General features: G+C 56.7%; 3 protein-coding genes and 2 pseudogenes across 4 annotated transcripts in view; 1 reads left to right on the forward strand and 4 right to left on the reverse strand.

Moving 5' to 3' along the window:
• Window positions 1–3,302: 3,302 nt before the first annotated feature.
• On the reverse strand, window positions 3,303–4,560 carry UTF1 (undifferentiated embryonic cell transcription factor 1). Its single transcript, XM_017893800.1, is given in 9 exon segments — window positions 3,303–3,782; window positions 3,784–3,881; window positions 4,007–4,027; window positions 4,029–4,158; window positions 4,160–4,176; window positions 4,178–4,234; window positions 4,237–4,275; window positions 4,278–4,464; window positions 4,466–4,560. Coding segments are annotated over 9 exon segments (1,023 nt in total). The 5' UTR covers window positions 4,555–4,560; the 3' UTR covers window positions 3,303–3,397.
• Window positions 4,561–12,133: 7,573 nt separating this feature from the next.
• Window positions 12,134–79,301, reverse strand: KNDC1 (kinase non-catalytic C-lobe domain containing 1). Its single transcript, XM_017893863.1, is given in 31 exon segments — window positions 12,134–12,645; window positions 15,074–15,231; window positions 16,097–16,156; window positions 16,234–16,356; window positions 21,080–21,230; window positions 21,475–21,557; window positions 22,249–22,308; window positions 22,311–22,463; window positions 23,269–23,448; window positions 23,557–23,704; window positions 24,395–24,508; window positions 26,990–27,204; window positions 27,387–27,484; window positions 27,562–27,655; window positions 32,277–32,659; window positions 33,742–33,827; window positions 34,627–34,771; window positions 34,945–35,633; window positions 35,711–35,873; window positions 36,432–36,525; window positions 37,076–37,153; window positions 38,531–38,689; window positions 45,035–45,096; window positions 45,181–45,252; window positions 46,319–46,433; window positions 48,283–48,998; window positions 50,442–50,559; window positions 50,930–51,076; window positions 70,008–70,066; window positions 70,689–70,887; window positions 79,012–79,301. Coding segments are annotated over 31 exon segments (5,256 nt in total). The 5' UTR covers window positions 79,114–79,301; the 3' UTR covers window positions 12,134–12,413.
• LOC108543395 (collagen alpha-1(I) chain-like) lies at window positions 29,756–32,266 on the reverse strand (annotated as a pseudogene).
• Window positions 79,302–94,195: 14,894 nt separating the features above from the next.
• LOC108543362 (60S ribosomal protein L5 pseudogene) lies at window positions 94,196–94,924 on the forward strand (annotated as a pseudogene).
• An 8,118-nt stretch (window positions 94,925–103,042) lies between these two features.
• The window catches only part of ADGRA1 (adhesion G protein-coupled receptor A1), a 41,412-nt gene continuing 28,925 nt past the window's right edge, over window positions 103,043–115,529 (reverse strand). For both annotated transcript variants that reach the window (XM_017893868.1, XM_017893867.1), the window contains 2 exons: window positions 106,202–106,300; window positions 103,043–105,306 (listed from right to left, as the gene is read on the reverse strand). In XM_017893868.1, coding sequence (XP_017749357.1) covers window positions 104,124–105,306; window positions 106,202–106,300 — 1,282 coding nt within the window. In that variant the 3' untranslated portion in view covers window positions 103,043–104,123. The remainder of the gene's footprint in view (window positions 105,307–106,201; window positions 106,301–115,529) is intronic.

Below are 115,529 nucleotides of genomic sequence, written 5' to 3' on the forward strand. Positions count from 1 at the left end.
CTGACACCCCCATGTCCCCATTCCCCAACACCCCCACGCTCCCCGCTCCCCACTCCCCTTCGCTTGTCCACTAGGAAGTGGTGCTGGTCTGGTGCCTGGGGACTAAAGAAATGCTAAGGGCCAGGCGCGGTAGCTCATGCCTGTAATCCCAGCACTTTGGGAGGCCGCGGTGAGTGGGTCACCTGAGGTCAGGAGTTCCAGACCAGCCTGACCAACATGGGGAAACCCCATCTCTACTAAAAATACAAAATTAGCCAGAGGTGGTGACACACGCCTGTAATCCCAGCTACTCAGGAGGCTGAGGCGGGAGAATCGCCTGAACCTGGGAGGCGGAGGTTGTGGTGAGCCAAGATTGCACCATTGCACTCTAGCCTGGGCAACAAGAGCAAGACTCTGTCTAAAAAAACAAACAAACAAACAAACAAAAAGAAGCGCCAACTGTGCTCAGACACTGTTGAACAGCACACAGGAGGCTAATCCTGCCATGCCCGCAGAGCGAGTTACTTATTTTGGAGACAAGCTTTCACTGTTGCCCAGGCCAGAGTGCCTCATGTGATCACAGCTCACTGCAGCCTTGACCTCCAGGGCCCAAGTGATCCTCCTGCCTGAGCCTCCAGTGAAGCTGGGACTACAGGTGCGTGCCACCATGCCCAGTTAATTTTTGTATTTTTTGCAGAGATGGAGTTTTGTCATGTTGCCCAGGCTGGTCTCAAACTCCTGAGCTCAAGTAATTCTCCTGCCTCAGAGTGCTGGGATTACAGGCATGAGCCACCGCATCCAGCCCCTAGATTGATTTAAACAGCCAAAATATACTCCCTGCACCAGATTAGAAAGCATTAGAGGTCTGGGGCTGCATGTTCAGATTAATTATTCTGATACCGGGCTCAGGAGGATCACAGCACTTGGCTCCCGGCCCACTACCTGAGCAGGAAGGCAAATGAATTCTGCTTGGTCCCCCAAATGGCTCCAATCCAGACATGGGTCCTTCCTCCAGGGCCGAGTGTCCAGTAACGCCAAGTGATAGAGAGGCACAGCCCCCAGCCTTAGAGTGTTGGTGTGTTTGCTGGGATGTGGCTGTCTGGACCTGGGCTTGCGGTCAGGCATAAGCTTCTGGAGTGACAGGGTCATGTAGGGTGCACCTAAGCTCTGTTTCAGACCCCACTGTGGCCCCAGCCTGTGACTCTGACCTTTGGGGACTGTGTATGTGAAGGGGAATGTTTGCAAGCTTGGCTCATCCAACAGGTTTTTAGCAGTTGGGAGATTCTCAGGAGACACAGCAGGAGACACAGCAGGGTGGAGCTGATGTCAGACTTCTTTTTTTGAGACAGGTTCTCACTGTCACCCAGGCTGGACTGCAGTAACACAATCAGGGCTCACTGCAGCCTTGACCTCTTGTGCTGAAGCAATCTTCCCACCTGTTTCCCTGAATGGTTGAAACTACAGGTGCATGGCACCATGCCCAGCTGTTTTTTGGATTTTTAATAGAGATGTGGTCTCACCATGTTGCCCACGCTGGTTTGGAACGCCTGAGCTCAAAGTGAACCTTCCGCCCAGGCCTCCCAGTGTTGGGATTATAGGCGTGAGCCACCGAACCTGGCCTAGAGTGTCTTTTTTTTTTTTTTTTTTTGAGACGGAGTCTTGCTCTGACGTCCAGGCTGCAGTGCAGTGTAATCCTCCGCCTCCCGGGTTCAAGTGATTCTCCTGCCTCAGCCTCCTGAGTAGTTGGGATTACAGGCTCATGCCACCACGCCTAATTTTTGTATTTTTGGTAGAGATGGAGTTTCACCATGTTGGTCAGGCTGGTCTCAAACTCCTGACCTCGTTAGTGATCTGCCCGCCTCTGGCTTTCCAAAGACCTGGGATTACAGACGTGAGCCACCGCGTCTGGCCTCAGAGTGTGTTTTTGTTTTTTGTTTTTTTTTGAGACAGACTTCTGTGTCGCCCAGGCTGGAGTGCAGTGGCGCAATCTCAGTTCACTGCAGCCTCCGCTTCCTGGGTTCAAGCAATTCAATTCTCCTGCCTCAGCCTCCTGAGTAGCTGGGACTACAGGCATGTGCCACTATGCCCAGCTAATTTTTGTATTTTTAGTAGAGATGGGGGTGCACCGTGTTGCCCAGGCTGGTCTCGAACTCCTGAGCTCAGGCAATCCACCCGCCTCAGCCTCCCAGTGTTAGGATTACAGGCGTGAACCACAACATCCGGTGCCTCAGTGTCTTAAATGAGGTGAGGCTTGCAGTCAGTTCTTGCAGGCGTGGTCTCACAGGCCTTCCCTCAGACCTGGGCAAGCCGTTCATTTCCCAGGAGCTGCCATTAGCAGTAGTGGGACCTATTCTTCCGGATCCCCAGAAAGGCATGTGTGGGAGGGGCTGCAACCCTACCACCCACAGGGAACCCCTCAGGACTGCTGGGGCTGGGCCAGTGGGGACCCCCAGCTCCATTTAGTTGCATGGCCCCGGGCAAGCCACTTGTCTTTCTGGATGGGCCCGCTAATTTGCAGGTATTGTTATGCCAGCGGAACTCCTACAGGCTACATTTGTATCTCCGGCTCCACCCAATCCCCCTTCTGACTCACGTGTCCAGGGTGGGGCCCTGTATTGCTACTTGGAAATTGCTTCCTGGGCAGGTTTGCTTCGGTTTTCTCAAAATTGCAAGGGCCCTGCCCAAGGATCACACCACAGCGGCTCAGGGCCTCCCTGGGCCCACCCAGACCAGAGCCACCTCCCTGGAGACAAAACCAGCATTCTCCCTGGAGCTGTGTGGCTCCTCTTCCTCTTTTGTTTCCCTGGACCTGGGAGAGTTCAGCCAAGTGGTTCAAGACTGCCCAAGGCTATGGGAGGACCTTGGGAATGCCCCAAGCTACTCCTGGGTCAAAGGGGGTTCTCTGCTGGGCAGTGTGGAGGCCGCCACTCTAACCCCCATCCCTACATTGAGTCAAGGCGGGGTCAGCCTCAGTTTTCTACGGACCCCAGCGGAACTAACCCTCCCCCTCCGTTTTACTCAGTGGGGCTCCCCAGGAAGGGCAGGGAGAGTCTGGCGTGGCCCTGAGAAGCGGGTGTGTAACCAGGACCCGGCAGAAAGCACCACGCCCACCTCCCTCGAGCCTGGAGTCCTGAGCCTACATCTGGATGCGCCCCACGGAGCTCTGTCCACACCTCAGGAGCGAGTGGGAGCCCCTCTCTGTGATGAGAGCGTTGCAACCCTGCCCTGACCTTTGCAGCCCCAGCGCTTCTGGGCGCCACTCCCTCCCCGCCTCGAGACCCGCACTCCTACACAGCCTGGAGACTAGGAAAGCAATCTTTTTATTGAACGTACCCAGAAGCGGGGGTGGGAAGGCAGCAGGAGGGGTCAGGGCGGAGGGGCCTCGGCCTGGAGAGGGGAGGCTGGCCGTAGCCGGGACTCACTGGCACGGGTCCCTGAGAACCCCTCGCTCGGCGGCCGCGCTGCCCAGAATGAAGCCCACGGCCAGGGACACTGTCTGGTCGAAGGCGCCGCGCAGCTGCTCCACGTGCTGGTTCAAGGTCAGCAGCTGGTCGCGCAGCGGGCCCAGGATGTTCGCGATGTCGCCCAGGTGCCCCAGGGTCTGCAGCAGGGCGGTGTTCAGCGACGGGGGCGCGGCCGGAGGGGGCGCGCACTCCTCGGGGCGGCCGGGCGGCGAGTCGGGGTCTTCACGGGCCGGGGCGGCGGCGGGGGACCCGGGCCCGCGGGACGGGGTGGTCGGCTCCTCGGGGATGCAGGCGGCGGAGGCGGTCGGGCGGGGGCTGGCGGGGATCTGGGGGGCGGGAGGTGTCCGCCAGACTTCGGCCTGGGGACGGCTGAAGCGCGAGCGTCCAGGCGGGGCTCCGCGGTTCGGCGGTCGGCGGGCGGTGGGCAGCGAGTGGCGTCTGGGATGCCGGAGAGGGCGTCGGGGGGGGATTGGCGGGGATGGGGGGCGGGCGCCCGGCCCCTTCCCCCGCAGCCTCGCCGCCCCCGGGTCCTCGCAGCCTCTGCCCCATCCGGCCCCCCAAACGCTACCTGGTTCGGCCGGAGCCTGGCGCGTGCGCGTTGGGGGCGGGCGGCGCCCCGCGCTGGGGGGCGCCCGACCCGGAGCGGCGCGGGAGGCCGTTTGGGCCCGTTGTCGGGCCCAGCAGCCCCATGAGCTTCGCGATCTGCTCGTCGAAGGCCGGGCGGCTGGCCGTGCGGCCTCGCGAAACTTGCTCCTGAGGACTTGCTAGCGGCGGCGACACTGCGCGGGGGGTGCCGGCGCACCTGCTGCCGGCCAAGCGCGGCCGACAACGCGGCCGGTAGGTGGGCAGGGACTGGCACGGTCCAGGAGCAGCAGCGCGCCACACGGCCGGTTGCAGCAGCGTCCCCAGCAGCAGCTCCGTCTCCTGGGCTCTCCAGGGCGTGCGCTGCGCCGAGCCGGCGCACTGGCAACCCAGTTCAGCGCGCTGGGCGAGGCGGGCCCGGGGCGTGGTCCCGGGACGCTCCGGGCGGCCGCGGCTCGGGGCTCGGAGGCTGGCGGGCGACGCGGCGCGGGGGCGCGAGCGGGGGCGGCCTGCGGGCCCGCAGCAGCATTCCTGGGGCCGGGGCTGCGATCGCCGCCGAATGATGGAGAGGGGGTCGGACGGCCCGGGCCCGGGCCGGCCCACACGCCGTTCTTGAGCATCCGCGCCGCCGTCCAGCCGTCCGAGCCGCCGTCTACACGACCCTCCACCGCCCCCGACCCCGCCCGCCCCCGCCCCTCCCCCGCCCAGGCGCGCCCCGCCCCGCCGGGCCGCCGGGTCCTAAGGGTCTGTCCTGGCGCCGCGGCCGGGAAGACAGAGCAAACCTGGCCTCGGTCGCAAAGAGTCCGCAGTGGTTCTGTCCTTAAAGGCGTTTAACGGAGGTGCTGCGATGGCTGAGCCCCGTTCGTTTTTAGCCTGTGCCGACCCCGTTCGTTCTTAGCCTGTGCCGAGCCGCCCCCCGCCCCCGTCGAGGTGTGTGCGGAGCCCCTCCCGCTCCGGAAGGCGCTGGCGCCCCCTTGTCCGGACCCCAGTGCTGCCCCCCCGCGCCCCCCGGGCTCAGCACCTGCACGCGCGGGGCCCCGAGGACTGGGTGGAAGGAGAAGCCGCGCCAGCCGCGGGAATGGGTGTCGGAATTCACGGGCTCTGCAGAAGGAAGTTTTTAAATCTGAACTTATGCCATCTGGAGCGCGTCTGCAGCCAGGATCCCGGGAGGAGGAAATCCTCTTCCTATTAAATGCTCTTCCTCTTCGCCGCACGGCGCCGAGTCCTTCTGTCTCCTGGGTCTCCTCTGGGCCGTGGCAGCTTCTCGCGTCCTCGACACGGTTGAGGACGGGCCAGGTGTTTTGTTGAATGTTCCTCGACTTGGGTTTGCCTGGTGTCTTCCTGGGATCGGACTGGGGTGGTGGGTTTTTGGAAGGAAGGTGCAGGGGTGGGGTCTCGCCCTCCTATCCGGTGGCTCAGCACCGGTGAGGTCCGCTCCGTGCTTAGGTGGGGACTGTCTGTCAGTCTTGCACTCCTCAGCGACCGCCGTTCCGTCCCTGCTCTGGTCACTGGTATCCGATCCCTCGGTCCATCCCCAACTCCTGGGGAGAGGAATTAGGCCCCACCTCCTGGAGGGGTGTCTGTATTTTCTGGGATTCTTCTGTAAGGAGGTTTGTCTCTCGCCTGTTGATTTATCTATTGATTTATTTCTACAGTGTGGGCTCGTGTGTATTTATTTTATCCCTTAGGTCATAACCTGATGCTGTTATTATTTGTTTATTTTAAAAATTCTGTTTGTTTTTGTTCTTTTTTACAGATGGGGTCTCGTTCTGTCACTCAAGCTGGAGTGCAGTGGCCCAATCACAAGTCACTGTAGCTTTGAAATCTTGGGCCCAGCTGATCCTCCAGCCTCAGCTTCCTCGGTAGCTGGGGCTACATGTGTGCACCACCACACCCAGCTAGTTGTTTTTTTTTTTTTTTTTACTTTTTGTAAGGACAGGGTCTTGCTATGTTGCACAGGCTCGGCTTGAACTCCTGGGCTCAAATGATCCTCCTGCCTGGGCCTCCCAGCGTGCTGAGATTACAGGCGTGAGCCCCTGTGCCCGGCTTTTATTTATGTTTGCTCAGATTGTTCCCACTTTGGCCACTGAAACTCTTCTCACCTCTTCCTCTCTTCCTGTGTCCTTTTGAAACCCCCCTCCCAGCTCCCTGGCACTACAGGATGCTCCTGCCTCATCTGGTCCTTTGCTGACCCTGGCTCTAGAATCAGCTTTTCAGACTCTTCTCGAGAAATCTGTGGTTCCTGGCCAGGCACTCATACACGTGGGCCACACCTGTATTCCTAGCACTTTGGGAGGCTGAGGTGGGCAGATCTCCTGAGGCCAGGAGTTTGAGACTGACCTGGGCAATATAGTGAGACCCTTATCTCTGCAAAAAATTAAAAATAACCGAGTGTAGTAGCAGGTGCCTATAGTTCCAGGTACTTGGGAGGCTGAGGTGGGAGGATGTCCTTTTGCTCAGGAGGTTAAGCCTGCAGTGTACCATGATCACCCCACTGCACTCCAGCCTGGGTGACAGGGCAAGACTCTGTCTTAAAACAAAAAAAAGAAAAGGGGGGTGGTAGGCATGGTGGCTGTAATCCCAGCACTTTGGGAGGCCGGGAGGATCACCTGAGGTCAGGAGTTTGAGACCAGCCTGGCCAACATGGTGAAACCCCGTCTCTACTAAAAATACAAAAATTAGCGAGGTGTTCGTTGTGCACCTGTGATCCCAGCTTCTAGGGAGGCTGAGGCAGAAGAATTGCTTGAACCTGGAGGGGATCTCAAAAAAAAAAAAAAGCCAAGTGTGGTGACTCAAGCCTATAGTCCCAGCACTTTGGGAGGCCGAGGCGGGCAGATTATGAGGTCAGGAGATTGAGACCATCCTGGCTAACTTGGTGAAACCCTGTCTCTACTAAAAATACAAAAAATTAGCCGGGCGTGGTAGCACGTGCCTGGTAGGCCCAGTTACTCAGGAAGCTGAGGCAGGAGAATTGCTTGAACCCAGGAGGCGGAGGTTGCAGTGAGCCAAGATTGCACCACTGCACTCCAGCCTAGGTGACGGAGGGAGACTCTGCCTCAAAAAACAAACAAACAAACTAGAAAAATTTTTAATAACTGAGGGTTGGGGGTGCTAGGAGCATGATCAGAGATGATGCTGCACAAGACCTCAGCGCAGACGGTCCAGCCCGCAGTGGCAGCTGCAGTGCACAGCACAGCCCGCCGTGATTCCGTCTGGGACAGAGCCAGGAAGTGTATGACGTGGGCTGGCCGTGCATGCACGTGTGACCATCGTTAGGATACACATGAGTTCACGCGACCTCTGACCCTCGTCCTGTGCGGTTGGCTCCTCCTCGCCTCCCGACTTGCTTTTCTGGAACTGCTTTCTTGGACGTGGGGAGGCCCGGCTCCTGCACTGATTCATTGTCAGCCCTGAGGTGCGTGGAAGGTGGCTTCAGAATTGCTGACCACGTCCCTCTGAGAAGCAGGTTTGCTGCCAGAGCACGGTGTCTGTGTGTGGTCCTCGGCCTTGCCTTGGTTTCCCCCGTTACTGAGGTCGGCCCGTCTCTGCTCCCGTCAGCGAGGTGGTATCACCCAGCTGCGTCAGGGTCGCTTGTCACAGTTTCTGTGATTCCGCCCTGGGGTTCCCAACATCCTGCTTGCAAGACAGATCTAGGTTTTTTTCTTAAAAAGTTGTTACAAATTTGTTGAACGTAAGTGTGCTGGATCTCGGAGTTCCAGCACAGCTCATAAAGACCCCCTTTTCTGAAAATAAGTCCAGAATTTGGGGGTGAGGCCCAGTTGAAGGCTGACCTTGGTCACACTGCTGCTGGTCATCGGTGACCGGCTGGTCCAGGGCAGACATCTGGCCCAAGCTGGACTCAGCTGAGTCCTTCTCTAAGATTTTCCAAACTGAACCCAAGGAGGGACGTCCAGGCTCCGTGAGTTTTTGATAGACGGAGCGTTATAGTTATGCGTCCATCACCCTGTACCATATAGAAACGACCCCGTAGAAACGGAGAGAAGACCTGGCCTTTGTCAAATGCGATGTGCAAAGGGCAGATGGAGATGTGGAAGGATGCTCACATCATCGGCCACTAGAGAGCAGCCAGCATGGCTGACACCAGAACACTGAGGATTCCCCGGGCGGGGAGACCGGGCGAATAGGTCGTGAGAGACCGGCCGGCATGGTGGACACTGGGGGCGCTGAGAATGTCCCGAACCGGTGAGGACGGGGTGAATCGGTCACTGGAGACCGGCTGGCATGGTGGACCCGGGCGCTGAGAACGTCGCGTACCGGCGAGGACGCAGCGACGGGAACCCTCGTCAGTGCTGGCAGGAGTGCAGGTGGTGCAGGCCCTGTGGGAAATGCTCTGGTGGTTTTTAAGAAAACTAAACATACTCTTCCCGCGGGATCTGGTATTCACTGTCCTTGGTGTTTACCCAAAGGAGTTGAAGACTTGTGTCCACAGAAAAACCTGCCCACAACCTTTCTGGCAGCTTTGTTCATCATTGCCGGAACCTGGACAGGGCTGAGAAGCCCTGAACGATGGTGTGCCCGGGCTGCAACGCGCCTCGGCCCTTAATTCATGCAGCGACAGGGATGAATCCTAAGTGCGTTTTGCTGAGCGGAAGAGCCAGCCCAGAGGCCACACGCTGTGAGTCCATTTGTAGGACTCATTTATGGGACATGCTGGAAAAAGCAAAGCCATGGGGGGTGGGTGGGTCCTGATCTGCGGTCACCAGGGGCTGGGAGCGGGGTGGCCGCAGAGGTATGCATGTGGATGGAGCCGCTGCAACAGTTTTCAAGTTCAGACCCACCGGCAGGCCCCAGCTTTGGGGTCAGGTGGGGACACTCACGTCCCTGCACATCCCTTGGAAACAGCTCTGTGTGGGTGTGACCTGTCAACAACGGAACCACCACACACTCCCCACAACGTGACCTGCCAACAACGTAACAGCTACACGCTCCCCACGGACCTGCCGTGTCACTGCCACATGCTCCCCACGGCGTGATCTGCCAATAATGAAACTACCACATGCTCCCCACCGTGTGACCTGACAACAACATAACAGCCACACTCCCCACGGGCCTGCCGTGCCACTGCCACACGCTCCCCATAAGTGTGCTATGGAGAAGCCAGGCCAGGAGGGGAGGTCCAAGTGCAGACGCAGAGTGGGAATTCCTGCTGGCCTCGCGGCATGCTGTGAATGTCACCAACGCAGGAACGACAGGACCTCTGCGGTCCGTGGGTGAGCGGGCGCGTCCTGCTTTACAGACAGGAAGCCAGGTCTCAGAGAAGGGACTCCCGCTTTCACGGTATGAGTAGCACTTTGGGGGTCTTCCGTGGGGCAACCAGTCATTCCCCAAGAGCTTGGACACCGGTGCCACCTCTCACGTGGGTGATCCCATGGCCAGGAGCTTGGGTGAGGACCAGGGTCCACTCATTTGTGTTCCTCAGGACTGGGGCAGGAGAGGGTGGCTCTGGCTGGTGATGCCAGGGCACTATTTCTGGAGCGAAGGCCTGGCTCTTTTGGGGACCCTCAGTCCTTCTCCAAGTGGCACAGGCTGGTGCTGGGGAGGCCCTGGGCCAGGCTGGCTGGGCAACTCTCTCCACTCAGCCTGCTGTTTGGCTGCCTTGGGCTTGCTCCCGGCACGTTGGCCTTGGGGAGGTCAAGCCCCGTATGTGGTGGTGGCTCCTGGAACAGTGGCCACAGGCCCTGGCCAGTGCAGGAGAGGCTCACATAGGGCGGGAGGCCAAGGAGCGAGGCTCACGGGGTTGCTGGCTCTCAGCTCTCCGAGAGAAAAGTCCTGTGCTCGGTGGAGCCGAGTTTATTGGAGCCACTGCGGTGAAGGGTCTGGCCTGCATGGCATGGGGGGCGAGGACACACACGTGACCGGGACCCAGGGCCCACTTCCCAGGGCAGCTCCCGTCAGCACATGTGACCGGGACCCAGGGCACCCGTCCGGGGCAGCTCCCGTCAGCACAGCTGGACCCCACCATCTCGTTGTCTCCTTGGCTCTTCCTGGGCCTCCCTCCAGGCGGATCACTGCACCGTTCATCGCGGGAACTTCCCGAGAGACCCATCAGCTCTTTCATAAAAGCATCAGCAATTTACAGCCCAAAACCATTGGAAGCCGCGAGCCCCTCCCCGGGTGGTGTCTTACACTGTGACGGCCGTGACAGCGTCCTTTCCAGGGCCACAGGCCCCACCTGCAGGAGCTTCCCCTCCTGGCCTCCCTCTCTGCTGCAGTCAGAGCTATGGCGAGCTTGCACCGCGGTGACGGGCGACCCAGCTCTGTCTTGCCCACAGGGCTGCCAGGTGGGAACTGGCTGGGTTGGGCAGAGTTTAGGGCAAGTTGACCCAGGAACAGCCGTGGGTCTGTGCAAATAGCCTAAAAGAACTGACAGACGCCCGTCCTGATTTTGGATGAAGACACTGCACGTCCAGTATGAGGGCGTCCTTTTTGTTAATGGAGGGGCGAGCCTGGATGTGCAAGTGTGGTTTTGGGAGTCCGTTCTTTTAGGCTGTTTGCAGTCCTCACCAGAAGTGAGTGTTTTCTCCCCTGGCGGGTACGTTGGCTTGTTCGCACAGCCTGGGAGTTTTGGGGGCAGCTTTTCTCCTGGCAGGGCCTGAGTTGCGACACACGTCTGGCAGACCCAGGCCTTTCTCTGCAACATCAGAGAGCGTCACTGTGGACCGGCAGGTCGGTTTTCAGTCCTGGGCCGAGCACTTCTCGCACCTGGAGTCCTTGTGAGCGCCTGTAAGGGGCCTTCGTGTGGACATGAAGGAAACCAGCTCGACCTGCAGAGGTCACCTTGGGAATCCACAGAGTGGCTACACAGCAGCGGCTGGTAGAAAGGACTTTATTCAGAAATTGGTGCCAGGACAGGAGGAAGCCATGCGGACAGTCACGCTGAAGCCTGAGCCCAGTGCTCCCCTGAGGTCAGTCCTGACCGCTGGAATGTTGATTTGCACTGGTCACTATCTTTGTTAAATACAAAATCTGAAAATGCGGGCGTGGGTCTGCAGAACATAATCCTCATAGAAAAGCCTAAAAAAAGTGAACTGCATTTCGTGGCCAGGATGCCGACTTCCTCTCATGTTGCATCGAACCAGGGCCCGGATGTCTCCGGTGAATTTATGTGGGAAAACACGTCTTGACAATAAAAATGCAGCGGTTTGTCACAAGTCACAGTTTTCCTAGAAATGCCACTAGCTGGCTGCTCTAAAGAATGGCTAATTCTAAAACTCAAAAGCACAACCCTGGGTCTTGTGGTGATTGGCACCGTGAGAGCCACACCGAGCTGGGGCGGTGCCCGGGGCTCTGGCCGCCCAGCTGCAGAGGCCAGTGTGGATCTGACCGTGCGGGTCTCCCACGGCCCTGGCCGGGGACTCCACACCAGCTGCCCAGGGTCCGAGAACCTGGGCAAGGGCTCGGAGCCATGGAGGCGAAGCGTGAGTGCATGGCGAGCTGTGGAGGCAGGGCTGCGGGCGTACATGCATGGCTGCTGGAGGTGGTGGGGAGCGGTGGCCCCTGGGGCACGAGATGGGTGGGGGCGCTCTCAGGGACCGGGACCCCCGCCGCAGAGCCTCTGCCTCGGATCTGCTATGAGTGTCCTTTCCAGGGAGCAGGGCCTTTGTCTGGGCGCCGCTGCCTCACCAAGGGCTGCTCTAAGCTGGGGGGCTCTGGGCCCTTGGGGAGCAGACCCAGCCCAAGGTGCCTGCTCCAGCAGCAGGCCTTGGGCACCTGGGGGTCTGGGCTGGGGAGGAGGGACACTGGACAGGGGAGGGGGACGGGGGTTCTGGGTCTGGGTTGTGGAGGGCGAACCCAGGCAGGGTCTCGGACGGGAGGTCTCGGAGCCCTTGGGAGCTGTAGTTGCCGTGCCGCTCAGAGGTCCGCTTTGGTCCTCTGTTGCTCAGCCCAGCGAGGCTGGCTCAGAAACCTGCTTAGGGAGGAGCTGCTCTGAAGCCTGTTGAGTGGGCGGTGGGGGCTGTTGCTGTTTTGTGGGGGCGTCGCTGAGAGCTGGGTAAGGACCACTTATCTGTGTGTGAGAGGCGCAGACAGAGGCGCGGACAGGGGCGCGGACAGAGGCGCAGACGGGCACAAAACTCCTGGAAAGCTGTCTTTCATTTTCATTTTTAAATTTAACTTTTTAATTTTAGCAGAAACACGCAAACCTCCAAGACTCTTGTGCCCGTCCTGGCTCCGTCTGCTGGGAGGAGACCAGCTCTGCCTGTCTCTATGGGGTCCCCCGAGCCTCCACCTCCCTCCCGGTCCAGCTCCCCAGGGCTTGGGGACAAAGGGGCCTGGATAACGGCCGGGCCTGAAACGTGGCTTCCGCCTCCCGGCCCGCCCCCCGCAGTTGGGTTTGGATCTGGAATTCCACACCAGGCCCAAGTTCGGCTACTGGAATGTGGCCTTCATCCTCCGTAGCTTGTCCTGGATCTTCCGTGAGTGCTTCTCGCTGGAGACCTGGTGGAAGTTGGCCCTGCTGTCTGCAGCCAGCGTGGAAATGTCCGCACCGCTGAAGCGGGCAATCCTCTGCCTGAGGTGCGACTGGAGCTTGGGGTCGGGGCTGAAGGTGTAGGGGTTCTCCTGGAATGCGTGCACCTGGCTCACCACCTTCGCGATGTTCCTTCCGTTGGAGAAAGAAGAGACATTAGTTTGCACAGGGCCGGGGCGCAGCTTCCACGCGGAGGGAGTCCCCCCGCGTTCTCAGGAATCATTTGAACTAAACCTTTTCACCGCGTGAACACTGAAGGGCGTGTTTTCTGTATTTATTGGTGAGGCCGAACCTCACGTCACTGCTCAGACCTTTTCGTCCATCCATCCACGTTTCAGTCCACACACGCTTATGGAAACCCCGCAGGGTCAGGCTTGTCCGTGCCAAGTGTCCCAAGAGGAGTCAAGCCCAGTCGGCCGCAGGGGCTGCAGCTGAGAGGACGAGGCAGGCAGGGAACTCTCTGCCGCCGTGCGAAGCGTCCACATCTGGGAACCGCCGTGGCTGGGGCCAGGGCCGGGTTCCCGGGAGAGCTGGCTGTTGACAGTGACCAGCTCACCATGGGATATAACGGAGACAACCGGCCCGTCAGGAACAGGAGCCCTCAGCCGGGCCTGGGAACGCTGGTGCCACAGACAGATGCCCTCTCCTGATTTTGGATGGAAACACCGTACACCCAGTGTGAGGGACAAAGAAAGGGACGTCCATTACGTCAAAGAAAGGGCAAGCCTGGATGTGCGTGTGCAGGCGCACATGCACACACACGCACGCGCGCACAAACGCACACATGGACGCCGGGAAGAGCATGCCTGGTTGGGCTCTCAGAGGCACGTGGATGCTGGGACGGGCAGATCTGGAGGCGCCCACATAGGCATGTGGATGCTATGAAGAGCAAGCGCCAGTGTTGGCTTGTTTTCTTTCCTGATTGCGCATCACTTTACGTTTTGTTTTTTATTTTGAGATGGAGTCTCGCTCTGTCACCCAGGCTGGAGTGCAGTGGCGTGATTTCTACTTACTGCAAGCTCCACCTCCCGGGTTCACACCATTCTCCTGCCTCAGCCTCCCGAGTAGCTGGGACCACAGGCGTCTGCCACCGCACCCGGCTAATTTTTTTTATTTTTAGTAGAGATGGGGTTTCACCGTGATAGCCAGGATGGTCTTGATCTCCTGACCGCCCGCCTCAGCCTCCCAAAGTGCTGGGATTACAGGCATGAGCTACCGCGCCGGCCTTTTTTTTTTTTAAGACGCTGTTTCACTCGTCACCCAGGCTGGAGTGCAGTGGTGTGATCTCAGCTCACTGCAGCCTCTGCCTCTCGGGTTCAAGTGATTCTCCTGCCTCAGCCACTTGAGTAGCTGGGATTGCAGATACCAGCTACCACACCTGGCTAATTTTTTGTATTTTTAGTAGACACAGGGTTTCACCATGTTGGCCAGGCTGGTCTTGAACTCCTGACCTCAGATGATCTGTCCTCCTCGGTCTCCCAAAGTGTTAGGGTTAGAGGCGTGAGCCACCATGCCTGGGTACAGGGGTGAGCCGCTGCACCCGGCCCGGCCTATCTAGAGTTACAGGCGTGAGCCACCACGCCCGGTCTACTGAGGGTTACAGGTGTGAGTCACCCAGCCCAGCCTACCTTAAGTCTTTAACTTCTCTTTTGCTGACTTGGGTTTTCTGATCTCTTACAATGAGCATACACTTATGGCATATTGTAAACGTTGTTTTTCCATTGGTGCCTATCTAAGAAGGGGAACTTCACTTGTCAGGTTGGGGATCCATGGGCACCTGGTGCACTGGGCATTGCTCCCCAAGTGGGGCCGTCTACCGTGGAGGAGGGTGGAGCTGCCGTGGCCTGAGCAGCCTCCACCTGACCGTGTGTGGACAACGGCGGGCGACGAGAAGAGACGGGACGGTGGGAGATTGCGTCTTGAGGGAGAGGGTGAGGCTTGGGGCTCTGGGCACCTGAAGACCATTGGACACAGGCCTGGGCCTCCGAGGAGAGGCTGGCCCATGTCCCTTACCACGTGGAAGAGCCTGCGTGGCCTGGGGCGTGAGCCCTGTGGGTCGTGGTGGTGGGTTTTACAGCCAGCCCCAGTCTCTGCCTCCCAGGTGGTTGGTCCCAGGTGCTGGGCAGGTGGACGGCAGGACCACAGGCTGAGGATGGATCCTGGGTCCACGTGCACGTCTCTAGGGAGGGGGGTCTGAGGGGGAGCAGGGACACTGTGGCACCCAGGGGTCAGGGCAGGTTGCTGCCGGGCAGCCTCTGCTGCAGAGACCCTCAGGGTGGGGTGGGAAGTGTGCCTAGGTCGCAACGCAGGGGTCCCTAGAGACCACGGGGAGTGTTTTGGGGCCATGGACGGCAAGAGTGCAGGAAATCTCCAAATTTGCAGAGAAGGAGGTGGCTGGAGGTTATCTTGGGTAGAGGGAGGTCTGAGGCTGTGAGTGCCAAGTGAGGGGCAAGGTACCCAGGCTTCTGAAAAACAGGGACAGGAAGAGAGGTGCCACCTGAGCCTGCCCCACCTGGGCGCACACTCACCTGGGCACGCGCCCACCTGAGCCCCTCCTCACCTGAGCTTGCTCCACCTGTGGGCCCCGTTGGTCATGGTGAAGCCGCCTGTCTCCAGCTGCTGGATGTGCATGGCCAGGAGGTGGGCCGAGGGCAGGGTGGGCTGTGCCCGGAAGCGCCGCCCTTCCATCAGACACAGGCTGTCGCTCTTCAGGAAGACCTGGTGGTCCAGCCGGGGCGTGGGCCAGGGAGAGACAGGGCGTGGTCAGTGCAGGAGCCTCGCCGGGGCCAGTACAGCCCAACCAGTCCCAGCTGGTCCTGCGTTCTCCACACACGGGGTCTACCCGGCTCTCCGAATTAGCTTCCAGTCCCGAATGTGCTTGGATGGTTGGACTTGGCTCACACCTGCAGGGTCTTAAGCTTGCACAGCCCTGACAGTCACTGGGAGGCTTTGCGCCTCCTGCTACTGAAATGGTGAGTCCCTGTCTTTGCTCTCTGCTGGACTCCAGGAAAGTGCCAGGTGACCCAGCTATCCAGCTTCCCTAAATGAGACCCTGGCCAGTGCAGGCCCCGCATCTGTGTGTCCAGCAAGGACAGGCAGGAGCCCTCCCACCCGCAGACAGCTGTGGCTGGGGCCTGAGGCCGAGCTCTGAGACCCAGGACGGGACTGGCTCTGGCTGCTGTGGGGCTCGTCTGTGTCATTTTGGGGGATGCCCCCTCACTTCCAGTGGCACTTCCTTGTTCATTATCTCACGAGGCCACCCCTGCCGTCCTGGGGGAGATCCAGGTTGGTCAAGCTCAGGCCCCAGCCACAGACCTCAGTGCTGTCCTCTGAGCACCTGTGCTCTGTGGGAGGAACTCAGACCAGCAAGGCCCTGTGGCTGAGCAGGGGGGACACCTGGGCACAGGTGGCAGCAGAGGCCCCGCCGGGAGATGACCTCTGGGCCTCAGTGAGGCCACCCTGGCTGGGCCACCTGCACACACTCAGTGGTGCCTGCGTCTGGGTGCGGCAGACTTTGCAGAGCAGGTTGTTTAGGAGGGGGCCTCGGTGGACGGAAGCCGCAGGCCATGTAAAGTGCTGGTACCTCCACGGCTTTCAGCTCCTCCATGACCTCTGCTATCTTTGCAGGCAGAATTCTCCAGGCCTGAAATGAAAGCACAGGTGAGACTCCTGCGGCCGTGCGGGTGCCCACCCCCGCCTCGGGGCCCGAGGGGGACGCACGGGGGACTGCCTCACGGCCAGGTGCTCCAGCCCGCTCAGGATCTGCATGGCTGTCGCGAAGTTTCTCTGCTCATAGCAAGATTTTGCAATCAGCAGAAATTTGGACAGCAAGTTCACCTGCAGCTGCAATGAGAAAATGACACATTCAGCGTCTTCTGGTTTAAGATGAACAAAGGGAATATTTGAGAACCTGTTAAAATCACCCAGCGCCAAGACAGAAGAGTGTGTGCTGCATCACGTGTGGAGAGGAAGTGGCTGTGTGGACACAGGTGAGCGGTGGCCGTGGCCGTGGAGGGGCTGGGCTGGCAGGATGGGGTGGGCATGACTTGAAACAAAACAAAATAAAAGCAATGCTTGATACATGGAAAGATTTGAAAAGAAGTCCACCCTCCCTTCTCAAAAGCAAGATTGTGCCAGGACGCACCTCCCCAGGCAGCTTCAGGACTGGAAAAGGCGTCCCCACCCAGGGAGAGGCCGCTGTCATGTCCACAGGCAGATGGGGAGCCACAGGCAGTTCCTTGCCCACCCCCCGAACCCTCCACGCTGAGCCCGTGGCAGGAGTGTTTGGGTGCAGTCCCTGGGGGGTGCCTGAGTGCCCCCCTCCTCCGGGGCTCTGGCTGGCGGTGATGACCCGGCCGGCTTTGGTCCTGGCGGTGATGACCCGGCCGGCTTTGGTCCTGGCGGTGATGACCCGGCCGGCTTTGGTCCTGGCGGTGATGACCCGGCCGGCTTTGGTCCTGGCAGTGATGACCCGGCCAGCTTTGGTCCTGGTGGTGATGACCTGGCCGGCTTTGGTGGGAACAATCATTGGTGGTGAATGCCCCACCCAGCAGGATTCGTATTCTGAGCTGTCCCGAGGGGCTGCGTTCTCAGATCCACTTCTAGGACTTCAAGATTCTGGAGAACTCAGCTGACCCCTCCTGTTGGAGCTGCCTGTCCCTGAGGAATCACCTTGGCCTGGGCTGTCCTTTAGTGGAAACCAAGGCTGCACAGTCCAGCTGGATGCCGTCCCCTGGCTCGACTCTTTTTTTTTTTTTTTTTTTTGAGACGGAGTCTCGCTCTGTGGCCCAGGCTGGAGTGCAGTGGCATGATCTCGGCTCAGTGCAGCCTCTGCCTCCTGGGTTCAAGCGATTCTCCTGCCTCAGCCTCCCAAGTGGCTGGGACTACAGGCACTGCCACCACACCTGGCTAATTTTTGTATATTTAGTAGAGACGGGGTTTCCCTATGTTCGTCAGGCTGGTGTGGAACTCCTGACCTCGTGATCTTCCTGCCTTAGCCTCCCAAAGTGCTAGGATTACAGGCGTGATAATTTTTGTATTTTTATTAGAGATGGGGTTTCACCATGTTGGCCAGGCTGGTCTTGAACTCTTGACCTTGTGATCCACCTGCTTCAGCCTCCCAGAGTGCTGGGATTACAGATGTGAGCCACCGTGCCTGCCCCCGGGCTCAACTCTCGTCTGCAGGGACCCTGTGCAGCTGAAGACGCTTGAGATGATCCTGAGCTCGCCCCGGCTGCGGCCCCAGCTCTCCTGCCTGAGTGCCTTGAGAGGGGCTTGAGAAGTGTTTACCGGATACACTTTCTATGCTGACATTTCAGGCTGTTTCTTCATCGGTTTAAATAGATGCAAAGTGTGTAATTTTGAGATAAGACTGTTTCAGCACCCTTTTTCATTTTTGTCTTAACCTTTTGATTTTTAATTGTAAGAAGCATGTAGAGGATTTACCCTTGTAGCCTTTTCTAAGTGCGCGGGTCAGCCGTGTTAACTACGTCCACATTGAGCAACAGATCTCTGCGATGTTCCATCGTCTCAAACAGAAACTTGGTCCCCGTTCAGCACGAGCTCCCCACGCCCACTCCCAACCCCCGGCACCTGCCCTGCTGCTTTGTCTCCGGGAATCCGGCACCTCCAGGTGCCTCGTGTACGTGGAGCCCTACAGTGTCCGGGCTTCATGACTGGCTCATTTCCCTGAGCCTGAGTCCCTCGAGGGTCCTCTCCCTGCCGCAGGTGTCAGAATTTCCTTCCTGTTAAGGCCAAGTAAACTCTCAAGATACGAAAAGGCCACATTTTCTTTATCTATTCTTCCCTCCATGGACGTGGGGGTGCCTCCACCTCTTGGCTATGGTGTTCCATACTTTTAAACAAATCTGAAGAAACCAAAGCCCTATTTTGCTTTCAAATTCCCCAATCTTATTTTTTATTTTTTTAAGATAGGGTCTTGCACCGTCGCCTAGGCTGCCATGGTGTGACCTCAGCCCACTGCAACCTCCACCTCCGGGGCTCCAGTGATCTTCCCACCTCAGCCTCCCGAGGAGCTGGGATTCTAGGTGTGCGCCACCAGCCTGGATACTTTTTTATATTTTCAGTGGAGACGGGGTTTCGCTGTGTTGTCCAGGCTGGTCTCAACTCCTGGGCTCAAGCGATCTACCCTCCTCAGCCTCCCAAAGGGCTGGGGTTACAGGCATCAGCCGCCGCGACCGGCCTGCATTTTCTTAAGGTGAGAAATTTTACGCTGCTTTTTCCTGCGCTTCTGTCTCCACCTCGCCTCCCTCCGGACGTCATCTAAACGGAGCCACCGAGACATTGTCTGAACGGAAATGATCCTCCGTTTTCTTAAGGTGAGAAATTTTACTCCGTTTCTTCCTGCCCTTGTCTCCACCTCGCCTCCCTCCAGGCATCGTCAGAATGCCCGAGTGCTTTTATTGACCACTGCTGCCCTCTGTGCTCAGATTCTGTATTTTAACAATTTTCTGGAGTCCTGAATTTACAAATGTGAAGCTCAGTGTCCTGGAACGTTCCGACAGCCCAGCCACTGATACACAATACGTCAAGACATCGTGTATCTAACACTCGTTAGATGGACGAGAGTGTGGTGCTTTTAGAAGTGGGTCTCCGGCGAGGTCTGTCCGCTCCCACATGGAGGTGAGGGGCCTGTCCTGAGTGATCTGCGGCTCCCTTTTGCTAACGGGGATGTGGCAGGAGTGCCGAGCTCTGTCCCACCACGCTGGGCGCCGGCAGCCCTGGGTGTGAGCCTGCACAACTCCTGCCCACCCCGCAGACCTGGACACGGGCACGTGACCAGGCGAGCAGCCTCCTGGAGACCCTTAGGCAGGGCCCCCGCAGGCTCAAGGTGGGTCTCGGCTGGGAGAGGCGGTCCACCCGCTGGGGCAGCTCGGGGTGAGGGTGCGCCCAGGGCGCTGCGGGTTGGCCAGGTGTCAGCCAGCTGTCCTTGTGTTCATCCTCATGAAGCCTGGCCACGCGGCCGTGTGTGAAGGCTCTGGTTTAGGGAAATCACATTTTGATGTTCCTCATGATACTGGGAAAACCGTGGATCAGAGCAGACGGGCAACCAGGCTCCCTGTTCCCATGTCCCGTGCTGGTGTGCCCTGGAAATAAGTCCCCAAGGCTGGAAAATTCTCCCCAAGTGAGGAGAGAAGGCGGCGCCTCTGCCTTCCTTTACAGGCCCCGGAGTTGCCTGCGGCGTTGGAGGGGCTTGAAGGAATAATAGGAAGGGAAGCTCTGTCTACCGTGGAGGTGGCTTTGCCGCCTGGCAGGGAGGTACTGCACCTTGGTGGACTGCAAGCAGCTCCCGGTTCCCCCAGAGCCTTCGGCCCACTCTGGGACAGCAGCAGGGACAGCAGTGATGGGGTTTATGGCCGGGAGTCCTGTTCCTTGGGCCCAAGTTTGCTTTCAGAGAGCTCCGACCTAGGAGGGGGTGGGTGTCCACCCGTGGGCCGAGGCTGTCACTTCCCTGCTGTGGGGGAGGGGCCCTGTCATGCTGAGTTTTCCCCAGCCCACGACAGCCAAGCCCCAGCTGAGCTCAGGTGTGAGGAGATCAGAGGCCTCTGTCATAGGGTGTCTGCTGGGTGAAGGCATCCGCTGGGTGAAGGTGCAGATCCCCAGGGCTGGGGGACTCTGACCTCCTGAGAACCTGTGGACCCTGATGCCTCCTGGGCAGGTGGGCCCCGTGAGGGATGAGCTGGTCAAGGCAGGTGACTTTCAGGGCCACACAGGGCCCTGCCTGACAGCAGGTGGGGCAGGTCAAGTGAGGAGCCCTCCGTCTAGCCCAAGGCCCACAGGACCTAGAAGAGGCCGAGACTGGGCCCTGGCGCTGGAACTTGACCTTGACCTTGGTCAGACCACAGAGCTGATTTGTTCCACAGACTGAGAACCCACAATGACCTTTCAACTGGCGTCACAAACACCAGCTCAGGGGCCAGGCTCAGGCACAGAGGGGATGGGGCCCTGGGGTGGGGTGGGGTGCTGTGGCGGAGCCCAATGCTGGGGGTGGTGCATGAGGGACCTGTGTGGTGAGCACAGGTAGGGGTGGTAGGAGTGGTGGGTGCAGCTTGCCCTGGGTCTCCAGGTGGCCCACAGCAGAGGATCACCCACCACTGAGGGGAGCCATCTGTGGCTGCAGATGGGGACATGGCTGGAGACGTGGCTGGACATGTGGAGATGTGGCTGTGGGCATGGCTGGGCACGTGGAGATGTGGCTGTGGGCATGGCTGTGGGCGTGGAGATGTGGCTGTGGCGTGGAGATGTGGCTGTGGACGTGGCTGGGCACGTGGAGATGTGGCTGTGGGCGTGGCTGGGCACGTGGAGATGTGGCTGTGGACATGGCTGTGGACGTGACTCTGGACATGGGAGGCATTGCTGGGGGAGAGCTGGGAGTGCAGCTGACCCCCCTGCCCCTGTGCCCTGCTCCCCTCAGCCTTGGGTCCGGTGCGGCTCTGAGGGACATGGAGTTGGGTTCACTGCATTGGGGGGGTTCAGGCCATGGCCTTACAGGAGGCACTGCCACCCCCGGGCAGCCATGTTGTCCTCAGAACTATAAGGTGCCCACCTTGGAGGTGTGGCTGGTCACAATCTCTGCAGCCACCCAGGTGCTGACGTCATCTGCGTTTCTTAGAAGCTGTAACAGATACTTGTCCTGAACGTAATTGGGCAGAAATAAGCTGCAGGTTTTGGCCGAAAGAGACTCCGAAGAGCTGGCTCTGGAAGAGAAATGTGGCCCCGTCACCCTGGACGGTGCACAGGTGGCCCTGCCCGGCCCCGGGGCTGCTGGTGCAGAGTGTGCTGGGGTCGGGCCACGAGGCTGCTCCGACGGGCAGACACCGCTCTCTTGTGTCTCCGGAGACAACAGGCATCTCCTGCTGGTCAGGAGCGTCCATGAGACACTTCCAGGGAGCCCCCGAGACCCTCCACCGCCGCTCCCAGCCACGGGCCCCGGATACTCACTTGGGGATGGCGGTGCTCTTGTCCATGACGCCCAGGGCCCGTGAGTTCAGGAAGTGGACCGGGTGGCACTTTTGAAACAACTCCTGCCCAGACCATGGAAACGAGGTTCAGGCTTCCATCCCTTAGGGCCTTGTGGCCAAGGCAGGGTCCCAGGGAGCCAGGGAGGGTGGGGGTTTTCTGGGGGCCATCTCTGCAATCCCGGGTTCAATGCCCACCCGACAGTCCACAGGGGTCCGCCGCAGGGCTCCCCATGTGCTTGGTCCCCAGGGGCTCATGGCGTCCAGGGCAGCCCTCATGACAGCAGGTGGATCACTAGGTTGGCATCACTGCTATGTGATGTGGGGTCCCGGGATGGCAGGGACCTGGGAAGAGGCCACCTGAGGACTGGCTGTGGTGGTGGCAGAGATGCTGGGCAGGGCCCTGGCAGCTGGGTGGGGGCACAAGGAACTGGGTTGGTCCAGCTCTGGCAGAGGGGCTGAGGGGAGAGACTCAGCACCCCATATGGCCCTCAGGGCGTCCTCTAGTGCCTGTGAGGCCAGAGTGCTGGGCAGAGGCAGACAAGCCCCAGCGGGCAGTGGTCTGGAGAGGAGGACTCACAGCTGCCTGGACCTGTGCACCTGACCGCCACCCCCAACCTGTGCACCTGGCTGCTGCCCCTTCTCTGCCCGTCTGTTCCTCTGGGAAGCAGCTGCTGAGGGCCCTGTGGGCGCCGAGTGTCTCTGGGCTCCGACTCGCAAGTGGCCGGGGCACGGATCCTCGTCCTCCTCACTCTGCCTGTAGCAGCGGTGAGGCTGGCTGAAGATGCTGGTGAGTGCTGTACTCAGTCAGGAAGGCTACGGCCCCTTCTCGCTGGGCTTGGCGCAGGGGCCGTAGAAGTCCTCGGAGGGAAGCAGCGGCTTGGGCCAGGCCGCCGGGCGAATGGTGTAGGGACGCTCCTTGTGTGGCGGCAGCACCAGCCCGTTGCCTCGGGGCAGCCTCCAGGGGAAGCTCTGCAGGGCAGGCCAGGCACTGAGGGGCCCAAGCGCCGGGTCCCCTCCAGGTCAGGGGTCCAGGGAGGCAGGGCGGGGTGAGGACCAGGTCAGGTCCAAGTCCAGGACTCCTCAGACTGGCCCAGCCAGAGACAGAGAGCAGCCTGCCCACCCACAGCTGTGTTGGCACAAGGATGCCTGTCCTGGTCACTTCAGCAGGTCCCCCAGGGGCAGGATGCTGAGGTTTAATGGAAAGGGCATTTATCTCCCCATACTGGCTGTTTCCACCTTAGTCTCTGGCCCGAGGGTCAGAAGGTTGGGGTCAGTGAGTCACAGCAGGACCCTCCTCACCTGAGCACCCAGGACAGGGCAGGAGGTGCCAGCCCAGCAGGGCTGCCTGTGAGCGGGAACATGGAGGGTATATGTGAATGTGCACGTGTGGATGTGAGGCTGCATGCGTGTATGTGTGGATGTGTGAGGGTGCACACGTGTGTGCATGTCTGGATTGTGTGAACATGCATGTGCACGTGTGAAGGTGCACGTGTGTGCATGTGTGGATTGTGTGTGTGCATGTGGATGTGTGAAGGTACGTGTGTGTGTGGATTGTGTGAGTGCGCGCAGGTGTGGCCGTGTGGATGTGTGTGATGCGCACAGGTATATATGTGCACACAGGTGTATGTGCACATGTCTATGTATGCGTGTATATGAGTGTTCCCATGTGCACGTGTGTGTGTGTGTGTGCATGCACCAGCTGTGCCCTTGAGGCTGAGCTCAGGGAGCCACATCCACCTGTCCACGGAGGCCCTCCCCTGAGAAAGGACCCCACCTTCCTGGAGATGCCGTCCTCCGAGAGCCTCTTACAGAGGGCGTTGAAGGGTCTCGCATCCTCCTCGGCCTCCCTGGGGTTCTCCAGGTCTGTGCTGCGAAGGCTGCCCTCGGCCCGCCGGTCCATGCCCACCTCCAGGAGGCCCAGCAGGTGCTTGGCAGAGCCATCCAGGGGTAAAATCTAGGCAGAAGCACGGTAGTGGTGGGGTCACTGCCACCTTCTGGAGGAGGGCAGCACTCCCGCTGTGGGAGCCCAGGGTGCGACTGCCCAGCTCGGTGCCACAGTCACCTTGGAGGAGATGAAGTCCTCCAGCTTCCCCAGCAGCCCGCTGTTCCGAGTGAAGTCCACAGTGTAGCAGTCCTCCACCCAGGCCTGCAGGACGCAGAGGCTCCGCCTGTAGATCTTGGTGAAGGTCGAGGTGGGGTCCTGGTGGGCCCTGGAGACGCGGGGAGCTGCTGAGCTGCCAGGATGTGGGAGTCGGGGGCAGAGGCCCAGGGGCTGCGTGCGGTTCTCCCGGAGAGGCAGTGTGGGACCAGGCTCCATGAGTGCAGGGGGCTTAGGGGGCTGGGCGTCTTCTGTGGGTCCCTCCCCCGAGGCAGGAGCTGGCTGGCTGATGGCCTAAGGTGCCCAGCCTGGGCATGTGGGGGCAAGGGGGTGCATGGCACGTTCTGGGGGGGGGCATCAGGTCAGCCCAGAGAAAGGCAGAGCCCCTCCCTCTTCCACCCACCACCCCTCTCCTTACCCCAGCTGCTGGCCATGGGTACAGAGGGAGGCTGGGGGCTGGCAGGACCCTCTGCTTGGTGCTCCCCTTTCCCCCCAGCTGACCTTCTGGCTCTCACTGCCTGCCCACCTGCCCTCCGCTTCCCTCCCGGGCCAGCAGGAAGAGACCCCGACTCCCCCAGGTCCCCTCCCAGAGCTCCCAGGTGCCCAGGCCACCGCCCTCCTGCCCCAGCTGCTTTGTCAGCATTCCTGTGTGTCCTCACCTCCAGCCAGGCTTCCCTGGCCCCTCACCCCCTTGGGTCGGCAGGGACCACCTCGTTCTTCATGGGGACTAAACCAGGCCCATGGGCGCCCACCCTGCCCCAGGGGGAAGCTCTGGCGGGAGTGGAGCTGTGGAGCACAGTACCTGGTCAGCGTGCTGTTGATGCGGTCGAGGAGGAAGTGCAGGAAGTCCTGGGGTGTGCAGAAGTAGCGGAAGGTGTAGAGGAACTGCTGCACGTAGCCCTCCAGGAAGGCGTCGCTGTGGGACAGGACGGGGTGGCAGTGAGGCAGCCGGGTGGCCTCACCCCAGGGCTCGGCTAGTGTTCTGGGGGGTGTGATGGCATGTGTGTGTGCGCGTTCTCTCTGTGTATCACTGTCAGGAGAATCCCCGGAGAAATTAAAGGGGAGACATGGATAACAATTCCCAACTACTTCCAGTACCAGGGCCTTTTTTTTTTTTTTTTGGCAGAGTTTTGCTCGTCGCCCAGGCTGGAGTGCAGTGGCACGATCTCGGCTCACGACAGCCTCCTCCTCCTGGGTTCAAGCAATTATCCTACCTCAGCCTCCCAAGTAGCTGGGACTACAGGCACACGCCACCATGCCCGGCTAATTTTTGTATTTTAGTAGAGACGGGGTTTCACCATGTTTCCCAGGCTGGTCTCAAACTCCTGACCTCAGGTGATCCACCTGCCTTGGCCTCCCAAAGTGCTGGGATGACAGGTGTGAGCCACCGCACCCAGCTGAACACCAGGGCCTTTCTGAACGCGGCCTGTGCGGGACTTTGGTGTCTCCACTTGCAGGACCTGTTAGCTCTGGAAGCTGAGGGAGCCGGTGCCTCGGGACTGGGCGCAATGCTGCACGCTCAGAGGTTCTGGGTCTTCACTGGATGAAACTGGGCCACCCTCAGGAGACACTGGCCAGGGCCCTGCATGTGGGTCTGGGACTGTCCTGGGAGCCCAACGGCCACGGTCAGGAAGCCGAGGTCCAGCAAGGCCGCCTCCCACACTGGAGGAGTCTCAGGCAGGAGACGGCGTGGCCTTGGAACAAGGGGCCTGGTCACCTGCTCACCTGGGGGCCGAGGACACAGGTGGCCACAGCTCAGGCCAGGCCCTACACAGCTCCAGCCCCAGGCTGCCCTGCAAAGGTGATGCCCACCAGGTCCACAGAGCAGAGAAACCCCTCGTGACCACATGCACGGTCACGAGACACTCCTTTCATGGAAGAACAGTGCTCACACTTACACCATGCAAGCCACAAACTCCACAACCAGACACACACACACCACACACGTGCACACAAGCCACACAGAACTCCACAACCAGATACGCCCACTACACACATGCAAACACACACTACACCCCGCACCACACATTTAAGTGCACACATACACTATACCCCATGCCACACACCACACACACACGCTACCCCACACCACAGATCACACACAGTGCACACATGCCACACTATACCCACCACACACGTGCACACACACACTATACCCCACACCACACACTGCACACCACACACACACACCACACTATACCCCACACCGTCCCTGGAGCCAGTGTGCACATGGAGCGGGGGGCTGCAGAAACACCCTGCCTCGCCCGTCCCTGGAGCTCATTACCCCGGGTGTTCTGACCCGGTGAGTTGGATGGAGTCCAGGCCACATGGCTGAGCTGCCCCTGTGTGTTATTTTTGGAAGCCGTTCCGTGAGTTAATTATGTAGGGNCAAGGCCGCCTCCCACACTGGAGGAGTCTCAGGCAGGAGACGGCGTGGCCTTGGAACAAGGGGCCTGGTCACCTGCTCACCTGGGGGCCGAGGACACAGGTGGCCACAGCTCAGGCCAGGCCCTACACAGCTCCAGCCCCAGGCTGCCCTGCAAAGGTGATGCCCACCAGGTCCACAGAGCAGAGAAACCCCTCGTGACCACATGCACGGTCACGAGACACTCCTTTCATGGAAGAACAGTGCTCACACTTACACCATGCAAGCCACAAACTCCACAACCAGACACACACACACCACACACGTGCACACAAGCCACACAGAACTCCACAACCAGATACGCCCACTACACACATGCAAACACACACTACACCCCGCACCACACATTTAAGTGCACACATACACTATACCCCATGCCACACACCACACACACACGCTACCCCACACCACAGATCACACACAGTGCACACATGCCACACTATACCCACCACACACGTGCACACACACACTATACCCCACACCACACACTGCACACCACACACACACACCACACTATACCCCACACCGTCCCTGGAGCCAGTGTGCACATGGAGCGGGGGGCTGCAGAAACACCCTGCCTCGCCCGTCCCTGGAGCTCATTACCCCGGGTGTTCTGACCCGGTGAGTTGGATGGAGTCCAGGCCACATGGCTGAGCTGCCCCTGTGTGTTATTTTTGGAAGCCGTTCCGTGAGTTAATTATGTAGGGTGGGTTCCCCAGCACCTCCAGGAACCACCAGGCGCACCCTGAGACCCGGTGCCCAGGCCCACAGGCGGCGGAGGCCACTCTGGCCAGGGGCTCTGCAAAGCTGCCGGCGGCATCTAGTGCATGTTGCCCTAAACCCCAATAAAACATTTTTCTAAACTAAAAAGTGCAAACTCAGCCTAGCTGAGGGGCAAGGACACGCTCCCCACCTCTCTTCAGCACCCAGGGCTACGTCTCCCTTTCGGGGTGAGCTTTCCTCCGGACGCACCTGGAGTACAGGTAGGCCATGAGCCCCAGCGGCGTGCCGGCCTGCAGGATTCGGGCCTTCTGCCGGCCGCCCGGGTGCTTGTTGACGTTGTAGAAGATGAGTGAGGAGGACTCGTCCAGGGGGCTGAAGTCCAGCGTGTCGCAGGGTGCGGCCGCGATGTTCACAATCACCGGGAGGGCGCAGGGCTCCAGGCCCCAGCGCTCCGCGTACAGGACCTGCCGGGTGGGACACAGGCACTCGGTCGCTCCGCCCCTCGCCCGAGGGCTTTCTGTCGTTGGACCCTCAAATCAGGGCCCCTTTTAGGCCTTCACACGGACAGATTTGCCGTGTCTGACAGTGGGAGGCCCGTCTGAAGCTACTGCCTCCCGGAGCAGAGCGGGGCCCGGAGCCCACTTGCCTGCAGATACTTCTTGACCAAGCTGAGGAACTGCACCCTGGATTTCATTTCTTCCAGCTGCCCTTTCAGCTTGGACAGCATGGTCTTGACGTCGGACCCTGTGGGCAGAGCAGAGTGGGCGGGGGCCGGGCTGCCTGTGGCCGGGGTCTCGGACCTGTGCCCACGTGGGCTTTACCTTTGTTCCTCTTTTCCTTCTGTAAGAGTTTCTGGTAGAACTTGAGGGTCTTGCGGTAGTTTCTTTTCTCCATCATGAGCTGCTGTTCCAGCTCCTGGGGATGAAACACAGCACCTAAGCCGCAGGCAGCCCCAACACACGTCAGCCACATCCAGGGTCAGGCCCTACCCTGTTGGGGCCTCCCTGGCCTTGGAGACCAGCTGCAGGGTAGGGTCCCATGGAGACAGAGGCCCATTCAGCCAGCGAGGCCGGCCCCGGCCTGGGCAGTGTGGTCTGTGGGACCCTCGGCAGTCCCCAGGCTCACAGGGCAGTGCCCAGCTGGTGCCGGCTGCCCCCTGCGTCCCTCACTCACAGGCCCTTGTGGGGGATGCTCAGGGGACTGCTGTGTGACCACCAGCTTGGGCCCTCAGGGGAACCAGACCCCACTCAAATCAGCACCAGGCCCTCCTGCCCAAGCAGGCGGGGCTGTACCACCTCTGGACACCCAAGTGCATGTTGTGGGCTGGGTTGGGGGCGGGAGGTGGCAGTGTGACCTCCCCGGCGTGCATCCCGTGTGTCTTCAGGTGTCTGCCTTTTTATTTTTTAATTTAATTTCTTTTCTTTTTTTTTTTTTGGAGACCGAGTCTCGCTCTGTCTCCCAGGCTGGAGTGCAGTGGCGTGATCTCGGCTCACTGCGTGCTCTGTCTCCTGGGTTCACACCATTCTCCTGCTTCAGCCTCCCGATTAGCTGGGACTACAGGCACTGGCCACCTCGCCTGGCTAATTTTTTTGTGTGTTTTTTAGTAGAGACGGGGTTTCACCGTGTTCGCCAGGAGGGTCTCGATCTCCTGACCTCGTGATCCGGAGACGGTGTTTCTCTCTTGTTGCCCAGGCTGGAGTGCAATGGCGCAATCTCAGTTCACCGAAACCTCTGCATCCCAGGTTCAATTGATTCTCCTGCCTCAGCCTCTCGAGTAGCGGGGATTACAGGCACCCACGACCACGCCTGGCTAATTTTGTATTTTCAGTAGAGATGAGGTTTCTCCACGTCAGTCAGGCTGGTCTCAAACTCCCGACCTCAGGTGATCCACCCGCCTCGTCCTCCCAGAGTGCTGGGATTACAGGCGTGAGCCACCGCGCTCAGCCATTTTTAATTTTTATTGACTTTTTAATTTAATTTAATTTTTTTTGAGATGAGGTCTTGCTCTGTCACTCAGGCTGGAGTGCAGTGGCCTGATTCGCTCTGTTGCCCAGGTGGGAGTGCAACCTCCAGCTCCCTGGGTTCAAGCAATTCTCCCATCTCAGCCTCCCAAAGTGCTGGGATTACAGGCATGAGCCACTGCACCAGCCTTGCCTTTCTTTTAAACTTAAGCCCAACGATATGGATTCCAGCTGGCTTGTGCACACGAGCCCCCTGAAAACCCTCCTCCCGGGAACCCACTGGCTGCGCATTGCGGTGTGTTGGGCAGTGGCCGCAGGGTTTGCCCCAGCCCTTGGCTGCTGTGTAGTGTGAGCGTGAGTGTGAATGTGACTGCACGCCTGGGGTGATTCTCCCGAACCTGCCCAGAGTCTGAGTTACTGCCTAGAAGGTGGAGCCGGGGACCTCATCCCCAGGGCTGTCTCCGTGGGGGAAGCAGCATTGAGGCCAGGTGGACAGGTCCTGACTGCAGGAGCCGGGAGCGAGGGCTGCCGGGCTCCGCTTCCTGCACAGACACCAGCTGGGGCTGAGCCTCCTGGGACGGGACGACATTCAGGGAGAGGGCGCCCCGTTGTCCCAGGATGCCTCCCACGCCTGGCCAGGCAGCCCCTCATCTGAGCACTCCTTCTGTCCTGCGGGACAGGCACACGGGTGTAGAGGCTGGAGGAGGGGCGCCCTGAGGATGGGCTGCCAGGTCAGTGACCCCAGAGACTGCCCTTCCCTCCGGGGTAGAGGCAGATACAGCCTCCTCCTGCACCCATGGGGCTTGGCCCAGTACTGAGGAGGGTGGTGATTCTGGTGGTGGGGGGTCTGGGAAGCCTTGGGGGTCCATGGGAGCTGGGCCTTGAGCAGCAGGTCTTCAGGGGGACTGTGAGGTGCCACGGGGCAGGGGCACCTGGCTGGGGGCAGAGGCGAGAGGCGCGGCAGCCCTTGGCCCACAGCCTCCTGTGAGGGGTTCAGGAGGCGACCGCCCGGAGGGGCTCATCCACGAGCCCGTCCACCAGGCTTCCTTTTGTGAAGTGCAGTTGGCTGAGATCCACCCCCTCGCCTCGTCAGCCGCCAGTGACTCCGCTCTGTTGATAGTGTTTATTTTTGAATGTTTTTTGCAAAATAAAAAAATGCAGACGACATTTCTGTGTAACTACTTGAATCCGCTCTATCTGGTGGTTCCATGGAGACGGGGTCCCTGTGCCGTCTTCTCCCGTGCACGGGTTCAGCAGCGACAGCGGGGGTGTCACGGAGGGCCAGGCTCCCGGCCACGGCGGTGTGGGCCGTGGTCCCAGCTGTGTAAAGACCAGGCCCTCTGCAGAACCTCGGCCACTAAGCCAGGTTCCCTAAGCCCTTTGGATCCCGCTGCCACCCAGCCAAGTGCAGCCCCGCCTCCCACACTGGGCTGCAGGCTGCCTGTGGCTGCCTAAAGTGCAATGAAACTAAAATATCAGGTCTTCGGTCACGTGAGCCATGTTTCCAGAGTTCAGTAGCCACACATGGCTGTTGGGTACCCCGTGGACAGTGTCTAGAACATTCCATCAAGGAAGGGACCTGCTGGGCTGGGCAGGTTGAGGTTGGTAAATGCAGGTATCCCCACGGAGTTGTTCTGCTGCTGGGGCACCTGGTCCTGGCTTCTGAGGACGGTGGTGGCCATGTCCCCCATGGCCTGCACTACAGGGCCTTCGTCCAGGCCCTGGAGGTCACCCGCGCCAGGCTCCATCCAGCCCCCTCACCCCGTCCATTTGCAGAGATGCTGATGTCGAGAAAATCTCCCGGGAAAGGTCTGTGTACCCCGAGGCATCCGAGAACCCGGAGGTGGGTGCCTGCGAGCCCGGATGCCCACCCGGCTGGAGCGCAGCTCACGCAGACTTGTCTCGGGGCGGCACCTCCACAGCCTCCGGTCACAGTCAGACTCGATGCCCCTTAGGGGCGTCCCTCATGCGGGAACCACAGGTAGACTCCTTGAGAAGGACGGTCTTGACTGATTGTAATAAATCTACGGGAACTAAAATCCACACCACACACAGGGCGGTGAGGGGGACACGCGAGGCTTCACCAGTGCAGACGGATGGGGAGGAATCCGCGCCAGTGCTGCTCACCCCGACTCTGGGAGACACGGATGCCGGCTCCACAGCCCCAGGGCACACGGCTGGCGCTGGCAGGTGGGGGTCAGCGCTGAAAGGAGGAAACGCCCACCTACCAGCTGCTCCGGCCGCCCCAGATAACGGCCCTGGCTGCACTGTGCGTGTTCGGGGCTGCAGACGTGAACATCTGTCTCCAGGTGGTTTTGCCTTGCTGTGTTTCCGAGCCTCCTGTTTTGAAACAGACACAGTAGTTCCTCCAAGAGAAACGTGAGGCTGTGGCCACAGGCTGGACGCTGTGCATTTGGGGCCGAGTTCTCCCTGCTGGACTCCGTGTGTTTCGGGGCCAAGTGCTCCCTGGGGGACGCCGTGCGTTTGGGGGCCAGGTCGTTTGGTGTCTGCTGTGCAGGCCGCCCTTTACTCTCCCCAGCCCCAGGGGAGGCCTGTGTCCTCGGAGCCCCCTCAGGCCGTGTGGGGTGTCCGAGGTGCAGAGGCTGCAGCACCATGCGGGTCTTTCAGGCGGCCCAGAAGCTGAAATAAAGTGAACGCTTCACAGAGCTTAACCCCTGTCCCCTCACCTGCCCTGAAGAGATGCCAGCTCATGTTCTGGACCGAGTCATAAAGTGGAGGCTGGGAGGCGGCAGGAGATGAGCAAGTGGGAGTCCCAGGAAGGGCTCTGATGCCCAGAGGCTGGGGGAGTCTTCCCACTGCGGCTCGGGGCTTGAGGCAGATGGTGGTGGAGAGGTTCCTGGAGCTGATGGCCGCTGGGCCCCTCCTGTCATCTACCCTGGAGTCCTGGGGCTCTGGAGGCTGCAGCCCCAGTCGGGGCTCTGGGTCACCGGCCCAGCCTTGAGTCCAGAGCTCTGCGGGCCTCTCCTGCACCCAGGACTCCCCGGTCTAAGACCTCTCCCTGCTGGCCAGGGAGGAGTTGCAGCTGCTCCTGACCCAGGATGGTACTGCTGGGCCAGAAAGCCCAGGCCAGTCTGCAGTGACCAGGCCCAGCCTGGACTTGCTGGGCAGGCGTTTCTGGTGTTTTCTTTCACCGCAGAGTGAGGCTGCCCAAGGGCCTGGAGACTGTGCCTACCCCACGGGAGACACAGCCAAATGCAACCAGGTCACGAGCACGGAGGGGCCTCCTGTGAACCCATCGCCCCGGCAACCATGAGAGAAAAGCCCTTCCGTGCCCCCAGACCTGGAGCCACCGGGAGCACCCTGCAGACGAGCCTCTGCCCAGACGTGGAGCCACCGGGAGCACCCGTGCAGATGAGCCTGTCCCCAGACGTGGAGCTCAGCCCGGGGAGGGGGCCCTGACCATCTTGACGGCCACGGGGTGGGGGCACCAGGACCAGTGTCATCCTGGTAGGGGCTCTGGGTACATGGTGCCATCTGTCACCTGCAGTGACCGGGAAGCTCTGCTGGAAGGAGGACCCCTGCACCACCCTGCAGTGCTGAGGCCTGGGACTCACCGGGCTCTGGGCGTCAGGCAGGGCCCCATCCACCTGCTGCCGCCCCAGGTCCTTCACGTAGTTGTGGACGTCGGCCCCGAAGCAGTCGGCCTCGTAGAAGGCACTGCACCAGCCGGGGCTGCAGCTCTGGAATCCAGCTGGGCCAGGGGACATGGCCGGGCCGCCCCCCTTGGACCTGGCCAGTCGGGTCACTGCCTCCGCATCCGAGGCCCCGCCAGCTGGCCGTCTGTCCTCGCCAACTTCAGGCTGCTGCACTCTCTCGGCTTTTACGGACCTCTGAGGCCGAAACCCCACCTCAAAGTTTCCCCGGGAGAGTGCCTCTGAGTCCACATCCGACACCAAGGTCCTGCTGCTGGTCCTGGCCATGGCTGGCTTCTCTTTTCCTTGAAAGAAAGAGACACGGGTTACATGGATAGCGGCTCCTGTGGGTGGAGCCTGGGCAGGCTTTAATGGGAGGCTGGTGGTGCCTGCGTGCCCGACGCCCTTCTCTCTTGCACCCACTACGGGCGCCCCCGAGGCACTGCCGCCTCCCAGTGCAGGGCAGATGCTGGGACCCTGAACTGCCGCACGGGGCCGCGTTACAGCGAGAGGCCTCTCCCCAGATGGAGCCCCTCTCTGGGCCTTCACTGGTTCCAAACTTACTCGCCGTGGGGTGGGGCCAGGCCCTGTCCTCGCTGGCTCCACTATCAGCACTGTGTCCCTCTGTCAGCACTGTGTCCCTCTGCCCCCTCACGCTGGCTCCACTATCAGGACTGTGTCCCTCTGCCCCCTCACGCTCTCTCTTGCTGGCTCCACTATCAGGACTTGTCCCTCTGTCAGGATTGTGTCCCTCTGCCCCTCACACTCTCCTCTTTTCTTCTGGAATTTAAAAAGTGGTCCCCAGCTCTGTCCCTGGCTTTCCTGCCATCCAGGAGTGCACAGGCCTCATGCCCCAGTCTACCTGCCTGGTCTCCGACTTGTTGGAATAGGAGCTGGGTCCATCACCAAACCTGGCTATGACCATGGACAGCCTGAGGGTGACCACCACCACCACCTTGTCCCTAATACCAAGCCTGCTGGCCAGACACTGGGACTTCCCCAGCCCGGCATTCATGTGCCTTGGGAGCCCAGCCCCAGGGTCTTTTGGCAGCTGCTTCTGCCTTGTTACCAAAGCCCCGGGCTCACAGGCCCGCCTCTGCTTGGAGAGGGGATCCCACCTGGCTCCTGGCGGCTCCCACTGTCCCAGTGACTGGTGACAGAGGACCCCCCACCTCCAAGACCCCAGGTTCCTGCTCGCCCCCAGGAGAGGATGGCCTTTGGCTGGGGCACCCTGGGGCAAAGGCAGTGCCACCAGAGCCGCACAGTCCGAGGCTGCCAGGACCCCGGGATGCCCCTTGAATTGCAGAGCACAGAGGAGGAGCCTGCAGAGCACAGAGGAGGAGCCTGCCCTGCAGAGCTCCTGCCGTGGGGCCTGCCCAGCACTTACCCAGGTGGTGCAGCGAGGGCCTCCTGCTGGACGGGGAGCGGGGGCTCCGGCTGCCCTCGAGCTGTGACCCAGCGTCCTCAACCGTGCTGACGGCAAGAATGCAGGTCAGGTGGCCGTCCCCACGTCTCCATCCCTGCCCACTGGGAGGAGGCTTCAGTCTCCACAGGGCCAGGCCCACAGGCCCACACGGCCATGCGGAGCCCTCACTGGAGGCAGCAGGAGCTCACCCTTCCGGTCACTAAGGGGCACAGCAGCCAATGGGGTCCCTGGATCATTCACTGCTTGGGGTCCCTGGGGGGCTCTGGAGCAGCCTCTCAGGGCTGCGGGCCGGGGAGGCGGGGGCTGAGGTGGGTGCACTTGCTCACAGCTGTGAGTTCACGCCACACACAGGCGCAGGAGCTGCCTGGGCTGCCAGCACCACATGGAGCTGTGAGCAAGGCAATGTGGGGTGGCTGCTGCCCCACCCAACACGGCTCAGGGTCTGGGGCCGCCTGTTTGGGGGTCTCCTTTCCTCCTTGGGGCCCTCACACTGGTCCCTCTGAGCAGGGAGCCCTGTGGCCACCACTGCCCAGGCCCCCTGCAGCCTCCTGGAGAGCCCCTGCCTCATATTCCCTGCAAGCCCTTTCCTCCTCCAGAAGAAACCCAGGCCCGACGGGAAAGCTGTGGGTCGGCGTCGGGCCCGGGAGGGGCTGTGGGTCGGCGTCGGGCCCAGGAGGGGCTGCTGGGACACCCCCCCCAGCTCCACCAAGGGTGGCCCCCTGGAGACGGCAGCAAGACAGAAGCCGAGGGTTGGGAGGGGAAGGCTGGGCCGGGTCGGGGCAGCAGAACCTGAGCACAGTGGGCGTCCAGGAGGGGCGGGGATGCAGGGCCCACCTGGGCACCCACCTTGGGGAGGGCGACGCCTGCCCGTTCACCACTCTAAAGAGGTTCTGCAGCAACTTCTCATCCCAGTACAGATCACAGAACTTCTCAGAAATGGCGCCACAGAAAGTGGCAAAGGTGAGATCTTTCAAGGCGAAGATGTACTCCCCTGGTTTTGCAAAACGATGGAGACAAGTGAGATGGTGGCAAGGCTGATTGTCTGGATTCCTCGTGGCTGATGTCGGCTGTGGGGCTGGAGGGTGGGCGTGGGGCAGCCCTGAGTCCCCTGTGGGGCTCTCCCTGGCCCAGGCCTCCACTGGGGCATCTGCAGCCCCCACGTACCCATGATCAGAGCCTCCAGCCCATTGTCCAGGTAGCCATCAAAGGCAAATTCCTCCTGGATGAGGCGCGTGGCCTCCTGCAGCGACGGGCAGGCCGTCCTCCCTGGGAGTGGCGAGGCGTCCACGCAGGGCAGACAAAGCCTCCGGTCTGCGGGCCGTGGCCTCTCTGCCACACTGTCTGGGCTCTGGTCATCACGTTCCCCGGCAGGGGTGGCCCTGGGGCCCTCTGGGTCCTGGCCCGGGCGCTCGGTGGCCTTGCTTCTAGGAGGCTTGGGCGGGTGGCGTGGGCCGTGGTGGGCTGTGGTGGGCCCCAGGGTGTCGGGCCTGAGACCCCCGGAAGTGACTCCAGGTGGGGCCTGCACAGATGGCCCTGGCTTTTCAGGCAGCACAGATGCCTTCATGGGCGGGGCGGGGACTGGAGAGCTGGGAGCTGCCGATGAGGCCTCCTCTGGCTGGTTTGCTGGGGCCCGGGGTGGACAGCAGGGGCAGCTCTGGGCGGGGTCACGCTGCGCTGACTCCCCAGGAGGCTCTGGGGCTGCTCCCTGTGACCCCAGACCAGGCGCCGGCCCGTCAGGCGTCTTCAGGCTGGGGGACCCGGCGAGGGCCTCTGGGGAGAGCTTCTCCTCACCTTCTCCCTCCCTCTGGCTGCCCCTCTCCTGGGACTCCTCCTGGGCCAAGGCAGGCTGGTCCCTACGGGAGGCGGGGAGCTCAGGGGGGGCTGCCGTGCGCGGGACCCAGCAGCTCCCGGGTGTGGGGACGAAGCTCACCTGGCCGTGACCGCGTCCTGCGCGAGGACGATGGGCTTGAAGTGCGTGGCCTCGGAGGTGAGCGCTGCAGGCAGCTGGGTGGCTTCTTCACGGCAGGGGCGCTGGCCGGGCACCGGCCCTGGCACAGCCACAAGCCTGGTGTTGCCGTTCACCGGCAGGAAGCCTGGGGACCCAGGGGGCTGAGGGTGCGGGCGGAGTGGCCCCAGCACGTGCCACACCACCGGCTCATCCCACGCAGCGTGCGGCTGCCACGTCCCCTCCCGCATGTCCCCAGCGGCTCCCTCTGTGCCCGGCCTGGCCCCGGAACGGGAGGGTGGGTGTCACTGGTGCTTGGGGGAAGGCCAGGAGGAGGGGACAGGCCAGAAAGACCAGGTCCCACCAGAAGGCTTGGAGGGGCCTGCTGAGGAGGGCTCAGTACAGGGGTGAGTGGGCTCTGTGTGGACCCTGTGGGGGGTCTCCAGATGTGGGCTTGGGAGGGCCAGCTGCTGGGAGATGGGAGTGAGAACCTGGAACTGGGGCCTGAGGGACCAGGAGTTTTGGGAGAGATGGGGGCTGGCAGGGGCAGGCAGGCTGGGCTGCACTGGCCACGTCGGCCGAGCTCTAGACTTGCTGCCTGAGTTTCTGGGAGGTGCCCGGCTGTGTCAGTTCATGCAAAGGTGGGGGCAGCCGTGGTGTGGGGTGCAGGGGCCAGTGGGGCAGCAGGGGCTGGTCGGGGACCCACCTGGGCTGGGCTCTGGGGCTGGTGCCACACTTGGCTTCAGTTCAACCACTGAGAAGGCGTTTTGGAGGCTGATGGTCTCTTCCTCCTGGTACACCTGGGGAGGAGGCGACAGCCCTGGGCCAGGTGACCATGGAGCTCCGCCAGCACTGGCAACACCCACAGGGCGCCCCTCCATCCACCCGCTGGTGCAGTGGAGCTTCCTGATGGGGAGGAGCTGGGTGTGGCGGCCGCACAGCCTGAGCTCTGCAGCGGCTCTGCCTGCAGAGGGAGCCGTTGGGGCTCCTTTGCCTCCCAATCCAACCAGGTTTCCGTGGGTTCCGGGGAGTGGGAGACGCCGGCACCATGCGAGACTCAGGGCCCACATTCCCAAAGCTCTCTGTGCCTGGGGTGGGTGCTCCCGGGTCCCATCCTTGGGACCCTGCCCCGATCCTGATCTGGTTCCCTGGGGGCCACTGTGGGGCCTTCAGGAGATAGGACCCAAGTGTCCCCCGCACCCCCAGACGCACCCACCCACAGCTCGGTGGTCAACAGACACCCGGGTGTGGGGCTGCTGGAAGCGGCCAGGCAGGGGCAAGCGCATGCAGGTGGGAGGAAGCTAAGAGCAGCGGGGGAGGAGGCAGCCCAGCTCTTCTAGCCCCGCCCACCTGGCAGGTGGAAGCCCTGAGGTGGGCGAGGATTTTCCGGCTGTCCATGCCTCGCTGCAGGAGGTAGCTGCCGCACACCTGGAGGGAGGAGATGGTTCACACGTCCCGACAGGCCTCAGCTACGGCTGCTACCGTCCCCATGGCACTGGGTCCCCATCTGAAAAAGCTCAGGGCTGCCAGGAGGGTTTCCTGTTTGTTCTCATCGACACCTGACAACAGGCCCGGGACAAGCCTTTCTTAGAGCATTTCCTGAAAAGGGCTCAGAGTCGGCCACTGTCCCCCAGGCTCTCTGGGAGGGCAGAATCCCAAACCCAACGTGAGGCCACAGACCTGGTGGCCTCGGCGCCTGGACACTGGCAGCCCTTGATCACGTTCACCTGAGGCCCGCACGCTCTGCCCCCGGCCACTCCTGTTCTCCCTTTATAAGCCCAGGCCTTGTGCATGTGGGAACTGAGCTCAGCTTCCTTGGCTCTCGGTAGTTACCAAATAAAATCTGCTTTCACTGCTTAGCGGACGTCCAGTCGTTTCTAGATCTCATCCTCCCATGGCAGAGGAGGCCTGAGAGGCCCAGAGGGTCTGAGTGACCCGCCCAAGGCCACAGAGCAGTTGAGGCGGAGACGGCTGGGCTCAGGTCCCCAACTCCATGGCCGTCTCCGCTCCTGCAGACACGGCTCCTCCCCAGGAGGTCCTCCTGATCACCCACACACGGCTTGACTCCTCCTCAGGAGGTCCTCCTGATCACCCACACACGGCTTGACTCCTCCTCAGGAGGTCCTCCTAATCACCCACACATCAGGGTTTGGCTCCTCCCCAGGAGGTCCTCCTGATCACCCACACATGGCTCCTCCTCAGGAGGTCCTCCTGATCACCCACACATCAGGGTTTGGCTCCTCCCCAGGAGGTCCTCCTGATCACCCACACATGGCTCAGCTCCACCTGCTGAGTGTGGGCACAGGTCCCAGCAGGAGTGTGTTAGAACCCAGCCCCAAAGCCTGAGTCCAGCAGGGAGATCAAGCAGGGAGGGGTGGGGCTGGTGGGATCCTCAGAGGAGGTGGGGGTTCAGGGTGGGGATGGGGTGTGGAGGCCTCTCTCTGCTTCCCTCCAGCAGGGCCTAAGAGCAGGGGTCTGTACGTGGCCACAGGACACCGCTTGCCCCTGCCTTGGCCTCTTGGACAAGTTGGAGAGAGCAGGCTCTGCAGGAGGAATGGCCGTGGTGGGGAGCAGCAGAGACCCCCATGCTGTCTGCCCGAATGGATGTGGCCATGATGCGAAACCCACTCCCTTCCCTATGTGATGGCCGGGCTGATGTCTAGAGACAAGGACCTAGAAACAGAGCTGGTGGCCTCATCACCTGCACACTGGCAGCCTGTGCTCCTCCACCTCCAGCTCACTGAGGGTGGCCACTGCCCACAGTCCTTAGACCCCGGGCTGGGACCATGACAGCGGCGTGGTTACCTTGATGGCTTCGGCCACGGACGGCCGCTCTGGGGCACTGCGCCTGGCCATGTCCAGGAGGAGGGTCTTGAGCCTGCGTGGCAGGGCCAGCTTGTGGTTGCGGGGGACACTGAACTTGGCTGCGGTCCACAGGACAGCGGCCACACAGTACACAGAGGCCTGGGCGGGTGGGGAGAGAACAGTGGTGTTGACCGCAGGGCTGTGGCCCACTGTGCCCAGCAGACCTGCCCACGTCAGGCACCCTGAGGGGCACCCAGGCACTGCTCCCACAGAGGGCCTCTCCTCAGGAACCCTCCTCAGCATCTGTCAGGCCCCACCCTGGACCCCCACATCTGCCTCCAGGTCATGGTCCAGGAACCTGCAGGTCAAACTCTTCCGTGGTTCTGTCCGTGTTTTAAAACACCTGAGGGTTGGAAGCCTCAACTGGACTTTCCCGCCTTCCGCTCTCCTCACAAAGGCAGCAGCTCGAGGGTCTGAGGAGAACTGGCCGGCACAGTTCCCTCCTCATGGACCCCGCTCCCGGGAGCCCCCCAACCGGTGCTGTGCTGCTACATGGCTAACAACCGGCTCTCTGAGCGAGCACACCACCTGTGTGCAAACTGAGTTCATTCGGCACGCTGCTGATGGAAAGGATGCACAGCACACCGTTTCATGCTCTTTTTGTAAGATCCACAGAGCCCGTCCATTCTCACTGAAGGCTTTCATTGATTTTTACTGACGTTCATCTGCGGTCCACGCAATACACAGGTGCTTCCGACATGAGTGCTGGTTGATGTTTTCATCCATTTCAGTAAATGAGACAGAAGTGAAACAGGACAGACCCATGCTGGAATTCGGGGCACTGCTCTGAACGACGTCTTTGCTGAATCAGATGATCGTGGTGGATATTGGAAGACCATGTCCTCCATCTTTTGGGCTATCTGCAATGGAGCGGCTATAGACATGACACACTTTTAAGTTTAATCACATTATCCACGTGCTCTCCATCACTTCAGTTAAGTCCCGAGAGTCAACAGAACAAGACATTTGTAGCGTTGGCTGCTTTCCCTGGTGTAAGTACTCCCACGTGGCTGACTTCCGGCTGCCAACACAGTGCCCTTGAGTGTAGAGCTGGGAAGAGGAAGCTCCCCTTTAGAGAGTTCCCCCCATCCAGGCACAGCGGACGCAGACCGCCCCGTGAGCACAGTGACAGCCAACTAGAGTCAGGTAAGTAGGAAATTACCCATTTTGAGCACCTGCTACACTTTTAAAAAATTCACCTTTTATTTTGCGATAACTAGATTGACATAGTTTTAAGAAATAATATAGAGAGAGCCTATGTACTTTGTTCCCAGTTTCCTCAACAGTGGCAGCTTGCAAAACTACAGTCCAATATCTTAGCCAGCACATCGCCATTGGCACAAAAATCTTGGTACATTCTCTGTTGCATTTTCATTTTCACTCAGTTCTATGTTTTTAAAATTTCCTTGAAATTTCCTCTTTGACACATAGAGTATTTAGAATGTGTTGTTTTGTTTCCAAGTATTTGGAAAATTTCCCTTTTATTTTTGTTACTGTGGTCAGATAACATATTTGTATGACTTAAATTCTTTTAAATGTGTTGAGGTTTGCGTTATGGCCCAGGATTTGGTCTAGCTTGGTGTAGAGTCAGTGGGCAACTAAGAAGAATGTGGATTCTGCTGTTGTTGGGTGGAGTGTCCTTTAATGTTGACCCAACCCTGTTGATTGCTGGTGGTGTTCAGTTCCTTCCTATTTTTACTGGTTTACAGTCTGACTGTTCTGTCAAGTGTTGAGAGAGGGAAACTGAAATCTCTAACCGTAATTGTGGATTCATCTGTTTCTCCATTAATCCCATCCATTTTGCTTCACATATTCTGCAGCTCTGTTATTTGGCGCGTATACGTTTAGGATTGCTATGCCTTCTTGGTGGAGTCTGCAGCTCTGTTATTTGGCGCGTATACGTTTAGGATTGCTATGCCTTCTTGGTGGAGTCTGCAGCTCTGTTATTTGGCGCGTATACGTTTAGGAATTTGCTATGCCTTCTTGGTGGAGTCTGCAGCTCTGTTATTTGGCGCCTATGCGTTTAGGATTGCTATGCCTTCTTGGTGGAGTCTGCAGCTCTGTTATTTGGTGCGTTATACGTTTTAAGGATTGGTAGTCTTCTTTGGTGGAGTCTGCAGTTGTTATTTGGCGCGTATGACGTTTAGGATTGGCTTATGCCTTCTTGGTGGAGTCTGCAGCTCTGTTATTTGGTGGCGTATAACGTTTAGGATTGCTATGTCTTCTTGGTGGAGTGACCTTTTATTGTTATAGAATGTCCCTCTTTGTCTCTGGTAATTTTCTTTGCTCTGAAGTACACTTTACCTGATATTAATGCAGTCACTTCTGCTTTCTTTTTATCATTTTCATAATGTATCTTTTCTAACTCTTTTAACTTGCAACCTACTTACATTGTTTTATTTGAAGTGAGTTTCTGGTAGACAGTACATGGTTAGGTCATGTTTCTAAACATTACTCTGTCAATCTTCTTCCTTTCTTCTTCTCCTCCTCCTCCCTCCTTCTCCTTTTTCCTTCTTCTTGTTCTTCTTCCTCCCTTCTCTTCTTTCTTCCTTCTTCCTCCTTTATTTTATTTATTTATTTATTTATTTTTTTGAGACGGAGTCTCGCTCTGTCGCCCAGGCTGGAGTGCAGTGGCTGGATCTCGGCTCACTGCAAGCTCCGCGTCCCGGGTTTACGCCATTCTCCCGCCTCAGCCTCCCAAGTAGCTGGGACTACAGGCGCCGCCACCTCGCCCGGCTCGTTTTTTGTATTTTTAGTAGAGACAGGGTTTCACCGGGTTAGCCAGGATGGTCTCGATCTCCTGACCTCGTGATCCGCCCATCTTGGCCTCCCAAAGTGCTGGGATTACAGGCTTGAGCCACCACGCCCAGCCTCCTCCTTTATTTTTTTAAGAGACAGTATCTCACTCTTGTCACCCTGGCTGGAATGCAATGGCTCTATCTGGGCTCACTGCAGTCTCTGCCTCCCAGGTTCCAGTGATTCTCCTGCCTCAGCCTCCAAGTAGCTGGGATTGTTACAGGCACCCACCACCATGCCCAGCTAAATTTTGTATTTTTAGTAGAGACGGGGTTTCACCATCTTGGCCAGGTTGGTCTCAAATTCCTAACCTCAGATGATCCACCTGCCTTGGCCTCCCAAAGTGTTGGGATTACAGGCCTGAGCCACTGCATCCAGCCTGTTTCCTTAATTTCTGAAGGATATTTTTTCTGGAAATAGGTTTCTGGGTTGAAAGTTCTTTCAGCACTTAATAAAATGCTATGCACTTCCTCTACAATTACTGATGAGAAATCTGATCATTTGAGCTGTTTCCCTCCATATGTATATATGTAAAAGCTGCTGTTTCTCTCTCTTCTTGTTTTTTACTTTTATTTTTTTGGAGAGGGGAGGGTTAGTATTCAGAGGTTTGACTATGATGTGTCCTACCTAGTGTGGATTTCTTTGCATTGATCATGTTCGGGGTTTTCTCACCTTCGTAAATCTGTAGGTTTATGCGTCTTGCCATAATTCGGAAGTTTTCAGTTATTATTTCTTTGAGTACTTTTTATGCCCCACCCTCCTTCTCTTCTCTTTCCAGGATTTTGATGACATGGATATTAGATCTTTTGTTATAGTCCCACAAGCTTCTCAGGCTCTGTTCAGTTTTTTTGGTCTATTTTCTCTTTGTTGTCCAAACTGTGTAATTCCTATAGTTCTGTCTCCATTTCACCAATTCTTTCCTCTGCCCTCTCTATTCTGCTTTTAAGCCCATTTGTTGAGTTTCTTAAAAAATCAGCTCTAAAATTTCCATTAGCTTTTCTTTTATTTTCTATTTCTTTGTTGAAACTTTCTATTTCTTTGCTGAGACTTTTCACTTGTTTCAAGCATGTCTGCAATTGCCCAATGAAGCATTTTATGATGGTTGCTTTAAAAATTTTAAAGTCATTTTTAACATTTCTGTCATCTCCAGGTTGGTATCTATTGGTTGCCTTTTTTCATTCAGTTTGACATCTTCCTGATTCTTGGTATCATGGATCTTTTCCCCATTGCTTGATTTTGTCAGCTCTGTCGAAGATCAGATGGTTGTAGGTGTGCAGCCTTATTTCTGGGCTCTCTATTCTCTTCCATTGGTCTATGTATCTGTTTTTGTACCAGTGCCATGCTGTTTGGGTTACTGTGGCCTTGTAGTATAGTTTGAAGTTGGGTAACGTGATGCCTCTGGCTTTGTTCTTTTCACTGAAAATTGCTTTGGCTATTCAGCTCTTTTTTGGTTCCATATGAATTTTAGAATAGTTTCCTCTAATTCTGTGAAAAATGACATTGGTAGTTTGATAGCAATAGCATCGACTCTACGGATTGCTTTGGGCAGTGTAGCCACTTTACCAACACTGATCCTGCCCATCTGTGAGCATGGGATGCGTTTCCACTTGCTTGTGCAGTCTCCAGTTCCTTTCAGCCATGTTTTCCAGTTGTCCGTGCGGGGTAGGCTGCAGGGAAGGAAGGTCCTGGCTCCTGCTCACTTTCTCTGAGGCCACCTGGGGCCAGGGCAGGCACTGGGCACTTCTCTGCAGTCTCACAAGGATGAGTCCAGGCTCCAGGCTCGGCCCTTGCTGGGCGGGGACACAGTGCTCCCATGGGGTTTGGCTGGTGCACAGCAGGGAGTATAAACGCATCTGGTTCTCCCTGGTCCTCTGACTACAGACCCAGGCATTTTTTGGGGCATTTATTTTATTTACTTATTTTTTTGAGACTGAGTCTCGCTCTGTTACTCAGGCTGGAGTGCGGTGGCATCATCTTTGCTCACTGCAACCTCCGCCTCCTGGTTCAAGCGATGTTCCTGCTTCAGCCTCCCAAGTAGCTGGGATTATAGGCACACACCAACACCCCTGGATACAGGCACACACCAACACCCCTGGATAATTTTTTTATTTTTAGTAGAGATGTGGTTTCACCGTGTTGGCCAGGGTGTCTTGAACTCCTAACGTCAGGTTATTTGCCTGCCTCGGCCTCCCAAAGTGCTGGGATTACAGGCATAAGCCACCACACCCGGCCCTGTTGGAGAATTTGTTTTTTTTGAGACAGGGTCTCACTCTGTCATCCAGGCTAGAGTGTAGCAGCATGATCTTGGCTCACTGCAACCTCCTGGGTTCAAACGATCCTCCCACCTCAGCCTCCTGGGTAGCTGGGATTACAGGCGTGCGCTACCACACCTGGCTAATTTTTGTATTTTTAGTAGAGATGGGGTTTCGCCATGTTGCCCAGGCTGGTCTCAAACTCCTGGACTAAAGTGATCTGCCTGCCTTGGCCTCCCAAATTGCTGGAATTACAGGCATGAGTCACCGTGTCTGGCCTGTTGGGGCTTAAATTATTTTTTATTACTCAAACAAGCTTCATTTTTTCTTTAGTTTTCTGACTCTGTGCTTGTGCCTCAACACTTTCCCAGCGATTTTTGTTCCTTGAAGAGGAAAGACGCTGGATCCTACAGGAACACACACAGTGCACCAGAGCCACTGCAGCCTCATGGACGCGATTTTTGTTTCAGAAATCTCGTAAGAGCTTCAGGTCTCACAGCACCAACCCCCTGAGGTCGGCCTGGGCCACCTGCAGATTGTGGCGCTTTTCCAGCCTTCTTGGTGTAAAGGTGAACCATCTATTGCTGGGGTTTGTGACAGCCTCTTGTCATTACAGACTAGATTGCAGGAAAGCCTTCAGTGGTTTGGCAAATGGTGGACCATTCCGAGTTTCTCCAGACAACATCCCCAGAAGATGAAAAAGCACAGCTTTTAGTGTGTGTGTGCCCACTGGTTTTTCCCAGTCACTGGCTTCTGTACATCCAAGTCTCAATATATGAGGCAGAAAGAAAATCCAGGGCACTCACAGCTGCCTTGTTCCTTGGTCCAGAGGCCCCTTGCCAGCTGCCTTCTCCTGCAGGTGGCCTGGTGCTTGTTTTTTGCACAGTGTGCAGGGTGCTGAATGCAGGGTGCTTAGTGCAGGGTGTTTAGTGCAGGGTGCTTCGTGCAGGGTGTTTGTTTAGTGCAGGGTGCTTAGTGTAGGGTACTTAGTGCTCCTCCTTGGTGGGAGGAGCGGGGAAGTACACATTTCTATCCTTCCTGAGTGGAAGTTCTACCTTGATTTTGAATGTAATTTATTTAATTGTATTTAAATTTGTATAATTTAAATTTTAATAATGCTCTTGTTTCACAGGCACCTTATGCACATCCCCGGACGTTGAGCCCTCGGTTCTCGTGAGCTCTAGGGCACATGACTAGTGCTGTCCACACCGAGCCCGGTCCTAGTGCCCCGGCTAGAGCCACGGCCCTGCTGGCAGATACTGCCTGTGGCCGCCTGGCCAGGAAGGGCTGCCCTGACTCCCCTGAGTCCTGACGAGGGGCTGCTGGACAGATGGGGGATGTGGCACCCCCGAGGGCTGGGGGCAGGGCTGGGGAAGGGTGAGGAGGCCCCAGGTACCTTTTCAGTTACCAGCCTCTCCTCTGCCAGCTCGGGAGCCAGAAAGAACGAGTCATAGGAACCTAAGAGAGAAACCCCAGCTGAGCTTTCCTCACCCCTGGCGAGCCGGTGCTGGACTCAGCCTGAGGGGGACCCCACACACTCACCGTTGGCAGGGGGTGGCTGGAAGAGCACAGCCCCGTCCTCAGCAACCAGCACGGAGTCCAGACACAGGTAGGCTGTGGCAGAGCTTGGGTCAGGGCGGGCATGCGTGCTGCCCTGCACTTGGGGTTGGCTGGGGGGGAGGAGCTGCAGAGCCTCGGTCAGGGCACAGCCCCCCAGCCTCCCCATGGCACGGGCACGCACCTGCCAGTGCACGCACACGGCCTGCCCCCCAGCCCCTGGCGTCCTCGGAGCTGCCTCCTCTCGGCCCTCCCCGTGGGTAGCACTGCCCCAGCCCACACAGTGGCTGCAGCAGCACAATTGCGGCTGAAAGGGAGCTGGGCAGCAAGGAGAACACGGGCAACAGCTCCTCAGCCGAAGCCCCTGCATCGCAGTTCCCGTCCTGAGTCAGGGCCCATGGGGCAGCCCTGGGCCCACAGTGGACGGACACTGGAGCCGGGTGTGTCTCCCACGGCCTCTCCCCCAGCCCTGGGCCCACGGTGGACGGACACTGGAGCCGGGTGTGTCTCCCACGGCCTCTCCCCCAGCCCTGGGCCCACGGTGGACGGACACTGGAGCCGGGTGTGTCTCCCATGGCCTCTCCCCCAGCCCTTTTAGATGCTGCCCTCATCACCCTCAGGATGTTTTACGTCACAGATGCACCATCCGTCTGCCCAGATGTCTGGCAGGGCTGGGCTCTGACGGGGCAGACCAGTATAATGCCGAAGATTCCCTCCCCACTCCAAAGCCAATTGCTGCCTCCCTGGGGACAACATCACTGTGTTGAGAATGTGTGGGCGAGGGCCATGGCAAGGTCCCCGTTCCTCTTTAGGACAGGGTCACCGGTTTCAAGGTCCGCCTTGCAGGCATCTGTCCCCACACCTCCCTTGGTGCTGCAACCCAGCAGGCACCTCCAAGGTGCTCCAGACGGGAGCCGCCTGCTCCATTCACCAGAGACTGTCCTGGCTGCCCCTGGGTCCCTTGGCTCAGGTGGGGGCCAATTATGCATGGGACGGCGGGGGGATGGGACGGCGGGGGGATGGGACGGCAGGGGGACAGGACGGAGGGGCGATGGGACGGCGGGGGATGGGACGGCAGGGGGACAGGACGGAGAGGCGATGGGACGGCGAGGGGATGCGTCACCTGGGTGCTTGGGGTGCATCTGTAGTGCGCGGAGGCAGGCCAGGCACAGGGCCCACAGCTCGTACTCCCGGAAGGGCCGGCCCAGCTGGGACAGGAGGTCCTGCAGGGACACCCACTGTGGACAGGAGAGCGGTGAGGTCAGTGTGGACACCGCTTGCCGGGGCCTGCTGCCTGCAGAGGCATGTCCGGAGAACAGGCCAGGGCGAGGCCCACTCCGCTCCATACCTGACAGAAGGGCTGGGGAGGTCCCTAAGTCAAATCCAGCATGTGGGGGAGTGTGGGGAGACTGGGGCCCTTGGCCCTGTGGATGGAAATGTCCCATGGTGCAGCCACTGCAGACCATACTGCTGCTGTTCCTCAAAAAGCTCAACATATGCCTCCCCGGTGACAGCAGCTCCATGTGGCCACATTCCCCGAGGAACTGAGGGCAGGGCTCACGAATATGTGCACACCCATGTTCGCAGCAGCACAGCTTGAAACAGCCAATGCGGGGAGCACCCAGGCATCCACGGACGGATGCAGGGGCAGGGTGGACGGCGCTTGGCCTCGGGACGGGGAGCGTTCTCACGCAGGCTGCCCTGGGCAGGAACTGTGCAGACAGTGGGCTCAGTGAAGAGACCAGACACAAAGCACTGTCCATCCCACTCCCACGAGGTCCCTTGGACGGAGCTCATGGAGGTGGAGGGTGGGCTAGGGGGTTGGGGTTTCGTGTGGGCTGGTGGGGACAGCTGTGCAACAGCGTGAACACACACGGTGCTGCTGAGCTGGGCTCTTGCAGAAGGTGAAAGTGGTGGCTTTTGTTGGGTACATTTTCTCACGCACACACACACCCTGACACCAGGCATGCGTTCAGCCTGGGAGGCCGCTCTCCACTCCAAGGCCCCATGGACAGCTGGGACCAAAATCCACCCTCCGACAGGTGGCTCAGCCACCCTGTCCCTCCGTGTGCCCTTGTGGAAGGTAGGCTGTTGTGCGTGGGACGGTGTGCTGCCAGGGAGAGCAGTGGGAGGGTGGTAGAGGGTGACGGGCACACGTGCTCAGGACATGCAGAAAAGCCCGAGCCACAGAATGGTCTGCTCTTGTCCTTCAGGTCAACAAGGCCCAGTGGGACAGGTGGCTTGAGGGCAGCCCTGTTCCCGGGCCAGGTGCCGCCTGGCAGATGGACTTGCATGCGGGCCGCTGGCTTCAGGTGTCCTTGCCCTGAGTTGCTCACGGGACACAGCTGGGGGTGGCTCACCGAGGAGCCAAGGAGGGCAGTGCCCTTGGCCAGGCCTTGGCCCAAGCGTCTTCAGCTGGAGAGAGGGGCCGGCAGGCCAGGCCCCCCAGAACACTGGCTCCAGTAGCATCCTCCATCCCTCACGAGGAGGAGCTGACCAGGGGCAGCACTGGGCTGGGGAGGCCCCATCCTGCGCGGATGCCACGTCCGGGCAGCTGCTCCAGATCCCACTGTCCCCGTGGAGGCCGCGGAGGTGGCCCAGCACCGACACCACCAAGCCCCACAGATGAGCAAGCTCAGCCCACAGCTTTGGTTTCTAACTTTTAAAACCATCAGGAAAGGAAGATGAGGAAGGCTGTGAGCGTCAGGACTGGGGAGACACAGCCCCTGACATGATGTCATGGAGCCGGGGCTGCTGGCCTTGCTTCCCAGAAGAAAATTAACCCTCGGGACGGCTGTGCAGGGCTGCGCGAGGAGCCTGGGCCAGGCTGAGGAGGCGGCTGCCTTCTGGGTCATCCAGAGGCAAATGTCCACCCGAGAGGCCGTGCCTGGGTGGCGGCATCCCCAGCCGCAGCCACAGCTTCCTTCAGAAATGGGGCAGCTCAACGAAAATGTCTTAATTATGGAGCGAGGGTGAAGGTTAATTCCCTGCGTTAAAGCGTTTGCGGCTGTGGAGAGGCCCCGCCCGGACTCACTGACCACCGACCCTCCGCCCACACACAAGAACCGGCAAGACCCAGCCACCCACCTGCTCTGCGGCTGCACTTTCCAGCTGCCTGGCTCCTTCCGGAATTCTCTCATTGTCCCCGGGAGTCTGGGCTTCACCGTCAGCATCTCGAGGGTTTGCAGGGCAGTCTGAGGGTCTGGCCTCTGCTGGCCCCGGACTCAGGTGTGAAGTCTCGGGCTGTCCTGGACTGCCGGGCACCCCAGGGCCCCTGTCCGCGCCGCGGCCTGCACAGGGAACCCCTCCCAGCTCGTGTTCCAGCTCCTGCTCCGGCCACAGCCTGCATTTGGGCTGAGCCTGGAAGCTAGAAAGGCCATTTTTCCTGTCCAGAAAGGCCTTCCTGGGGTCCGGAGGGAATAATTCCGACACGGGCAGCTGGCTTTTCCCGTGGGTCAGCGGCAGGCAGGGGGTGGCCTCTGGGCTGTCGGACAGCAGCCTGGGGAACGTCTGCACTTTCCGCAGGCGGCTTCTCCTGAGGGCGTCTCTGTCCAAGTCCCCGAGGGTGCGCTCGGCATCCAGGACCAGGCTGGCCAGCTCCTCCCGGCTGTGGCTCTCGCCATTTCTCACCGGGGTGGACAGCAGAGCCTTGGTGGGGGAGGCTCTGGGGCCCCGGCTGGCCTCAGACTCTGGGCCTTTGGGGGCCGGCAGAACCTCTGGGTCAGCGCTGGGGTCCCCAGGTGGCCTCCTCGGCCCAGCGTTTCCTGGGACAGGCCTCTCCCGCCAGCTGCTCTCGCTGACATCTGGGCACAAGCAAGACGTGGTCACAGCTGGGCGCCCTCCTGCCCCTCTCCTCCCACCTCTCCCCTCCCCTCCCCTCTGCTCCCCCAATCACAGACCCCAGCGCAGGCTCTCACCGCCACTGGATACCCCTCCCCTCCCTCCCCCATCACAGACCCCAGCGCAGGTTCTCACCGCTGCTGGGCGCCCCTCCCCTCCCCTGACCACAGACCCCAGTGCAGGCTCTCACAGGAGGAGGCTCCCGCCTTCCTCACCTGCCCCACTCATCACATCATCCTGGCTAACTAGAGGCTGGGGCTGCCTCTCCCCAGGCCAGGTGGGGCTTCCTGCTGGGGCTTCCTATGGGAGCCGGGGACTGTCTAATTATCTCACCCAAAGGCACGTCGTTTTCCACGAGGATTACACACGTGAGGCCCCACAGGAAGAACCTGATGTGGCTACAGCCGTCAGTGGCCGCCTCCCACACACAGCATTGCTCTCTCTCTGCTGTGCGTGTCTCTGTTCTGCCTACTCCGCACTGCACAAACTGCCTGCTCCACACTGCGCCCCTCCCGCAGCAGCACAAACCCTGAGCTGCAAACGTGCTCACTCAGCAGGGAGGGCCCTGCCGGCCACCATGAGGCTCCTCAGGACGGTGCCCCCGGCCACCCTCCTGAGGCCCCACAGACACGGCCTCTGTTCAAAGGCGGCCTGAGAGATGCCAGAATCCGCGTGAGCCACGAACACCCCAAATGCTGCGGCCGCAGCTCTGTAACGCACCCGCCTGGCACCCGTGGTGGGGGCAGGTGAAAATCAGCTGTGAAACATCAACGCATCCGTTTATGTAAATGCCCGTGAGACTAACACCCATGTGCCCGGCACCAATGCCACAGACATGAAGCTGACCCAGAGTCACCTCTGCCCGCATGGGTGCCTGCAAGGCTGGCACAATCAACACAATACACATGAGAGTGTGGAAATGGGTGTGTGCACAGGACCAGCATGTTCACGTGTTTGACCACGTATGAGACAGTGGACGTGGTAGGCATGACAGCGGGCATGTAATGCGTGCATTCTGGTGTGGGTGTGTGCAATGTGAACAGGCATGTCTGAATTTGCATGTGTGTGACTGTGAGCAAGTGTGAATATGTGTGTACGGGGCATATGTGATCTATTTGAACACTCGTGTGTGGCTGTGTGAGTACACGAGTGCATGTGATGTGTATGAATGTGTGAGTGGGTGTGTGCGTGTGTGCATGGGTGTGTGCAGTGTGTGTGTGCATGGGTGTGTATAACGTGTGCGTGCATGGGTGTGTGCAGTATGTGTGCAGGGGTGTGTGCAGCATGTGTGCAGGGGTGTGCATGTGTCTGTGTGCATGGGTGTACAGCATGTGTACGTGTGTATACATGGTACACAGGTATATGTGCACGCACAAGGATGCATGTGTGTGGGTTCAAGAGCTCACCCTGCAGTGCTCCGAAGGACTCGATGGAGAGGACCCTCCTCCCCACGGCAGACAGGCTCCGGCACACGCGGCAGGAGGACGTGAGCTGCAGCTTCTCTTCACACAGCGCGATGATGCTCTGGGGACGTGAGTGCCTCAGACAGGAAGGCTCGGAGGAGGGGCCATCTCCCGTGGCCGCCCACCCGACAGGGCCAGATCCTTGGAAGGTGACCTGGGGGCAGTCCCCACAGCCTGCCTGCGCCTGTCTTGCCCATTTTCCAGTATGAAAAGGCAGCACCTCCGGCAGAGAACCAGGAGGCTTGTCACAAGCAAGACTTTTCACACCAAAATGGACAATAAAAACCAAGTCCTCCTTTAAGCAAAAAGCCATTGGACCGTGGTCACGGAACCCAGGGGAGGCTGCGGGGCGCATGTGGGGTGAGCACATGGTGTCCGGGCCTGTGAGGTCAGGGTCACAACCTGGGGCGGCCCAGGGCAGCCTCGCTTACCTCGAGGTCCGGCCGGTCCCCGGGGTCCTCCGCCTGCATCCGGCTCAGCAACGCCTCGAGGTCTGGGCTCAGCCTGAGTTCCAGCGTGGGCTCTGCCACGTACTCGAGGGCGGCCTTCAGTGTGGCCCCCAGGGAGTAGATGTGCGCCTGTGGGCACGACGGGCCATCAGCTCTGGGGTCTGTGCCACCCCGACCGCGGCCACCGCTTTTCCGGGCCAGGAGCTTGAGTTTCAGGGATCGTGGAGATTCCCCTGAGGGGAAGCAGGACCCGCACCCATGCTGCCCACGCCCGTGCTGCTCGCCCCGCCACCCACGCTCTTGCCGTTGGCACCCACGCCACCCATGTCCACGCCACCCACGCCCTTGCCACCTGTGCCCACACTGCCCACACCACTTGCACTCATGCCACCCATGCCCTTGCCACCTGTGCCCACACTGCCCACGCCCACGCTGTCCGAGCCCACACTGCTCGCACCCATGCCACCCATGCCCATGTCACCCATACCCACGTCACCCACACCCACACCACCTGCACCCACGCCGCTCGCACCCATGCCACCCATACATTTGGGCTTGATCTGTGCTGGCTCATGACCCCACCCCTCTGGGCTTCCTGCCCACAGTAGCCTTGAGGGGCACAGACTCCTCTGGCTGCCGCATCTCTCAAGAGTGGAGCCTTTCAGTGTTTAGGTCAAAAACTTCAAAACTTCAAAAACTGGATTTCAGTAGAAGGAAAGATGGGTTTTTCTTTTTGTTTGAAAGTCTGGGTTTTCCTCCCTTGCCTGAGGACGTGGGCTCTGCACAAGGTCTGCTCTGGACACAGCCGCACCGCAGGACTAGATGCTTCTTCCCAGGACGGCTGCGTGTGGGGCTTCACCTTCCCCACAAGAAGCAGCAGAACCCAGAGCGGCTCAGGAACCTGCCCAGGGCCACATCGCAGGTCACACAGCTCACGTGTGGAGCTGGGACCTGACCCAGGGCCTGCTCTACCCCCGCACCTGTGCTCCGCTCCCGAGGGGAGTCTGGGGTCCCCAAGTGTCCCTCAGTGTCCACTCTAGTCCTGGCTGGCTGAGTGGACACGCACCCGCGTCCTGGGCTGGCTGAGTAGACATGCACCTGTGTCCTGGGCTGCCCTGGCCCCAGGCATCTCCCTGGGTGGTCTCGAGATGTTGTCACAGAACCCTGAGACCTGCCTCTCCATTCCATCATGAGGTCCAGGGTGACCAGGGAGCGTCCAGTCTTCACAGAAAGCCCTGCATCCCGGGGCCCCAGGCCAGCTGGTCATCCTGGCCGACTCCCCGTCTCTGTCAGGGTCTGTCTCAGGGTCAGGCTGCAGGGACCCAGCCAGATCCCAGGGCCCCTGACTCCACCTGAGCCCGGCCCCAACCACCATCACCAAGCTCATCCAATTCTGCCTCAAACTCCTTTTTCTCCTGAGATGTCTTATTTGAGCAAGACAGAAAGTATCACAAAGAAACCAGGAGCACGCAGCACCCCACACTTTCTTCTCTGGGGCATGAATGGCACCTCGCAGATGGCTCCACTTCCACAGTCTTGTGTGTGTGTGTGTGTGTTTGTGGACAGTCCTGGGGCTTTCCAGTCTAGACGTGGGCACACATGCAGACACATACGTGCACACCCAGCACACACAGGCAGCCGGACACGCATCTCTTCTCTCTCCTGAGCTGCACTCTGCCCTGCATCCTGGCTTTTTCACAGCGTGAATCTCCTTCCAGGTCAGGAACCCAGACTGACCTTCTCTGTCCCATGCCTGGCCCTGCCTCCCCGCAGGCCGATTTCTGCTTCTTCTCTACTCTCTCCCTCCTGCGCCCTGCCTGGTGCCCTGGGGCAGCCCACCTGGCACACCAGCCCCTGGCCACTGGCCATCCCCACAGACTCCCTGCTGTGCACGTGCCTCTGGTAGGGGACCTGGCACCTCCCTGTCCCCTCACAGCTCGCCTGGCACTGGCCACAACCACCGCCTCTGCCTTTGCACCTTGGGCCAAGAGCCCCGATGGCTGCTCTGCTGCCAACTCCTGGGGTCTCCTGTGCCATCCTGGGGGGACCTGCCACACTCTTGTGTCCGGGCCGGGATCCGTCTCCCTGGGGGACCTGTGACATGCGTGTTTGGGCACACAGGGTCCATCACCTCTGCTCTGATGCCACTGTGGGTGCTTCTCATGTTCTGTTGTCATGACCGACGCTTCAGTGGGGGCTGTGTGTGACGTCAGTGGAGGCCCTGTGTGGCGTCAGTGGAGGCCCCGTGTGGCGTTGGTGGGGGCCCCGTGTGGCGTCAGTGGGGGCCCCGTGTGGCATCGGTGGAGGCCCTGTGTGATGTCGGTGCAGCCACGTCAGGTGTGCGAACCCTCAATTCCAGGAAGGGGGATGCTGGGTCCCAGGTCACATCTACTTACAATTCTGACAGCTGTGACAAACCCTCCTGATAAATGACCGACCGGTTTACTCACCAGCCGCAGCCCAGGCACCAGTCTCTGCAGCTTTGCCAATCTGTTAGGGGAAACTCACTTGTCGAGTTAATTTGCATTTTTGTAATTATGAATGAGACCAAGCATCTGTTCGTATCGACTCGTAGTTTTAATTTTTTCCTCTAAATCCCTATGCAAGGACTGTGCTTTCTCCGCTGAGGTGGGGCTGCCGGGTGCCTGTGCACATCAGGGCTCGCCTCAGCCTGGTCGCCACACATGCTTGCTGCGTCTGTTGCCGGCTTCTGACGTTGTTTATGCATCTTCTCACATCCCAGAGCTCTACGCTCTAACATGTGGAATCCGACCTGTTTGTGTTCAGCAGCTTTGTAGGAGGATGTTCTCTACCCCAATGTGACAGGGACAGCTTTCCTTTGTTTCTGCTAATATTTTTATAATTTTAAAATATCCAGACCTAATCCGTTTGCAGCCTCACTCTCTGGGGTGTGAACTTGGAGAGCACCCTCCGGCTGGCACCATGAGGAAGGACTCCTCCTGCCCCGACGCTGTCCTTGTAGCCTCAGATCTCCGGGTCTCTGCATGGCTGCGGGAGAGTGGCCCCTCGGAGCCCAGAGGACGCAGTCGGCCCTCAAGGTGCAGAGCCATACGGGGCCCGCCTTGCATCGCTGCAGGGAGCTCAGCATTTCTGCCTTCTGGAAGCTTCTGGCCTGAAGGACGGTGCGCCCTGAAGGAGGGAAACACACCTGTGTGCAACCTGCAGGGTCAGGAGATGGCGACACACGGAGAAACAGATTCCTGTGGGAAACTGTGCTGCAATCAGAAACTGCCGTATTTGACTAAGCCGCCAGGTTTCCGTGGGAAGACTGTGCTGGAATCAGAGAAACCGCGGTATTGGAGCTGCCGGCTAAGAGCAGCTGTTTGAGTCAGTTCCCTGGGGGTCATGTTGTCAGGGAAGGCCCCTTTCAGGAAACAAGGACATCAGAGGCCCCAGGGCAGCAGGATAAGGCTGGGCCTCGGGCAGGTGTCTGGCAGAGGAAGGGAGGGTGGGGCCTGCTCTCCAGGCCTGTGGGCCAGAGAACCTGGAGGCTGTCCTGGGAGCACCAAGTGGCCCTGCCTGGCTGGGCTTGGCTGTCAGTGGAGGGGAACAGGCCAGAGGGAGGCTGATCAGGCATGAAATGATCACACCTTGGGCCACAGGGCGACGGGGAGCCGGGTCGAGGAGGTGGACGTTGCAGCTTCCTGCTCCAGGCCTCAGTGTGGTCTGAGCCTGTAGCTCCCACGGCGCCTGCACTCACGTTGGGCATCCCGGTGGCTCTCGCCTCATGTGGGGACAGGGCCTGGCCACCCGCGGGAAGTAGACGCAAAAACCCCCTGGAGATGCGACTCCTGAGCAAACCCCCCTGGAGATGCGACTCCTGAGCAAATGCACTCAAGCCAAATGGGTTTCAGTTCGGCACTGGTTAACGTTTTTCTCAAAATTGAAAAGGCCCCTCTCTAGCGGGTAGGAAGTGGGTTCCACTCTCCTGAGTCTCACTTCAGGAAGCCCCTCCTCCGCTCTGCCGGAGATCCTTGGATCAGGGTCTGGGTCAGCCTGGGAGGCTCTTCGTGGCCCTGGGAAGCATTTCTGGTGGACTTGAGGTGACCGGTTCAAAGAACTGCTGGCTGCAGCACTCAGCACGGTGGGTCCGTCGCAGCCCGGGTCTCAGGAGGGCACGATGAACACGCACCTGGGGGCTCCCAGGGCTGCCTGGGCCCAGACAGGGCCTCGCTGGCAGGGCTCTGCAGACAAAGGGCTGCGCAGATTTGGGACAGGAACCCACAGAAGGGGCTGGAGCATCCTGCCACACCAGGAAGTGGCTCAGAGCCCAGCAGAGCTGGGTGCCAAGGACCGGGCGCCTTCTGAGCTTCAGTTAGCATCAGCAGAATGGACCAAATCCCATCAGAGACGTGTGAATCTTAAATTCATAAAACCATGAAACCAAGCTCACTGGTTAGCGCTAGAGGATGCTGGATGCACTCGCTGCTTTGAAAACGGGTGGATGAAGAAAAGGAGTCGAGCCTCCCACCTCCCTGTCCGCAGGGACTGTCTGCTGCGGCTGCCTGGTGTCAATGAGGGTGAATCTCCTGACACTGGGAGCCCTGCTCACAAACTGAGGCAAGGATTACCGTGGCGGCTCCAAGGATTCGTGGCGGCCACTTACGGCTGTCGGGGAGCAGAGGCCACACGCCCCCGATGGGCCCTGGTAGGAACCTGAGTCCAACAGCACCCCTGACTATCCTAGACTTGGCCTCAGAGACAAACCACCAAGTTTTCTTCAACAAAAACCATAAGGAAGAGAGCCGGGGGTGTGGGATCATAAGAAACTCAGGAGGCATGGAGGCAGCCAGGTGTGTGGATCTCACTCAGATCCCGCAGGGAAATGGCTGGAAGAGCAAGATTCGGGCAGCAGAGGGGGGACCCGAACCCTCAGTCCACACCCACCCAGGCTGGGAGTGGCTGTGAACGTTTCCAAATGTGGCCGAGGCTTTGTGGTTACATGTTAAGAGGGGCCTGATCTTTTAGAGGTAAATCTGAATCCAGTCAGTTGTGGGTCATTTCTGAGGCGGGGTGGAAAGTCTATTCCTTGAAACTTGCTGTAGTTTCGCTAATGTAGCTTTGCATGTGCTGTTCTTATTCTCTCTTTTCTGTATGTTTAAATGTTTCATCGCGAACATTAAAAAATAAAAAGTACCACCCACCGAAAGCCTTGTTCTCACCCAAAGACTGAGAATCAATCCAGTGCTGCAGACACGCACCATGCTACACACGTGTGCCCGTGACATGTAACACACTACACGCATGCATGCACACACCACATACATGCACACACCACACTGCACACACAGGCATGCTACACACACACACCATGATACACTCTTGTGCCCATGACACATAACAGACTACATGCATGCACACACACACCACATACATGCACACACCACACTGCACACACATGCTACACACACTGTACACACATGCACACACACCACACTGCATACACATGCATGCTACCCACATACACTGTGATGCACACCTGTGCATGTGCCATGTAACACACTACATGCATGCACACACACCACATTGCACACACATGCACACTACACATACACCATGCTACACGTGTGCCTGTGACACATACCACATGCATGCACACACACCACATACATGCACACACATTGCACACACATGCATGCTACACACACACCATGCTACATGGGTACATGTGACATGTAACACACTGCATGCATGCACACACATCACACTGCACACACATGCAGGCTATATACACTCCATACTACACACGTGCCCGTGACACATAACACACTACATGCATGCATGCATACACTACACCACAAATACGCACACACTGTAGTTCACACACAGGCATGCTATGCACACCATACAACACACATGTATGTGCACCATGCAACACTCATGGCCACAACACACAACATACTACATGCACGGACACACAATATTACACACATGTGCCCATGATACACACCATACCACATGCATGTACACATCATGCACCACACATGCTCATGACACACACCACACTATGTGCATGCCCACACGTTACACACATGTGCCCATGATACATACCATACTACATGCATGCACACACAGCATACATGTACAAGATGCATACCACAGTACATACATGCACACCATCATACACACATGCGAATGAAACCACACAGCATACTGCATACATGTGTGCACAACCCACTCACAGACATAGCATGCCATACATGTGCACATGAGCACGACATACCACACTACATGCATGCACACACTATACTACATAGATGCACACAGACATATACCACACCACATACATGTGCAAACACACTATATCATATTGCATGCATATGCACACACCTTGCACACACACACTGTACTACATACACATGCACATGACACACACTATACTGTATACATGTGCACAGAGACACAGACACACAATTGGACATGGACGTGGATACATTCTCTGCCAGGCAGCAGCTGCATGGGTCCCCAGCAGAAGAGGGTGAGCAGAGGTTGGCACACAGCTGGGTGATCTACTGTGGGCTGGGTCTGCTGCCACGCAGGGCAGCAGGGAATGTAGACTCAGATGGGAGAGGCTGCATCTGAATTCTGGCCCTGCCATGGCCTGGCCAGGCCAGCTAAGGCACGTCTGCACATTTCTGAGCTGTGCTCAGCTTGATTGTGGACAGTGTTCCTTCAGAGTGGGCAGCAGCATTCTTGGCTGTGGCCAATGGCTTGAGCAGAATAATCCCAGACGGTATCTCCCTCAGCCTGGACACAGGGGTGCTGAGCAGCACCAAGCACAGCCCAGATCTCCAGGGGATCTAATACCTGAAGACCCAGAGAACATTTAGCAACACTACATCAAGTTTCAAGGAACAGGAGCAGGGCCAGCCTCTGTGGGCTACGGGTCAGGGAGGATTCCATGAAGGAGATGTGAGTGAAGCTATGAGAAGACAAGAGAGGACACTCCAGGACAAAGGAGCAAGCTGGGCAAAGCTGTGGAGGCAAAAGTGTGGACCAGAGGTTTGCAAACCTGGCTGAGCATCCAGAGAGCCAGGGCCCACTGCACGTATGCCTACCAGGCACTGCACACACAGAGGGCAGGAGACCAGCAATAACCACTCCTGAGATCATGCTCTCAACAGTGATTCTCTCAGCCTTGAGAATACAACTTAGCTCCGTAGCTCATGGAAAGCCAGGGTATTCATTCCTTCCCTCCATTCCCCTTTGTTTCCATCCAGGCACCTGGAATCCATCCGTCCACCCATCTATCCACTTATCCATTCATATGTGCGCCCATTCCCCATCCCCATCCATCCATCTGCTTATCTATCCAGCCACCCATCTAACTACATCTCCACCCATCTGACAACCTATCCTCCACACATCCACCTACCCATCCATCCTCCATCAATCCACCCACCCATCATCNCTTCAGTGGGGGCTGTGTGTGACGTCAGTGGAGGCCCTGTGTGGCGTCAGTGGAGGCCCCGTGTGGCGTTGGTGGGGCCCCGTGTGGCGTCAGTGGGGCCCCGTGTGGCATCGGTGGAGGCCCTGTGTGATGTCGGTGCAGCCACGTCAGGTGTGCGAACCCTCAATTCCAGGAAGGGGATGCTGGGTCCCAGGTCACATCTACTTACAATTCTGACAGCTGTGACAAACCCTCCTGATAAATGACCGACCGGTTTACTCACCAGCCGCAGCCCAGGCACCAGTCTCTGCAGCTTTGCCAATCTGTTAGGGGAAACTCACTTGTCGAGTTAATTTGCATTTTGTAATTATGAATGAGACCAAGCATCTGTTCGTATCGACTCGTAGTTTTAATTTTTTCCTCTAAATCCCTATGCAAGGACTGTGCTTTCTCCGCTGAGGTGGGGCTGCCGGGTGCCTGTGCACATCAGGGCTCGCCTCAGCCTGGTCGCCACACATGCTTGCTGCGTCTGTTGCCGGCTTCTGACGTTGTTTATGCATCTTCTCACATCCCAGAGCTCTACGCTCTAACATGTGGAATCCGACCTGTTTGTGTTCAGCAGCTTTGTAGGAGGATGTTCTCTACCCCAATGTGACAGGGACAGCTTTCCTTTGTTTCTGCTAATATTTTATAATTTTAAAATATCCAGACCTAATCCGTTTGCAGCCTCACTCTCTGGGGTGTGAACTTGGAGAGCACCCTCCGGCTGGCACCATGAGGAAGGACTCCTCCTGCCCCGACGCTGTCCTTGTAGCCTCAGATCTCCGGGTCTCTGCATGGCTGCGGGAGAGTGGCCCCTCGGAGCCCAGAGGACGCAGTCGGCCCTCAAGGTGCAGAGCCATACGGGGCCCGCCTTGCATCGCTGCAGGGAGCTCAGCATTTCTGCCTTCTGGAAGCTTCTGGCCTGAAGGACGGTGCGCCCTGAAGGAGGGAAACACACCTGTGTGCAACCTGCAGGGTCAGGAGATGGCGACACACGGAGAAACAGATTCCTGTGGGAAACTGTGCTGCAATCAGAAACTGCCGTATTTGACTAAGCCGCCAGGTTTCCGTGGGAAGACTGTGCTGGAATCAGAGAAACCGCGGTATTGGAGCTGCCGGCTAAGAGCAGCTGTTTGAGTCAGTTCCCTGGGGTCATGTTGTCAGGGAAGGCCCCTTTCAGGAAACAAGGACATCAGAGGCCCCAGGGCAGCAGGATAAGGCTGGGCCTCGGGCAGGTGTCTGGCAGAGGAAGGGAGGGTGGGGCCTGCTCTCCAGGCCTGTGGGCCAGAGAACCTGGAGGCTGTCCTGGGAGCACCAAGTGGCCCTGCCTGGCTGGGCTTGGCTGTCAGTGGAGGGGAACAGGCCAGAGGGAGGCTGATCAGGCATGAAATGATCACACCTTGGGCCACAGGGCGACGGGGAGCCGGGTCGAGGAGGTGGACGTTGCAGCTTCCTGCTCCAGGCCTCAGTGTGGTCTGAGCCTGTAGCTCCCACGGCGCCTGCACTCACGTTGGGCATCCCGGTGGCTCTCGCCTCATGTGGGGACAGGGCCTGGCCACCCGCGGGAAGTAGACGCAAAACCCCTGGAGATGCGACTCCTGAGCAAACCCCCCTGGAGATGCGACTCCTGAGCAAATGCACTCAAGCCAAATGGGTTTCAGTTCGGCACTGGTTAACGTTTTCTCAAAATTGAAAAGGCCCCTCTCTAGCGGGTAGGAAGTGGGTTCCACTCTCCTGAGTCTCACTTCAGGAAGCCCCTCCTCCGCTCTGCCGGAGATCCTTGGATCAGGGTCTGGGTCAGCCTGGGAGGCTCTTCGTGGCCCTGGGAAGCATTTCTGGTGGACTTGAGGTGACCGGTTCAAAGAACTGCTGGCTGCAGCACTCAGCACGGTGGGTCCGTCGCAGCCCGGGTCTCAGGAGGGCACGATGAACACGCACCTGGGGCTCCCAGGGCTGCCTGGGCCCAGACAGGGCCTCGCTGGCAGGGCTCTGCAGACAAAGGGCTGCGTAGATTTGGGACAGGAACCCACAGAAGGGGCTGGAGCATCCTGCCACACCAGGAAGTGGCTCAGAGCCCAGCAGAGCTGGGTGCCAAGGACCGGGCGCCTTCTGAGCTTCAGTTAGCATCAGCAGAATGGACCAAATCCCATCAGAGACGTGTGAATCTTAAATTCATAAAACCATGAAACCAAGCTCACTGGTTAGCGCTAGAGGATGCTGGATGCACTCGCTGCTTTGAAAACGGGTGGATGAAGAAAAGGAGTCGAGCCTCCCACCTCCCTGTCCGCAGGGACTGTCTGCTGCGGCTGCCTGGTGTCAATGAGGGTGAATCTCCTGACACTGGGAGCCCTGCTCACAAACTGAGGCAAGGATTACCGTGGCGGCTCCAAGGATTCGTGGCGGCCACTTACGGCTGTCGGGGAGCAGAGGCCACACGCCCCGATGGGCCCTGGTAGGAACCTGAGTCCAACAGCACCCCTGACTATCCTAGACTTGGCCTCAGAGACAAACCACCAAGTTTTCTTCAACAAAACCATAAGGAAGAGAGCCGGGGTGTGGGATCATAAGAAACTCAGGAGGCATGGAGGCAGCCAGGTGTGTGGATCTCACTCAGATCCCGCAGGGAAATGGCTGGAAGAGCAAGATTCGGGCAGCAGAGGGGGGACCCGAACCCTCAGTCCACACCCACCCAGGCTGGGAGTGGCTGTGAACGTTTCCAAATGTGGCCGAGGCTTTGTGGTTACATGTTAAGAGGGGCCTGATCTTTTAGAGGTAAATCTGAATCCAGTCAGTTGTGGGTCATTTCTGAGGCGGGGTGGAAAGTCTATTCCTTGAAACTTGCTGTAGTTTCGCTAATGTAGCTTTGCATGTGCTGTTCTTATTCTCTCTTTTCTGTATGTTTAAATGTTTCATCGCGAACATTAAAAAATAAAAGTACCACCCACCGAAAGCCTTGTTCTCACCCAAAGACTGAGAATCAATCCAGTGCTGCAGACACGCACCATGCTACACACGTGTGCCCGTGACATGTAACACACTACACGCATGCATGCACACACCACATACATGCACACACCACACTGCACACACAGGCATGCTACACACACACACCATGATACACTCTTGTGCCCATGACACATAACAGACTACATGCATGCACACACACACCACATACATGCACACACCACACTGCACACACATGCTACACACACTGTACACACATGCACACACACCACACTGCATACACATGCATGCTACCCACATACACTGTGATGCACACCTGTGCATGTGCCATGTAACACACTACATGCATGCACACACACCACATTGCACACACATGCACACTACACATACACCATGCTACACGTGTGCCTGTGACACATACCACATGCATGCACACACACCACATACATGCACACACATTGCACACACATGCATGCTACACACACACCATGCTACATGGGTACATGTGACATGTAACACACTGCATGCATGCACACACATCACACTGCACACACATGCAGGCTATATACACTCCATACTACACACGTGCCCGTGACACATAACACACTACATGCATGCATGCATACACTACACCACAAATACGCACACACTGTAGTTCACACACAGGCATGCTATGCACACCATACAACACACATGTATGTGCACCATGCAACACTCATGGCCACAACACACAACATACTACATGCACGGACACACAATATTACACACATGTGCCCATGATACACACCATACCACATGCATGTACACATCATGCACCACACATGCTCATGACACACACCACACTATGTGCATGCCCACACGTTACACACATGTGCCCATGATACATACCATACTACATGCATGCACACACAGCATACATGTACAAGATGCATACCACAGTACATACATGCACACCATCATACACACATGCGAATGAAACCACACAGCATACTGCATACATGTGTGCACAACCCACTCACAGACATAGCATGCCATACATGTGCACATGAGCACGACATACCACACTACATGCATGCACACACTATACTACATAGATGCACACAGACATATACCACACCACATACATGTGCAAACACACTATATCATATTGCATGCATATGCACACACCTTGCACACACACACTGTACTACATACACATGCACATGACACACACTATACTGTATACATGTGCACAGAGACACAGACACACAATTGGACATGGACGTGGATACATTCTCTGCCAGGCAGCAGCTGCATGGGTCCCCAGCAGAAGAGGGTGAGCAGAGGTTGGCACACAGCTGGGTGATCTACTGTGGGCTGGGTCTGCTGCCACGCAGGGCAGCAGGGAATGTAGACTCAGATGGGAGAGGCTGCATCTGAATTCTGGCCCTGCCATGGCCTGGCCAGGCCAGCTAAGGCACGTCTGCACATTTCTGAGCTGTGCTCAGCTTGATTGTGGACAGTGTTCCTTCAGAGTGGGCAGCAGCATTCTTGGCTGTGGCCAATGGCTTGAGCAGAATAATCCCAGACGGTATCTCCCTCAGCCTGGACACAGGGGTGCTGAGCAGCACCAAGCACAGCCCAGATCTCCAGGGGATCTAATACCTGAAGACCCAGAGAACATTTAGCAACACTACATCAAGTTTCAAGGAACAGGAGCAGGGCCAGCCTCTGTGGGCTACGGGTCAGGGAGGATTCCATGAAGGAGATGTGAGTGAAGCTATGAGAAGACAAGAGAGGACACTCCAGGACAAAGGAGCAAGCTGGGCAAAGCTGTGGAGGCAAAAGTGTGGACCAGAGGTTTGCAAACCTGGCTGAGCATCCAGAGAGCCAGGGCCCACTGCACGTATGCCTACCAGGCACTGCACACACAGAGGGCAGGAGACCAGCAATAACCACTCCTGAGATCATGCTCTCAACAGTGATTCTCTCAGCCTTGAGAATACAACTTAGCTCCGTAGCTCATGGAAAGCCAGGGTATTCATTCCTTCCCTCCATTCCCCTTTGTTTCCATCCAGGCACCTGGAATCCATCCGTCCACCCATCTATCCACTTATCCATTCATATGTGCGCCCATTCCCCATCCCCCATCCATCCATCTGCTTATCTATCCAGCCACCCATCTAACTACATCTCCACCCATCTGACAACCTATCCTCCACACATCCACCTACCCATCCATCCTCCATCAATCCACCCACCCATCATCCATCCACAAATCTACCCATCCATCCTCCTGTTCATGTTCATCCACCTATCAATCCATGTATCTACCCATCCACCCATCCATCCATCCACCCACCTACCTACCTGTCCACCCACCTGTCCATCCACCAACCCATTCATCCACATATCCACCATCCATCTGTCCATCCACCCATCCACCTACCCAGCCATTTAGCCATCCATCCACATATCCACCTGTCCACCAATCTTTCCACCCACCCATCCATCCACATATCCACCATCCACCCACCCATCCATCCACATATCCACCATCCACCCATCCACCCACTCATCCATCCACAAATCCACCACCTACCTGTTCATAATCCCATCTACCCACCCATCCACACATCCACCTATCCATTCACAAATTAACCATCCATCTATCCATCCACCCTTCCATCCAACCATCTATCCATCTGTTCATCCACCCATCCATCCACATATCCACCATCCACCCATCTACCCATTCATCCATCCACATATCTACCATCTACTTGTTCATCCACCCATCCATCCAGCCACCCATCCATCCACATATTAACCATCTATCTGCCTATCCACCTATCCACCACCCATCCATCCACATATCCACCATCACCTGTCCATTTACCCATCCACCCGCCCATCCACCCACCTATCCACCTATCCATCCACCTGTCCATCCACTCATCCATCCCTCCATTCATCCATCATCAATCGTCTATGCTCCAACCATCAATCTATTTATTTAGAAAATAACTCAGCAAATAACCTTCTGGCTAGTTGTTGGTTGACACTGCCTGCTACACACCTGGTGGAATCAGCAACCTCACTCTGCCCGCTCTTCTGTGTTGGAAGCATCCCATCTTCATTTAGTGAACCCTACTCAACCTCAGGTCCCAGTTTAAACTCCACCTTCTCACAGTGGCCTCTGGAGGCCTCTGATGCAAACAAGAGCCTTGGAGCCCCATCCTCACGTCCCAGCACTATTGGATCCCCAGCCTGTGGGTCTCACATCAAGTCTGTTACCTGTGTAGACCAGAACCAGCAAGAGGCAGGACCCCACTCACCCTGCTCTCCGTGAGCCCAGACACTTGCTAAGCCTGCATGTTGTGGATGAATGTCAAGCAAACAGGCCAGCAATGGGGGAGGGGTCTGAGTCTTCCAGGCCGGGCCACTGAGCCCACGGATGCTCAGGGCAGCAGGGTGGAGAGGGGAGCCGCATGGGGTGAAGGCTGGAGAAGTTAAGAAGAGAATGAAAATGACACATAAAAGCCCTAGTGTGTTTGGAAGTTTAGAGACGACTGTTGGAAATAAATGCTTTCCATGGCCACATAGAATAAATCCCACGCCCGTGATGCTGGGTGGAGGACCAGCCACCAAAGAAGTGCTGCATGAGCCTGCCCACCCACAAGAGGCACAAAAACAGGAAAATTGCAACCTCTGCTCTGTGCTGTCTGGACAGTGACCCGGGGGCCAGGCAGGGGCTGCTGCCATCCATCTGGGTGCTGCTTACACAGATGTTCAGTGTGAAAATCCATCAAGTTGTATGTTTGTGATATATACATTTTTCTGCATGTGTATCTCAATAAAAAGTAAGAAAAAACCAATCTGTTCACATTGTTAAATAACTCAGGGGTAAAGAAGAAATCCCAGTGGAAATAAAAAAATTAGAAGTAAACGATAATGCAAACATTATATAGTAAAACTCGTAGGATGCAGCAAAACTTACATGTTGAGGAACATTCATGGCCCTAAGTGCTCTTGCTGATACTGGAAAGGAAGAAAAGCTGAAAGCCAATGACCTAAATGTCCCGCTCAAGTCAGAAAAGGGATGGATCCTAAACTCAGAATGAGGAAAGGAAAGAGAGAATGAAAAACAAGCATCAATGGAAAAGAAAATACAGACATGCCAGGAGAGCAGACGGGACACAGAGGAGGCTCTTCGGAAAAATGAATGTACTAAACAACCCCTAGTGAGACTGAGAAGAGGAAGCACAAATTAACTGTCCAGTCAGAAAATCAGGGCAACCTGCGGCTAACGTAGCGGCTGAAGAGGAGAGCACCTGCAGCTGAAGGCCAGAGATTTTACAAACATAAGAAGGAGACCCACAGCTGACTCAGTAAGAGACACCAGAGATCAGTCCTGTAAGTACTTCTTTAAGAGGTGGGGTCTCACGCGGCTGCTCAGGGTGGAGTGCAGTGGTGTAATCTTGGCTCACTGCAACCTGCAACTCCTGGGCTCACGCAGTCCTTCTGCCTCAGCCTCCTGAGTGGCTGGGGCTACAGGTACATGCCACCACGCCCGGCTAATTTTTAAAATTTTGTGTAGGGACAGGGTCTCACTTTGTTGCCTAGGCTGGTCTCTAACTCTGGTCATCAAGTCATCCTCCCGACTCAGCCTCCCCAAATCTCCCTGTGCTGGGATTCTAGGGGTGAGCCACTGTGCCCAGCCAGTCCTGTAGCTATTAAAAACTGAGCAGTAGTTACAAATCTTTCTTAAAGAAAACAGATGGCCCTATAAGTGAGTTCTACCAGCCTTTCAAGGAACAGATCATCCCATTCTTATATAAACAGCACAAAGAAAGGGAAGGGGTGCTGCCTATACAGGATTAGAACAATCCTGAGGCCAACACCAGTGAAAACATGAACAGAATGGAAAATCGCCAGTCCACTCAAATATGCACAAAAATCTGAAGCAAGCACTAGTAAATCAAATTAAACAGTGTATAAAAAAGACAAGACACTTGCCCAATTTAGATTTTTCTATGTAAGAAAGAATGATTTAATATAAGAAAATAAAGATGTGACTATGAGAATCTTAATGAAGAAAAAATTAAAGGATCATGTCAAAGGATGCAGAAGAAACATCTCGTGAAATTGACACACACATTCACGATAAAACTCAGCATCGAGGGGGACTCGTGGTGGAGGCAGGCACCGTTCTGGATGAGGAAGGTGAAAAGCACTCTTTTAGAATGGGGATGGGGAGAGTGGTCAGTTTCTCCCTGAGATGGGACAGTGCTCAGCCTCACTCTGCTTCTGCTCCAAGACTCATTGCTATTCCTTGCAGCACTGAGTAAGAGAAGGAAGGAAAACGTGGAGCAGGACCATGGGATAGAAGGAAAGACACTTGTTTGTCAGTGATTAATCAGTTAAACAGGAAAACTAAAAGAATCTATAAGTTATTAGAAATATTAAAAAAAACTTTAGCAAGATGGCTGGATGTAAAATAAAGATATTAAAGTGAATTGTGGCCAGACACAGTGGCTCATGCCTGTAATCCCAGCACTTTGGGAGGCCAAGGTAAGAAAATCACTTGAGCCGAGGAGTTCGATACCAGCCTGGGCAACAGTGCGAGACCCTGTCTCTACAAAAATTTTGAAAAATTAGCTGGACATGGTGGTACATACTTGTAGCCCCACCTACTTGGGAGGCTGAGGTGGGAGGATCACTTGAGCCCAGGAGGTGGAGGCTGCAGTGAGCCGTGATTGCTCCAATGCACTCCAGCCTGGGTGACAGAGCAAGACCCTGCCTCAAAACCAAACCAAAACAAAAAGAGAACAATGAATTTTAGAATACAATCAGAAAACATCACATTCCTGAGGAAAATCTAATAAACGATATCTTAGACCCCTACAGCAAAACTTTGCAACATTAAACTAACTTCAGGTGGATGAAATGTGAAACAAAACTTAAAGCTCTTGGTAGAAAATAGCAGTGGCTTTCGGCTCAACCTTGAAGCAGGAAAGGTTTCTTGTGAAGGTTAGACCCTAACAGAAGAACCATTAAAATATTTGATGATATTAAAATTGAGCAACCACTTTTCAGCAGAGGACACCGTCAGCCAGCTTTTCTCTAAGTATGGCTCAAGAGGTTAAACTCTTTCTGTAACGATGCTGAGACGGCATTCGCCTCGGTCACTCTCCCTCCCTCCTGAGTAGACAGTGGAGTTAGGGTTAGGGCTGGGGTTGGGCTTGGGGTTGGGGCTGGGGCCACGTGACATGATATCGCAGCCGACTGAATGCAGAAGCTGCCGTGAATATCCAGGCGTTTTCCACAACCCAGACGTGAAAGATTTACAAATATGCAACCTAATGCCACTCTTCTCATTAATTTTGGAGGGAAAATATTCTTCATAAAAGTGTTATGTATGTTAACATACAATGGGCATTGTGGTTTTTAAATGAATTAATAGATAACTTAAAATGTCTTGGTTTTAATTTATAACATCATTAATATGAACAGACAGAACTCACATAAGCAAACGCTCTTAGGGGCAGTCAATACTTTTTAGGGTTATAAACCTTCACCGGAGAAGCACTCCTCACCCACATCCCCTATGACGCAGGAAAGAGATGCAGCGTGGTGCCCTCCCACGCACAAGACCCCAGGCCCCTGCCACACCTGCGTCCCCCAGGCCAGACCCCAGATCCCAGGTCCCTACCACGTCCACGTCCTGTGGGAGCTAGCGATCCTAACACTGTGCTCTCCGGTGTGTGGTTGGAGGAGTTCCAGGAACAGATGTACGTCCACCTGCCCCACGAGCCACACTTCCTCCTGGGCATACACCCTAGAGAAACCTCGCCCAGATCTGTTCTCGGTGTACACACCAGGAAACACCCGCACCCCTTGGTGCCCCCACAAGTGGGGGTTTAAACGTGGCCTTCACCCAACGGGATAACACACAGCAGGTGCCACATTATGGCCACACAGTGCTCTGCAGATGAAGTTTAACAAGAATACATAAAAGGAAGACCTGGAAGACCACACATGGCCTGAATTCTTTTCAGAAAGTTAAAAATGGCGCCAATGAAACAATAGGACTTGGAGGAATGAGCAACGTGGGATAAAAACGAAGGAATGAGAGTCCCACAGGGGAACCATGGAGTGAGGGGACCGGGCACAGGCTGGGCTGAGGTCACGTCCAGGTCTGAGCTGGATTACGACGTGACTAGGAATGCAAGCACAAAACTAAAACACCCTCATGTGCACCAGGAATCACAGCCACCAGGTCACACACCACATCACAGCCACGAGGCCACACACCATATCACAGCTACCAGGCCATGTGCCACACCACAGCCACCAGGCCACACGCCACACCACAGCCACCAGGCCACGTGCCACAGGGGCTTGGGTTCTGGACACTGGGGTGCACTAAAACATAGGACTCCCGCAGCAGAGGCCCCCTGGGGCACCCTGCCCGCCTCCCAGGGCAAAGGGCTCCAGGCTCACTTGTTTCAAAGTGAAAGTAAGAGGGATGCAGGGAGCCATCCCAAAACTCTTCTTTCCTTGTTTTTGAGACAAGGTCTTGCTCTGTCGGCCAGGCTGGAGCACAGTGGTCCCATCTCGGCTCACTGCAGCCTCGATCTCCTGGGTTCAAGAGATCCTCCTGCCTCAGACTCCCGAGTAGCTCGGACCACAGGCGTGCACTACTGCGTCCAGCTAATTTTTGTGTTTTTAGTAGAGACGGGGTTTGCCATGTTGGCCAGGCTGGTCTCGAACTCCTGGGCTCAAGTGATCCACCCGCCTTGGCCTCCCAGAGTGCTGGGATTACAGGAGTGAGCCCCCATGCCTGGCCCCCAGACTCTACTTTCAAGGTCAAATTTTAAGGTCATGACACAGCCGATGGGCTTTTATTGGGAAGATCTTTGAGTTCCTAGTTACTTGTTTATTTGTTAAGGATTGCGTTACTTTCTCTGCCATGGGCTTTGTGACAGTAGGAACCACCAATGGGCCACTCCCTGCCCGGGGACAGAGCCCAGCCTGATGGACAGACCAAACCTGAGGGCCGCAGGGTGACTCTGCCCCTTTCCAGCTGGCCACGCAGGTGCTGACCCCGAGGTGCTGGGCTGCTGTCGCCCAACTCGTCCCACACAAAGGGTTCCTGAGGGGCTACATGGGGGTCTGCTCTGGGAGCAGCAGCCTCTATGACTCGGGCGATGAGGCCCCCAGGGTGGTCCACGCCCACACCCATGCCCGGAGCTGTGCCTGGAGGCCTTGTGTCTCTGCAGAGGCTGTGAGTGACCCCGCTGCTAACTCCCTCAGAGGAGCTGTGATTCCCCGCCGACCATCACTGGTCATTTTGGTCACTTTTAACATGTTAAGTGTAGTAAGTTCGCATTCCAGAAAATATGCTATAAAATGGTTATGACGACAGACGTGGCTGAAGCCGCTGCTCCCACAGTCTGTGCGGACCTGCAGAGAACACTGCAGGGGACGAAGCTGGGTGTGCCCCAGAGGCTGTTCCTACAGCCCAGTGAACCGGGCTCCGCTCCTGGCCAGAGGCCAGTTGCAGAGGCTGCCCCAAGGCAGGTGCGTTTCTGAGTTAATGGCAGAGGCCACCTTAGAGGTAAAGGGGGGGCGTGGCGCGTTACCCCCACCGGCACTTACCTCAAAGGTGTTCCCGGTCACGTCGAACTCCGGGGGAACGAAGGCACCCTCAGGGTCGTCTTAGGGAGGAGAGAGAAGGAGAGAAGATTTCTAATCACACCTGTGAACCTGAACCTGCCAGCCGGGAAGGTCCCCTCCCCGCAGACCTGGCGTCCCCAGACCATTTTAGGCTGCGAAAAAGGGAAATTAACTCCTTAATGGTTTGGTGGGAAATGGGTTCCAAAGTGGAAGAGGGAAGGGCTCTACCACTTTCCCAAGAAGGAAGCTGAAGACATTCGCCAGGGAAATCCAGCTCCCAGGCAGGGCCCACGCAGTGGGAGCAGGTGGCCCACCGAGGCAGGGGTGTCCCACCCTCCCGGGCCAGCGTCCACTCACAGCAGGGCCAGCGGGACTGGCCCAGGGGAGACAGAAGAGGCGCACGGCCCGCCCTTAGGGGAAGTCCCGAGCGGAGCGGGGTCGGGGTGGGTTGAGTGTCCCTCTGGCGTCTGAGGGTGGGTTTGACTGCCCTGGCACAGCAGCCACCCCACGGACCCTCAGCCACTCTCCAGCCTGAGTCCCTCCCGAGGAAGAGAAGGTCTCCACAGCAAACCCGGGTCCAGGCTCCCAGCGTCTGCCCCGGCAGAGCCTGTGCTCACATCCACCCCGAAAGGCACCTCCGCCCCGTGCCCGAGGCTGCCTCACCGCTGAGCTGCTCCATGAAACACACGTTCCCACTAGTGTTGAAGGCCAGGGTGTCAGGCGTGATGCACAGGCTCTGGAAGATGGCGGCGTGGGCCACACTCTGCATGGACAGGCTGCACTCGAGGCACACGGCCCAGGCTTCCTGCTCGCTGAGGCCACGGTCCCGCAGGGAGAGGATGTCAGCCAGAGACACATTCTCCTGTCAAGACAGGCCCTGGCCGTGAGCCCAGCAGGACCCTCAGCCGGGCCCCGGCACCCCCGTGGAGACGATTCCATGGGGAAACGGATGGCTCGTGGCAGCGTTTCAACGCGTGGGTCAGGGAAAGGGCTTTAGGCCATGTTTCATTTTGTTTCAAGAGTCGTCCTGCTGTTCCCTGGACGTCAGAGTCATGGAACATTTGGTGGCACCATCAGTGTGCTGCCTGGAACAGGTGTCTGCTCCTGGAGCCTGGGCATGGGGCGTTCCTCCCAGAGGCTGGGCCAGAGCTGCTGGGTCACCTGCTCCCTGGGGCACCCCTGACCCCACAGGCTCACGGCTCGACTGGCCCGTGGAGGCTGCCAACAGATGAGTGAGGCAACCGAGTCGAGATCCCCAACTGTGGACTTGTGCAGAGCTAACGGGGCGTGACGCTGACACACGCACACAACGCACAACCACACGCGCTGCCAACATTTGTTCCAGGCAGTTCACACCGAGCACACAGTCACGGTGGTTCCCTCCACATGGCCCGGCCACCCCCATGTGGACCCACCTCCAAATCTGAGTGGGCTGCTGGACTCCGTGAGGGCTCAGCTGTGACCACGATGGCTGCCACCAACACCCACACCCCCATGAACATGCACACGCACAAACATCCCCACCTAGCACACGCGTGCTCACCCTCACACAGACACGCATCCCCATACATGCATCCCACACAGACACATGACAACACAGGGCATGCTCATACATCGACACTCAGACGCTGGTGCAAGGTGTGTGCACACTCAGTCTCACCACTTCAGTCCCACCACTGCTCACACACACTCACTCTCATCGCTTCCCACACTCACAGTCCCACTGCTTCTCAAACACTCAGTCCCACCGCTTCTCACACACACTCAGTCCCACCGCGTCTCACACACACTCATGGTCCCACCACTTCTCACACACACTCACGGTCCCACCACTTCTCACACGCACTCACGGTCCCATCGCTTCTCACACACACTCATGCAATGAGAACAGACAGCCTCATGCACACACAGACCTCACACTCACATACATACTATATGCCGCTGCACACATGCCTAACACTGACCACATGCAGGCACAGACACATACGTATACCTGCACACACGCACACACCCATTCCCACACTTGGTGCACACACCCTCACAAGAACACCCAAGGCTGCACGATCCACACTCGCACGTACCCCAGACGTGGAGCTGAAGGCCCTCTTGGGTGTGCTGCTCCTGGCCAGGGCACCCCATGTGCAGGTAGGAGGGGGTGGCTGGGGGCTGCAGCCTGGATGCACATGGGTGAGGTCAAGAAAGGCTCCGGACACGGGGCCTCGGAGGACAGGGCAGGTGAGGAGGAAGCAGAGGCCCCTGCTCCCCCATCCCTGACTTCCCCTCTCTCCCAGTGCACAGGGCGGCTCTGGCTCTACCGGTGCCACTGGGCTGAGGTCCTGAGAGGCACCTCCCACCTCCGGTCCCCCCACCATGCCCCAGTGGCTGGCACGGCAAGAGGCCCTCCAGGCACAGGAAAGGGATGAAGGGCTCAAACCAAAGCAGGAGGCCAACAAGTGACGGAATCAGGGCACAGGCGCCCAGTGGGGCGTGGCCATGGGGCTGGGTCTGCGTCTGTCCGTGGGGTCTTGGCACATCCCCCATCCATCTCCTTCTTGGGGTCCAGGGAGGGACTTGATGATATCATTTCATCATTTCCCAGGCCCTTCCAGCTCTTTCTATCGCAGGAATCTCCCTGCCCCATTCCTATGTTCGCTGATTGATCAAAGGTGTCTCTGATTTGGGCTCAAGCCTGCCGTCCTCTTTGTACCACCCAGGACTCCTCAGGATTCCAGAGTCTGAAGCTCCCAGCGACACCTGTGGGGCTGGTTAAAGAGGCGCCTGGGCACTGTGTACACACAAACACATGCACACACGTGCACACACCCATGCACCTGTACACACAGGCACACACATGTGCACACACTCCTGTGCACTGGCACACACATGCACACGGCGCTACATGCCCACACACACATGCCTGCAAACATGGGCACAGACGCACACTAAGCGGTAAATAAGTCTGAGAACCCCATAGGTTGTGCTGCTTAGGAGGAAGGGAGCCAGCATGACACGTGTCTGAGCCGGTCCCTGTTCCCCTGCGGGGCCCTGGGGGGCCTTCTGGCTGTTGCTCACGGGTCAGGGGCCTGCTGCCAGCTCACACAGCGGTGTGGAGACCTGTGGACCTGGGAAGGGAGCCAGGTCAGCCATGCCAGCAGGGCCACCCCTCGCGCACAGCACGCCCTCCTGCTCAGACCCAGAGGGGAGACACCTGCCGGTGGGCAGCCCCCTCCTCCCCTCAGGGAAGCCGGACACCTGGGGCCCCCGGCACCTAGGAGAGGCGGGCGTGTCTGAATTCCATCGGAGATTCTCCGATGATTTTAGGGGTGAATTCCATGGGGTCTGTGGCTGAAGCCTCCCCTCAGGATTGTCTCAGCCCCTCTGGTGCATGCTGTCTAGAGGGTGGGCTTCTGTTCATACTGCCAGGGCTCCACTACAAAACCACCTTCTCCTGACAGCCCTCTCCACACTGCCAGGCCCCCACCACAAAACCACCTTCTCCTGACAGTTTTCTCCACACTCAGGGTCCTGAGCCAGTGGGGTCCCCCGGCCACCCAGGGGGTCTTGTCATGTGCTGAGGGCTCCCAGGCCTGAACTCTGGGCCCCAGGTCACCTGCCCTCTGGGACCTGCAGCCTCCACCCTGTTTCAGCACAGGTGAGAGGAATTACTCCGCTTGCCTGAATCCACAGTGGCTGGATGAGCGAGGAAGGGTGTCAGACAGGCCTAAGAGGCCGGAACAGGACGGGAGAGACTGGGAGAGACACAGGCAGCACTCACTAGCCTCGGGACCCCAAGTCCGCAGGGGCCCCACCCACATCCCAGCAGACACCCCCACGACCACCTCCGAGGTCAGGAGCCATTTGGGCGTCCTACAGTCACCTCCAGAAGGGGCCCTTGGAGACCCTGGGGCTCTAAGCCTTGCTACCAGGTGGGTTCAAGTCCACAGCTGGGCCAGAAGGCTTCGTGCTCAAGTAAAATATGCCCAGCTGGGCTGCGGGGCTGCCGAGGTGGCCTGGACGGGAGTTTAATGGGCTGTGGCAGACACTTGGGAAGGAGGTGACGTGCTGTGAATAGCAACGCCGGCCTCGGCTGGCAGACGCCTGTCTGTCTGCCCAGCGCCCCCTCCTGTGCACCTGCCTGCCCAGCACCCATGAGGGCCCCACGGCAGGCTGGGGCCTCGTGACTTTCCACACTTCAGCCTCTCCTGCCCCTGCTAATACAGTCTGACCTTGTTGTGGCTGGCCAGCCTTCAGTGACTCTGTCTGCTGGCACAGACCCAGCCTCTTGAGCAGGCCCAGAAGGTTCTTCATGACCCAGCCCAGCCCACCGACCACCCACCCTGCCCCTCGCCATCCCTAGCAAGGTGTGCCCGGGTGAGCCATGGGGTAGGTCTGAGCGCGCGGACCACCTAAGACCTGTTCCTTGCAGGTCAGGAAAGACTGGTCCCCACTTTGCAATTGTGTGGCCACGAACTGCACCCCCATCCCAGGTGGGAGGAGGGATTTGGGAAGGCAGGTGGACATGGACCCCCGGGACTGGGCTGCTCTCCAGGAAAGCCGCACATCAGCCAGTCCCTGGGTCTCAGAGGGCAGGGCACACTTCCCACCGAGGACCCTTATCTCATGAAAGTCTAGGGGCTTCTGTGCATTCAGAAAGCTCCAACACCCCCACCACACTGCCAGGCCGACTTTGAGCCAGGGTTACACAGGGACGCCGGGATCATTTGGCACATTTCGAATGCACTGTCTTATGACCAACCGATTCTTTCAGCCGTGGGATTCTAACAGGACTAATACCAAACTCCAGTCACTGCTGGGAGCACTGGCTGCCAGTCCCCAGAGGCTTCCTGACAGCCCTCTCCACGGTGCCAGGCCCCCACCACAAACCCACCTTCTCCTGACAGCCCTCTCCACACTGCCAGGCCCCTACCACAAACCCACCTTCTCCTGACAGCCCTCTCCCCACTGCCAGGCCCCCACCACAAACCCACCCTCTCCTGACAGCCCTCTCCACACTGCCAGGCCCCTACCACAAACCCACCTTCTCCTGACAGCCCTCTCCACACTGCCAGGCCCCCACCACAAACCCACCTTCTCCTGACAGCCCTCTCCACACTGCCAGGCCCCCACCACAAACCCACCTTCTCCTGACAGCCCTCTCCACACTGCCAGGCCCCCACCACAAACCCACCTTCTCCTGACAGCCCTCTCCACACTGCCAGGCCCCCACCACAAACCCACCTTCTCCTGACAGCCCTCTCCACACTGCCAGGCCCCCACCACAAACCCACCTTCTCCTGACAGCCCTCTCCACACTGCCAGGCCCCCACCACAAACCCACCTTCTCCTGACAGCCCTCTCCACACTGCCAGGCCCCCACCACAAACCCACCTTCTCCTGACAGCCCTCTCCACACTGCCAGGCCCCCACCACAAACCCACCTTCTCCTGACAGCCCTCTCCACACTGCCAGGCCCCCACCACAAACCCACCTTCTCCTGACAGCCCTCTCCACACTGCCAGGCCCCCACCACAAACCCACCTTCTCCTGACAGCCCTCTCCACACTGCCAGGCCCCCACCACAAACCCACCTTCTCCTGACAGCCCTCTCCACACTGCCAGGCCCCCACCACAAACCCACCTTCTCCTGACAGCCCTCTCCACACTGCCAGGCCCCCACCACAAACCCACCTTCTCCTGACAGCCCTCTCCACACTGCCAGGCCCCCACCACAAACCCACCTTCTCCTGACAGCCCTCTCCACACTGCCAGGCCCCCACCACAAAACCACCTTCTCCTGACAGCCCTCTCCACACTGACAGGCCCCCACCACAAACCCACCTTCTCCTGACAGCCCTCTCCACACTGCCAGGCCCCTACCACAAAACCACCTTCTCCTGACAGCCCTCTCCACACTGCCAGGCCCCCACCACAAAACCATCTTCTCCTGACAGTTCTCTCCACACAGCCAGGCCCCCCCCGCCTCCCCACCACAAAACCACCTTCTCCTGACAGCCCTCTCCACACTGACAGGCCCCCACCACAAAACCACCTCGGCTCCCAAGGTGCCTTCTGCTCTGAGCTCGTCCTGGCACAGATGTCATATGGACCCTGTAGAGGGAACATGCTCTTCTTTACTGGGAGCCCCCAGCTGTGTGCCCCTCCAGGCAGCAACTGCATCCTGTCCACCCTCAGATTCTGAGTGCAGCTGACACCGGCACACAGGAGGTTCTGGAAGGCACTTGCTGAACTCCAGGAGGGTTGACAGTGCTGCCTGCCTCTCAGGGACCTGGGACATGTCCTGCTCTGGCACCCAAACCGGTGCACACTCTTCGTCTCATCTGCATCCCTGTGGGGAAGCCAGCACTGCCCATCCATCGACCCTGGCCGCCTGGCCTGTATGCCTCTTCTGCAGCCAGTGTTCTGTCTGGATCATGCTGTTCTGCCTCAGATCCCATACTGCCATCCACAGTAGCTGAAATCTCATGGGAATCCCAGGAAGGACACCTCATCCAGGAAGCCCTCCTTGCATCACCCCCACAGAACATCTCCTGTCTATTGTGTGCTGGTGGTTCTTTGCCTGTGCTGACCCAGCGGTGCTGCCTGCAAATGGCCAGAGATCCAACCTGGCCACATCCTCCAGGACCTGTTGGCCTACTTGCTGATGCTCTGGTGGGTTCCAGCTGAGAGTGTTCTCACACATGCACGGCCATGTGTCTCCGGGCCCACACCATAGTGAAGTTGCTGGGACACAGGGCACTGGTGCCTTCTACTTTGCCAGCGAATGCTGGGCTGTTTTCCAAAGAGGCTGCTCCATTTGTCCTCCCACTGGCGCGAGGGAGAGCTGCTGCGACGTCCTTGCCAGCACACGCCGCTGTCCGCTCTTCAGTTCTTGCCAGCCTGGCGGTCTTGGGAAGGCATTCGTGGGGGTGTATTTTGCATTTCCCTGATTGCAATGAGCAAACATCTTTTCACATGTTCAGCAGCCATTTGGATTTTCTCTGGGACCATGTCAAGGGAGGGACATTCCAGGGGCTCTGGTGGGTGTCCATGAGGGCCTATTTCTTGGCCCCACCGTGGAGACAGCTGTTACAACTAGCTGTAGAATGAGTGAGCTCCTACATCTTACGCAGCCTGCATGTGTCCCGGGCCTGGCGCCACCGTGCTTTCCCAGCAGCTGCCCTGCGCCCTTGGCCTTCCTGGCACTCTGGGATGATGATGCAGCCTCACCGTGCTCTCACTTCACCCAGGATGGTTTTCCAATGCAAGTCAGGTGCAGCCACGTGCCCTGATGGAGATTTCAGAACCTTCCAAGCCGAACATGTGCAGGAAGCAGAGTCTGAACGCCAGGGGAGTTCTGAGACACGGGACGTGTTGGGCTCAGTGCTGGGCACAGGGTTGGGCCAGGGACCACCCCTGATGCTTTCCAGGAGTGTCTGCGATGGGCCCGCCTGAACGTTCCCACTGCACGCTGCTAACCCAGCGGCGTCACCTGGAGGCCTCTGTGGCCATCACAGGATGGAGCCCCCACCCCAGCACTGTGCCAGGCGGGAGCTGTCCAGCCGACCGGAGGACACTGGTGTGTGCGTGGGGGTGGGGAGCATGCAGAAAGACAGCCTGTGGCTTCAAGTGGGCTCATGCCTGGTGCGGCATGTTCTGTGTACGGGGCACCGGCTGCTGTGTCCGTGTGGAGTTGGGAGGCCCTCAAGGCTCAGGCCCCTGATCCGCGAAGGGGCTGTGGGAAGAGCTGCGTCCTCAGGGCGGCCTCCTAACAGATACCCTGGGATGCATCCTGGGGCGTTTCTAAAGGCTGCGGGCTGCGCTTCCTTCTCGGTCAGAGCCATGGTGATCTTCGAAGCTTTACTGACTCCCCTGGCTGCTCCTCTCTACAGCCTTCAACTGCACCAAATCCAGGCCATGGTGGGGGCGGGGGCAGCGCCAGCCCCCGCACAGCCTCAGCAGTTTCTAGGTGGCTGAGCAGAGGGCCTCCTGGGGCTGAACCTTCCCAGAAGGAAGGGGCTTCCACAGCAGAAACTCCTGATCCCTTCAGAGCTCACTTCCCTGGGGCAGAAGGTGGGGGCTGCGAGCGGGTGAGGCCCGGGGCTGCTGCACCCGGGATTCCCAGCTCCAGCCTTGCTTGGCCGGCTGTTTAAAGAGAGGCCGCCGCAGCATCCCATTAATGGCTGCAGGTGACGACGCTGTCACTGGAGACACAGGGGCCCAGTGTCTGGGCTCTTGCCTGTTGGAGGTTTGGCAGATCTCGAATCCCTGGAGGATGAGGGTCCCTTTGGGAGCTGCTGCATCCCTGGGGGGCCACCTCTCACGCTGCCGGGCCTGGCTTGTCCACTCCATCCCAGCCAAGCCAGAGCTGAGTTACAGGGTCAGACCCAGCCAAGGTGGGGTCTGGGCAGTCAGTGCTGTAGGGTGGGCAGTCCATGAGCAGAAGCGCCAGGGTATGCAGATGGCAGGCAGAGCCCCTCTGCACCTTGCGGGGTAGGGGGGTCTTGGGTGAAGGCCCAGAGACCCAGAGAGAGGGAAGCAGCTCTCAGTCTGGGGCGGCGGTCGTCCTGCGCTCTCCCCACCCCCGGCTCCTGAACCTCAGCTCTGGGGCCTCCTGTGCCGCGCCTGATTGGGCTCTGCTGCCCTGCGCCCCGCTGGCCTCCTGGGGCCCGGCAGGGAGTAAGCAGACCCCCTACCGTCCTCCTTGCTGCCCCCACACTGTCCCACCAGGGTTTCCACCAGGAGCCACCGCGCGCGCCAACTTCTGCAGGGGCTGCCCACCCGCCGCCATCCCGTGCGCATTCGCAGGTGTTGTCCCCTCCAGGTGAAAATCCTAACGCGGGGGCTGAGAACGGCGGTGGGACCCCCTCGGCCAAGGAGGGCTCCTGGGGAGGCGGGAGCTCACAGCCCCTCCCGGGTCCACCTCCCGGGCGCTCTCCGCGGACCCCTCGGCGGCGGAAGGGGCTCCCCAGTGGGGCCGGGGGCTCACCTCGTCCTCGGGGAGGGTGGGCAGCGGCTCGAAGTCGTAGAAGTCCAGGTCTTTGCCGTCCTCCTCGTAGAGATCCGCCGCGGCTGGGTCCATGGCCTGCATCCTGCTGCCGCGCCGCGCACCGGCCCCGGGGCCTCCGGCAGGGCTGGGCTGGGCTCGGCTACGCGCACCCCGGCTCCATGGAGACGCGCCCGGCCCTCGCCCGCCCCCGCCTGCCCGCCGCTGCCGCAGTGTCTCCGGGGGACGCGGGCAGGGATACGGGGCGGGCCCCGGGGGCGCAGGGGCTGCGCGGCGCTCGGTCCTGGGGCTCTTGGTCGACCTCTTCCTGCCCCAAGGCCCCCCCAGGGCTTTCTTCAGAGCCAGGGTGGTCAGAAGAGCCAGGATAACCCCAAGCTCGGCCACGGGGCAAGGAGGGTGGAGGCGAATCTCACCTTTCCCAGCCACCCCCAGTACTCCCACAGTAGAGGGGCGGCTTCAGGGCCAGGCTGGCAGCTACCCCCGACCCCGTGGCCCCACCGTGTGGGTGGCCAGGCACACAGTAGGCACTTAATACATGCTCCTGGCTTGAAGGAGGCAGGGCTTTTGACCGCAGAGTCGGAGGGTGCAGTGTGCTCAGGGACGTAAATTCCCAGCACTCTGTCTCCGGGTCGGGTCACCCGGGCTCTCAGGCCTGGCAGGGAGTGCGGGGGGCTCAGCTCCCCGGGACCCAGGTGGGCACTGAAGCCTGAGGCTGGGAGTGGGGCAGGTGCTGGGCAGACTCTCTGCGTCCAGCCAGGTAGCCCCACCTTATTCAAAATACCCACCCTGGGGCCCACCCTGGTCCACCGAGTCAGCAAGTCAGGTGCAGCCTCCCCCATCCTTGGGTGTTTGGAAGCTTGGGCAGCAGCTAAGGTGGGGTGGGGTGCAGCTGGAGAGGAGGAGTCTCACCGAGTGTGGCCTCAGCCAGCTGTCCCCAAGCTCTCTCTGTGGGCCCCACAGGGCCTGCAGTGCCCCCATCCCCGTCTTGGAAGGAGGCCGATGTGGCAGGCAGACTCTGCTCCAGGAGCCTGGTCCTGCTGCACCCTGGTGCTCAGACCTGGACATTGGAGCTGAGCCCCTGGGCTTCCAGGCCCTCTGCTGCAAGGCTGGGGCTGCCTCCTTTGTCGGGTCTGGATGTGGCTCTGACGCCTCTGGCCACCCAGACTTGTGCCTCTGGGGGAACGCCAGGCTGATGTGACCCCAAAGGGAAGGCACCAGGGACCCCACAAACACAGGACTTTTTCACCGAGTGCTCACATCACCTCGCAGGCTTAGGAGTGAGGACATAGACACTGAATAGGGGGCAAAAGTAACCCCATACTTTGGTGGGCAGCCACACGGCAAGCACTCCTGGAAAGAAGTGCATGCGATTTGGTAAAATGCAGAATTCATGGGCTCCTGGAGTCTGCGGCGGAAGTTTCGGTTCTTGCAGCCTAAAACCCCTCAGCAGGCATTTCCCGCACCTGGGTCACTCAGAGCTGCTTCTGTTCAGGAGGGGGGCATGTGGGCGTGTGGGGAGGAGCCTCGGGCAGGGGCCGCAGGCTCTTTCTTTTACCCACCTGCTGCTTTCCTTTAAAGATCTGTGGGCTTTGATCTCTGTTATTTCGGGGAGTGGTGGGAACTTCCAGACGTTTTGTGAGTCATTCCAGGTGCCCGCACCCTCGCCTGCAGTGCTAAAGCTTTGACCCAAGCAGAGGGTGTGATGTCGGTCCTGTGTCCTGGCGCCTCAGTTATGTTGGATGAGGGCGCAGTTATGGAGATCATCCAGGATCTGGATTCAATGCCCCATGTCTTCTAGAGCTGGTGAGCAGCTTTTGGGTGCCACACAGAAACAGCCAAGAGCCCTCCGTGAGCCACAAGGAACGGCCTCCTCATCAAGCCCTCCTGCCTCTCGGTGCCAGCCCTGTGTGCCCAGCATGTGCTGGCACGGCTTCCTCCTGAGGACGCTTGCAGTGGTGTCGGAATTCTGAGGGGCTTCCCGGCTGCACGATCAGGTCCGTGGTCCAGGCCCATGACTTGGTGGCACTCTTGTCCTCTTACTTCCAACTTTTCCCTGGCCTCTACCCATCCTCTGCCCCACCTCACTGCCCTTTCCCACCAGACATTCCCCTCTGCTGGAGGCAACTGCCTGAACTGCGGCTCCTGGCTGGAGCGAAGAACCTGGTTCCTCCCTCCCTGCCCAGGCCCTGGCCACCCTCCCTCCTCCACGAGGGGCCCAGCGTAGGACACCCAGATTCTTCTCCTGAGACCTTGCTCGGAGGGGTTGCTGGGCCCTTGTTACACCTGGACACTGTCAGGATCGGCCTTGTCCTTCTCCCTCGGTCTCCCGCAGTTGGCGCTCAGCTGGACTGGGCTGAGGTGGGTGGAGCAGGGGTCTTCAGGGCCTTGGCTCTCATTTTCCCTAAAACAATTCTGAAAAGCTGCCAAACCACTCGCACGTGTTGACGTCAACATCTACGTTTCTTTAAAAATCCAGACATGTAAATAATGGCTAATAATGTCATTTCTGGTGTGATGTAAATACTCACATTTTGAAATAAAACTGTTAGTCACTCCTGTAAATGTATCTAGGAAGCTAAATGCCAAAATGGTTTTGATACCTACTGTCAGTCATTTAAAGAATCTGTAAACACAGTCTTCTTTAACGGTCGGAGATCTTCATGCTAACATTTTTCCTTAGACGCATCATAGCCATCTGGTTTTTGCCCAGATTGTATCTGATGATGAATTATTTTTATGCCCTAGTTTCTGTTAACTCCTCATCACACTTTGCAGCAAACACACATGTAATTTTCAATAAATCAGATATTTAATACAGAAAAAAGTAAATGTTGAAGTAAATGGCGGTGGACCATGACCGGCTTCTGCAGGGAGCTGCCCTGTGGCTCTGGCAGCAACACGGCCTCCTCACTTTGTCTCTGTTTGCTGGGCTGGCCGTGTCCTGCCAGGCTCACCCCACAGGGTAACCAGGGCAGCTGGGAGCAGACGGAGCCCCCCGTCCACCTGTGTGTGAGTGTATTTGTGTGTGTGTATTCGTATGTGAATTTGTGTGTGTGTATTTGTGTGTGTGTATGTATATGTGTATTTGTGTGTGTGTGTATTTGCGTGTGTATGTGCATATTTGTGTGTATGTGTATTTGTGTGTGTATGTGTGTATTTGTGTATGTGTATTTGTGTGTGTGTTTGTATTTGTATTTGTGTGTGTATTTGTGTGTGTATGTGTATTTGTGTGTATGTGTATATTTGTGTGTACGTGTATTTGTGTGTGTATTTGTGTGTATGTGTGTATATTTGTGTATGTGTGTGTTTGTATTTGTGTGTGTGTGTGTTTGTGTGTGTGTGTATTTGTGTGTGTGTGTGCATTTTTCCTCACTCACTGTCTCTGAGGTTCAACCATGTTGTTATGGGCAGTAGTAATTGATTGATTATTGTTACTGGATTGTATTAAATTACACGAATATTCCACAGTCTCGATTCTCTTTCCACTGCTGGTGGGCACTTGGGTGGCTTCTAGATTTGGGGCATCTTTTGTTCGGGTGCCTGTGTTTCTGTGGGGCCTATCTTTAGAGTGGGGTTGCCAGGTCCTACATTACACATGTATGAAGTTCCTGTTTTCCCCGCACTGGCGATGGCTGGGCACGGGGGCGGGTGTTGGGAAGGTGACCTTCACCCTCCGCTTTGCCAGCCTGGCTTCTACTGGGTGGAGTGTGCCCAGGTGTGAGTCTGTTTCTAGACCACGTCCTTTCCCATCCGTCTTTCTATCAGTTCTGCAACAGACACAGAAGTCCCCGCAGAGCCCACCCCTGTCTCTTCCCCCGCCTCCTTCTTCTTCAAGAAGGTCCTGGCTGCCCGCGGTCCTCTGCATTTTGAGACCCACCTGGAAGCAGCATGTCGTGTGCCTCGGAGTATGGCTGGGGTTGCGCTGACCTGCACAGCTTCCTCACCCGTGAACATGCATCTCCTTCCACATGTTCAGATCATCATCGTGTTCTCTCAGTGATATTTTGTAGTTTTCTGTGAAAAGGCCTTAGGCATCGTCTATTCTGTTTAGCATGAATGTCTGATATTTTGTGGTGCTACTGTAGATTCTGTCTTTGCAAAACACTTATTTTCTGTTTAGTGCTGGCCTATAAAATAAAGTTGGTTTTTGCATAATGACGTTGTATCTGGCAACTTTGCTAAACCTGCTTATTAATTCGGATCTTCACATTGCTTTGGATTTTCTATGTAAGCAACCATATCATCTGAGAATAATGTCAGGCTGACTTCTTCATTACTAATCCTTCTCATGTGTCTTTCTTCCTCCTCCTCACTATCCCTGCCAGGGCTTCCTAAACAACAGAATAGCAGGTGTAGTGGCCATCCACTCTGCTGAGTTCCCCGTGGGAGAGAAAGCCAGCTTTCCATTTCACCATTAAGTGTAATTTTGCTTCAGGTTTTTGTAACTCCCTTTAGCAGATTAATTAAGTCTCCTTCTCTTGCTAATTTGCCAAGGGTTTTATTAAATCACAAATAGGCGCTGGATTTTATCAAATGTGTTTTCTGCATCTACTAAGATGATTATGTGACTTTCTCTCATCTTCCAATAACGTGTTAGATTACATGGGTCAATGTTTGATGTTGAACTAATTTTGCATTCCTTCCATCTGATTGTGATATGGGCTCTTTACTGAACATGCTGGGTGTGGCTGACTAACATTTTGCGTAAGAACTTTTGCATTTATTTTCATTGGCCAGTGGCGTGTCTTTCTCTTTCTTATAATGTCCTTGTTAGCTGCAAGTCTCAAGACTGTGCTTCTTCATGAAATAATTGGGATGCGTTTCTTCTTTCTCTATTCTCAGAGAGAGTTCTAGTTCTAGTAAAACTACTACTATTTTTTCCTTAAATGTTTGATGGAATTCTCTGGTGAGGCCATCACTGGATCTAAAGGCATTTGTTTTTAAATGCGAAGGTTTCAAATTATGAATTCAATTCTTTAATACTTATACGACTATTAAGATGCTTTCAGGCCAGGCACAGTGACTCAGGCCTATAATCTCAGCATTTTGGGAGGCTGAGGCAGTAGGATCACTTGAGGCTAGGAGCTAAAGACCAGTCTGGCCAACATAGTGAGACCCCATCTCTAAAAAATAAGCTTTCATATTTCCTAGGAATTTCTCTCTTTTCCACGTTATTGGCACCAACTCGCATGTATTATCTGTCTGCTCTTTACCCTTTAATTTCTGTAGGGTCTGAAGGAATAGCCCCCTCTAATTCCTGACATTTGTTGCTTGTGCCTTCTTTCTTTTTTCTTGATTGGATTTGCCAGGACTATCTTGATTTTATGAACCCTTTTAAAGGATGTACATTTTTTATTTTGTTAATTTCTGCTCTTATTTATTTATTTTGGAGACGGAGTCTCACTCTGTTGCCCAGACTGGAGTGCAGTGGTGCAATCTCCGCTCACTGCAACCTCTACCTCCTGGGTTCAAGCGATTCTCCTGCCTCAGCTCCCGTGTTGCTGGGACTACAGGTGCATGCCACCATGCCCGGCTAATTTTTTTGTATTTTTAGTAGAGACAGGATTTTACCATGTTGCCCAGGCTGGTTTCGAACTCCTGAGCTCAGGCAATCTGCCTGCCTCGGCCTCCCAAAGTGCTAGGATTATAGATGTGAGCCACCGCACCTGGCCACTGTTCGTACCTTTATGATTTCATTCCTCTATTTTTGGTTAATTTGTTATTATTTTCCTAAATTCTTGAGATGATTGTATAACTCACTGATTTTCACCCTTTTTCTTATCTTTTCTTTCTTTCCTTTTTTTTTCTTTTTTTGAGACGGAGTTTCACTCTGTCGCCCGGGCTGCAGTGCAGTGGCAAGATCTTGGCTCACTGCAAGCTCCGCCTCCTGGGTTTACACCATTCTCCTGCCTCAGCCTCTCGAGTAGCTGGGACTACAGGTGCCCGCCACCACGCCCGGCTAATTTTTTTGTGTTTTAGTAGAGACGGGGTTTCACCGTGTTAGCCAGGATGGTCTCGATCTCCTGACCTCATGATCCGCCCGCCTCGGCCTCCCAAAGTGCTGGGATTACAGGCATGAGCCACCGCGCCCAGCTCGCCCGCCCTTCCTTCCTTCCTTCCTTCCTTCCTTCCTTCCTTCCTTCCTTCCTTCCTTCCTTTCTTCTTTTTGAGACAGACACTCACTCTGTCACTCAGGCTTGAGTGCAGTGGCATATCTCGGCTCACTGCAGCCTCCACCTCCCGGGTTCAAGTGATTCTTCCACCTCAACCTCCGGAGTAGCTGGGGTTACAGGCATGTGCCACCATGCCTGGCTAATTGTTGTATTTTTAGTAGAAACCAGGTTTTGCCATATTGCCCAGGCTGGTCTTGAACTCCTGACCTCAAGTGATCTACCTGCCTTGGCCTCCCAAAGTGCTGGGATGACAGGCGCGNTGGGATTACAGGCATGAGCCACCGCGCCCAGCTCGCCCCCCCTTCCTTCCGTGCCCTTCCTTCCCTTCCTTCCTTCCTTCCTTCCTTTCTTCTTTTGAGACAGACACTCACTCTGTCACTCAGGCTTGAGTGCAGTGGCATATCTCGGCTCACTGCAGCCTCCACCTCCCGGGTTCAAGTGATTCTTCCACCTCAACCTCCGGAGTAGCTGGGGTTACAGGCATGTGCCACCATGCCTGGCTAATTGTTGTATTTTAGTAGAAACCAGGTTTTGCCATATTGCCCAGGCTGGTCTTGAACTCCTGACCTCAAGTGATCTACCTGCCTTGGCCTCCCAAAGTGCTGGGATGACAGGCGCGAGCCACTGCACCCGGCCTCAATCTACCATTTGTTGAGTGTTTTCTGTTTTCCACTTGTTCTCTGCTCCCTTTTCTTTCTGACTTATTTTGTATTAGTTATTATTGTACTGTTTCATTTCTATTCTATATTAGTTGGAAGTTTATATGTAGCAGGATGAGCTGCAGACAAAACCTCCCAGACACTGAGTTGTAGAAGGAAGGGCTTTATTCATCTGGGAGCATCGGCAAGCTACTGCCTCAAAATCCGAGCTCCCTGAGTGCACAATTTCTGTCCCTTTTAAGGGCTCACAACACTAAAGATTTCACATGAAAGCGTCATGATTGATTTGAGCAAGCAAGGGGTACATGACAGGGGCGGCATACACCGGTGGTCAGAGAGAAACACAGCAGGGCCGGGAGCTTCACTATGTTCTTTTATATAGTGCCTGGAATCTATGAATAATATCAGTTTCTAAGTCATGAGTTGATTTTTAACTACTGGGTTTAGGCCAGGCAGGCCCAGGCCTGGTTTTGGGCTCTGGGCTGCCTGTCTTTGGTTTTACTTTCTTGTTTTTTCTTAAAACAGGTACTGAGTATAAAACAATATAAAACAATATGAGAGGGTCTCTCTCCCTCCTCATGTAGACCTGCTGGAATCCATGGCTTGTGTTTTTAATCAGTTTGGGAAAGTTTTCACCATTCTGTCATTAGACGCTGTTTCAGCGTTCCCTCCTGTTCTCTCTCTCTCTCGGCTCCCAGCTCGTCCCGGCGTTCGTGGACTCCAGGGACGCATGTGTGACAGACGGTTCTGCCCAGCTCGTCCTGGCGTTCATGGAGTCCAGGGACACACGCGTGATGGATCTGTGCACATTGCACTGTGTGTCTTTTGCCCTCTATTCCGTAGTTTATCTTTTAGGTTTATTCTGGGTGTTTTCAGATGGTCCATCTTCCAGTTCACAAACTCTCTTTATGTCTAATCTACCATTAAATGCATTCATTGGATTTTTTCCATTATTTCTTTTTCAGGCCTTTTATTTTAAAATTTTAATGGTTTCTGATTCTCTGCCAACATTCTCAACCTTAGTTTCCATGTCTGTCAACTCTCAGACATCGAAAGGATCAGAATCCAGTTTAAAAGAGTATATTCAAGCGTGAAGCTGAAAATAGCCATCCGGATAACACACACTCCAAAGAAAAAGCCAAAACGTTAAGGTCTCCCTTCTATACGCAGAAAACAGAGAGCTTTAAAAGGGTTACGGCATTTTCCATGCAAGGCTGGCGCGTGAGGGATAGCAATTTGATTAGTTATAGCTTGTTTGTTTTCTGTTTTCCACTTAGAAGAGCATATTTAGCACACAGCCTTACACTAGGTGGTGGTCACGAGGTCTCTGTCGGTCAGGGAAGAAAGGCGAGTTAATCTCTAACGAAGATCAGGAGGGAAGAGGAAGGGTCTTCCCAGGCGCCTTCAGTGTTCTACATTTTACAAAACAATGTTGGTCAAGAAAAGGCTGATCTGCAAACAGGGAACAAAGGTTGCAGCTGCCTGTCCTGTGAGTCAGGTCCCGTTGTTGATTCCCGTAAGGGCTCAAAATCATGTGGATTTCCAGGGACTCTGGCTTTGAGTGACTGATTCCTGTGTGTTGTTGAGCATGGTGGGCAAGCGCGGGTCACCTTCACAAGCCTGTCTGAGAGCTCCATGAGCTGCAGCCCCTGCGTCTCTCCTGTTGTCTGCTGTTTCTTGCTGGCTTTTATGGGTGTGATCTTTTCTCTTTGGGTGCCTGATTATTTTAAATTGTGTGCTGGCTACTATGTTTGCAAAAGTATTCTTGGAAATTACTTGAGGCCTAGGGTTACTTTATTTTCCTCCAGAGAGTTTTAGTTTGCTCCTTTGGCACTATTTTTTTGTTTGTTTGTTTGTTTTGAGACGGAGTCTTGCTCTGTAGCCCAGGCTGGAGTGCAGGGGCGCAATCTCGGTTCACTGCAACCTCCGCCTCCCGGGTTCAAGCAATTCTCCTGCCTCAGCCTCCTGAGTTGCTGGGATTATAGGCGCCTGCCACCATGCCCAGCTGATGCCCCTTGCCCCCAGGAATTCACCCCTCTTTTCTTTGTTTGTGGTATTTTATGAAACACACTTGGTTTTGTCGGGGTGTGTGCGATGGGGATCCCTGACCCCAGGAAGGTTCTGAGTGACGAGAGTATCTTCTGTTATTCATGAGGAGGCCTGTGATAACTCCACGGTTATGGCAATGAGGTGGACAGTGGGACCCCCGGAGAGGCCCCAGGACGGGAGTCCTCAGGGAGACAGCAGTGATAGGATCCAGGTGGGAACTTTCTGGGAAACACTGCCCTGCAGGAGAGGGGTCTGGAGGCCACACTCTGGAAAACCCCAAGCAACGAGATCCGATGAGCTTCCGGGTTTGAGCCTGAGAGGTGCCGGGGGGAGGCACGGCTGGAGAGGAGGCTCTGGGCCCTGGGGGCACCTTGGCCACCACCCTTCATCAGGCTGCACATCTCTGTGGACCCAAAGGAGGAAACTGAGGCACAAAACACAACTTCAGAGTTCACTTCATCCAAGCTGGGAGCAGCCAGCCGGGACACCCTTCCAGGTTGCCTTGGCTGTGAGCTCTGTTCAGCCTTTGTTATAAGCAGGTTTTTATTTTTTTTTAACTCTTATTTTAGGTTTGGGGTAACATGTGAAGGTTTATTACGTAGGTAAACACATGTCACGGGGGTTGGTGGTACAGATTATTTCATCACCCAGGTACTAAGCCCAGTACCCAACAGTTACCTTTTCTGCTCCTCTCCCTCCTCCCACCCTCCCCACTCAACCAGACCCCAGTGTCTGTGGTTCCCTTCTTAGTGTTCGTAAGTTCTCATCATTTCACTCCCACTTATAAGTAAGAACATGAGGTATTTGGTGTTTTGTTCCTGTGTTAGTTTGCTAAGAATAATAGCCTCCAGCTCCATCCATTTTCCCACAGAAGACACAATCTCCTTTTTTACAGCTGCATAGTATTCCATGGTACATATGTACCGCATTTTCTGTATCCACTCTGCCATTGGTGGGCATTTAGGTTGATTCCATGTCTTTGCTATTGTGAACAGTGCTGCAATGAACATTTGCGTGCTCGTGTCTTCATGGTGGAAAGATTTCTATTCCTCTGGATATATACCCAGTAATGGGTTTGCTGGGTCAGACGGTAGTTCTGCTTTTAGCTCTTTGAGGTATCTCCATGCTGCTTTCTGCAATGGTTGGACTAATTTACACTCCCACCAACAGTGTACAAGCGTTCTCTTTTCTCTGCAACTTCAACAGCATCTGTTATTTTTTGACATTTTAGTCACAGCCTTTCTGACCTGTGTGAGATGGTATCTCATTGTGGTTTTTACTTGCATTGTTCTAATGATCGGTGGTACTGGGCTTTTTTTCACATACTTGTTGGCTGTGTGTGTGCCTTCTTTTGAGAAGTGTCTGTTCTTGTCCTTTGTCTACTTTTTATTGGGATTGTTTGTTTTTCTCTTGTAAATTTGTTTAAGTTCCTTGTAGATGCTGGATATTAGACCTTTGTCAGACGCATAGTTTGCAACTATTGTCTCCCATTCTGTAGGCTGTCTGTTTACTCTGTTGATAGTTCCTTTTGCTGTGCAGAAACCTTCAGTTTAATTAGGTCCCACTTGTCAATTTTTGCTTTTGTTGCGGTTACTTTTGGTGTCTTTGTTATGAAATACTTGCCTGTTCCTATGTCCAGGATGGTATTACCTAGGTTGTCTTCCATGATTTTTATAGTTTTGGGTTTTACATTGAAGTCTTTAATCCATCTTGAGTTGAATTTTTGTACATGGTGTAAGAAAGGGGTCCAGGTTCAGTCTTCTGCAAATGGCTAGCCAGCTATCCCAGCACCATTTATTGAATATGGAGTCTTTTTCCCATTGTTTGTTTTTGTCAGCTTTGAAGATCAGATGGTTGTAGATGTGTGGTCTTATTTCTGAGATCTCTATTCTGTTCCGTTGGTCTATGTGCCTGTTTTTGTACTAGTACCATGCTGTTTTGGTAACTGTAGACTTGCAGTATCATTTGAAGTTGGGCAACGTGATGATTCCAGCTTTCTTCTTTTTGCTTAGGATTACCTTGGCTATTTGGGCTCTTTTTGGTTCCATACGAATTTTGAAATAGTTTTTTTCTAGTTCTGTGAAGAATGTCATTGATAGTTTGACAGGAATAGCATTGAATCTGTAAGGTGCTCTGGGCATTGAATCTGTAAGGTGCTCTGGGCAGTATGGCCATTTAACTATATTGATTCTTCCTATCCACAAGCATGGGGTGTTTTTCCATTTGTTTGTATCTTCTCTGACCTCTTTGAGCAGTGTTTTATAATTCTCATTGTAGAGATCTGTCACCTCCCTGGTTAGCTCTATTCCTAGATGCTTTATTCTTTTTGTGGCAGTTGTGAATGGTATTGCCTTTCTGATTTGGATCTTGATTTGGCTGTTGTTGGTGTATAGAAATGCTAGTGATTTTTGTACATTTATTTTGTATCCTGCAACTTTGGTGAAGTTGTTTATCAGCTGGAGGAGCTTTGGGGCCAACTATGGGGTTTTCTAGATACAGAATCACGTTGTTTGCAAATGGGGATAGTTTGACTTCCTTTCTTCGTATTTGGGTACCCTGTATTTCTTTCTCTTGCCTGATTGCTTTGGCTAGGACTTCTAGTACTACGTTGAATAGAAGTGGTGAGAGAGGGCATCCTTGTCTTGTGCCGGTTTTCAAGGGGAAGCTTCCAGCTTTTGCCCATTCAGTATCATGTTGGCAGTGGGCTTGTCATAGATGGCTCTTACTAGTTTGAGGTATGTTCCCTCAACACTGAGTTTATTGAGAGTTTTTAACATGAAGAGGTGTTGGATTTTATGGAAAGCCTTTTCTGCATCTAGTGAGAAAATCATCTGGTTTTTGTCTTTCGTCCTGTTTATGTGATGAATCACACTTATTGATTTGCATATGTTGAACCAACCTTGCGTCCCAGGGATGAAGTTTTCTTTGTTGTGTCTCTGCCAGGTTTTGGTGTCAAGATGATGCTGGCCTCATAGAATGAGCCGGGGAGGAATTCCTCCTCCTCAATTTTTTGGAATAGTTTCTGTAGGAATTGTACCAGCTCTTCTTTGTACATCTGGTAGAATTCGGCTGTGAATCCATCAGGTCCTGAAGTTTTTTTGGTTGGTAGGCTATTTATTATGGATTCGATTTCAGAGCTCATTATTTGTTCAGGGAATCAATTTCTTCTTGGCTCAGTCCTGGGAGGGTGTATGGGTGCAGGAATTTATTCATCTCTTCTAGCTTTCCTAGTTTGTGTGTGTAGAGGTGTTCATAGTAGTTTCTGATGGCTGCTTTTATTTCTGTGGGTCAGTGCTAACATTCCCTTCATCATCTGTAATTATGTTTATTTGGATCTTCTCTCTTTTCTTCTTTATTAATCCAACTAGTGGCCTATTTTATTATTATTATTTTTTAAAAAACAGCTCCTGGATTTGTTGATTCTTTGAATGGTTTTATATGTCTCAATTTCCTTCAGTTCAGCTCTGATTTTTGTTATTTCTCATCTACTAGCTTTGGGGTTGATTTATTCTTTCTTCTCTAATTCTTTCACTTGTGAATTTAGGTTGTTAATTGGAGATTTTCTGACTTTTAATATGGGCATTTAGTGCTATGAATTTCCCTCTTAACACTGCCTTAGCTGTGTCCCAGTGATTCTGGTGTGTTGTATCTTTGTTCTCCTTCTTTTCAAATAACTTCTTGATTTCTGCCTTAATTTTACCCAAAAGTCATTCAGGGCCATGTTGTTTAATTTCTATGTAATTGCATGGTTTTGAGTGATTTTCATAGTCTTGACTTTTTTTTTTTTTTTATTGTGCTGTGGTCTGAGGGTATGTTTGGTATGATTTTGGTTCTTTTATATGTATTGAGAATTGGTTTATGTCCAATTATGTGATTTTAGAGTATATGCCATGTGGCAATGAGAAGAATGTATAGTCTGTTGTTTCGGGTGGAGAGTTCTATAAGTAGTTCTATTAGATCCATTTAGTCCAATGTTGAGTTTAGGTCCTGAATATCCTTGTTAATTTTCTGCCTCAATGACCTGTCTAATACTGCCAGTGGAGTGTTGAAGTCTCCCACTAGTATCGTGTGGGAGCCTGTGTCTCTTTGTAGGTCTCCAAGAACTTGTTTTATGAATCCAGGAGCTCCTGTGTTGGGTGCATATATATTTAGGACAGTTAGGTCTTCTTGCTAAATTGAACTCTCTACCATATATGCCTTTCTTTGTCTTTTTTGATCTTTGTTGGTTTGAAATGTTTTGTCTGAAGTTAGGATTCCTACCCCAGCTTTTTGTTTTCTGTTTGCTTGGTAGATTTTCCTCCGTCCCTTTGTTTTGAGCCTATGAGTGTCATTACGTGTGAGATGGGTCTCTTGAAGACAGTGTAGTATTGGGTCTTGGTTTTGTATCCAGCTTGCCACTCTGTGTCTTTTAAGTGGGTCATTTAGCCCATTTCTATTCAAGATTAGTGTTGATCTGTGTGGATTTGATCCTGTTTCCCTGTGCTGTTAGCTGCTTATTATGCTGGTGTGTTTGTGTGGTTGCTTTATAGTGCCACTAGTCTGTGTATTTAAGTGCATTTTTGTATTAGCTGGTCTTTTGTTTCTGTATTTAGTGCTCCTTTCAAGATCTTTTTTAGGCAGGCCTGGTGGTAATGAATTCCCTCAATATTTCCTTATCTGAAAAGGATCTTCTCTCTCCTTTACTTAGGAAGCTTAGTTTGGCTGAATATTGAGTTCTTGGGTGAAGATTTTTTTCTTTAGGAATGTTGAATATAGGCCCCCAATCTCCTCTTGCTTGTAGGGTTTCAGCTGAGAGGTCTGCTGTTAGGCTGATGGGGTTCCCTTTGTAGGTGACCTGCCCTTTCTCTCTAGCTGCCTTTAACATTCTTTCTTTCATTTTGACCTTGGAAAATCTGATGATTATGTCAGACATTTTGAGGATGATCTTTTTGTATAGAATTTTGCAGGGGTTCTCTGTATTTTCTGAATTTGACTGTTGGCCCCTCTAGCAAGGTTGGGGAAGTTTTCATGAACGAGATCCTGAAATATGTTTTCCAAGTTGTTTGGTTTCTCCCCTTCCCTTTCAGGGTTGCCAGTGATTCATAGATTTGGCCTCTTTACATAATTCCACACTTCTTGGAGGTTTTTTCATTATTTTTGTCTGTCTTATTTCAGATAACCAGTCTTCAAGTTCTGAGATTATTACCTCAGTTTGGTTTATTCTGCAGTTAATACTTGTGATTGCATTGTGAAATTTTTTTTTTTTTTTTGAGGCGGAGTCTCACTCTGTCACCCAGGCTGGAGTGCAATGGCCGGATCTCAGCTCACTGCAAGCTCTGCATCCCGGGTTTACGCCATTCTCCTGCCTCAGCCTCCCGAGTAACTGGGACTACAGCCGCCCGCCACATGGCCCGGCTAGTTTTTTTTGTATTTTTTTAGTAGAGACGGGGTTTCACCATGTTAGCTAGGATGGTCTTGATCTCCTGATCTTGTGATCCACCTGTCTCCGCCTCCCAAAATGCTGGGATTACAGGCTTGAGCCACCACGCCCGGCCATGAAATTCTTTTTTAAAGAATTTTTTGAGAAGGATTCTCACTCTGTCACCCAGGTTGGAGTGCAGTGTCATGATCTTGGCTCACTGCAATCTCATCCTCCTGGGTTCAAGCAATTCTCCTGCCTCAGCCTCCCGAGTAGCTGAGATTATAGTCACTTGCCACCATGCCTGGCTACGTTTTGTATTTTCAGTAAATATGGGGTTTCACCATGTTGGCCAGGCTGGTCTTGAACTCCTGACCTCAGGTGATCCACCCATCTTAGCCTCCCAAAGTGCTGTGATTACAGGTGTGAGCCACCACACTGGGCCTGAAATTCTTGTATTGTGTGACTTGGCTCTGCTGGGATTATAGGTGTGAGCCACCGAGCCCCGCCTGAAATTCTTGTATTGTGTTTACTCAGCTCTGTCAGATCCATGAGGTTGTTTTTCATGCTATAGCCCTTTCGTCCTTCAGCTCCTGTATCACTTTATAGTGATTCTTATTTTCCTTGAGTTGGGTTTTGCTATCCTCCTGAATCTCAATGGTGTTTGCTCCTAGCCGTATTCTGAATTCTATTTCTGTCACTCCAGGCAGTTTACCAGCCTGGTTAAGACCTCTTCTTGGAGAGCTGGTGTGGCTGTTTCGAGGACACACAGCACTCTGGCCACTTGACTTACTGGACTTCTTGCATTGGTTCTTACAAGCAGGTTTTTAAAAGTGAAAAATGGTACAAGAGACCAGTCTCTGTCCAGCCGCAGACACGGGTCTCTGTTTTGCAGGATGGGGTTTGTTAAAGTTGTTAAGAATAAGGCCCACTTTAAGAGATACCAAGTGAAATTTAGAAGACGATGAGAGGGTAAAACTGGTTACTATGCTCGGAAACACTTGGTGATTCAGGATAAAAATAAATACAACACACCCAAATACAGGATGATCGTTCATGTAACAAACAGAGAAATCATTTGTCAGATTGCTTATGCCCAGATAGAGGGGGATACAATAGTCTGTGCAGCATATGCACATGAACTGCCAAAACACGGTGTGAAGGTTGTCCCGATAAATTATGCCGCAGTGTATTGTCCTGGCTGCCGCTGGCCAGCAGGCTTCTCAATAGGTCTGGCCTGGACAAGATCTAAGAAGGTGAAGTGAGGTGACTGGTGATGAATACAATGTTGAAAGCATTGATGGTCAGCCAGGTGCCTTTACCTGCTATTTGGATGCAGGCCTTGCCAGAACTACCACTGGCAATAAAGTTTTTGGCACCCTGGATGGAGCTGTGGGTGGAGGCTGGTCTATCTCTCACAGTACCAAACAATTCCCTGGTTATGGTTCTGAAAACAAGGAATTTAATGCAGAAGTACATGGAAGTGCATCATGGGCCAGAATGTTGCAGATTACATGCACTACTTAATGCAAGAAGATGGAGATGCCTACAAGAAACAGTTCTCTCAATGCATAAAGAACAGCTTGTTGTTCCTCTTGCTCTATTTGTGGAAATGATTTCATAAGGGGCCTTACCAGGTGATGGGGGAGGTGGCAGTCAGGCTGTGAGGCAAAGAGTGACGTAAGGTGGGTGCGTGTCTGAGGGGCAAGGCCAGGTGAGACCTTCCTGGCCCTTAGACTGAGCCATTATAAACAACTGTTTATCTTTAAAATAAAGTTCCAGAATAAGCTCAAACTGAATCCAAACAAGACATGTCTAGTTCATCAGCCATGCCGTTCCCAAATGTGTGAACAGCAAAACTGATTTTATACTGTAGTTTTCTGTAAATAAAATTCAAAAAGCCCATCACCTTTCCTGGATGAATGGTCGTTTCTTGGAAAATAATGGAACGCTCCTTTTCATTCAGTTAAATAGGATACGTTTCTCAGAAAAAGATGAAAAGACCTGAGAAGCAGGTATGTACTTAATGCGCTCATGTTTTCTCTCTGGGGCCGTGCTCCTCAGCACCGGGACACTCTGGCTCCCGCCCCCAGGGCAGCAGCAGAAACCAGGGGCTGCTCGGTGTGTAGCTTTGCAGGTCCAGGTCCAGGCCTGCACGGGGTGTCTGTGGAGGCAGGACTTTCCGGGAGCGGGGTGCTCGGTCCAGGACAGAACAAGGCCACGGGGCTCCGGGATGCTGCGTAGGGCTGTGGGCCCTCGGGGTGATAGCGGCTGCTCAGTGAGGCTGAGGCCTGGGGGGCGTCGGGCCCCTGGATCCCAGCACTGGTGAGGGTGTCCCGGCGTCTAGGATGTCCTCCAGTCCCACATTTCCTCTGTGCCTCAATGGCTTCTCTGAAAACCAGCTCAGAGCAGGAGGCCTCCTCCTGGCTGAGGCCCAGATGCCATCCACAGAGCAGGGTCAGGGTCCCCGAGCCCACTGATGCCCTGACGTGTTTATGAGCAGCTGGAGGGGCCTTCATGGGACCCAATGCTCAAGGTCCCAGCTCCACCCCTGCCCAGTGTGGGGATTTGAGCCCTGTCCTCATCTGAACACCGGAGATGGGGCCGAAATACATGTGAGAGAGCCCGGGAGGCCCCAGCCCCGACCCAGCCCCAGTCACCAGACCCCCTGTACATTCCCTTAGAGCCTGGCTGGGACGCTCCCAGGGCTCAGCCCCTGCGGGTGGCTCCTGGGCCTGGGAAGGGGACGGTACAGGACCACGCATGTCCTTGTTACCCACTGACCAGAGGTGACGTCTCCCAACCAAACTCCCCCTGGGATCTGGGCCTCCCTGGGTGCTCTCGGCCCCAGGCCCTTCCCTGGCGGCCTTCCTTTCGTACTCACAGTGGAGGCTGCTTGCCTGAGCCCTGCCACACCTCCCACGGGGGCTGCTGTCCTTCCTGATGCTGTGGCCTGAGGGGGTGGGAGGCTGAGGTCCCTGGTGCTCTCCAGGCATTCCAACTGTGGACACTGTGATATGTCACCCCTCCTTCCAGGAGGGCCGCAGGCTGAGGCCGGGACACGCGGTTTCCCTGGAGGCGTTCCCAGCTGTGGCCTGGACTCTGCCGGCTCCCAGACGCCCCTCGAGGAGGCACAGATACCACTGATGTCAGAGGGCAGCGTCATGGATCTGGCCGCAGAAGTTTCTGTGTGGGGCCTGCCTGCCCTTCTCCCCGCATCCTGCCTGCCCTTCTCCCCTGTGACCCGGGGAGGCCCCAGCCTTGCAGGGGAGGGTCACTGCCCCGGCACGGTGCTAAGGTGGGAGGCATGCGAAAGGAGAGGGACGGTGGCTTAGGGACCTGGCATGTGAGAGGCGTGGAGCCCACCGCGGTTCCCAAGGCCCCTGGGTCAGCACCTCCAGAGCAGGCCTGAGGCCCTGCACATACAAGACAGTCACAAGGTTCTTATTTCTGCTTCCCATGGATAACCGTCCTACCCGTGAAATCCAGCTGAGCCTGAGGCTGCTCCTTAGCACATCCAGGAGGCTGACACCCTGCAGCTGGGCCCTCTCCTCCGGCCCTGCCTTCCCCTCTGATGTTACTCAGCCAGGCCCAGGCACCTGGCCCCTCCCCAACGTCACCCTGCTTCTTGCTGGGTGTGTGTGAAATCATTTTTAAGCTTTAATGATGTGTAAGTGACACACAGTAAGCTAGAGTGGTTAATGTGCAGCCCCACAGGCTGGGGCCCGTGGCTATACCGTGAGGCTGTTGCTAGCGCCACGCAGGGCCACGTCCACTGGTCTGCCATGCCCCTGCAGCTATCTTGGCCCTCTCTGGCCCCGGTTTGCCTGTGGGCCAGGGGTCCCATGAAGGAGTGTGAATGGGCCAGGGGGTCCCGTGAAGGAGTGTGGATGGGCCAGGGGGTCCTGTGAAGGAGTGTGAACGGGCAACGGGCTCACAGCCCTGGAGGGTCAGAGGTGTCAGGGATGTGCTGGAGTTGCATCTCACTCTGGAGACCAGGCTGGATGGAGAAGCGGGTGCAGGCCAGGGTGGCAGGGTAGGGGCAGTGCTGGGGCAGGGTAGGGGCAGTGCTGGGGCAGGGGCAGGGCAGGGGCAGGGGCAGGGGAGGGGCAGGGGAGGGCTGGGGCAGGGCAAGGGAGGGGCAGGGCAGGGGGCAGGGCAGGGGCAGAGGCAGGGCAGGGACGACCCACCCAGGGCTGCCGAGGTCGGTTGTCCGACTGCGAGTCCAGCCTCAGGGTCCAGTGGGCACTTAGTTGTGCATGTTCCCTTCCCAGGTGCCGGACCCGCTCCCAGGGTCACCCTTGAAGAAGGAGGAGAAATTCCCTGCAGCCCAGGCACCAACACCCCTTACCCCCAGAGTGCCCTGGGGGAAGCACTGCGGAGCTGACGCAGCTTGAGGAGGAGGCAGGTGGGCCCCACAGCAGGCCTGGAGCAGCTCGAGATGCAGGGGTGGCTGGGCATAGGGCTGTCCCAACCTGGGCGACCCTTCCTTGCATCCTCCGAAGGCACTGCCTGGAGCTGAGGCCTCGCTGGGGCCTTCCAGCTGCTTGCTGAGGTTGGCTGCTGCCTCTTCCTTCCTCCCCAGTTAACCAATAGCCCACACTGGTCCAAAGAGCAAGTCTGGGTGAGAATCCCACCACTGACTATCTTTCTGCCCCCTATAGGGACCCAGAGAGCAGCCCCCCATAGGGACGCAGAGACCACCCCCCATGGGGATGCAGAGACTTGCCCCCCTCTACAGGGACCCAGAGACCAAACGCCCCCGCCAGGGACCCAGAGACCAGCACCCCCCACCCCCACAGGGATGCAGAGACTTGCCCCCTTCCAACAAGGATCCAGAGGCCAGAACCCCCCAACAGGGACCGGGAGACCAGCCCCCCCATGGTACTAACCCAGGCTGTCTCACACCCAGGACCCAATGGCCCTGAATGAAGTCTGCTGTGTTTTAACAAAAGCATCATTGAATCATTTTTCCTTTAACGCTGCTCCCCTGCAGGCCATCGGCCCCACCCCACCGAGACACCAAAGCCACAGGTGCTACAGTGGAGACAGGAGTCTTTACCCCGGCAGCTCAGCCCATGCCAGCATCCTGCACTCTCTTGGTGGCACAGACCCCGGAACTCATTTTAAACAGTGTTTACCAGGAGACACAGACCACAGGTACACAGCCCACATGACACAGAACCTAGTACTCAATTCAGACGACTCAGACCACGAGAACTCAGCCTCCCAAACACACAGGACACGTGGGCGCAGCTTCAGCGCCAGCGCATGCAAACGCACCACCACCTCCGCCACCTGGGCACACGGAGGGTGAAAGTTCAGCCCACAGCAGTGGCACCAAGAAGGTAGCCCGGAAAATGTGTCCTCATCTCACAGCAGTACAGCTCACTACTGTCACCTCGAGTATTTCACCCAGCAACACAGCCTCACTGTGAATCCAATATGAGCATCAACCCTAACAGGGAGGCACTGCATGCCAGAGGTCCTCACTCCGTGAAGACGTGGACCATGATACTCTGAACCAGGACAGAGACAGGAGGACTAACCCAGGCTATCCCTCACCAGGGTACTCAGTCCATGGGACCTAGACCAAGGGTACTCTCTGAACCAGGACAGAGACAGGAGTTCTAACCCAGGAATAGGGTACTCAGTCCATTGGACCTAGACCAAGGGTACTCTCTGAACCAGGACAGAGACACAAGTACTAACCCAGACAATCCCTCACCAGGGTACTCAGTCCACTGGACCTAGACCAAGGGTACTCTCTGAACCAGGACAGAGACAGGAGGACTAACCCAGGCTATCCCTCACCAGGGGTATTCACCCCTCTAGGACCTGGACTTGGAGTAATCTCTGAACCAGGGCACAGACATGGGTACTCACCTGCTATGTCCCTGGCTGATGTCAGCCCTGTATCCCCTTGTGGCTTATTCAGTGACCCTGTCTGGAAGAGACAGGGGGAGGCTGGCAGGGAGGGACTTGAGCTCTGGGTGCCTCTGCTGCTGGTTCTGCCCTGCAGGCCTCCCTGAAGGGTTATGCTGGGTGTTGTTGGAGTTGTGAGTATGGAGTCTGCTGTGATTACAAGCGAAGTTGTTGATATTTATGTAGAAAAGAAGTAATTAGAGTGAGTTTAAGAGTGTCCTCTTAACACTGGTTTTCCCAGTACCCACGTCCTGGGACGGGAGTGGAAAGGAAAGGCAGGCCCTGGCAGCCCCGGTCATTTCCTGGGACACAGGACAGAGGTGTGAGGTCTGAGTCCCCGCCCACTTGGGCCTGAGCTGCGCTGCTTGTCCTCTGGAATTCAGCCGTCTGCAGATCTGTGGCCGGGGGGGATGCAGCCTGGGGTCCGGGGTCCCGGGTCCGTGCAGGACCCTCTGTGGGCAGCCATGTCTGTGCTCAGGCTCCGGCCCTGCAGCACCCAGGAGGCCTGGACGGCCAGCGTTGGATGGTGAGAGCTGCCCTGGTGGGCCCCAGCTCACCTAGCAGCCCTCCCTCTGGGCCCAGAGGAGCCGGCACGGCGGGCATGAGGGGCTTGTCTGGCCGCTGAGCCCCTGCAGCCTGACATGTCTCATTGGGAGACACTGGTCTTCTAACTGTGGCCCAAGGGACAGGCCTCTCACGTGTGCCAGGCCCTCCTATGCCCCTCCTGCTCCGCCTGCTCTGAACAACCACAGCACTCGGATGCCAGCTCAGACTTGGCCCCAGGGACCCTCCAAATTGGCTTCTCTGTCCCTGTCCCCAGTAGCCTCCCCGGATGCCCACCAGGCCCCGCCCCTACCCCACCACTGACCTGGCCTCACAGCACTTTGTCCTCACGAGGTGCCCACCCTGTTCTCTCCCCACCTCCTCTGTCCCCTGCCTCCCTGCGCACACGCTGCCCCCTGCAGACATAGGGCCAGCCTCCATCTGCCCAAGGTACCCCCACCCCGCCCACCTCAAAGGCCACAGAACAGTCTTTGGCCTTGAGTATGGCAGGCAGGATTTCCACCCCAAGGTGCCTGTGCGGTAAAGGCTCTGCGGAAGCTTCTGGGCTCGCGTACAAACCCTGGCAGCGCAGTGGAGGGGACGTGTGGCGAGGTGGGACACAGAGGAGCAGGGTCCACGTGGGCACGGGGGAGCAGGGTCCACGGTCCCCAGCGCAGTGGAGGGGACGTGTGGCGAGGTGGGACACAGAGGAGCAGGGTCCACGTGGGGCACGGGGGAGCAGGGTCCATGGTCCCCAGTGCAGTGGAGGGGACATGTGGCGACGTGGGACACAGAGGAGCAGGGTCCACGTGGGGCACGGGGGAGCAGGGTCCACGGTCCCCACGCAGTGAACACACCCACTGTTTCAGCTCAAGCCTATGCTGGTCCCAACAGCGTCCCCTGAGAAATGCAAGCACCAAGGGTCAGGGGGCAAGTGGCAGGACTGGTCAGGCACCATCTGGGCACTGGGTAGGTGCGGAAGTGCCCGTTGCAGCCGCTCTCTGCATGTGGGGTGCATTCACCACATCAGGGCAGGGCCCCGAGCTCCTTCCAGGGTCCCCACACAGGCTTCCTGCAGCTGCCGTCAGTCCGGGTCAGGCAGGTGGAGCCTGTGGGCCCCGACCCAGACTCTTCCCCACAGAACCTGTGGGGGCTCCTTAGCTGCCGAAGCCCCTGCAGGGGTAGCTCATTCAGAGACAGAGCTGCCCAGATCGGAGCCCTGTAGGGGCCTTCGCGGGAGATGCAGCAGACGCCACTGTGTGTGTGTCTCCCAGGACTGGAGGCCTCCTCAGCTAGGACTGCTCCAGAGAAGAACTGTCAGGGTCTGGAGGCACAGGCGGCCTCTGCTTCCTAGTCCTTCAAGCTGACTAAAGTCATCACGGTGTTGCTGTGTGGTAGGAGACACACCAGCACAGAGGCAGGGCGGAGGGGCCGCCTCACGCTGTTCCTCTGAAGAGCATGCACACACATGCACACTTACCCTCAAACACACGTGCATGTGTGCACACAACTCCCACAGAGGGACCTGCACACAACTCCCACAGAGGGACCTGCACACCACACAGGCACACACTCTCACACATCAACACCCACACAACCCACATGACACTCACAAACACACAGGCACACAAGCACACCCACAGAGGCCGGCGTGCACCCACGCTCCATCCCATCCAACACACAGGCACACGGGCACACACACCGCACAGGCCACCACGCACGCACCCTCCATCCCATCCAACACACAGGCACATGGGCACACACACCCACAAAGGTAGGTGTGCACCCACGCTCCATCCCATCCGACACGCAGGCACACGGGCACACACACCCGCACAGGCCACCACGCACGCACCCTCCATCCCATCCAACACACAGGCACATGGGCACACACACACCGCAAAGGCTGGTGTGCACCCACGCTCCATCCCATCCGACACGCAGGCACACGGGCACACTCAAGGAAGGAAGTGGCACAAAAGTCAGATGCGGAACGCAGGGTTGGCTCTGGCTCCATGGTCTGGTGGAAGCTGACTTTGAGCCAGGAGCCCTTTGGCGTGGTCAGGCTGTGGAGGTTTATGCTCCAAAACGTTACATGCAAGTGGATATGGCCCAACACCGGTCCCAAGTGGACTCACGAGGCTAAGTCAGGATAGAAATGCACAGAGGTTTGATGTTTCATGTTGACTTTCTCTGGTTGAACGGTGGCCCCTCTGCTCAGCCAGGAGCACTGAGGGCAGAAAGTTCATGAGGCGCTGGAGGGGCCAGGCAGAGCAGCCTCGCCCAGGATCCAGGACACAGAAGGGGGCCACACTCTCAGGTGTCCCTCTACCCCATCTAGGGCGAGAAAACACACGGGGATGCTATTAACCAGCCTCACAAAGAACCAACGATGCCAAGACTGTATTTTTGTGTGGACGGTTCTGCACCTGCAGTGTGTACACAGCACAGCGGGGGGATTCTGGTTCACACCAGCTACGGAAGCAGGTGAAAAGGTGAGGCGGAGGCAGAGCCGCCTGGCAGTCATCCGGTGGCCGGTCTGGTTGACCTGTAAGGACACAGGGGGTTTGCTGGGAGGAGCACACTGTGGGTTACAGCGTCACGGTCAAGTTTACCAACACCCCGGGAAGTGGGGCTCCTCATACTCACATACTGAGTGTCTCCAGAGAGCCCTTCCACCGAGCAGGCGCCGGGAACACTCCCCAACACCCCTCTTCACGGAGGTGCACGTTAGAGAGGCTCTGCGCCTGGTGAGACCTCCCGACTGGATAGCAGAGTGCACCCACGAGTCTGCTGACATTGACGTTTGCAGGGTGAAACACTCTCCAATGAAAACCCAGTGTGTGGGCGGCGGGAAAACACACTGCTACATGTGTGCACACGTGTGCATGGCAGGTGCATGTGTGTGTTAACTATGTGTGCACATGTGTATGTGTGTGACACGCACGTGTGTGCGTATGTGCAATATGTATGTTTGTGTGTGTGTATGTGACATGCACATTTGTGTGCGTGCATATGCGTGTAATATGCACGTGTTTGTGTGTGTCAGTGTGTGTATGTGATATGCACATGTGGTTGTGTGTGTGCATGTGTAGGTGTGTGATATGCACGTTTGTGTGTGTGCATGTGTGTGTGATATGCACGTTTGCGTGTGTGTGTATGTGTGTGATATGCACATGTGTTTGTGTGTGTGCATGTGTATGTGTGTGGTATGCACATGTTTGTGTGTATGTATACGTGTGTGATATGCACATGTTTGTGTGTGTGTGTGTGGGTGAACATGTGTCACAGACAAGGAGGAGGGAGGGAGGGAGGGAGGGAGGAGAAGCTGTGCACAGTTTCACGCCCATGGCCCTCTGGACTCCCTCCCACCAAGGGACGGGCCACTTGCTTTCACAGAAGGCTTGTTGTCATCAACATCTGTCCTTTGAGTCAGGGCTTGGTGCCCAGATGTTCATGGAGATGAGAAAAAGGGAAAGGAATTTTGTCCATGAGAATGTCCCTCTGCCAGCCCCACTTCTTTTTGGAATAAACCTTGTTGCCAAGTGCTTATACTGGAGTGGAATCCAGTCCCAACGGCGGCTGGTTTTGGAAGTCGAGTCTTCACTAAAGGATGTCTGGGCATCTTCCCAAGGCTTGGGCCCCTGAGAGCACTCCATTGGCCCTCTGAGGCCGACAGCCATCCCCAAAGTCCAGAGTGCGGCTGCAGCCCACAGCATCCGTGGTGCTCTCAGCCCTGCAGGGCTGGGGCTATGACAAGGACAGGGTTGACAAGGGACACTGAGTGGGCAGAGGTGTGCAGGGGTCCCGTGAAGCTGCAGGGGTGGCTCAGACACACGACAGCAGTGGGTCCCGAGGGTTCTGCCCAGAGTGAGAATGCTGGGGACAGACCTGCCACCACCACCCCTGGAGTAGAACGCAAGACACACACATTGAACACTGGGAAAGGTCAGGGCAGCCCCCTGCTGCGATCTCGGCCCCGCCTGGCCACACCAGGGGAAGCCAGGACTCCGTGGATGGCAGGGCATCTCGGGCAGGGCCACGCTGGGGTCTGGGTGGGTCCTTTGCTGGAATCCCCTGCTCTGCCTCTGGGGCGCCCCAGGCCTGGAGGCCACAGGACAGAAACCAGATGACCTTGTGCAGGGACCAGCACGTGGAATTGGGACAAAAGGAGTGGGCGTGGCCCAGAGCTTTTCCCCGCTGAGGTCTTTCACAAGGAAGGGGGCGGGGGTGTGAACTGCTTCTGAAAGGTGGGGTCACTTTGGTGCCCCCAGTGACCTCATGTGGCAGATGGGCCCCCCACTCTGCTCTGAAGTTCCTCCAGGAACACTGTGTCCCCTGCTCCGCCTACACAGTAGTTTCATTTTTCCAGGGTCCTGTTCGGATGTTGCCGGTCCCATCGGTGCCAAACGGCAGGCCTTCTAGCAAGTTACCCTTGGGCAGCCCATTCTGGCTGGGGCCACCAAAGGGCAGGGACTGTGTCCTCCGCAGCATCTCCAGGTGGCCGGGCCCAAGCGCTGCCTCCCTGCCCAGCCGTGTGGGGCAGCTGTAGAGGGCAGGGCTCCCATCGCTGCCCTCAGGCTGGCTGACCATGGGGAAGGGGTCACCCTGGGTGCAGCAGGCCAGCGTGTGTGCCCCTGCTGGGCCATCCAGAGAGCTGGGGGGGCTGTCTGTGCGCGAGCTTCGGGGGCTGCCGTCCAGGCTGGATGGGATGTGGTAGGCATACTCGGGCTCCTCTGCTGGGTGCCGGCTAAAGTAGGGCGGCTTAGTTCTGCCCTGAAGGCACCCGTGCAGGTGAGGGTCGTGCCCGAAGGCACCCTCCTCCTGTGCGTGCATGTGTGCCTCGTCCGCCATCAGTGGCTCACCCTGCATCTTGGCGCAGCACGGGGTGGCTGGGGACAGACAACTGGCGTGGCCCTGTGCGGCCTGCAGGTTGGTCATCTTGCAGGGTCCCGGTGGGTGCGTGAAGCCCCGTGGCTGGCCGAGGCCCGGCGAATGCAGGCAGGCGGCACGGCCCAGCGCGGCCCCGTTGGCATCGAGTGCGGGGTGGGCATCCCTGCGGTGTGGGCAGCATGCCCACCAGCACTGCCACACATCCTCGCGCTTGGCGCAGTGGTGGATGAGCACGAAGAGCCCCAGTGTCACGCAGAAGGCGCCGTACAGGCAGCTGAAGACCATGTCCAGGAAGTGGCCCTGGGACACGGCCAGCGCCCCAAAGGCCCACGTGGCCGTGAACAGGAACAGCGTGAAGGCGGCAGCGCGCAGCTGTGCCTGGAACGAGTGCTCGTTCTGCAGCACCGAGGCGCCAGGGGCATCGCGTGCGGGTGGGGTGCTGGGCCGGATCCCACGGCTGCCGTCGGGCGTGGCCAGCCGCCGCTGCTCCTCGGGCTGTGCGCGCATCTCGTACCTGCGCCCTGGGTGGCGCCGCAGCTGCACGTAGGTGCCCAGGAAGTACACGCAGGTGACCAGGGCAATGACGGCGGCTGGGCCGTAGAAGGCGCCCAGGCTAGGCTCCCAGGCCATCCAGCAGCTGTGGGGAGACGCACGTCAGCGTCAGCCGGGCCAGCACGGCCAGGACTCAGGACTCAGGACTTCTGCAGAGCAAAGGGCCCCGCACCCGCCCGGACCAGCAAGTGGCTTTGCACAACTGCGGCTTGGGGGCCTTGGGCGTTTCTAGAGTCGCTGAGAGTGTGGATGGGAACGGGGCCCTGTTGGCCCTACCAGCTTGGGAGGTCGGGGAGCCAGGAAGGTGTCCCAGGTGTGGGCGGAGGTGGAGCCGGGCGGGGGGCCAGGTGCAGGGTGGGCCTGGGTGGGCAGGAGCAGGGAGGACAGAGCTGGGTGGGTGGGGCCAGGAAGAGGCAGAGCTAGGTGGGCGGGGCTGAGCAGAGGGCAGCGCTGGATGGGTGGGGTCAGGCAGAGGGTGGAGCCGGGTGGGCGGGGCCGGCGCGAGGTGGGCGGGGCCAGGTGGAGGTGGAGCCGGGTGGGCGGGGCCAGGCGGAGGGCAGGCGGGCGGGCCATCCTGGGTCCGCAGAAGGAACTGAGGGCCTGAATCAGGGGTTCCAGGCTGGCTCTGGGCACCGATGGCGGGACGGCTGGTTTCGTTTTACTCTATGGGATTTCCCTTCTCAGCTGAGCTCCGTGCCGCTGCCAAATCGCTATTTGTCCCCAGACCCCTCCCACAGAAGGCTAACCAGGCCTGACTCGTCCAGAGGCAAAGATTAGGTTGGAGTCCCTGGGAGAGGAGGGGGCACTGCGCACTCCTCAGGGGCGCGAGCTGGGAGGGGCGCAGCTCTGGGCGAGCCCCAGGTCCAGGCCCAGGCCTTGCTGCTTCGTCCTGGTCTCCCCCACTGCAGGTGCTCCGGAGGGACCTCGGGCAGAGCCCACCCGCTGCTCCCAGCTCCCAGCTCTGGGCGCCCGGTACTCACTACGCCGCGTCTTCGTCCTCTGTCCCGTAATTCCTGATGTTCGTGGCAGCCGTGACCCCACAGATGATAAAGGGGACCCCTCCACTGATGAGGTAAAACCTGCCGGAGAGGAAGGCGCTAACCCTCTTGCAGACGCTGCCTGCATCCTCGGGGGACAGCGCTGTCCCTCCCCCACTCCGCAGGGCAAGGGAGAGCGGCGGGCGTGGGCGGAGCAGGAGGGGACCAAGACCCCGGACCGCCCACCAAGCAGCCTGTGCCGGCCTCGCCTGGCTTCCCGCGGGCCTCTGCGCCTGGAGAGGGCCCTGGCCAGGTCCCGGAACAGGTGGGCCCCAGGAGAGTTCTGTTAGCTGCGGACTTCTCTGCAGCTGCAGGGAGCCCCTGGCTGCAGGCGGGACCGCTCCCCGGAGCGGCGTGGGGTCACACAGGGAGCTGAGTGTCCCACTGAGTCTCCAGGTCATGGCCCCTCCCCACGGGTAGTGCGCGTGGCCAGTGACCAGTGGTGCCCCGTTTTAAACAGTTTTAAAGCCCCGCTTAGCCTCAGGGGAAGAAGTTCGGAGGGTGGTGGTCTCTGCTCTGTCAGACCCAGGAACCCTGCCTTGCAGGGCAGTCTCATCCTGACAGGCACGGCCCAAGCCCAGGGCAGGAGCTGACCTTCCCCTCCGCAGGGCCTGGCAATCGTGCTGAGGGCACCCAGGGGTCCATGCATGATGCTGTGTGTCCCGGACTGGGTGCATTTGCTCACCGCCTCCAGCCCCTGGCCTGAGCCATAAGACCCCCTGGCTGCCGGCCCTATGGAGCATGGGTGACCTAGGGGCCGGTTCAGAGACCATCCCCCATGGGTGCTGTCTCCCCGGCTGCTGGGAACACACAGGTTGGCCATGGACCCCTGCCCCACGCGTTCAGTGGGCTCCAAGGTGCAGGCGTGGGAGGGGTGGCCCTGGGTCTGGTAGTTCTCGGGGACCCCCTAGGAAACCTGTGCTTCCCAGACTCTATATCCCAAGAAGATATCCTTCAGAAATAAAGATGAAATAAAGACACTTTCTGATAAAAATAAAACTAAGAGCACTTGCCATGTATGGACCTGTATTTCAGGAAATGTTAGCTGAAATTATTCAGGGTGGAGGGGTAGCGGACCCTTCCGCAGGCACCGCACCTGTGGAAAACCCTAACCAGACCTGCACGGTGGGCCTTGGGCTGGGGGTCCATGCTGTGGACTTCATCAGAACAGCAGGGAGCCCCTGGGCTGCTTGGGGGAACTTGGACTGTCTGGAAGGAAGGAGGATACCAGAAACGCTGAGGGATAAATAGAAAAGCTTTGTCTCCCCCTTCTTAATTTCCTCCCTCTTTCAATGACTGTTTCAAGAAAGAACTTGAGCACCGCCTTGTGTAGGGTACGTGGGGATGGTGCTATGCCCAGCATCTGTAGGAGGAAAGGTGGGAGGCAGGAAATGGTCCTATACAGTTTCAAGTTTTCTATAAATGTGTTATATGAAGAGAACAATTTTACTCTACATAGGATGTGGAAAGGTTGTGGATTTTAATCCCTTAGAGCAACCATAGGAAACTTGGTAAAAACTAGGCTGGACGCGGTGGCTCATGCCTGTAATCCCAACACTTTGGGAGGCCAAGGTGGGCGGATCACGAGGTCAGGAGATTGAGACCATCCTGGCTAACATGGTGAAACCTCGTCTCTACTAAAAATGCAAAAAATTAGCTGGGCATGGTGGCGGGTGACTGTACTCCCAGCTACTTGGGAGGCTGAGGCAGGAGAATGGCGTGAACCCGGGGGGCAGAGGTTGCAGTGAGCCGAGATCGCACCACTGCACTCCAGCCTGGGCGACAGAGTGAGACTCTGTCTCAAACAAACAAACAAACAAACAAAAAAACTAATAGATATATTAAAACAAAATTTTTAAAAATGTTAAAATAATCCAAAAGAAGGAAGTAAAGGAGAAATGGAAGAATTCCAAAGGGCAAAACAATCACTTAAAGTGGTAAAAACAGAAAACAAAGAGTAAAATGTAGACTAAATCCAACCAAATCAAAATTCCAATTAATTTTAACAAGCTAAAAGCTCCAATCCAAAGGCAGAGATTATCAGGATAGATAGTAAGCTCCTGGAACATGGTGACTAGAATAGAAACACTGAATATAAGACACAAGTAGGCTGAAAGTAACTGGATGGGAAAAGCCATACAATGCCAACTGTGAGATTAGGAGAGCTACAGCGGTTACACCGATGCCAGGCAAAGTAGATGATAAGACAGTGAGATAGAGGGGCCCGTGGGATGCAGAAGTGTCCGGGATGGACCCACGACACACAGTTGTGGTGCAGGACGGACCCACGGTGCACAGTTGTGGTGCAGAACAGACCAGAGACAGTCCATTGATTTTCTGAGAAGGCATCCAACCACCCCACTGGATGGGAAGCAGGAGAAACCTGCCCGACGCTGTCACCCAGACAGTCTGGCGGTTTGTTCCTGCGGAGCGGGCAGGGGGCCCGGGAGAAATAAAGACCAATGTTTCTCTGAAGGTGAAGATGGGGGGAGTGAGCCACACATGACTTTGGCAAAGAGTTGGCTGTGAAGCCCACAGGTGGCAAAACAGGACACGGAGTGGGAAAGCAGACCCAACTTCTTATAGAGGCCACGGGGACCTGGCCGGGACAGTCTCATCCAGAGCTTGTTCTAGCAGGGCCTGGGCTCAGCTGTCCACACCCGGCTGACCTGTGATGTCAGCACGGGCACCTCTGCTCTGCTCCCACGGTCAATGGTGGCACAGAAAGCCCCCCGGGGTCCTGCTGCTGCCAGGCACAGGGATCCCCTAGACCCTGCTCTGGACACACAGAAGGCCATTGTCTCCGAGCCAGCCCTCCACCCTCTGCAGGAGACGGAGCTACAGGTTCTGGCCTTGAAGTCCCCTTTGGCGTCCTCAGCAGGCACAGCTGTGACAGGGACGGCTCAGTGCGCGCTTTGTGCAAGGAGGCCAGCCCGCCACACTCCTCTGTGGCCCGTGGCCCTAGTTACCCACAAGGAGCCCGCAAGAAGGCCTGCAGCAGTGGCCTCTGCGCGTCCAAGGCTGGATGATGGAGCAGCTGAGGTGTCCTGGAGGCCCTGCCTAGGTCTCACCAGACGATGCAGCACTGTGAGCTCCCCTGCCTTCCTGTGGCTGCAGGTCTTTTTCTGAGGACCCCAGTGTCCTGCAGCGAGCGTGGAGAAGCTGCTGGCAGCTGCTCAGAGGAGACGCCGCTGCAGCCTGTGGGAGGGTCTGTCTGTGTCTGGCCGGCCGTCTCCAAGCTGCCTGCCCGGCCCTGCCTGCCGGGACCACCGGCTCCGGGCTCCGTCCCGGCGCGCCGTGCAGGTCCGGCCGGCAGAGGGCGCTGGAGGCCGCCGCTTTCCTCGCGCCGCCGCTGGGCAGTGACTGCCGCGGACTTGCAGGCGCGGGGCTGGGGCGCGGCCGGGGGCTCTGCGGGGTCCAGCATCCACCAACCACCGCCCGGCGTGGGCCGCTCACAACAGCCTCAGCCCACCTGTGTCCGGGGAGCTGTTCCTGCCCATCTGGCAGCTGGGAGCACCCTCTCCTGTGGCTCCCAGCCCCAGTCAGGGTGGGGGTCCAGCTTGTTCTCCTCCTCTGGGCACTGACGCGTCTGTCACTCAAGCGTCGTATTCTGTTACCTAGAATCCCATCTCAACCCCAGCTGGACTCTGGGCGTCGAGGAATGTCCAGCCACCCCTCTGTGCCCAGGTGCCCAGCGTCGGGACAGTGGCTCGCCATGCCAGGCCACTCACTGGAACATCTCCGGGTTACGTGATTTCCGGGACTCAGGCCAACGGCTGAGTTAGATGAAGGTTTCTAGAAAGGGAGGGCGGATCTGAATCTCGATGAAATCCTAACGGCTTCCCCTTGGGAGCTGTGAACCCAACCCAGAGGTGTCCAGAGGAGCAAAGGCGGGAGCTGACTCACGGCAGAGCACATTGCTCAGAGGCCGGGGAGGGTGCCTGGCTGGGGAGGGTGCAGAGCTGGGGAGGGTGCAGAGCTGGAGAGGGTGCAGAGCTGGAGAGGGTGCAGAGCTGGGGAGGGTGCAGAGCTGGGGAGGGTGCAGAGCTGGGGAGGGTGCAGAGCTGGAGAGGGTGCAGAGCTGGGGAGGGTGCAGAGCTGGGGAGGGTGGCCTGGCCGGGGAGGGTGCAGAGCTGGAGAGGGTGCAGAACTGGGGAGGGTGGCCTGGCCAGGGAGGCTGCAGGGCCAGGGAGGCTGCAGAGCCCGGTACCAGCCCTGAGTGCACCGCCATGTGACCCAGGGCCAAGCGAGGGAGGAGTGACCATCAGTGCCCGGGCAGGTAGATGAGTGTCACACAGGAGAACAGGAGCTCCGACCTATGTCGGCTGAATAACGCCCGCAGACATCCATGTTCTCTTCCCTGAAACTAGTGAAGGTTTCACCTCACACGTCAAGAGGGACTTTGCAGATGCGGTTAAGTGAGCGATGGTGAAGGGCGGAGACTGTCCTGGGTTGTTTGGCTGGACTGACATCACCACTGGGGTCCTCTTAAGAGGGAGGGCAGAGATCCCAGTGGAGAGAAGATGCAGGGCTGCTGGCTTTCAGGGTGGAGAAGGCCCCAAGCCCAGGAGTGATGGCGGCCGAGGCAGCCCCAGAAGGTGCCGGGGGGATGGAGGCAGCCCTGCCCACACCTGGATGTCGGTCCGGCGGGGCCCATTTTGGACTTATGGCTCTCGACTGTCGGATGATCCCCCTGAGTTGCTTTATCCACTGCGCTTGCGGTGCGGCCCCAGCTGTGCGGCGAATCCCAGCTACTCGCAGCTCAGGACGGACATGCTGCTCACACTGGGTGACTGGGGAGCCTCGGGGAGGGGCCTAGGGGAGGAGCCATGGTGCGGATGTGGCGTGAGGATGGGTGCCTTAAACCATCCATAGAAGCATGTGCCCCGCCTGGGTGCTACCGGCTCTGTGATCCCTCCTGGCACACTCGCCCGCTGCTGATTGGAGCCGATGGTCGGAATCAGCGCACGCTGGGACACGGGGAAACGGGGCAAGGATTCAGACCACGGGTGTGGTCCCGCCACGGCTTGGTTCCCGTCACGGCTGACGCTTCACACCTCTCCCCAGGTACAGTGGCACCATCAAAGCCCGAGCGAAAAGGTCCCAGACCCAGGTGCCTCCCAGGACAGCCCCTCTGAGACCAACACTGCATCTCTGGGCTCAGGCGGGCGGCACTGCCTCTGCCTCCATGCTGCACCTCTCCTTACACCACATGCATGCTCACATGTGCACACATATTCGCTTGCATGACACTTCCACGCATACATACCCCCCCACTGGAACACACATACCACATGCACACTGGCACACATGCACACTCACACGCACACTGGCACACATCACACACACAAGCACACATACTCACAAATGCACACTCACATGCACACTGGCACACACCCACACATCACATGCACAGGCACACACATTCACACACACAATGGCACACACACGCACAGGCACACACGCACAATGGCATACACCACATACACAGGCACACGCACAGGCACACACCACATGCACAGGCACACACATGCACACACACTCATGCACACTGGCACACACCACATGCACAGGCACACACATACACACATCAGCACAATGGCACACATGCACACTCACACACACACTCATGCATAGGCGCACACACGTGCACACTGGCACACACCATATGCACAGGCACACACGTACACACATGCACACTGGCACACACCACACGCACATGCACACACATTCACACATGCACACTCACACACACTGGCACACACCATACACACACACACACTGGCACACTCCACATGCACAGGCCCTCCACACGCACAGGCACTCACACATGCACAGGCCCTCCACACGCACAGCACTCACACACGCACAGACCTTCCACACGCACAGGCCCTCCACACGCACAGGCACTCACACACGCACAGGTGCACCTGGGCTTTGCAGTTCCTGCGTTTTTCACAGGTGAAGGCTGTGGGAATCCAGCGTTGAGCAAGTCCATCAGCGCCATTTTTCCAACAGCATGTGTTCATTTGATGTCTCTGTGTCATATTTTAGTAATTCTCTAAATATTTCACGTTTTACCACTATTACTATGTCTGTCATGGTGAGCTGTGATCAGTCATCTTTGAGGTTTCCGTGGTAGCTGTCTTGGGGCACCACAAACCACGCCTGTATAAGACGGTGAACTTAGTGGGTAAATGTCCTGTGTGATCTGGTTGCTCCATGGGTTGGCTGTTCCCCATCTCCTTCCTATTCCCTGAGTCACAAAAATATTGAAATTAGGCCAATTAATAACCCCACAATGGCCTCTAAGTGTTCAAATGAAAGGAACAGTTGGACATCTCTTGCTTTATTTATAAAGCTAGAAATCATTACGCTTAGTGAAGAAGGCATGTCGAAACAGAGATAGGCCAAAAGCTTGGCCTCTTGTGACAAACAGCCACGTAGTGAATGCAAAGGAAAATTATTGAAGAAAATTGCCTCCAGCAAACACATGAATGATAAGAAAGTGAAACACCCTCATGGCTGCTGTGGAGCAAGTTTTAATGATCTGGATGGAAGATCAAACCAGACACAACATTCCCTCAAGCCAAAGCCTGATCTAGAGCAAGACCCTAACTCTCTTTAACCCTATGATGGCCGAGAGAGGTGCAGCAGGAAAAATGCTCCAAGTTAGCAGAGGTTGGTTCATGAAGTTTAAGGACAGAAACCATCTTCATAACATAAAAGTGCAGGGTGAAACAGTAAGTGTTGATGGAGAAGCTGTAGCAAGTTCTCCAGAAGATCTGGCCAGGATGGGGATGAGGGAGGTTGCACTAAACAAGAGTGATTTTTCTTTTTTTGAGGCGGAGTCTTGCTCTGTCACCCAGGCTGGAGTGCAGTGGTGTGATCTCGGCTCACTGCAAGCTCCACCTCCCAGGTTCAAGTGATTCTCTTGCCTCAGCCTCTCCGGTAGCTGGGATTACAGGTGCCCGCCACCACGCCCGGCTAATTTTTTGTTTTTTGTTTTTTGTTTTTTTTGTCCAGACTGGGCTTTGCTGTCTTGGCCAGGCTCGTCTTGAACTCCTGACCTCAGGTGATCTGCCTGCCTCGGCCTCCCAAAGTGCTGGGATTATAGGCATGAGCCACAGCGCTTAGCCTAAACAAGAGATCTGCAATGCAGATGAAACAGCCTTCTACTGGAAGAAGATGCCTTCTAGGACTTTCACAGCTAGAGAGGAGACCGTGCCTGGCTTCCAAGCTTCCAAGCACAGGCGGACTCTCTTGCTAGGGGCTAACGCGGCCGGGGACTTTGAGTTGAAGCCGATCCTCATTCACCATTCTGAAAATCCCAGGGCCTTTAAGAATGATGCTCAATCTACTCTGCCTGTGCTCTGTAAGAGGACAACAAAGCCTGGTGTCAGCACATCTGTTGACAGCATGGTTTGCTGAATATTTAAAGCCCACTGTTGAGACCTATTGCTCAAAAAGATTCTTTTCAAAATATTGCTGCTAGTTGACACTGCTCCTGGCTACCCAAGAATTAGAAGAGCAGCTGAAGATGGCACTGCATTGCTACAGTCTCACGGTAAAACGTAACCAAAGAGGAGCCGCGTCTTATGAATGAGCAAAGAAAGAGGTTTCTTGGGATCAGTCTGCTCCTGGTGAAGATGCCGTGGGCACTGCCGAAACGACAGCAAAGGATTGAGAATATTTCACGCACTGAGTCGACAGAGCCGTGGCAGAGTTTGAGAGGATGACTCCAGTCTTGAAAGGAGTTCTACTGTGGGTAAAACGCATCCAACAGCACTGCGTGTCTTATTTTAAGGAATTGCCACAGCCACTCCAGCCTTCAGTCACTGCCACCCTGGTCAGCCCCAGCGGTCCACATCGAGGTGGGACTCTCTGCCCGCAGGAAGATTATGACTTGCTGAAGTCATGAGCATTTATTTTTAGCAATAAAGAACCAGCAGCTGTATGGTCTGTGAAGGCCTCAGGTCATGGTCATGGCCTCCTCTGCCATACCCGCCTCAGTTTATGCTGTAGCTGAAGTTTCACCGGTGCTGTGACTTGAGCTGTGCTCCATGTGCGGTGTTTCGTGGGTGTGCATGCAAGTGTGATGTGAGTGTGTGAGTGCATGAGTATGTGTGCACATGTGCAATGCAAGAGTGTATGTGGTGAGTGTGAGTGCATGTAAGTGCCTGAATGTGCACGTGTGCAGTGCAAGAGTGTATGTGTGTGATGTGAGTGTGTGCAAGTGCCTGAGTGTGCACATGTGCAGTGCAAGTGTGTGTATGTGTGTGGTGAGTGTGAGTGCATGTAAGTGCCAGAGTGTGCATGTGTGCAGTGCAAGTGTATGTGTGTGGTGAATGTGAGCACGTATAAGTGCCTCAGTATGCACGTGTTCAGTGTGTGTGTGTGTGGTGTGTGAGTGCGTGTGTCTGAGTGTGCATGTGTGCAGTGCAAGTGTGTGTGTGGTGAATGTGAGTGTGTGTAAGTGCCTGAGTATGCACGTGTTCAGTGTGTGTGTATGTGTGTGGTGTGAGTGTGAGTGCATGTAAGTGCCTGAGTGTGCACGTGTGCAGTGCAAGTGTGTGTGTGTGGTGTGTGAGTGCATGTGATGTAACTGCCTGAGTGTATGTGTACATGTATGCAATGCATGTGTGTGGCGTGTGAGTGCATGTGTGTGTGATGTGTGTGCACACTGAAGAGATGGTACAGGTTCAGTTCCAAACACTGCAATAAAGTGAATCACACACATTTTTTGGTTTCCCAGTGCACATGATATGGTTTGGCTCTGTGTCCTCACACACATCTCATCTCAGACTGTGATCCCGTAATCCCCATGTGTTGAGGGCAGGTCCTGGTGGGAGGTGGTTGGATCAGGAGGCGGCTTCCCTCACGTTGTTCTCATGATATTGAGTTCTCACGAGACTGAAGGTTTTATAGGAGTCTCTTCTCCCTTCGCTCTTCCCTTCTCTCTCCTGTCTCCTTGTGAAGAAGGTGCTGCTGCCGGGTGCAGTGGCTCAAGCCTGTAATCCCAGCACTTTGGGAGGCCGAGACGGGCGGATCACGAGGTCAGGAGATCGAGACCATCCTGGTTAACACGGTGAAACCCCGTCTCTACTAAAAACTACAAAAAACTAGCCGGGCGATGTGGCGGCGCCTGTAGTCCCAGCTACCCGGGAGGCTGAGACGGGAGAATGGCGTGAACCCGGGAGGCAGAGCTTGCAGTGAGCTGAGATCCGGCCACAGCACTCCAGCCTGGGTGACAGAGCGAGACTCCGTCTCA

Source organism: Rhinopithecus bieti, unplaced genomic scaffold (assembly GCF_001698545.2).
Source record: "Rhinopithecus bieti isolate Rb0 unplaced genomic scaffold, ASM169854v2 scaffold_24263, whole genome shotgun sequence".
In the NCBI taxonomy this organism is placed as follows: domain Eukaryota; kingdom Metazoa; phylum Chordata; class Mammalia; order Primates; family Cercopithecidae; genus Rhinopithecus; species Rhinopithecus bieti.